The sequence below is a fragment of the Tachyglossus aculeatus genome, chromosome 20, assembly GCF_015852505.1.
Source record: "Tachyglossus aculeatus isolate mTacAcu1 chromosome 20, mTacAcu1.pri, whole genome shotgun sequence".
Classification (NCBI taxonomy): Eukaryota; Metazoa; Chordata; class Mammalia; order Monotremata; family Tachyglossidae; genus Tachyglossus; species Tachyglossus aculeatus.
The window spans coordinates 8,623,960-8,728,081 of NC_052085.1; the positions used below are offsets into that span (position 1 = coordinate 8,623,960).

The 104,122-nt window shown below is 44.8% G+C and overlaps 3 protein-coding genes across 7 annotated transcripts; 2 read left to right on the forward strand and 1 right to left on the reverse strand.

Annotated features, from left to right (window-relative positions):
* Positions 1 to 648: 648 nt before the first annotated feature.
* Positions 649 to 73,269, reverse strand: FAM124A (family with sequence similarity 124 member A). 5 transcript variants are annotated; one of them, XM_038761835.1, is made up of 8 exons: positions 73,192 to 73,269; positions 61,599 to 61,698; positions 51,823 to 51,915; positions 26,438 to 26,544; positions 23,945 to 24,072; positions 15,300 to 15,331; positions 8,504 to 9,237; positions 649 to 2,215 (listed from the first exon to the last, which is right to left on the reverse strand). In XM_038761835.1, exons 5-8 carry the CDS (start codon positions 24,022 to 24,024, stop codon positions 1,346 to 1,348), a joined length of 1,716 nt encoding a protein of 571 aa, XP_038617763.1. In that variant the 5' UTR covers positions 24,025 to 24,072; positions 26,438 to 26,544; positions 51,823 to 51,915; positions 61,599 to 61,698; positions 73,192 to 73,269; the 3' UTR covers positions 649 to 1,345. The 5 variants fall into 5 exon arrangements, with proteins under 5 accessions (XP_038617763.1, XP_038617765.1, XP_038617762.1 ...); XM_038761837.1 differs by lacking the exon at positions 61,599 to 61,698 and having other exon boundaries at positions 649 to 2,212; positions 73,192 to 73,261; XM_038761834.1 differs by lacking the exon at positions 61,599 to 61,698 and having other exon boundaries at positions 73,192 to 73,261.
* C20H13orf42 (chromosome 20 C13orf42 homolog) lies at positions 29,297 to 51,190 on the forward strand. The gene is made up of 9 exons (XM_038761640.1): positions 29,297 to 29,713; positions 37,765 to 37,909; positions 39,946 to 40,186; positions 40,731 to 40,911; positions 45,042 to 45,134; positions 47,656 to 47,736; positions 47,830 to 47,940; positions 48,665 to 48,738; positions 51,097 to 51,190. Exons 1-9 carry the CDS (start codon positions 29,297 to 29,299, stop codon positions 51,188 to 51,190), a joined length of 1,437 nt encoding a protein of 478 aa, XP_038617568.1.
* On the forward strand, positions 53,110 to 86,814 carry LOC119941412 (guanylate cyclase soluble subunit beta-2-like). Its single transcript, XM_038761839.1, has 14 exons — positions 53,110 to 53,191; positions 61,456 to 61,616; positions 64,533 to 64,632; positions 66,385 to 66,581; positions 67,592 to 67,703; positions 69,535 to 69,638; positions 71,583 to 71,799; positions 73,229 to 73,549; positions 73,737 to 73,885; positions 75,103 to 75,249; positions 75,827 to 75,981; positions 78,659 to 78,810; positions 80,593 to 80,691; positions 86,560 to 86,814. The coding sequence occupies exons 1-14, from the start codon at positions 53,125 to 53,127 to the stop codon at positions 86,703 to 86,705; spliced, it is 2,127 nt and encodes a 708-aa protein (XP_038617767.1). The 5' UTR covers positions 53,110 to 53,124; the 3' UTR covers positions 86,706 to 86,814.
* Positions 86,815 to 104,122: the final 17,308 nt, after the last annotated feature.

Consider the following 104,122-nt stretch of genomic DNA (forward strand, 5'->3'; position numbering starts at 1 on the left):
GTGCAGCTAAGAATCCCCTTCTCTGTATTTATCAAGATTAACTGATAGACCCGGCCAGAGGAGAACCCTCTTGCCTCTATCGATCTGCCCTGCTTCTCCCCCAGGTGAAAGAAAGAAACCATCACTTACTAATGCTGAGACAGGAAAAAGAATTAGATCTTGAATGGATGGAGTTACGACTTAGTTCTTAAAAGGTGTTACCCTCCCTTTCCACTAACTGGGCAATGGGATTATGTCAATGCAGCTTGGTACTCAATGTTTTTGTTTTATTTAATTACTAAGGCAGAGAAGTCAGAAATGCTGGTCAAAGGGGGCTCCTTCCCACTCATCAGCTACTCAAAGAAATAGTTTTGGGTGTGTGTTCAGGGGTTGTGACGGGTGAGGGGATGCGCTGTGTACTTGTGGAAGCAGGGGGTGGGAGAGAGAAATGGAAGAGGCGGCAGAGGAAAGGTAGGGGAGGAATGCTTTTTGTGGGAGTAGGGCAGTATTGGGGAATCTGTGGAAACCAGGAAAGAGGAAAAGCTAAAATGTGGCTTTCCCAGTGAAAGAGTTTATGAAAGAGCCTATGAATGGTAAACAGTCCTTCAAGTGTTCTGTATGAAACCATTATATTTGGATTTTAAAAAATAAATATATATTTACCACTGTATGCTGCTTCTCCTGGTCAAAGTAGGTCCTTTATCCTGGTGATGAGTGTGCAGCAGAGCTACCCGACTGTTAAATTTGTACTTGCAGGCATCTCCTCAGCGGCACTAGCACAGCTTTCAGTGTCATTTATCTCAGAATTAGGAACGTGCATTTTCAGGACAGCTGCATTTTCAGTATGACAATATGCATTAAACCTCTCATAAAAATAATTACTAAGTAAAAACCTGCCACTTCCCCTACCTCTGTATTTTGGATCTTATACTTCCCCCCTCATAATACTAATTATAACTATTTCTTTTTATTTCAAATAATTTAAAATATATTTGAATTATACAAGCAGTAAAGTGTTCTAAATAAAAAAATAAAAAAAACCCAACTTGGACTTTAATCAGATTTTTTTTTCCCTAGTTTTAGGATATGCTGAGTTGTTTTCTTAAAAATCAATGCCTTCCCTCTGAGCCTTTGTAGAAATGCCAGTTTTCAGCCAAGACCCAATGTTCACTGCAAACTTGCTAAACTCCTAAAACTGAGGATTTCTAATAAGACCAGTAATTCAATTCCACACTCAGGCAAAAAACCCTTGCTAAAAAAAAATAAAAATAAAAATCACATGTTCTTTGGCAATATTTACAACTCAGTGGGACAGAAGCTAAGAGAGTTCAAAACCGGGTAGAGGAGTGGCTGGGACAGGAGAAGCTCAGATGTAGAATTCTTCTTCTTTTTCTTCTTCTTCTTTTTCTTCTTCTTCTTTAGATGGTGTTCTGGGGAACCCCAAAGGCTTATAGGTGTTTCCCACTGCAGGCTTTCCACTAAGGATGGTTCTTGGGCCCACACTGAGCGGGGAGCCACACACCGACGGAGGTGCCGGAGTTGAGATGGGACAGCTGGAAGGCCACGTGGACAGTGACGGAAGAGAACTGCAGGAGGCCTCCGGGGCAGACCCACTAATAGCTGACGGTGGCTTTCTCCTGGAAGCACTGGGTTTTGACCGGTGGATGCCTCGTTTTGGGGGCAAGGCAAAAGCTTCTGAACCATCGCAAAATCCACCGGGAGCTGAGTAGGCCGAGACCACTGAGAGATCGGAGAAGGACAGCATTAGCCCTGTGTCCACATCGGTCTCCTGGGCATCCTCCAAGTCATCAATAAAGAGCCTGCGATTTGCCTTCCAATTTGCCACTTCATCTTCTGGTGAGCCACCGTTTAAAAACTGGAGGGATTCGGTCGGAGGCAAGGAGTCCCTGGGGAAGGAGGAGTTCAGGGAGGGCAAGCAAAACAGAGACTTGCTCCTCTGGAGTGGCCATGGAGGGCCAGAAGGGTTGCTGGAGTTCCCGGTGTACCTTCCCTCTGCCCCATCCGGCAAACCCTGTTGGGGGATGATGCCAAAATACTGGCACAGGCCACTGTCAGGACCACCCAAGTTCAGTTGCTGGCTGCCGCTGCTGCTATCAGAGAGAAGGCTAGGACTCTGAGGGGCAAAGCTGGGTGAAGCAGTGAGGCAGAAATTATTTGTCGACCAGCAGTTATGCTTGCTTGTCTGAGAAGACTTCCTGTACAAACTCTGGGCCTTCTGGGAAAGAGAGGAAAAGCATTAATGTAGGCCTGGCAGTGACACATTTTGTCCTGCTCAAGACACCAGCAAACACTACTCTGCGTGGGCAACTGCAATAGCCAGAATGTTAGAAATCATATCAATAAACTATAAAGAATAAAAATTTCATTTTCAGAAAAGACAAACCCAAAAATTGAATGGAGAAGATGAATATTCTCCATTAAAATAATCAAGGGCAAGCCACAGATTTTCTGAAATGAAAAACTGAGAGATGCAACACCTTGGAGTTTAGAGCCCCTTAGTCATAAATAGTTACCGCCTGAGCTGTTCATCATCTTATCTCAGGGGCCTTTATGCCTTTCAGTGCTGAGTGGATGGGTGGTGCTCCAAAAATCGATAATTACAAAAACAATTAACAGTGGTTCTTTTAGAACAATTAAAACATCACAAATGTTTTAACATAGTCAAACCTGACTGTTTTGATGATCTTACAGAACGATGACATGAAAGAGGTACTAGCTGAAATGACTAGCAAGCAACTTTTTGGTAGACATCTGATACTGACACCTGATTTTTTTCATGTGCAACCTTAGATTAGATCAAAATATCAAAATTTTCATACACCTGTGAAGCTGGTGTCAGCTATACTGTCCTCAGGAAAATAAATCAACAATTTTCTAAAATTCAGGATACCGCATTTCACTCTAGGCAGAACCAGTGTAATTAGCAAAAACCATTTATTAGTATTCCATAAGTTCAGCCCTAATAGTAGGAATCATGCGTCCTCTTTCCAGTCTTCCATTTTCCATCTCTTACTGTCTTTCCAAAATACTTTGAAGTTGCTTCAGTGACTGTGAGCAAGTAACAGTTGTAGTAGTAGTGCTAATGTACTCTGCCCAAGTGCTTAGAACAGTGCTGTGCACACAGTAAGTCCTTAATAAGTTGTATTACTATTACTACTCCCTGATTTAGTCTCACTGGGTAACCCTGGCCAATCCTTTAATTTCCTGGCCCCACCTGCCCTCATACCACCTGTTTACATCTGTTGAAAAAAAATCAAAACCAAAAAAGCCCTCCAATCCAATTCATTTTCATCAGTGCCTGGAACCTAGTAACTTCTCCAAAACTCTCCTCAGGCCCAGACTTCCTCTTCTGCCACCACCTCACAGTGCTCAAACATGATTTATAAACATTAACCCTCCCCTCCACGTTTCTCTCTTGCAGACAGAGGACTTGGAAAGAGAATAGAGGGAGTTTGCGACATTTGCTGTGCCTGAAATTCAGCATTATGGATCATTTCGGCAGACTGATTTGTGATTCTGAAGTTACTTTTCCCTTGCAGGTTGCACTTCTGGGCAGGCCTGCTCCCAACTCTCACTAGACCACTCATCGAACTTATCCTTACTCTGACCCTGTATCAGCTGGAATCCTCATTCAGCCTTCATGAACATCCATCTCTATGGCAATACCTCCAAGGGCTTTCTAAATCTCTGTTTGCTAAACTCCAGAGAGCTCTTAAAGCTGCAGCGAGGCTACTTTCAGGGAGCGGGGGGCCACATTCTCATTTGTCTGCAGTAGCTTCCTTTCAACTTTTAAGTTTGACTTTCCAACTCGCCATACACTTCTTGCTTTACCTTGATTTCCAGGAGCTGTAAACCTCTGCCTCAATATTCTTCCACCTGCAGTCATGACTTTTATATCTCTTCCAAAGACTTTCTGCATTAGAGAACTGTACAACAGAATAACTTCTCTCTCTCTCAACATCCAAGCCATTTTAAACTGAGCAAATTGAGCCACATACTTTCTAAATCATAATGAAACATCTTTGCAGTTTTCCTGGGATCTAGAGAAAACACTAAAGAGAGTTTCAGTGTTTCTTTGCATGCTGGATTCTACTTACCACAGCAATGCACCAAACGATCCCCAGTGGCCTGAAAGAGTTAATGCTCATCCCACAAGGTGAAACTGACTCCCAAGGAATGAACTTAAGGTACAGGAAGAATTGGTCTTAATGTTTCAGTCACAGTCCACCATGCTCCCCTGCTTCAAATCCCTCCTAAAATCACATCTCCTCCAAGAGCCTTCCTGACTAAGCCCTTTATTTCTCAAATCCTCTCTCCCCTCTGTGTCAACTGTGAGCTTCGCTGAGTACCCCACAGGCACTCTGATATTCACTGAAGCCCCAAAGTACTTATGTAAATATTCTTATCACCATTTCCCCCATCCCTAACTTCTTTTAATATCTGTCTCCCCCTGTAGACTGGTAACTCTTTGTGGGAGGGATGGCATCTACCAACTCTGTTGTACTGTACTCTCCCAGGTGCTTCGTACAGTGCTCTGCACACAATCAGTACTCAATAAACACCACTGACTGATTGATTCTGAACACTGTCTTATCCACAGGCCACATTGTTTTCTGTGAGATCGCTGAGCCCCTTCTCTTTACCTTACAATTCTGACCATAGAGAGCTGAAGGGCACACTAGTAAAATGAGTCATGGAAATTTCCAAGGATGTCGCTCTTTTCTCTTGTGACTCTTCTCCATAGAAACAGAACCTCATCAACTCGAGCTAACTCTGTCTAAATCACTTGTTTTTTTCATTGTGGCTGCCACAGCACTGTCTAAATCATTTGTAGGGCCTATGCTAGAATGAAAAACTTCCTACTTTATCAGTTCAGCTGCCTGATAGAACAAAATCATTGGGTACCAACTGATACACTTGACCCAGGATATTATCACACACCACACACACAGATTTTCTTTGGACTTTTCTACATTAAAGAGAGAGCAAATCATAATCCATTAATTGGCCCAACTGGAGAAAAACCTCATAATGACAACAGATACCCACATATTCACTTTTGGAGGCTAGAGCAGGAATAATGATTACAGAAACGATTAATTCTTAACTTCCCTAGAAAATAAAAATAGTCATTGGGCTTTCTGTCCTCCAATTATTCTAAAATAATCTCCTAACTCTCAACTACACCTGCCTCTCCCACCTCTAATCCATTTCTTGTTATTTCCCCTTACCAACTCACTTCCACCAACTTCATCCCTTCCCACTTTCGGAAGGTTTTTAAAAACCACCTCTTCCACGAAGGCTTCCCTGATTTCACTCCCTCTATTATTCTGGGTCATTTTATCTTCACAACCACCTCAGCTCTCTGCTACTGACCTACTGTGCAATCTTGGGCAAGTCATTTAACTACTCAGTGCCTCCATTTCCTCATCTGTAAAATGGGTAATCAATAATCCCCCCACAATTTCCCCCAGCCCCTCAGACTATGAGCCCCACATGGGACAGGGAGTCTGTCTGACTTCATTATCTTGTATCTGTCCCTGCTCTTAGTAAAGTATTTGGCACCTAGCAAGCACTTAACAAATAACATCATCATCATCAATCAATCATATTTATTGAGCACTTACTGTGTGTGTACTAAGTGCTTAGGAGAATACAATATAACAAAGCAGGTAGACATGTTCCCTGCTCACAATGAGGTTACAGTCCGGAGTAATAATCTACCGTCTCTTTTTGCTCTCTGTCTCCCTTTAATTTTGTATCTACTTTTCTGCCTGAAAACTCTGCCTCCAACCCTCTCTGAGCTTCCCAAAATCTGGTGGCCTTAGGTAGAATGTAGGAAAGAGGGAGGTCTTTTTTCAACTCTACTATTCTAAATATCTTCCCTTCTCCATTGGTAACTCCTGAGAAAGATCCCTTTACAAGGTCCAACAATAAAGGAGTTTAAGAAGGGGCTCAGCCAACATCCCCCCTGCCCCAACAGGTTTGAATGCTGAACTCAGCGGGTCTTGGAATTTCTCTGAGATATTAGAAAGTTTAAAAGAATGGGCTGCATATCAGATTTATAACACATCTGTACATCCTCCAAAAGAAAGTTATAATAGCTGTTGGGAAAACCACGGCTATATTAGGGTTCCAAACCTCAGTATTATAAGCAACTATATACAAATAGCTGTAGATTTAAGTTTTAGACCTGAAAGATTATTATTCTATATCACTACTAACATTTATTAAGGGCTTACAATTTGCAAACTACTGAATTAATTACAAGATTGCACTAGGATGCTATACGTGACCCACAAAAGAATCAAAAGAGATACTTAGGATAAGTAGACTATTCTACAGACAAACTTTAAAGAAGGTAAACTCTGCAATAAAGACATTAACAGTTTAAAAGTATGCTAAGTTATAATAGTACTTGGAGGAGGACATCACGGATACCTTAATGAGCAGAGTTCTAATGAAGGTTGTCTGAGAGAAAAATTAGCCTAAATATCAAAAGCTTAATAAATAAGCCTACACATATTTTTATTAGTCATGCCTATGGCCTAATTTTTTTTTTTTTTTTTAGGTCTGACAACTCCTTTCAAGTCTGGGGGCTGATCCCCGGGTGGTGCCAGTTTGAAAGGCCACACAAAAAATAATGCTATAAAGAATGCTTACAAGGCACTTTGTAAATATCATTATTATCATCACCATGTGTCTGGCCTGTCTTGTTCTTCCATGCCAAGCACTGTAATAAGCGCCAGGGATGCCCTCAAAGAAGTAAGACAGGGTCTTGCCCTCAAAATGCTTCTGATCTAGACAAGAAGAGTCATGAAAATACCAGACATAAACATATTTGGTTTTGGTTAAGCAGCACCTCAGCAAACTGAGTAGCAGAGCCTTGATGAAGCATGGTGGATGGGTTCCTCAAAGTTACACAGGTGGTGCTTAGGGTGCAGAGAATATGGATGAAAGCTTGTGGTGTTGGGGTCAACGGGCGCTTTCTGAGGTCTCCATAAAAGGTTCTGACCATTACTTGGGGAGGGGATGGCCCCTAGGATTCAAAACAGTGGATGTTTCCACTCTCTTCTCCCAGGGCTACCTGGTCTGTTAGAGGAGAGTTTCCCTATCTACATTCTCCTCCAGCCCAGGTACCCTGCAAGGACTCAGAATCAATCGATCGACGGTATTTGAGTGCTTACCGTGTACACAACACTAAACAACAGAGATGGTAGACATGTTCCCTGCCCTCGGAGCTTTCAGTCTTGGAAGGGTAGTGGGGTGGGGACAGATATTAAAATAAATTACGGATATGAATGTAAGTGCCATGGGGCTGAGGGTGGGGTCCAAAACATTAGAGAAAGAGCAACTGGGCAGGGGAGGGCCACTGTAGCCTCGCATAACAGCGGGTGCGGAAACCAGGGCAGATCATTTCAGTGGCTTTCATTCTTTACAGTAACAGCCACCAAGCTACTTGTCAGGAAGAGGAAAACTTGAAATTCTATACTATTTACTTTTGGATTATGTGACAAGTAAATGAAAAGTAAAATATCCAAGATACTGAAAGAGTATTTACCAATTATTGTTTGCTTTTTTTTTTTTCACTTTCTTGGAGACACTCATTACAGGCTCTGTTGCTTTCAGGGGGAATCTCAAGTTTCTTCACAAATGGCTTCTCTCACTTATGAATCCACAGAATCTGCTGCCAATTTAGCCTAATGTTCATTTGTCTGACCAACATTCTCACTATAAATCATGGATTTACATGGCCCCATTGTTTGCCGCTCATCTGGGACTCACTGTTGGGAAGCAGATGGGATGCCCTCATTTCTGGGAGGGGCTCACATAATAAGGAGGGTGTTCCTCTAGCTCCCTACAGATGATTATGGAGTTGGAGATACAGGGAGCCAACTGAGATCCTGCCCTGTCCCGAACATATGTCGTGAACAGTGGGGGAAACCGGCCGCCCCCCATTCCAGCCTCCCTGCAGCAACGGTCTCACCTCAGACTCCATCCTCAGCCCAGGCCTGATCCATGCTACAAGGGGAACATGTTGACAAGGAAGATGACAAAAATATGACAAGGCAGGTGATTTATATCCATAGTTTACTGATGTACATTCATGTCTGTCTCCCCCTCTAGACTGTAAGCTCCTTATAGGCAGGTAAGGTGCCTACCAACTCTGTTGGATCATACTCTTCAAGTGCTTACTATAGTGCTCTGCACACACTAAGTGCTCAATAAATGTCACTGCTTGACTGACTGATAAAATAAGACCATTTCTGAACAAAAGAGAGTGGAAAAAGGGCCTCTCTGCCTTAAATATATCTAGAAATTGAGGTGGAAGTGTCCTTTTTTGATCTGAAATTCATGGAAAACTCTGCATGTGTAGACCAAAATCTGGCCCTCCGTCCCACCAGCCTTTCTCTGTCCAGATTCACTCAGCCTTCTAAATTCCCGTTTTATCTAGGCTAAGAAATTTGCCACACTCCAGTGAATACATTTCTGGTTACAATACCTGTAAAAGGATCTTGTTCCCATCATGGTCTTCCGTCTGCCACCTCCCTTCACTGATCGGGCTACAAGGATTGGGCAAAAGAGGCACCAGCTGCCCTAAATCCTTCACTCGGAACTCCAACACAGATGACTCCGTTGGGGAAGGGCTGTGGCCCTTGGGAAGTCTTTTCAGGGAGAACTGGATGTCTACATCCAGATTGGAGTAGACTGGGAAAATACAGAAGTCGCTCTTCCTCTGACTTGGGCCTTTTTTAAGGATCACCTCATAGAGCTTCAGGATGTCAGAAAAGTTTTCATACCTGCAGTAGATGGTGAAGCGGATAATTTCTTTCCCATAGTGCACTGGTCGGATGGCCCACAGTGGGGTTCCCGGCGTCAGCACGAAGAAGTCCTGACTACATGGCAAATAGGGAAGGAACCTGCCTGGCACTCGCTCTGTATGGTGGTAGTGCCACGGTGGTTTCCGGAAGCTTTCGTGGAACTGCAAGATCTGCTCTTCTCCATACTCTTCCTGAAGGAACAAAATGACGGCCAGCGCCGGCTGAGAAACCTTCCCCGGCTTCTTCCGTTTCCTGGGGACCCTCCGCTCGGAGACGAGGAACAGTTGGAGGTCTGGATGGAGCCAAGCCAACAGCTTGTCAATGGCTTCCTGGAGAGTTTGGGATTCGCCTGGGTCTGTGATTATATGGATGCTGACAAGGAAAGGGTCCTGGGCATCTTCTACAGAGAGCTCACCTGAGTGCACAAACAGAAACAGGACGTGATTCTGAAAGGCTGTATCACTGCAGTCTTGGCAATTTACGGGGCTTTGGTAAGAATAGGGAAGAAATTAGCTCTTCTCTCATTCGTCTTCAGCAGTACAGTGGAAAGAGCACAGGCCTGGGAGCCAGAGGACCTGGGTTCTAATCCAAGCTCTGCCACTCACCTGCTAACTGATCTTGAACAAGTCACAACTTCTCTGCGCCTCAGTTCAATACACCTGTTCTCCTTTCTACTTACTCTGTAAGTCCCACATGGGATCTGATTACCTGTATCTACCCCAGCACCCAATACAGTGCTTAGCATTTAGAAAGTACTTAAATGTCATTATTATAAACATCATTATGGTTGATTTGCTCACCAAGTCACTGGTGAACATTGTTGAATTGCTATGTCTGGCAGGAATGACTCATTCAGTTTTAAAAAAAAAAGAAATCCCAAGCTGGGCAATGGAAAGGTTTGGTACTATCAAATTAGGGGCAGAGCAGTTAAAAATGAGATACGGAGGGGCTTGGAAACCACGGCAAGTGTAATGCCTGTTTCCCGAAAACAGCCATCAACATGACCACTTTCCTTTCACTTCTATTTGTCAGGCACAGTGTGGCTACCGGGAAGACAGTAACAAAGGCCACACTTGATGTCAAAGTGGATGAATGAATGTTTACAGCTTTGAAAGCGAAATGATGTACAGCCATGAAGCTCAGGGGTGGAACTCTGAGTGATTTAGCCGAGAGACATCCTTCCTAAGCCTAGGGAACGAAGATAGAGGAAAAAAAGCAAATAATAAAGAGGTTGAACAGGACTCTTTTGCCTGCTTGTTGCTTAGCATGAAGCGTGGAGCTGTGAATAGTTGGAATCTCCCTCCTAAGGAAAGCTGTGTGAGAACTAGCAACCACATTAGTATGCCAGAATGATTTCTCAATGTGCCTCAATTCACAATAGTAAAACAAGCAGCCTCAAAGGACTACCAGATTACAGCACAAAACCGTTATTACAAACCAAGGTCAGTATATGCGGCCTATGAACTAGGAGAAAACAAGCACTAAACTAAGGAAGGGAGAAGGAAAATGTGTGATTAATTACATTTGGAAGAACCTTCACGCCCAATTTATAAGGGCAGAAACGCTCATACTAAAGTGTATGTCTTTATTCCTTTATGACTAAGCCATCACCTCTCCTTGTAAAAGCAGCCAGGTGTGAATGCCAAGAAACTGGAGATATGATACTTTCCAGGAGAGTCTGTATTCCTGGAATTTACTTCCTCTTTGCGTCAACAAAACCCAAGCTTGAAAAGCTTGTCACAGTTCCCACTAATTTTTACCTATATCAAACCATTTTATTTTGTCCAAAACTCTGGGACTTTTTTTTTTTAGTGACAAGAATTTAACAGGAAAGCAGGGAAGTCTCAGTTATGAGTTTACCTTTTAAAAGACACACACTTTGCATTAGTGAAATTTCATATGCTTAAAAGGTATCTTTTCAAAGTGTGGTAAGACTTTTTAAACAAATAACTTGTCTTAAGTAAAGGGATGGCTCACTAACTATTCTGAGTAAAAATACGTGACCATGAAGTGGTAACCAACTGACCTCTCAAGAAGAAACTGCAAGATTAATCAGTCAGTAACAAATAGTTATTGGGGCCCTGTGCCTAAAGCATTGTCCAATAGACATTTTCTTTGAATTTCCCTCAACCCCAGAGACACTGGTCTAATCTTCCAACCCACTCTTAACATCAGCCTATGATTTTGCAACCAACCTGTGTCCTGCTGGCTCTCACCCAACTCGAAGCTTGTTGTTGACACCATCAACAACAATTCTTGTTTCCATGATCTACAGGGTGCCAAACTCCAGACAAAACCAAACTTCCAAGGCATTTCTCTCATTGTGATTCAAAGGTTTCACTTAGCCTGCTCGCCTCTTTTCGGTTTGGGCAATTCTTTCAAAATATCTAGTTTACTTAGGTTTACAACCTTAAGTTGCAACTTCCTCTTTTGGCTTACCGTTTTATATACGAAGAGTAATCGAAACATTAAGCATCTGGATGATCCAGACATTTAAATGAATTTGAATTAGGTTTCACTTTAATTAAATGGGTTTAATATAGTCTTTGTTGAAAAATCAAGCCATCCGGCACCGTTCCTAAATTACATGCCTTCTGACTCTCTCAGTGACCATAGCAATAGGGAGGGAAAGGGGAGAAATGCATAAAGATCCCCTCACATTTTAGGACTTCTACTCTACAAATTCCAGAATGTGAGGGACTTCACTTGCTCAAGTACTAGACAAGCTCCAGCTTGGAAATAGAAAATCCAAGCAAGTGAAATATATCGGAGAAGTAGCGTGTTCTAGTGGATAGAACAGAGACCTGCGAGTCAGAAGGACCTGGGTTCTAATCCCAGCTCTGCCACTTGTCTGCTGTGTGATCTTGGGTGTCACGTCACTTCTCTTGGCCCCAGTTACCTCATCTGTAAAATGGGAATTAAGAGTGTGAGCCCCATATGGGACAGGGACTGTGTCCAACCTGATTTGCCTGTATCTGCCCTGGTGTTTATTACAGTGCCTGGCCATAATTATTCAATTCCCAGGGCTCTGGATGTTTACACTGCATTAGATTCTCCCAATATGTAGGCTATTGCCTAGGATAGAATCTGCCAACAAGTAAAAGTGACTTGCATCCAGACAAATATGGGTTTTGCTTCACCTCCTGCAAAATCACTGGGGAACAGTCACTTTCTAGACCTACCACCACCCAAAATTCCCATTTGGGCCATGGTGGTGGTGCTAAGAACCTCAAAAGGAGAGGTAGCAACAACTGAGGAGGTAAAGAGCGACTATGCACAGTGGTCCCCACCACCAGTTCTTGGAGTTGCAGTAACTACAAGCCCCAGAGAAGGACTGAGTATAAGCTTCCGCCTGGGAAGTGAACTCAGGGAAGGTGGCAATATTGGTTGATTTCCTGCTCAGCTCTGTACTGGGTGAATATGAGTGTGGGTCAGGGAGATTGTACGTTTGTAAATGGTTTTTGTTTGTTTTGGGGATTTTTGGGTGTGTGTGTGTGTGTGCACGTGCATGCATACGATGATATGCATGTGTGTTGCTCTTGCCTATTTGTCTATTTCTGCCTCTCTCTGTGTCAACCTTTCCTGCCTTTCTCCTTTTGTCCCCCCTCCAGCTTTCAGGACAATGTGGGAAATTTCAGTCTACCATGAAGCATGTTGGCCCAGATGATCTCCTGAGATCAGTTCCAGCCCTATGAATACAAAATTATGTAAACTTGCAACTAGCTCCTTTATTAGAAACTTATGGAAGGTAAGGGATTAAAATAATTCCAAATGTGGGAGAACTAGGGGGACAACTAAACTGGCTCGATTTTCACTTTGTTCTCAAGGAACAGTTTTGTTTACATCACCTTATTCCGAGTATCGTAAGCAAGGAATACATAGGAGCTATAACCTTCTTCAGAGAATGAAAATCATAATGTCATCAAAAGTTGACCAAGTATCCATCAGCCTCTAAATAAAGGCATTTGTGAAAGGATTCTTTAACCATAGGTAGGTAAAATCTGTTATTGTTTTTTAAACCATTCTCTTATAGCAAAAAACTAAATGAGGAAAAAAATGAATGAGTGCTGAGTTTGTCATACTCTGAATTTGCCCCTGGAGGGTTGTAATTATAGGTCACACGGAACTGGCGACATCAAAAGCATTCCAAATCGGTGATTTGTTTAGCAATGTGCTAGCATACTCTGAAATCCCCTTACTTATCAAACTGCTTCTCTTTTTTCTCCACTCCAAGACTCATATCCTATTAGCTTATTTTCCAAGAAATGCAGTGGAGTTGAGCAGATGTGGGCAAAACCGGATGTAGACACTTAATCTTTCCCATGGGGAAAATTCACGGGGCACAGCATGGAACAGTTGGCTTTTCCCAGCATAATTTATACGTCCCTATCCTACTGTTTGTAAACTCTTCTTTTAAATAACATAAAAATGCAAGACATACATTCAGGAGCATTATGACGTTCATAACAGACACTGAAACTACCTGCTCAAATGCCTACAGCATAAATCTAGGCAGTAAAGCAAATAAAACTATTCTGGCTTCCTGTGCCTCAGTTCCCTCATCTATAAAAATGGGGATTCAATAGCTGTTCTCCCTTCTTCTTAGACTGTGAGCTCCTGTGGGACAGGGACTGTGTCCAACATGGTTACCATTCTTTATCCTTTGTTTACCTCAGTGCTTAATTCAGTGCCTACAATAATAAATGCCTAACAAGTACCACCAAAAAAAACCCCAAACAAAATACAAAACCCTTTCTTTGCCTTGTCATAATAAAAGAACACAGTATAGGGTCTTTGCAACAGAATTACCTGCGTATTTTGGGGGTATGTGGGTTAACAGAGCAGAAGTGTAGACAGGAGACTGGAATTATCTGGAGAAATTGGTGCAGAGGTAAATCTAGTGACATTCAGACTGGAGAAAAACAGGAGTCAAACTCTACTGACAACTCATGGCAGGTGGATGAGCAATGGCCAGTAAATACAGTTTTTGGTGGCACCAGTCCTGTTCCCAGGTGCAAAAATAGTGATATTCGTTCCCCACAGACTATGTGCCAAGCACTGTAGTAAATACAAGATAATTATGTTGGATCCAGTCCCTGTACTGCACGGGGCACATAGTCTAAGTAGGAGGGAGAAGAAGTATTACATCTCCATTTTTACAGATGAGGAAACTGAGGCCCAGAGAAGTTAAGTGACTTGGCCGAAGTCACGGGCAGGCAGGTGGCAGAGCTGGGATCAGAACCTAGGTCTTCTGAACCCCAAGACCTAGCTCTTTCCAGTGGGCCACTCTGCAGAGCCCCAATTGCCTTAAAAAGCCCAGATACCTTAAATAAATCAGCCTAACAATATTCACAGGTTGACCCCACCTAATTACTGTAAAGAAAACAAAGACGTTACCACCACATTGCCACTGTAGCAACACACTGACTCCCCTCAGTTTCCCTGTGAACAACTCAAGCTATTTTCCTAACTCCAGATGAACTCTTGGAGAAGAAATACATGCAAGAGCCACACTGGACTGGAAGGCATAGGGTTTCTGAAGAAACTACTTTTCTTCTTTGAAATCTGCAGGCGGCTTATGGTATGGGACATCTTAAAGTCCAATCAATACAGTATTTTTTAATGTCTTTCTCCCAGGCTTTTAACTTGGAGAAAGCAAAATGAAATGAGAGAGTTTTTCTTGGAGAGGAAACTGTTTTCTATCTCTCACATCATTCAAAATGATTTCCCCATCTGCACAGGCAATATGGCAGGATGAAAAGATTTGGGAGGAAGGCCCATTTGTTGCTGAGGGGAAAATTATGGAGACAGAATGTTGGTGGATGGGACTTATTGGATAAGAACATGGCAATAATACATTCTTGAAGGGACAAAAATTCCCTCATCATAATGGGAATACATATATTTTATCTGCCTGGAGCGTTTAGGCTTATAAACCAGGCACTGATAAACCATACCATAGCACTGATTGATTGTCTGTGCTTTGTGGCCAAAGGCAGCAAAGTTCAGAGGGTTAATAACTATTTATTGAAGTAAGAGTCCACGACATTTTCAGGACTTACATATCCTTCAATGATTTTTTTTTTTTTTTTTTGCAATTATGGACTTTAATGTACTCTTCTGGGATGAAAAGCCTGATGATTTCTTATTTAAGTGCCTTCTATTAGATGAAAACAGCGTGGCTCAGTGGAAAGAGCACGGGCTTTGGGGTCAGAGGTCATTGGTTCAAATCCTGGCTCCGTCAATTGTCAGCCGTGTGACTTTGGGCAAGTCACTTAACTTCTCTGTGCCTCAGTTACCTCATCTGTAAAATGGGGATTAAGACTGTGAGCCTCACGTGGGACAACCTGATCACCATGTAACCTCCCCAGAGCTTAGAACATTGCTTTGCACATAGTGATCGCTTAATAAACGCCATTATTATTATTATAAAGGTGCACGATCAGAAATGGTAGAGAGATTTTTACTGATACTTACTGCTAGTTGAGGACATGCGGCTGTAGTCGGACCTGAAAAGAAGAAAAAAATAGTATTAGTTGGGTATGGCCATATTATTTTTCCTTACATAGAACTCATTTCTACAGAAAACGCTCTATTTATGTTACTTTTACATAAGTATTTAAGACTCTAGCAAATATTTACACTAGAAACCTTTTAGGATTCCCCAGTGCTGGTAGTTTCCAAGTACTCTGCAGTGTGACCTCATGTCAGAACTAAATCTGAATATAAATTCTAGACTGTAGTGGCAGAGTTATAAACTTCAGAGATACGAGATGAAAAGCTTGTGAGACTGGGCCACATCCTTAGTCATGGAGATCTCTCTGTGAGTGGGTGGTCCACCACTGTCCTCCCCTTCACTGTACATGGCACCACCCATCCTTCCTGTCTCACAAGTCCATAACCTTGGCAGTATCCTTGACTCCTCTCTCTCAACCCACACAGTCAATCCGTCACTAAATCCTGTTGGTCCCTCCTTCATAACACTGCTAAAATCTGCTCTTTCCTCTCCATCCACACCACTATCATGTTAATACAATCATTCATCCTACCTCACCTGAATTACTGCTTCAGCCTCCTTGCTGATCTCCCAGCCCTCCTGTCCCTCCCTACTCCTGTCCCTACTTCACTCTGCTGCCCGGATCATTTTTCTACAAAAACATTCAGGACATGTCACCCTGCTCCACAAAAAACTGTGGTGGTTGCCCATCCACCTCCATATCAAACAAAAACTTCTCACCACTGACTTTAAAGCAGTCCATCACCTTGCCCCCTCTTACCTCACCTCGCTTCTCTCCTTCTATAACCCAGCCCGCACCCTTTGCCCCTCTAGTGCTAATCTTCTCACTGTGCCTCCATCTCGCCTGTCTCGCCGCCAACCCCTAGCCCACATCCTGCCTCTGGCCTGGAATGCCCCTCCAGACTTAAAACATGATTTACATCACTGATTTAGACTGTCAGTTTGACTTCAGGATCTGAGGCAAAAAGAAGTGCACTAAGGCAGAAAAGAAGAATTGATTACAAAATGAACTGTTTGAATGGACAATTTAAGAGCACAGGTGAATTTTGGCCATGTGATTTCTTTTTCTCTGATCTCTAGACCATTTGTTGCTCAGCGAACAACAGATATGAAAATCTGTCAGTATATTAAACAATATAATTACAAGCTTATTAATTTGAAAAGTCTGGAAAAGTCTCAAGGGATCATCAAAATAGTTGCTAAATTGGTCACTTCTCAAATCAATAAGGAAATCTGGGTTACAAATTCAGTGGTCCTTGCCACAGGGAATAACAGTCATATGCCAATAGCATTTTTTTTTGGGGGGGGTTCTTTAAACTAGGATGCAAATGCTTCCAAAGCGACCAGACAAAAGCGTATTACTAGACAGAAATACAAGAACTCATACCTTACATTTAAATGCACCCTTGTTCTCTTTTCTAAAAATTCAAAGAGATCCTAAAAAAACCTCAATCTGTCCTTTTGCAACCCAAACAGGTAGAAAAAAGAAGCTCTGTAAAATGAAGAGTACAACTCACTATGTGAAACAAGTCGCTATCAATCTGATCATCAGGGTCTCTCGAATTACTTAACCATCACTACCAGTATTTTCCACCAGCCCTTCCCAATCAGATCATTTTTTTTTAATCTGCTCCAAGTGGATGTACCAATTGGGAAGTGACCTGGTTTACTAAGAGTTATCAAAGCCTTCACCAGCTAAGAATAAATTGGACTGTTAATTAAACTGTAAAGCTAAGGCTCTGTTTTGGTTAGGTACAAATCCCACACAACCCCACTTGTTAAAAACGTTCTTAAATATGAAAAGGGGGTTACTGGTATTCCTTAGGTTACTTATACAGTAAGATTTATTTTTTTCTTGCAGTCGTTTCATAGATCCAGAATTGAAAAATCAAAAATGAGTTGTCCTCAAATGAGTGCTTATGGTTAGCTATGGTATTACGATATTTAGTTCAGGGGAGTCTTCTATTTTGAAATGAAAGTTATTTGGAAACATATAACTGGAATTGGTTTCCAAGGTGAATGGGAAAAGGCTTAAAACATGCCTCGTGGGATAAGGGAAGTCCCACAGTGAGGTAAATGAGTGGGGAGGTGGGGTGTGACTGTATCAGTGAAATCGGCCTTATTTTCAAGCCAGCTCCAGTGGTGGGCTACTCATCCCTTTGGTTTTACAGCTGTTTTCATCCTTACACAAATAGGAGCGGGGAAGAGGGGGTCGGCATTCTTGACTGCCAGCCGTGGCCACCCTCTCTTGGCATGTGGGTGCAGACTGGGATGGGGGAACGAGGAGGGGGAGAGGTAACTGGACTGGGAGCGGGCAGAGAGGGGGGTAGGAGGAAGGGGCAACTAGATCATATTATTCATATAATTTGGGAGGCAACTGGGTGGTGGGGGGCAGTTAAAGAGGTAGAGGAAGAGGCAAACCCTCATTCACGAGAGACCAGTTGTTTCCAGGGAGGAGTCACCGGTCCGGATCACCTCTACTATGGCTCTGGGATTCCTAAATCCCCTGGTCCTTCGAGGGAGCCAATCTGAATCCTTTGATCGACTCCCCTGTGGCCTCCCATCCGAGGAGGGCCTGGCCCCTCCTGGTCACCCCAGACCAAAGCACACTCCTCCTCCTCCTCCTCCCCCATCCTCCCAGGTGGTTTCTGCAAGGGGCTGCCCGCTTTACACTGTCCCCTGGTAACTAAGCCCAGTGCTCTGCCAGGAAAGCAGGGGGGAGCCGCTTCCCTGACTGTGCTGGGGCTAATGGGAAGTGTTGCTCAGCGCTTAACAAATACCATCATTATTGTTTTTAAACAATTGAGCGTTGCCAGGCTGGTGTCCTCCTTCAGCCCCACTCTCCACCCCGATAAAATTCCGCAGTGGCAGAAAAGGGGGGGTGGGGAAGATGGTCTGAGGCAGGCGTTTGGGAAGGGGGTGGGGGGCGGGGAAGGACACGCTTTGACCCCGGGTTTCGGGGCCTGTTAAAATAATAAGCGCTTAGGGGCCGGGGGGGCAACAAGTCCACAACACGTGGCTCCTCCTCCCGTGGCGGTGGAAACGGTTGGAGGGGACGGTGGGGCGGGGGGGGGGGTTGGGAGGGGTAGGAACCGGGGGAGGGAGGGCGGGGGGGAGGGAAGAGGGGATTTGGGGGAGACGGTGAGGACGGGAGCCAAGGGGAGGGGAAGAGGGGATTTGGGGAGGGACGGTGAGGATGGGAACCGAGGGGAGGGAAAGAGGGGATTTGGGGGGACGGTGAGGATGGGAACCGGGGGGAGGGGAAGAGGGGATTTGAGGGGACGGTGAGGATGGGAGCCGGGGGGGGGCGGTAAGGAGGGGATTTGGGGGAAAAGGTGAGGGTGGGAGACGGGGGGAAGAGGGGATTTGGGGGGCGACGGTGAGGATGGGAACCGGGTGGGGGGGGAAGAGGGGATTTGAGGGGACGGTGAGGATGGGAGACGGGTGGGGGGGGAAGAGGGGATGGTGAGGATGGGAGCCGGGGATGGGGTGAGGAGGGGATTTGGGGGAAACGGTGAGGGTGGGAGCCGGGGGGGGTGTGTGAAGAGAGGATTTGGGGGGAAACGGTGAGGGTGGGAGCCGGGGGGAAGAGGGGATTTGGGGGGGCGACGATGGGAGGATGAGGGTGAGGATGGAAACGGGGTGGGGGGGGAAGAGGGGATTTGAGGGGACGGTGAGGATGGGAGCCGGGGGTGCGGGGAAGAGGAGATTTCGGGGGAACGGTGAGGGTGGGGGACTACAGGAGGAAAAGAGGGGGTTGGGGGGGGGACGGTGAGGGTGGGGGGCCTGGGAGGGAGGGAGTGGGAGAGGGAGGGAGGGAGGGAGGGAGGCCCAGCGTTGCGGCTCCCCTGTGGGCTGGGCCGGTCCGGCGGCCCTCCCGGCCGGCCGTCCGTCCGTCCGTCCGTCCGTCCGCCGCCCCCTCCGCCGCAGCCCCCCTCACCCGCCGGTCTCGGCTCCCGAGTCCACGCAGTCCTCGGCCTCCCCGCCTCCTCCTCCTCCTCCGCCCGCCTTCCCGTCCATGGCGTCCGCTCCGCTCCGCTCCGCTCCGGGCCGCTCCGGTCGGGCCCGGTCCGGTCCGGCTCCGCCCTGGCGCTCTCCTCAGCTCCACACCTTGGGCGCGCGCCCGCCCCCCCCCCCACCCCGCGTGCGCGTGCGCGCGCCGCCGCGGCCGCGGCCCAGCAGCCGGTCCTCGTCCCAACCGCTCTGGAGCTTAGTCCAGTGCTCCGCACCCGCTAGGCGCCCAATAAATAGGATTGAATGAATGAATCAATCAATCGTATTTATTGAGCGCTTACTGTGTGCAGAGCACTGTACTAAGCGCTTGGGAAGTACAACTTGGCAACATCTAGAGACAGTCCCTACCCAACAGTGGGCTCACAGTCTAGAAGGGGGAGATGAAGAACAAAACCAAACATATTAACAAAATAAAATAAATAGAATAGATATGCACAAGTAAAATAAAGTAATAAATATGTACAAACATATATACATATATACAGGTGCTGTGGGGAAGGGAAGGAGGTTAGATGGGGGGGATGGAGAGGGGGACAAGGGAGAGGGAGGAGGAGGCTCAGTGTGGGAAGGCCTCCTGGAGGAGGTGAGCTCTCAGTAGGACCTTGAAGGGAGGAAGAGAGCTAGCTTGGCGGATGGGCAGAGGGAGGGCTCTCATCTTTCAAGGAGCTTCTCGGTCTCGGGTGCGATGCTCATCCGTTACCCGCCAAGTTCAGCTCTATTCTGCCCTTTCCCTAGACTGGAAGCTCCACTCTAAATTCCTGGTGGGCAGAAAATGTGCCTACCGACTCCCCCAAGCATTTAAGATAGTGCTCCGCACACAGTAAGCATTCAAATGCCACCGATGATGATGATGCTCTTTGCACGGTAAGCCCTTAATAAAAATACCACTCATTGATTAGTCTAGCAATCTAGACCAGTGATCCCTGGAGTTAGGGTGACACACACAACCCTTCCCAAAGACCTGCAGACATCCCTAGAGACACCCACATCCACATGCTCCCTTTTAGACGCTGTTGGCAGGGAGCACATCTACCAACTCCGTTCCATTGTACTCTCCAGAGTGCTCTGTACAGTGTTCTGCATACAGTAAGCGCTCAACAAATACCATTGATTGATCTCCGGAGTCCCCCCACACCTAAAGAGATTCTCACACACACAGACTCACACAGATATCCATCCTTACAGAGATGGAAAGACCTCCCCAATAGCCCAACAGATATACAAACAGAAAGGGAAAACATAAGACATGGTATATACATTCTGGTTTTCCCCCCCCACAAAATCCCCAATGCTCTGTTTTTTAGCTTATTTAGGAGTTTGGGGGAGCAGGAGGAAAATGGTGGAGAAGGTACACCCAAGGCCGTGGAAATGGATCCCTCCTCTGGTTGGCATCCCCCATCCAACTCTTCTCATCCTTAGCAACAATGCTGTCCAACTGGGTAATAATAATATAACAATAATTATAACAATTGTGGTAACTTAAGCACTTACAATATGCCAAGCATTGTCTTAAAAGCAGGTAGGTAAGATCAATCAATCAATCATATTTATTGAGCGCTTACTGTGTGCAGAGCACTGTACTAAGAACTTGGGAAGTAAAAGTTGGCAACATATAGAGACAGTCCCTACCCAACAGTGAGCTCACAGTCTGCAATGAGATCAGATACAGCTCCTATCCCAGACAGGGCTCAGAGTCTAAGGAGGAGGGGGAAGAGGTATTTAATTCCCATTTTACAGATAACTACTTGAGTTCCCCAAGGGTCCTGAGAACCTTGTCTTATGCTGTCAAGTCGTCTCCGACCGGTAGCGACACCGTGGACGCATCTCTCCCAGAACGCTCCACCTCCATCTGCAATTGTTCTGGTAGCGTAACCCGAGCGTTTTCTTGGTTAAAAATACAGAAGTGGTTTACCATTGCCTCCTTCTGTGCAGTAAACTTGACTCTCCACCTTTGACTCCCTCCCACAGTTTTGACTTGTAACAGATTGCCTCTGCTTGACTCTCCCTCCCATAGTCGAGATTGGTAGAGTACTGGAAACTCTCCAGGTGCGATCCTGAGGATACGGGGTGGGGGGGTCCTGACAATACATTTGAACCAAAAACCTCCAACACAGAAAGGGGAAAACGAATCTCTTGCTACCTTCCAATCCCCTGCCTAAGGTCCTCTAAGGTCACAGAGTCCAGAATGCTTGGGTTATAGAAGTGCACAGAATTTAGATAAGAGATAGTGGCATGAGAAGTAGAGTGGCCTAGTGAGAAGAGCACAGGCCTTGAGGTCAGGAGATCTAGAGTCTAATCCCGACTCTGCCATTTGTCTGCTGTGTGATCTTGGGAAAGTCACAACTTCTCTGGGCCCCATTCTGTAGAATGGGAGTTCAATACCTGATTGACTGAAAGAGAAATGATTTTTCTTTTGAAGACCTGCTCCCCAGAAATTCAAAGCCCTTCTTAAAAAAAGGTCTCATACTAGTTCACTTTTTTGCCAAGTCCCAGAAGGCGCTGCCACACATGAAGCATAAATATTATGACCATGACATGAAAAATGATAAACTATTGGCAAATCTAGTTAGACTAAAGAAACCACTAGCTCTACAGGCAAACATAAGGAGAGCAGATGGCAAAAGGATCAGCAGAATTTAAGAATAAACTGCTAGAGTTTGAAAATATCGGACATATATGCGCAGACTGCACAATATACCTTTTAAGCTGATGGAGTTTCCATCATTCCAGCTGCCGACTGAAAAAGTGGGAGGAGGAAAAGTCAGCACCTGATTCATGCAAAGTCTGGATCAATAGTATTTATTTAGCGCCTACTGCATGCAGAGCACTATGCTAAGCACTTGGGAAAGTACAATACTGGTAAAACACACAATCCTTTATAATCTAACGAGGGAGAAAGCCAGAAAATAGTTTATAAATGGGAGGAAGAAGGGCTTAAATATCAGAATATGTAAATTGATAAGGGGCAAAGGGGTCGAGATGAGTTGGAAGGCAGAGACCTGGGGAGAAGGAAATTAATCAAAGAACGCCTCTTGGAAGAGGTGCTTATTCAAAGCTTTGTTGCTGGGGAGAAGGAAAACTCCTTCAGGGTAGGGATCGTGTCTTACCAGCTCTACTGTACTGTACTCTCTCAAGAGCTTCGTGCAGTGCTCGGTACACAGTAAACACTCGAATGCCATAAACTGAATGGGAGATTTATGGTCTGGCAGATTTGAAGGGGGAGAGAGGAGAAAGAACCAGGGTTTGGGGGATGAGAGACGGGAACAGGGCCAAATGAACAGCAGAGGAGAGATAGGAAAGAGCAGGTGAAATAGCAGGAGTGATGACCTAAATGGCTCTTCTTTGAGGATTTATTAATTGATCCCCAAATCCATTGCTCACCTTTAACTTACAAAGAAAAGCTTCACTGTACAGAAAACCAATTTCATCCTGCAATGAGGCTCTCCAGCTAATTACAGCAAAGCCGAGTTAGTAGTTGGAAAGTAAAGATAGATGAAGAACTTAGGTCCTTTAGTGAATTGAGTGTTCTGGTTTAATATGTATATAGCCCATTTTACGAACCCAGCTGGACAAGACAGTATAAAGCATTGTAGGAACATGTGTTCTGCAAAGATCATTAAAAGAAAGCTTTGGCCAAGAACATATGTGAGCAGAGCCTTTGAAAGGCCTAAGTTGCCTATTTGTGACTACTGTCTTTTCAAAACTATATATGTAAAACCTCTGTGTTTATAAATGAAAGATTAGGGGAGTCATTAGTCCTTTGTGTGTTAATCCATAGTTTCTGTCCTGTAAATATCGTCTTTTTCTTGATTGGAAAGCCCAGAGTCATTTCAAACCTAGTTTTGAAAGAATTTAAATTTAGAAAATTTCTTAAGGATGAGAAAAATTACAGTGCTCTGCACACAGTAAGTGCTCAATAAATACGATTGAATAAATGAATGAATGAAAAACGGGACAGGTTTTTGCCTACCTGAGGTGGGTTAATTGCAGTCCTACCTGAAGGCAGAGAGATGGACTAGATGACTTTTGGAGGTTCCTGTGAGCCTTGCGATTCTAGGACACTATTTGTCAGGGCTTTCTCTTTCACAAATTTGAAAGAATTTTTCATCCCTTTCCAAACATTCTTTCCTGGCATCTCAGGTGCTGACCCACCTGGGCTCTCAGAGAGAGCAGTGCTACTGGAAAAGAACTCTCCAGATAAACCATGTTTGAGTGGGAAGAGCTAATCTCACATTCAAACTAAAAAGAACCAAATTAAAGCTGGCCAAAAGGAGAAGAAAGCCAGACAAGAAACTGGGAAATCTGTCAAAAAAGAGACTAAAGGGGTTTAGCTGAACAAGAGAAGTTCCAGTCAGAGATATAAATTAGGATCTTAAGACAGAGACCAAACACAGCCCAGGGGATATGAAAACTGAGTAGGACACAAAGATGTCGGGTACACAAAAGAACAGGGAGACCTGAGGAAAGTGCTGGACTGCTCTCATAAAACGGGTTAGTGGAAAAAAATTTCCATGAAAACAAAACAAAAAAAAAGAGCTAAACAAAAAGGAGTTACACAAAAGTTTGAAAACCCATTTTCACTTCTTAGTACCTTCTAGCAGATTGAAGCAAGGTTGGGTGAGGGAGTTTTGATGAACGATAGGCAGACTGGACACAGTTTTTGTCCCACATGGAACTCACAGTTTAAGTAGGAGGGAAAACAGGTCCTGAATCCCCATTCTGTAGATGAAGGAAACAGAGAAATTCAGTGACTTTTTAAAAATACCATTTTTAAGCACTTACTCTTTGCCAGGTACTGTGCTAAGCACTAGGATAGACACAAGCTAATCAGGTTGGATACTGTCCATGTCCCACATGAGGGTCACAGTCTTAATCCCCATTTTACAGTCAGTGACCTTTTAAAAATAGCATTTTTAAGCACTTACTCTGTGCCAGGCACTGTACTAAGCGCCAGGATAGACACAAGCTAATCAGATTGGATACTGTCCATGTCCCACATGAGGGTCACAGTCTTAATCCCCATTTTACAGACAATAGAAGTTAACTGACTTGCCCAAGGTCACAAAGCAGACAAGGGGCAGAGACATGATTAGAACCCAGGTCCTTCTGACTCTTAGGCCCATCTCTTTCCACTAGGCCACGCTGCTTCTCAAGTTACCTCTTTCATCAATTCTTTTTTTTTTGCCACCACTTAGACCCAAGTTAATTGCATAGTAATTGTAGTTAAGCCACGGCTTGACAATCCATGGAAAATGCTTGACTTCCTCCTCTCACTTTTTTTTATTGATGAACTTTCACCTTTCAGACTGCACTGTTGTTAGCAGTATTTTTTTTTTTCTGGGAGCATAATTCTTATCTTTTTATAATAAAGATGAGTGGGAAGTGGAATAACTTTGGGTCTGGTTGCCTTAGTTTTGGGGCCATCTGGTGGCCTACGGAAGACTTGTAGAGGTCACCCAAACCAAATATAAATACCAAAAAAAAAATAAAAAATAAAAATAATAGTAGTAGCAGGAGCAGCAGCAGTAGTCACCAAATTCCAAACCCATCTTATGTCTCTTCCAAATCCTCACCCTATTTGAGTCCAATGTGACCTCTTTGGGGCAGGTGTGATCAAGCTTTAGGGTTGTTGAATAACATTCCCCCTCCATCTCTCAGGAAGATCAGTGAGGAGTCTGAATAGCAGTTGGAACCTCTTGGGTATAATAATAATAATTGTGGTATTTACTAAGTACTGTGTGCCAAGCACTAGGCTAAGTGCTGGGGCAGATACAAGCAAATCGGATTGGACACAGTCCCTGTCTCATGTGGGCTCACAGTTTTAATCCCCATTTTTAAGATGAGGTAACTGAGGCCCAGAGCAGTGAAGTGACTTGCCCAGGGTCACCCAGCAGACAAGTGGGCAGAGCCCGGGTCCATCTGACCCCCAGGCCCAGGCTTTATCCACTAGGCCACACTGCTTCTCTAATATCCTAGTTCTCCTGCACCAGCCAACTCCATTTGGGTCCAATGTGTCCTCCAAAATGGCAAGCCAAGACTACCAACAGTGAGATTCTGGATCACAATCGGGTCACCAGAATTGAAGCAACGCTCCCAGGAGCAGAGCTCTGATGGGAAAAACAGGAGAGTAGAATGGCTGACAGCAGGATTCCCGAAAAATATGGTGAAACGAAAGAGGGAACGTGCAAGCCAGAGAGGCAGAGTAATGTACAGACATCATGACGCACCATCTCAAACAAAGCTTTAGAGCAATGGATTGCTAGGAGACCGCTGTAGCATTCAGACCAGGCCAGTGTACAGCAATCAGGAGAGGAGTTGCTCTCCTTGAGCAGAGACTTTGTGAAGATCAGGATGCTTAGAAGTAGGCTTGAAAAACCACAAGGATCTCTATCTTTAAGCCTAAACAATGTGGTGGTAAGGTATGTTAGCCGTGCTTTCCCTCTCGCCCTACCCGTGCCTTTCCCTCCCTCCCTACCAGTGAGGGGAGGGGGCCCAAGGGTTGCCAATACATGGGATCTGGAGAAGGGAGGTTGGATGTGCAGTGGTGGGCAGAAAGTGGATGAAAAGGTAGCTAGCCCCCAGTCTCTTTTTGGATTCGCCCCTGCCCTTCCCCACTTTCCTTCCACTCTCCCTATCCTTCTCCCTTTCCTCCCCAGATTGCAAGCCGGGCCAAAACTGGAAGCAGGACGCTATGCTAGCGGTGCCAAGGGTCCAGAGCCAGCCTTGATGAAAAGTAAGGCAGCAGGCAAAGAGGGTCAATCCCTACCCGAGAGAGGCAGGAGGGACCAGAGTTGGGTTTAGAAGAACTAGGTTCAATTCACTTTTCCTTGATAGTTTTTGAAACAACTTAAAAGTAAAATGTTCCACCACGCCTGCCTAAGTGAACCAACAGGACATGGGATCCACATTGTCAAGGTCAGTAATCTTATCCTCTATTAAATATTCAGGAAAGACTATATGATCTCTTCTTTTCCTCTGCCCCTCGCCCTCTCTCCTCTCTCCCCACCTCCTGCTTTCAAAGATCATTATTTACAGTCAAACAGCTCCACAGATTAACCAGGAATTCTTCATTAAATATACTTACCTTCTGATGGGTGAGTTTCTAGCTAGGGAGAAGATGCAGGCTAAACTTCCCATTTGATACTCTCACCAGAACCAAACAGTTTAAGTGCAATTCCTTCACTGTTGGATCTAAAAAAAAAAAAAGCCAAGCCAAGTAAGTTGAGAAGAGTGCATGTAGCGCAAGATCAATGGGTAAATTTGCTTCTGGCCTGGGGGAATCCTGAAATTCAGACCCAGAATGTGGAAGGAACTGAGCAAATAAGTTTTTATGAATATGGTTCATCTAAAACAGTGGTTTTGCTCCATGACAATTGTCTGGATAGCAGAGTAACATATTCCTTCTTGGAGGTGGGGTTTACTCTCTGCAACAATGAGTTAACCAAAATGGGTCCCCTCTTGGATTCCTGGAGGACCTCTCATAAAACCACTATCATCTGCGCTATGGGCCCGTGTTTTCCAGAGCTCAGAATGGGAGCAGCAAGGTGGGGCTCCCAGGTGGGTGGAGCCAAAGGTTGGAGCCCAGGGGTGTTGAGAAAAAGATAGGGAAAGGGAGGCAGAATACTCTAACAGAGATGCAGGGATGGACACAGAGCAAGAGATAGAAAGATAGTGAGAGAAAGACTTCAGAGTCCCTTACCCACATTACAAGAACATTGGAACATAGGCAGTACCACCCTGGATCGGATCTGGTTCCACCCAGCCCTATATTACAACAGAGGTAACAGGTTGCTCAGAAGGCGGTTACCCTCCTAGACATCCCCCTAAACTCTAGCAACCTATGGGGGAAAAAAAGAAAAATCATAAAAAGGGGGGCAGCAAAGGAAAAGCATGCAGGAGACTGAAATGATGACATCCTAGCAGGATCTACCGTCTGAGTGGTCCCCCTCGTTTTCTCCCATAAGCCCTTTATTTGAAAAGCAGTGTGGCCTAGTGGAAAGAGCACAGAACTGTGGGAGAGAGCTGGGTTTCTCACTGTGCCTCACTCACCAGAACTCTAATGAGCACAGGGGTGAAAAGGTCTTTTATATTTACCCAATGCTCCCAAGTGCTCGGTCTGGGGTTCTGAGAATCGTAAATAATGGTAATAATCATAATAATGATGATGATTGTGGCTTTTAAGTGCTCACTGTGTGCCAGGCATTGTACTCGGAGGTGGGAAGGACACATGATAAGTTGATTGGAGAGTTTCCTGTCCCACACGGGCCTCCCCTTTGGACACAGCCGAGATGAGCGTGACCCAGGTAACCTCCACTGCCCAAAGGATGCCCAGGGTATGGCTGACGGTGGCAGGGACCACTCCCTCTCCTTGCCATCCTCCTTCAGCTGTGACTCACCCTTGGGAATAAGTGGCCAACTTCCCCCTCAACTAGGCCACACTGCTTCTTCCTTGTGGGCAGTTAACTGATCGTAAGCTCCTTTTACTCTTTCCAAAGTTCAATGCATCGCATTCCATAAATACTATTACAAAAAATACTACTGCCTCCCTCCATACTGCAGTTTGGATACAGATTGGGATTCTTGGTTTCTTCTATAGGTTGTAGGCATTGTTTTATTCCTCTTTTTAATGTCCTTTCAGATTTTCCTATTCTTTACCAAACACCTTTGCTTTATGTTGCAAGATTCTACAGTGCAGGGGCTGTCTAATTTTAATTGAATTTTTAAGTCGGGCCAAGTACAGTGCCTTGCAAATGGGGGATCCTCACTAAATATAAAATAATCTTTTCATATAGATAGATGGTACTAGGCAGAGGAAGAGTTCTTCCCCTTCACCTGGAGTTTTATGGAGTTAAATCACAGAGAAAGAAATTACAAGGCAGTGGAAATGAAATCTGATCAGTGAATAGCGTGCAATCCGATTGTCTCCAAAATTTTAATCATTTCAGGATTTTCCACGGAAACATCCTTAACAGAGGATCTCTGGGGTCCTGATTGTCTACACAAGAGACACAATGCTTGCAAAAATCAACTTATTTCAGATCCCACCCTAATCATTTCCCTTTCCATTAAAGTACCAAAACAACGGAGGAATGCTCCTGAAAAGAACCTAATTTGCCTTTTGTGCAGAAAGTAATGGATCCAGACATTTGAGTCCACTTTATTCTCCACAATGATGTGCTATCAGATGGCTGCTGCCATCTCTCTGTTTCCACAGCCTGGATCACAGATCCCTTCTGAGAACAGAGGGGAGGGGGAGAACTTATCAACAGGATCTGAGTCCCTTTAGCCGACACTCTCCGGCTCTCTGATCCCGCTCAGTGGACTGGCTTCTATAGGGAACGGGCACCTTTTACGACCTTCGTCGGCCTCCTCCGTTCCCTCTCCAACCGGATTTCCCTTTGGACCTGGGGACTGATTCAGGACCATGGTCAGCACAAGAAAGGCGGGCGTGTAAAAACCCAATCCAAAGGGAAACAAAAGACCCAAACCACTTGCGTTCCAGAGGCTGAAATCGGAGAGAACAATGGAGAAGAAATGCATCGTCTGGAATTAATTCTCTGACTGGCAGCCCTTCGATGGAAGTTCACTGGAAGGTATTTGCACCGACCGTTCTTTAAATCCAAGAAAACTGCAAAAGCGTCAGTGCTCATGGGCCTCTGCTTTTGCATCTTTGAAGCGTGATGTCATTATATTTAAATACACAATAAGTGTATCGATGCTCAGGTCTTACTGGTGAATTATCTCCGGGATTTACAAGGTGGAGGGGGTGGGGAAGGGAAAAGAGAAAAAAAAAATCACCCACCAACATTGCCTCACCAAATTCCCATCTCAGATTTCTGGGCTGGAAGGAACTCCCCCAGTCCCTGACGCACGGGAGAGGAAGCCGAGAGGGATGGCTACAGACTCCTGAATCTCCCTTCAAGTGACTGCAGGAGGGGCAGCCATGTTTAAGAAGATCCACTCCATCTTTCACCCCAACGCCCAGAGACAGACTCTGGTCAACAACGGCCCCTGCTACGACAGGACGAGCTCAGCCGTGCGGCTGATTCGCAGCAGCTCCATGTACGTGGTCGGGGGTGGTGGGGAGAAATTCAGCGAATCCCTGAAAAAGTACAAGAGCACTCCCGGCCTCGACAGCAGCCCCTACTACCGCCAGAAGGAGGAGGACCGGGCCTGGATGTACACCCGCACTCAAGACTGCCTGCAGTACCTGCAGGACCTGCTGGCCTTGCGCAAAAAATACCTCAACAGCCTCAAGGACCTGAAGTCCCACCCTTCGCCTGAGATCTCTTCGGCTTCCTCCAAGTCTGCTAAGGGAGGGATGAAGATCCTGGCCCAACCTCCCCCTAAGGAGGGTAAGGTAAGTGCAAATGGGGAGTGTTCACCCACCCAACTCCATCTATGCCGCACGAAGAAATTTCTATCTATTACCGTCCAGGAGAAATGTTACACGCCGGCTAGAGTCTGATCCTCTGGGGAAGGGAGAGGGATCGGGGAATGGCTGCACGGTGGTTCCAATCCAACCTCCTGTAGGAGATTATTTCACCCTCTTCCCCCAACCCACCCTGCCCTCAGCTCTCCATATGGCTATAGGCACATGATACTTCCACAGCCTACTATTTTAGCGCTAATTCGTACACATACACATCTCCATCTTCCACTTAGCTGTAAATAATTTCAGGAGCTGTCTCCCCTGCTAGGTTATAAGCTCCTCAAGACAGGGGTTGGGTCTACACAGTAGATGCTCAATCCATAGTTTTGATTGACTCGTTGGGAATGGGCCTCACAAGGAACAAAGTCTGGAGGCTGGTGATCTGCATGGTAGCTAGGGGTGGGGTGGGGAGTTCTGCTGAAACTACTCCCATTCTTACCAGAAGCTCCCAGAGATATCACCTCCCGCTCCATCGGATTCTGCTTTTCCTTGGCAACTGATCACCTGGTATTGACTGGAAACAGCAACAAGAACCCCTGCAGGAGCTAATAATTCACAAACTTTATGACCATGAGTGTCTAAAAATAACTTTTAATAATTAAAATAATAGCGGTATTTGTTAAGCCCTTACTATAAGTCAAACTCTGTATTAAGCACTGGGATAGAGTCAAGAAAATCAGATTTGGCACAGACCCTGTCTCGCATAAGGTTCACAATCTAAACAGGAAGGAGAACAGGTACTGAATCCCCAAGTTTACAGATGAGGGAACTGAGGCACAGGTTAGTTCTGTAACTTGTCTGAAGTCACTGAGCAGGTATGTGGCAGAGTAGGATTAAAACCCAGGTCCTCTGACTCCCAGGCCTGTATGTTTTCTAAGGCCACACTGCTTCCCTACAAATAGTTGTACAGTAGTGAATGAATGGCATTATTATTATTATTATTATAATGAAAATAAATACCTGTTCTTCCTCCACCTTAGACTTCGAGTCCCATGTGGAATAGGGTACAGTCTGATCTAATTGTACTGCATCTACTTCAGCACTTAGCAAAGTGCCTGGCTGATAACAATCGCTTAACAAATACCAAAATGACAATTAGGAGCTTACTACGTTCAATCAATCGATCGTATTTATTGAGTGCTTACTGTGTGCAGAGCACTGTATTAAGCGCTTGGGAAGTACAAGTTGGTAACATATAGAGACAGTCCCTACCCACCAGTGGGCTCACAGTCTAAAAGGGGGAGACAGAGAACAGAACCAAACATACTAACAAAATAAAATAGGATAGATATGTACAAGAGAAATAGCCCTGTACTAAGCCCTGGGAAAAAGGACGTGTTTTAAAGAAAGATAAGGTACCCAACCTTCAAGGGGCTCACAATCTAAGAATAAAAGTGGGGGAGGCTGGCATCAGATACACAGCAAGGGCAAACAAGCAAGGAAAAGCAACTGGAAAACAACACGAGGGACATGACAGGCAAGCAGCCAGAAAACAATCAGGGACAGGAGCCTTTCAAAGCACCCACTCAAACTATGCTCTCTTAATCTTCCCAGCAGAATCGGGGCACATGGTTAGGAGGGGGTGGCTTTATAAAGCCACCACGGAATAAAACACTAAAAAAGTGGCGAGGTGCCTTCACAAAGTTCCCTTAGGCCAGAAGGAGGGGGACTCCTCCTCTAAAAAGACTCCTCTTTTTAGACTGTGAGCCCACTGTTGGGTAGGGACTGTCTCTATATGTTGCCAACTTGTACTTCCCAAGCGCTTAGTACAGTGCTCTGCACATAGTAAGTGCTCAATAAATGCGATTGATTGATTGATTGCCTCCCGTTCCTGCTTGTGTTTGTGGCATGTCACTAGGTGGCAGCGATGCACCTGCGTATTCTCAGAGCTGTGGGATGCAGAAAAATTGGTTTCTGCTAATTAGTTTCTGCTTAGAAACATGGTTAGTCTGGCCTAGGTTGCTTCCCGGCTTCTGCCAGTCCAGGCTAGAGCCTCCACTGGGCGGCAGAAACAATTCCAGCTCCCGTGGGCAAGGCTTGTGCCAAAGGGAGGCTCTCCCGGCTCCTGGGGTATTCTCCCTGCTCCATCAGGGACCCAAACGTGGAGGAACAGCGTGGTTCTCCCGGCTCCTGGGGTATTCTCCCTGCTCCAACAGGGACCCAAACGTGGAGGAACAGTGTCGTCTAGGAGAACGGGCCCAGGCTGGGGGGTCAACTGGTCCGGGTTCCAGTCCGGGCTCTGCCACTTGACTGCTGGGTGACAGTGGGCGAGTCACTTCAACATGCTTTAGTTTCCTCATCTGCAAAATGGGAACTAAATACCAATTCTCCCTTCTGCTTAGACTGTGATCCACGTGGGACAGGATATGTCGGATTTGATTATCTTGTATCTACCCCAAAACTTGGCATGTAGTAAGCACTTAATAAATACCATAGTTATTATTACCGTTGCCATTGTCTGAGACCCTCTGCGATCCGCGGTGGGGAGGGAGGAGGCGGCAGGGGCTGGGAGTAGCTGTGGCAAGACGGCAGCTGTGGCTAGATGATGATGGTTTGCAAGGAGCAGCGGTGCTCTGCACCTGGGAAGAGCTCAATACGTAAAATTCATTGATTGAGATGGAAGGGACTGACTGTAGCAAAAGGCAGTGCTAACAGCAGTAAGGAAGGAAGAGGAGGAGGAGGGAGAAGGAGGAGGAGGAGGAGATACCGGTGGAGGTAGAGAATGAGAAAGTATATGAGGAGGGGAAGGAAAAGGCAGCAGTGGTGCTGACAAGGGACACTCCAGATTCTGGCATCACCTGATTCCCCCTGGTTCCAGCACTCTGTCAACTGGCAACTCCTGCTCCTTTGATTTGCTGGAGACCTAGGGAACTGTGGCAGTATTTTCTTTATACTGGTAGAGGTAGTAGTAGTAGTAGTACTAGTAGAAAGAGCACGGGCTTTGGAGTCAGAGGTCACGGGTTCAAATCCCGGCTCCACCACTTGTCAGCTGTGTGACTTTGGGCAAGTCACTTAACTTCTCTGAGCCTCACTTACCTCATCTGTAAAATGGGGATGAAGACTGTGAGCCCCCCGTGGGACAACCTGATCACCTTGTAACCGCCCCAGCGCTTAGAACAGTGCTTTGCACATAGTAAGCACTTAATAAATGCCATTATTATTATTATTATTACTAGTAGTTGCATTTAATGAATGCCCTGTCTTGGGAAGTACAAAACCACCAAGTGGCTCATTCTTTGCTCGTGTGGAGCTCACGCTCTAATGGGGAGTCAGACATAAAATATTTACAGAGTAATTAAAACAAACAATTGAACATACAAATGCAGAAATGCTGAGGAAGAGTACCAGTAACATAAGTGCTAGAGACGGCTGATGGGTTATGACGCTATAGGCTTACAGTGCTGGGAATTAATCGGAGAAGGCTTCTTGGAGGGGATGGGATTTTGGGAGAGCTTTGAATATGGAGACTTCTGTAGCCTCTCAGATTTGGAAAGGGAGGGAAGCAGGGCGGTGGGAGCCTAGAAATTGGAATCTCACCTCAAGGCTGAATCAGTCAATCAATTGTATTTACTGAGTGCATCTTGAGGGCACTGGATCTGGAAATAAAACACCCCGCTGGGAAATAGACAAATGCTCTGGATAAACTCCAGAGTGATGGACGGAAGGCGCGGAGACAAGATGACGTCCTCACTGTTGGATAAGTGAGTTGACTTGGGTTGTGGGGGGATGGCACCGTGCCTATGAAGGGGGGTAGGGGGGAGGCGGTGTCCAGAGAGGCTCTTATCAAGGCTCAGGAGAAGGAACAGCTTACGCCACGGCTGCAGGTGAACCCAAACGGGTCCGGACGGCCAGGAGAGGGAAAGGATACAAATAGGCCTCTTGAGGTCAGAAATCTGGGCAAAGACTAATGTGAGGTTCGATTTGGAAAAATGTGAACGTCTCCATCTGGGACATCGTAATCTGAAACACAGACCTTCTGGAGATGGAGAGCTGGAAAGCAGCACTGCTGAAAGACACCGCGTGAACAGCCAATTGGAAAGGACTCTGCAATGCGATACGGCGGCTGAAAGAACTAATTCTATTTAGATCTGCACACACAGCAGCATGACATCATGGAACCGTGTTCCTTTGCTCTGCACGATACCGTGTTCCTTTGCTCTGCACGATACCGGGAGCTGGGCTCGGCTCGGGGCAGTCCGGAAGAGGTGGCCGGGGGACGCGACTCAGAGGAACGGTGGTAGAGATGCAGAACGGAAAAAAGCGGGATAGGGTGAAGGGAGACACTCCAACGAATAAGTAAATATGTCGTTGAAGGGCGGTGATTTGCAATTCCTGGGCACAGGCACCAAGAAGAATTTAGCTCGGGACAAAGAGATATATGAGGGAGGTGGAGGAAGAGAGGCATGGGAAAGTGGCCTAGTGGATAAAGCTCGGGCTTGGGTTCTAATTTCGGTTCCACCACTTGCCTGCTGTGTGATACTGGGCGTGACATTTCATTTCTCTGTGCCTCAGTTAATTTTTCTGTAAAATGGGGATTAAGAGTGTGATCCTCAGGTGGGATATGGACCCGACTGACTTGTATCCACCCCAGTGCTTAGTATAGTGCCTAGCACATAGTAAGTGCTTAACAAATACCACAAAAAAATGAGAGGAGGAAGAAGACTGCAGGGGAGGGGTGGATGAGCTATTGGAAATTACGAAGTCTCCTTTTGTGGCTCACTGCTGGGTCACATATGTCAGAGCCCATCTGTGCCTGGCCAAAGAGGACCCTGACTTGATCTGATTCTGGAACCGGGCAAGCCTGATTGGAGACCTGGCCAGGGGTTGGGAGGAGACAAAGAGAATGAAGCTCAGGGTGAGCACAGTTATGGCTATTCTCTGCAAGAGGCCCTTGCTCCCAGTTAGAATCCATTTCTGATAGACTCTTCGGCACTGCCACAGCCAGGAGCAGAATTTTGGCTCCAGCCAAGAGCTACACAGGTCTAGCTCAATCCGGGAATTCAAGCAGCATCACAGACCTCTCCCCTCTGCCTGTTGGTCTTGGGAGGAAGAAGCATGACGGCATGATGAGCACGGGCCTGGGAGTAAGAAATCCTGCATTCTAATCCCAGCCCCACTAGTTATCTGCTTTGAGATCTTGGGCAGTCACTTAACTTTTGGGTCTGTTTCCTCATCTGTAAAATAGGAGCTAAATTCCTGTTATCCCTCCCCATTAGACTGTGAGCCCATGTGGGACGGACACTTTTGTCTGACCCGATTTTCTTACGTCTACTGTCGCACTCTCCTCTCAGAATCACACCTGGAGACTTTCCAGTACTCTCCCAGTCTCAGCAATGGGAGTCAAGCGGAGGCATTACCGTACCTAGCTTGGGTAGTGGCTAGTGAGTGGTAAGGCAAACTGCTACAAAACTCACCTGTGCTGGGCAGCAGCAACATGGAAGAGAGTCGAGGGTGGAGACTCAAGTTTACTGTGCAGAAGACGACAGTGGAAACCACTTCTGTATTTTTAACAAGAAAACTCTATGGAAACATTACCAGAATGACTGCAGATGGAGTGGGGCATTCTAGGAGAGAAGAATCCATGGAGCCACTATGGGTCAGAGACGACTTGACAGCATAAGACAAGGCAATACCGTAGCACTAAGTAGAATGCTTGGTATAGTAAATGTTAACAAATTCCACACTTCTGATTATTGTGGCACAGGAGTTGCAACCACCCAAAGTCCAGAGGGACTTTCAGGGCCTGTTGTCCAAGTGGGGGCAAGAGGCCACCGTCCAGTCTTCTGAGAACTCCTGATGAACCAGGGAGTTCCACCATTTGACTGAGAGTCAATATCACGCCTGTGTCCAAAACAGGAAAAAGGGTGCTTCCTGAACGTCACAGACCTTAAATTGAATTTCTGTTTCCACAAAAAACATGGGGGAAAAAAGTCACTCCAAAGCCACTGAACAAGCTCCTGGAAAAGAGAAGGCCACTAGGTAACAACCAGCAAGACTGCAAGGGTGCTGTCAGAATTCAATCTACTCTCTAGGCTAGAGCAACTGGCTTGAAAGGCCAAGGGGAAAATGATGGGGGCAAACCCTCGACCTGGATCCCAGCAAAGCTTTGTTAACTCTGCTACGGTCATTTGGGCACTAAGTCGGTTTTCTACATAAAATCTGCAGGGGTGCTTGGCAGCCTGCTGCATCCCTGCCGGCTGATTCACTACTGGCACCTTGTGCCCTCTTGGGAGCCAGTCCTCTAGACTGCAAACTCTTTGTGGGCAGGGAATGTGACTACCAACTCGGCTGGACTCTCCCAAGCACTTGATGGAGTGCTCTGCAGACAGTTAAGCGCTTAGTAAAAAACCACTGGCTGAACACCTGACAGGCAGAAAAGAGACACTGCAGTTGATGCTCCTCAAGCAACCAGTCTTGTAATCAATTCCCCTGTGCAGGTTCTTGGTTCTGATGCCTTTGCTACTGGGCCGAGGGTCATCCGATGTTGGGAAGGGAAAACCCATTGAGACTGTACAGCCAGAGAGGAATGAGAAGGGTTTAAGAAGGGCTCAGTGGAAAGTCACAAAGTTTGGAAAAACAAAAGTTGGAATGAAAGGTAGAAGGACGACCTGGAGTGGTTTAGCCTGGAGAATAAGAGGTTTAGGGATGTGATTTAATTAGGATCTTCAAATAGAAAAACAGTGTTGCCTAGTGGATAGAGCACAGGCCTCGGAGTCAAAAGGATCTGGGTTCTAAATCCCGGCTCCCCTACTTGTCTGCTGTGTGACCCTGGGCTAGTCACTTCACTTCTCTGGGCTTCAGTTACCTAATCTCTAAAATGGGGATTAAGACTGTGAGCCCCATTGGGACAGGGACTGTGTCCAACCTGATTAGACTGTATCCAGTGCATAGTATGATGCATGGCACACAGTAAACACTTCACAAATACCATAAAAAATAGGATATTTGGAGGGTTTTGGCATTGAAGGTGATGTCCAGCTGTTGTCAACCACTAATGATGGAGCAAGTGTAGCTGAAGCATGGGTGAGATAAAGGTCAGATTTAAAGAGGAATTTCCTGACAGTGACTGTTAGTTAGTGGTGGAAGGGGACCAAGCTGTGGTATTTGTTAAGCACTTACAAGTTAATCAGGTTATACACAGTCCCTGCCCGACATGGAGTTCACAGTCTAAGTGAGAACAGACATTGACTCTCCATTTACAGATGAGGCAACTGAGGCACAAAGAAGTGAAGTGACTCACTCAAGGTTACACAGCAGGCAAGTGGCATAGCTGGGATTTGAACCCAAGTCCTCTGACTCCCAGGACTGTGTTTTTTCAACTCTGCCGCACTACTTGATGGGTTAGATAACCTCTCTCTACCCCTCTGGTTCTAGATTAGAGTCTGAAATGAATCCAATAATAGTGAAGCAGTAATCTTTTTAACAAAACGATGAAGTGACTTGAAAGGCCATTTAAATGCTAACTTGGTAAGAGATGATGTGTTACACTATCCCCTATAGATGACAATAAAATGTCAGCCAGCCCTTTTAATCAATTTAATCTAAGGAAATGCTTCACAAATAAAAACAAAACACATTGCCTGGCTTATATGTTACATAACTGTGCAATTTTCTTAAAGTGGAATACAAAGTCCAGAAATATGAACGGAATTGTTTGAGTTCTGTCAACAAATCAGCGCTGGAAATGGGATCAACCTCGTGTTCTAAATTTCAGGCTGCACTTTGGCTCTGTTGCACATAGTAAGCACTTAAAGACAACCGTTATTATTATTATTATTATTACAATAGTAGTAATAATAAATATTGCTAAAATTATGACCCTGAAAAATGTGTCTTTCTCCCAGGAAAATAAATGAATCAAGGTGGATTTTATCCAAAACTAATAGATTGGGGGGCGGGGGGGCAGTTGCAACCCAGTGTCTCAGTTGTTTCTTTCCCAAACTTGGTGTCCTCTCTTTTCGGATGTGTGGGTGCGACAGAAATCAACCAAGAAAGTCTCACCGCTCAATGCTGATGTAATGGAAGCCATTGCTTACTTTGATTCCATTATCGCTGAGTTGGAGGGAGACAGGCACCCCAAGGCTTCTGGCAGAGACCCACCAAATGCCGATGTGGACTTCGATGGTAAGTACACAAATCCCACCGAAAACAGAGTTCCAAGGGAGCCAGTGAGGGCACCCCAGAAGAGGCACTGAACTCTGGGTAGAATATTTATAATTTATTTATTTATTTATTTTACTTGTACATATCTATTCTATTTATTTTATTTTGTTAGTATGTTTGGTTTTGTTCTCTGTCTCCCCCTTTTAGACTGTGAGTCCACTGGTGGGCAGGGACTGTCTCTATATGTTGCCAATTTGTACTTCCCAAGCGCTTAGTACAGTGCTCTGCACACAGTAAGCGCTCAATAAATACGATTGATGATGATGATGATGGGGTAACCACCATCCCCACAACTGTCCCCATGAATATCCCACCCAGTCGACCTGAAACAACTTCAGCACTGGATTTTCCCTTTTCTGTCCAGTGCATCCATGAGTTTAATAATCCATTACTCTTTTGGGAAGAGACAGAGTGGGACAGAAATAACTGACTGCTAATTAAGAAGCTTTGGAAATTCAAATTGGTACCATAAGATGAACTGTAGCTCAGTCATAATAAAATAACTGATGGCTGAATGGTTCGAATAGAGCCTTCTGCATTCTTGGTACTCAACAAAGATTATTGCTATTCATCCTAATGCTTAACCCACGTATAAACTCTACTGCTGGTCACTCAGTTTAAAATTTGGATTTCTAGAAATTCTACTTATGAAACAGTGTTTTCTTTAGTGGCACCAAGCAATTAAATAGAAGCAGTGTGGTCTAGCGGGAAGAGCCCAGCCCTGGAAGTCAGGGGACCTGGGTTCCAGTTCCAGCTCTGACATGTGCCTGCTGTGTGACCTTGGGTAGATCACTTACCTTCTCTGTGTCTCAGTTTCCTCATCTGTAAAATGAGATTAAATATCTGTTTACCCTCACTCTTTAGACTGATCACCCCTTAGGCTGATCGCCCCATGTGGGACAGGGACTGTGTCCAAACTGATTATCTTGTATCTACTCCAGTGCTCAGCACAGTTCCTGGCACATAGTAAGCGCTTAACAAATGCCACATTAAATAGCAAACAGAGAGTCCCAGAGTCCCATAGTTGCACTGAAAAGATTTGTTTTCCTTCCAGAACTCTGGGAAACCTTCCCAAACATATTTCCTCTTGGTCTCCTTTACTCAGCCTTTCTTTTCCCATTAGTAATAGCAATGGTATTTACTGAGCGTCTACTAGGTGCGATTCCCTGTAATGATGATGATGATGGCTAGCATTTGTTAAGTGCTTCCTAGATGCCAAGTACTGCGCTAAGTGCTATGGTAGATATACTTCATGAGATCAGTCCCTGTCCCACGAGAGACTCACAGTCTTAAGTGGGGAGGGAGAATAGGCATTTAATCCCCATTTTATAGGTGAAGAAGCTGAAGTTTCAAGAAGGTAAGCTCTTGGAAAACGACAGAGACAAAACACGGGAAACAGGTACAGAGTGTACCTTTTAAAGTTCAAGAATAGCTTTGCGTTCTCTCTGGTTATCAATCTTCCTGGGTCCGGGTTCCTGCTTTGCAGTCCCACCTCCTGGGAATCTCTCTCTTTTTTTTTAATGGCATTTATTAAGCGCTTACTGTGTGCAAAGCACTTTTCTAAGCGCTGGGGAGGTTACAAGGTGACCAGGTTGTCTCATGGGGGGCTCACAGTCTTAATCCCCATTTTACAGATGAGGTAACTGAGGCCCAGAAAAGTTAAGTGACTTGCCCAAAGTCACACAGCTGACAAGTGGTGAAGCTGGGATTTGAACCCATGACCTCTGACTCCAAAGCCTGTGCTCTTTCCACTGAGCCAAGCTGCTTCTCCTATGTTTCTTTGACATCCAATAATTGCCTGATGATCAGACTGACCCTTGGGTCAGTCATTTTAGACTGTGAGCCCACTGTTGGGTAGGGACTGTCTCTATATGTTGCCAATTTGTACTTCCCAAGCGCTTAGTACACTGCTCTGCACATAGTAAGCGCTCAATAAATATGATTGATGATGATGATACTGGCACCCACCTTCTCACTCTCTGCTCTCCCTCCTACAGTGGCCACCAGCTCCACTGAGCACAACTTGCACTCCAACTGGATCCTGCGTGCCCCTCGCAGGTACTCAGAACACATCTCCTCACTCACCGTGAGGGTGGTTGAGAGCCAGCCCCGGAGGAACACGGAGAGGAGAAACTTCAGCACCCAAAGGAGGCTCGAGAGGCACCCGATTTACTTGCCGAAAGCCGTGGAAGGGGCATTCAGTACGTTAAAATTTAAGCCCAAGGCCTGCAAAAAAGAGTAAGTTCTTGGTAAGACCTTGAGGCCTTCTCAGATTGAGAGCTCTCAGGACTGGCGACCATGTCTACACCTCATCTATGGATTTGTGGGACCCAGGCCTGGGAGTTAGAAGGGTTCTGATCCTGGCTCCGTCACTCGTCCGCTGTGTGACCTTGGGCAAGTCACTTGATTTCTCTGGGCCTCAGTTACCTCATCTGTAAGATGGGGATTGAGAATGTGAGGTAATAATAAATACCATGACAACTATTAGAATCACAGCTAAGCCCTTGACACAAAACAGCAACTGGCGGCTGCCACACACTCTGTCCCTCAGGACAGCTCACCCTGAGGAGATTCTGTAGACACACTGGGTTGAGAGTGAGACTCGGGGTTTTCTGAGGGAGTTTCTAATGCCACCACTCTGTCATGGTGAAGTCGTGTGCCAGGCAAGCGATATTTCCATTATGTTGGTCAGAAACAATGATACCAAAGAGATCCTGCTGATGACGGTATCAGAAAACAGCCTTAAGAGAGGTCTAATCACTCTCCACATCTCTCATTCCAGCCTGGGGGCTTCTAAATGGATTCTCTTCAGCTTCAAGTACGAAGATACTACGGAGTGGGACACCACCGAGCCCCTCGTGCCAGGGCTTGTGGAGGCTGCGATAGAAGGCAGAGATGAGGGAGAGGCCATCTGGGAATCCGCTCCTGACTGTCTACCTCTGGAGAGTCTTTGGGAGCAGACTGTGAGCTGAGTCTCTTTTCTGCTTCCTCCATGGGCCGTACCTTTGGAAGATCTGTAGGTGATTTAATCAGGTGTTCTGCCTGGACCGCAGCTAACTGAAATGTTTCTTTAAAACCACATAAAAATCTGCTTGAAGTGGAGTTTCTCAGGATGGCTGGCCTTCAGCTAACCCTTTGTATCCAGTTGCCAAAGAGACCCATTAAGACCTTAATGGATGTTCAAGAAACTCAATGAAAAAGGCTTGGAGACAGGATTCAAATTGTTTGTGTTCTGCAGGCTACTGTGTTGGGCTAGGGTGGTGGGCTACAGTGGTAGCCAGTATGAAATTTCCTGGTTGACAAGGTAAAGGGACCAAAGGATTCCTGTGGGTGGAACTCAACTTGTGAGGAGACCCACTGGAGACCTTCCACAAATGTCTACAAGCCTCATTCCTTTCTGCTCAATGCAAGGGAGGTTTCATTTCTCCTATTTCTTCTCTCTGGCCAGCCTGATTTGGAAAAATGCTATGGAGGCTGAAGAGTGATTACTGAGATCGTATCCGTCCATCAACTGTATTTATTGAGCGCTTATTGTGTGCAGAGTACTGTACTAAGTGCTTGGGAGGGTCAATATATCAGAGTTGTTAGACATGATCTCTGCCCATAAGGAGCTTACTATATTATTAGTTCTGAATGTAAAATAATCAGACAGGCATCTGTGGCTGTACTCTTAAGTAATGAGAAATGAATCAAAATATTCCTAAAATGATCTATTCATCTAAATACACCTAAATCCCGCTAATTACTTCCATAATGCATAGCCCATGCGAGTTTCTAGCATGTCATTCATGCCCTGCATTTTAGGGCATTCAACTGTTAGAAATTAGGCTTGTGAATGATTTCCCCATAAAGAGGTGGTTTATGGACTCAAATGGAAATAGGAGAGGTTGTAAAAGTTGTGCATATAGAGATTTACGAACTTCAAACTACACATTCAGAAAGTATACATTCAAACTTCATGGAGGCAAATTGGGTACAAGGCTAAAAGAGACTTTGAAGATTTGTTTCTTAGGATACCAAAAGATTCAAGGCATTTGAATTCACCCTCAGTCTTTTTAGCTTCCAGTTCAGGGAATAACCAACAGGATTCTGTCAGGCCTTTGTTTAGGAGGCAGATTCCAGTAGGGTCCTTGTTGGCAAGGAACGAGTCTACCTGCTCTAAGGCATTGTTCTCTCCCAAGTGCTTAGTACAGTGCTCTGCACACAGTAAGCACCCAATAATGGAAAGATACTTGATAATACTGCACCCATTCCCACATCAGAGCCCTTGAGGAGGGTTACAGAGAATTGCTCTTCGGGAAGAGAACACAGCCTGGGACTCTGAAGAAAGGGACCGAGGAGATGCCCATGCTGACCAGTTTGGGACACTAGTTACAACCCTCAGGGTATTCAGCACCATAATAAACTCTAAGGTGGCTCTGGAGGTTGAAGGCAGCCCTGTTGGCACCTCCCCCTTTGATTTCCAAATGCTGACTTCTGAAAAATGACTTTGGTCCCCAGCAACATAGAGCACGGGCCTGGGAATCAGAAGGTCATGGGTTCTAACCCTGCCTCTGCCACTTGTCTTTTGTGTGACCTTGGGCAAGTTACTTCTCTGGGCCTCAGTTACCTCACCTAAAATGGGGATTGAGACTGTGAGCCTCACATGGGACGGGGAATGTGTCCAACCCAATTTGCTTGTATCCACCCTGGCGCTTAGTACAGCACTTGGCACATAGTAACTGCTTAACAAATACCATCATTATTATCTTGTTGTCATCCGAGTCCCACAGGGCTCCTCCTTCTTAAGGTATCCTCAACCTATGAGTCGATTGTTTTGCCTTATTAACTCCAAACTGATTGTAATTATTTACCATTGAATAAGAACTCACCAACCAAAGAGGGTTAGAAAGTGCATTGAGCAATTTCCCTCCCATTTCTTGTGTCCTGTCAACCAAACGTGGCTGAGTGGCTAGACAGCAGCCAGTGGGGGAAAGCAAGCAAGGCACGGCAACAAACAGCATCACTTGGCACTCGAGTGCACATTACAGGTTAAGGTCATGCTGACAGCTAATGTAGGTTTCTTGTGGCTATTAAGAGGCCCACGTGATAATGCTTTTTGACCTGAGAAACAGTTTTACAAGAATTTTTCCTTTATGGGAATTTTAATGAATGTTTTCAGGCCCTCGTGAGATAAATGGCAATACTCCTAGATTGTAAAATATATATATATATCCAATGGTCTCATTAATGACTAGCAAGTATTTTTCATCATTTGAAATCGTCTCGCAATCCTTTCAGTGCCAATTTACTGTAGGTTTTTTTTTTTTAAAACTGCTTAGGCTAAAATCAAGCAACCAGGCATTTTACTGCACTCGGAGCTGAGTTTTCAGGGGTCAGGAACACATTAATCGTTTGGAGATGCTTCTACTTGAGTCACTGAGGACCATATTTACATTCTTGTTCCTGTCTCTTGGAATCATTTAGAACTCTGGGGTCATTTGGAACTCCATGTTTGAGAGAGTCCACTGGTCTAGGGGCAGCAAGAATAAGTTCCTTTTGCTATGTTGGTTTGATTGAGCCAAACTTCACAATCAGGCTATTCCAGCAAATCATCTGAACAGCTCAGGCCCCCAAAACCCACTCTGGCTTCCGTTATCTGTGCAGTTCTGACAAAGTTTCCTTTTTTTGCCTGAACTACTTAAATACAAATACCTTTAAGCCTAAATGTCAAGAGTAATTTGTCAGTAGGTTGACAGCACATAAAGATCCACGGAATCCATACTCGACGCTTCTGTGTGGCTTCTAACGAACACTTGACCAGCTGTACTGCTGTCTGAAACTTCGGCAGCTGATTCCAGCAGTTCTACACTCACCTACCTCTCCCGATCCTCTTTAGATTTTCAAAATGTTTCAGAATCCATTATGAAAGCAACCCCAGAAGCTCAGGGTTAGGCTTCCGAGCTCATTTTACTGTGAGGAGGCTGAGGTTTAAAGCAGCTATGCAAAACCTGGGTCCTCCCTCTTTGTGCCAGTAAGCGAGACAATGGAATAATAATCATAATAATAATGTTGGTATTTGTTAAGCGCTTACTATGTGCACAGCATTGTTCTAAGTGCTGGGGGGAACACAAGGAGATGAGGTTGTCCCATGTGGGGCTCACAGTCTTAATCCCCATTTTACAGATGAGGGAACTCAGGCACAGAGAAGTGAAGTGACTTGCCCAAGGTCACACAGCAGACATGTGTGGGGGGGATTCGAACCCATGACCTCTGACTCCCAAACCCGCGCTCTTTCCACTGAGCCACGCTTGGGGAACCACCGTCTCCCCAGAAATCGACTTCGGTGAGGTTTGCAGGCTTCAGAGGGTGGGGTGGGTGCCCCTTCTCCCGGCCCTTAGAGACCATTTTCCTGTTGCATTTGCAGAGGGTTAGAGAAATGCAGTGATGATAGAGCACTGGCCACACGGTGGCACTTGATTCCTAGGAATTCCGAACTCGTTCCTGAACTGATACCCACGGAACAAGAAGCAAAAACTGAAGGTGAAAGTCCTATGTTTCATTCTTACGATCCATCCTGAAGTACCACTTCTGCTGATCGGTTAGGTCAAAAACGGAGGCTACTCATTTGAGGCAGCTCCCATTCAGGTTTGATCTTCCTAACTCCAGCCTCTCCCCACCCCAATCCACACATCACTCTGCTGCCTGGATAATTACGGCTTGAGGCCGCGCACACGCACAGAGTTATCGAAAGCCATAAACCTCACTAATCACAAGGCGAGGGGCAACAGGGCCACTTCCTCTCCCGGCCAGCATAAAACCACAGAGGAGAAAGGCATTAACAGTTCCTCAGCTCATCAGCTCCCCAGGTCCCCCTTACTCCACGGGGGAAGAGTACAGTCACTTCTGTCTATTTAAACTCAAAGCAGGGCACTTTCTAAAAGCCATAGGTGGGCTAAGGAAACGTGGCAGAGCAAAAGAATGCGTACTGAAGAAGAATAATGTTTACTCCCTTTGCCTTGTATAATGTAATCAAATTAAATTCCCCCAGAATAAATTTGGTCAATAAAAATACAAAGGTGTTGTTACACATTCCCCCTGGATGTTTTTGTAGGACAGGATGTATCACAGAACTTCCACGCTATATGAACGACTGACCATATGGTTCTTAATATTAGATTTTAAAATGAACCGGGTTTTTAATCCCGTAAATTTATTAGAAGATAAGAAAGCTTAAGTTCTACAGCATTACTGTGACTTGCCATCTGCTACATGGAAGAGAAAATGGGGATTTTTACCATCCACTTATTGTGAAGAGAGTGTGTGTGAGAGAGAAAGAAAGCAAACACTTGGCAGTAAAAAAGAAGTGTCAGTTGAATGACTATAAAAGCTTTGGAAGAATAATTATGGAAATCAACTATTCCAATTTCTTTTTCTCTCCTGACCACTTAAAATCAGCAAAGTTCCCTATGCTTGAGGAGAAGCAAACCCTCACTTTTTGCCAGTATATCCTGGGTTCCACTGAAATGAGACTGGAACAACCACCCTCCCCTTCTACTCCCTTGGGGTCATCCAGTCTGTAGTGTTTAGGGACTCGAAGATGAGAACTGGGTGGAGGAAAGAGCACAGGCCTGGGAGTTAGAGGGCCTGGGTTCTAATCCTGACTCCACTGCTTGCGTGCTGTGTAACCTTAGGCAAGTTACTTAATTTCTCTAGGCTTCAGTTGCCTCCTCTGTAAAATGGGGATGAAAGGCCTATTCTCCCTCTCCTCTAGACTGTGAACTCCATGTGGGAGAGTGACTGTGTCTGACTTGATTATTCTATATCTACCCCAGCACTTGAATGCTTGAAAAAGACTGCCACTGTTATTATAACGGAAAAAGAGAATCACTTAGGATTCCACAAGCTGATAGACGGAAAAGGACTGGAAGGGTCCTTTATATCTGGAAGGGTATGCATCCTTATTTCTCCCCATCTACCAGCGCCCGCCCGCTCTCTCCTCAGCACTTCTTCTACTTTGGGAAACGCTGAAATCCTCCCTGCTTCGGCTGACAGGCCGGGAGCAGAGGAGCTGGGGAGGAGGCTGAAAGGCCAGAATAGAGACAGCACTCGGGCTGTCTGGAATAGCAGCACTGAGGAGGTAGGGGCTGCATTTTGAAGCCACACCCGGGAAACCCAGCCCAGAGCTCCTGCCCCATCTTTCTTCAGAAAAGAATCACACAGGTTGTGCACTTCTGGCCTAAATCCTCCATTCTGCCGCTGAAACCCGACTCCTCTAACTCTGTATTTCCTAAAGATGGATTGCTACAGGACGCGTCCCTTGGCCTGAACTTTTCCCCTTTGAATTTGGAAACCATCACCCCCGGCCCCTCTCCCCACCTGTACTGAACTACCTCTCCTTCTTCCCCAAGAAGGGAAAACTCGGGTTCACCAATTCATATCTCAGCTTGCTCTTCTTCAGACTATCTTTCCTTCTCTATATACATGCAAACACCAACACACAGATCCCAAACAATCGCCTGCCCAGTCACGAAGGTAGGGCATGGCCTCAGTGCAATGGAGGTTACTTCAGTCATACCTGCGTTCTACATGATAAAATTCTGGGCAATGTGCTCTCCAGACTGCCAGCTGGCTTAATGCCCTCTATCCTAGCAGAAACACAACAGGCAGGGAAGAGAAGGAATGGCACTGTGCCAGCCACTAGCACAATCATCAATTCCTCCGCGAAAGGTCTTCGCCTTGGAAATCTCAAGTCTTGTCCATTGTTCTCGACTGGAGACTCCACCTTATCCACTGCGGTTCCTACCTAGGTATGTTTCTATACTGAGTGTTTTCTGCGTGCCCAGCACTGTACTAAGCACTTGGAAGAGTACAAAACAATAGAGTTGGATCAGTTTAGGTCAACTCTTCTTAATTTTCCTGTATTTTTACTCTTCTGTTAGTGATAACACTGATTTCCCCAAGACCAGTTAGAAGTCTGTTTCATATTGTGCTTATACCAATTCCATGAGTGATCTTACTAAAAAGGTGGTAATGATTACACTTGAGGCTATCAAAACCAGTACAAAGCACTTTCATATGTTCATTTTGGTATATCATTCTAATGAATGTAGGATGTGAAAATTAAAAATCAACATTTCTTGAGCACTGTACTAAGCGCTCGGGAGAGTTGGTTGACACATTTTCTGCCCACAATAAGCAAGGACCTAGTACCACACCCTACACTAAGAGGGTGCTCAATAAATGCTACTACTTAAAGTTGTGTTTAATTAAAGACTTGGCTAGTTCAAAGAAATAAATATCTTGAGGCTTTGGCATCGATAATTCTCAAGAGGGGCACTCCCAAGAAACGGTCCTCATTCCCGGACTAGCTACTCTGTCTGTGTGTGCCATTAATTCCACTCCACATCAATTGAACACACTCCGTTTTGCATCACCTCTCTGGGTGACCAGCTCTGGAAAGTTCATAATGGAGATGTCATGCTGAACGTGCAGATTTGTTTCTAAGCTCCGGGCTGCTCCCTCTGGTCCCCACTGGACAGGCTTTTGAGCATTCGGAGAGGAAGCATTAGAAAGCAGTGTAACAAACTGCAAAGGAGTGGGGGAGTTGACTCAATCCACCCAAAGCTGACTCCAGAGAGCCCCGATAACGAACAGCACCGAGCCCCGAGATAGCCGCACCATGGTAAGTAAAACCTTCCGCTTTACTACCTCGACTTCCCCCTTAGCCGGAGACCACAGACACTGCGTCCTACCTAAGAACTTTCTCTCACGGCAGGCAGACGCAATCCGAGATCTATCGGGTGCAGGTTGGGGGAGAGGTCTTTTGTCAAGTATAAGAGCCACCTATACAGCGAGAAGCCTAACTTTGTACACATTTCAACCACAGTCAACTGTCACAGAGTCACAAGGACACCTTACTGGCTCTCCCGAGAAAGGATTACAAGGCTTCTTACACTCAGAGCCACAAACACTTTCAGGAAAATTCACACATAATCCACAGGCTTCCAACAGTGAGGGAGAAAAGTTACGTGGGAAGGGACTCTTTGGGAGACCCTGTGCAGGTCTCACCACCCTGGAAGCCTCGGTTTCCTTCTCTGCAAACTAAGAAAACAACTCTAACATCTATCTCTGAGGGCTGTAGGGAGGACAATATTTGAACTTCACCTTGTGACCTTTAACAGAGGATGGAAAGAAAATACCAAATGTTTTATTCAACCTAAAATATCTGGGAAAATAATTATTAGTCAGCTTGGAATGATCACACAGCTGCTGACATAGATCCTGGGTTCTCATCACCAACTTAACAATTCCAGGAGAGGACTTTCAGGGAGATTTAAATCTGAAGGGGAGGGGAAGCAGTATTGCCTAGTGGAAAGAGCACAGGCACGGGAGTCAGGAGAGCTGAGTCCTAATACCAGCTTCATTTTTTTTTTTTTAAATGGTATTTATTAAGTGCTTACTATGTGCCAGACACTGTACTAAGTGCTGGGGTAGATGCAAGATAATCAGGTTGGATACATTCCATGTCCCACATCATTCCACTTTTCTTGAAAAAAAAAAAAAGGCATTATGTTGTGTAAAACTGGGCTTTTTGTGTCCAACCTAATTAGCTTCTAGTTACCCAGAACTTAGAACAGTGCCTGACACATAGCAAGCCCTTAACAAATACCCTCAGCATTATCACTATTTTCATATTTCATTATGCATCATTCTTCTTTTGTCTCTGATTTCTAGTATGGATTTATCAACACCTCTCTGCAATCCCTTGTGATAGAGAAATATGGTGAAGAGACTTGGGAGCAATTGAAGTGAGTATTTTGACTCCAAGTATAGTGCAATCTAAGGGGGAGACAGAAGACAAAAATGACAGCAAAGATGGGGTGGAGTGGGTTACAAGGAAGATCTTTACAAATACGAAAGAGCCTCACTTGTCTAGGGGAAGGTGCTGAGCTCAGGCTAAAGACAGGGACACAGATTAGGCATCTTTTAGTAGTCCTTTGCCAGCCGCGGGATCTCATTATTTTTTAGGACTAAAAATATAATGGATTGTCCTTTGGGGAATGACATTAGAAGAGCGCTGTGGCATGAAATTCATTTGTGTTCCAAAAACACCTTCATTTCATTGGTAGCATCCTTGTGGTCTACTTGTAGAAAAGGACAATTTTTTTTTTCCATGATATTTGTTTAGTGCTTACTATGTGCCAGGCACTGTACTAAGGGCCGGGGTAGGTACAAACAAATCAGGTTGAACACAGTCTGTGCCCCACATGTGGCTCACAGTTTTAATCCCCATTTTACAGATGAGGCAACTGAGGTACAGAGAAGTTAAGCGACTTGCCCAAGGTCACACAACAGATAAGTGATTGAGCCAAGAATAGAACCCAGGTTCTTCTGCCTCCCAAGCCTATACTCTATCCACTAGGCCAAGTGCCAATCTAGGGCCAAACCTTCAAGGAGAAGATATCCTCTGCTAACTATGGTCTTTACATCTCAATTCCACTCGGCGCTAGTTCTGGAAAGGATGATACACACTGAGAAAGGCAGTTCACATGGCGTTTTGAGATTCCCGCAAGCAAACAGGAAGTCCCAAATGCCTCATGAACCCTCGAGCCTCAGCTTGCCAACAGAGGAGATGGGATAAACGATGGAGCAAACAAATGGGAGGAAAAGAGGTTTAGTGAAGTCTTGAGCCTATTTGGGGCATATCCTCAATCTATTTCTCTCTGCTTTATCTCTGCAAACTTAAATGCACCGATTCCCTGCTCAATTGAGCCTGAAAAGGTATGCTAATGCACAGAACATTACTAAATCTAATCTGCATGATTTTGCTGGAACGGCATCTCTTCTCTTTCGACCTACAACAAAATCTGTTTAGAAAGCCTGGCCAGCTATTGAATTCCCCTTTTGTTAGTATAGATGTTTCCGATTTTACTTGGCATGCGGCAAGCTTCGTTCAACTTCCCCTCCCCATTTGCCTTCATTGTTTGTCACGTTCACCTCAGCTTTGACCTTAGACTCGCTCTTCTATCCACATCTCCCACACTGACAGATTTGTAAACGAGGGCCACTCCCTTGGGGCCTCCTCCTCTGCCATATTAGTACAGGGACATTTAGTAACCACGGGCCCACTGGATCAAGCTACGGCAACTGCAGCTTGACAGGACCGACATATATCACCGTTAACAGTATTTATTGAGCGCTTACTCTGTGAGGAGAACTGTACTTCATGCTTGGGAGAATACCACAGAGTTAGCAGATACAATCACTTCCCTCAAGAGGTTTACAATCAGGAGGGGGAGACTAACATTAAGATACCTTACAGGCAGGGGAGTGTAAGGATATAGCTGCTTGTGGGCAGGGAACGTGTCGGCCAACTCTGTTCTATAATGTTCTCTAACTTCGTACAGTGCTCCACACATGGTAAGTCCTCGATCAATACCACAGATTAATGGACTGACTAGGTGTTTCGGGAGCGGGACAGTAAGGTGAATCCCAAGTGCTTAGAGGGTACAGGGTGCATAGGAGATGCAAAAGGGAGGGTAATAGGGTGTGGAGAGGAGAGATTAGTCAGAGAAGGTTTTCTGAAGAAGTAGGGCTTTGAAACTGAGCAGAGAAGTGGTCTGAATGGTCCTCACATACAGTATGCAACGTGAGCGAGACAACTGCACTAGCAAAAACAGATTCCTGAGACTGACTGACTCCATGCTTCAGAAGCATGTCCTAAGAAGCCGGAATGGGAGGTGGTGGGATGGGGGCAGGGTAGCCCCAACATTCCACTTTGGGGCTCCACTTGCCCTGCACTTTGGTTCCTTCTGGCCGGAGAGCTGCTGCTCTGCTAACATTCATGGAGAGGGTAATTCCTTTTGTCCATTCCCGACAGCCCCTTTCTGGGGCACAAAATCAGCCTCAATTACTCTGGCTCCACAAATTTGGACTCAATCTAATTTGTCCTAAAGAAGAATGGAGCTGAATCCCCATTTGGGTCTTCATTCCTTTTGTCTTAGACCCTGGAAGTATCTTGGCTCTACGGTTTCTTCAATTCCCAAAACTCCGACATAAGCAAAATGCTCTTACCTCCCCCCCTCACATAATATCACAGGAAAAAAATACAGTCCCAGATAAATAAGCTTTGTGCATGAATTCACTTGCATATTTCAGCTGAACAGGTCTAAAGGACCACTTTCCTACTTCTTCAACACTTTCTGTCCTCCTTTAGTTCTCCAGATCATTACCTATGACAACACAAACCGCAGCCTATAGTGAAACACTCAAAAAAACCTTTTAGGAATAATAGAAGCAGTAGCATTTATTCAATTTCTTTCAGGAATGCTATCTGTTTTCTCTGAGGCTCCGGTCACAGAGGCCTGGGTGGCTTTGTACAACTGCCTAAGATGAGGCCTGGGCTATTCAGTTGTAGGACATTTCATTTGGTTCTTGCAGCTTCCCCGCCTGCTTAAGGAGCAGCATGGCAAGGTGGTTAGCGCAATGGATTAGGTTCTTATCAGTCCAACAGAACACCCTTTGAATCCTCTGGGTCTCTGCTGCCCCATCTGTGATGACATTCTCCATGGCAACTTTGCAAAACTCAAGAGGTCGAAGTCAAAGAGCACTTCAAAACTTCCCGTGGCAAATGTTATCGAATTTCCACTGCTTTAATTTGAACCTGCTAGTCAGGGCCCATATCTTCTCTTCAAATATACTTTTGCTCCTCTGAAACCGTTAATTATATTTGCTTCGCTCTTTGGTTAATAATCCATAGCATATGCCACATCCTTTCTTGTAATACTACTGCTAACAAATGATGATAACAATGCTAGAAAGAAATTGCTAGCAAGAAATGCTACCCATGCAAGAAAGGCAATGGTAAATAAAGATCAAGAAGGACCACATACCTAATAAGAGACTGACTAAATGTTGCTCCAATGTGACATCAAGCTCTGCAAATCATATGTGGACTGGAAAGTGATCTTCAATGCAGCAATCTTCTACAACAAGAAAAAGAATAGGGTTACATGGGACTGGCCAACAATAGCATTCACTGAGCGCTTACTAGATGCAGAACACTGTACTAAGTGCTTAGGACAGTACAGTGTGATAGGCTTGGCAGTCACGCATTCTAGTCTATCTCTCGTTGCAGGCAGGAACCTCCAATTCCTTCACCTCCCCTCTCCCCCTTCCCTCCCCACACATTTAATCATAACGATAATGATAATAATAATGGCCTTTATTAAGCACTGTATGGTAAACACTCTTCTAAGTGCTAGTCAGGTAGGACACATGGAACTCATGTTCTAAGTAGGTGGGAGAGCAGATGAGGAAACTGAGGCACTGAAAAGTTAAGTGATTTGCCCCAAGTCACACAGTTGGCAGAGCCAGGATTAGAACTCAGGTCCTCTGGCTCCCATACCCATGCTCTTTCCATTAGGCCAAGCTGCTTCTCATAATATCCAATACCCAATTAATAATATTATTAATTGTGGTATTTGTTAAATGCTTACTATGGGCCAAGTACTGTCCTAAAACCTGGGGTATATACAATTCAAACTGATATGACACAGCTTAAGGGAGAAGGAGAACAGCTACTTAACCCCTATTTTATCTCTGTGAGGCACAGAGAAGTTAAGTGACTTGCCCATGGTTACACAGCACAGAAGCAGCAGAGCTGGGATCAAAATCCAATTCTCTTGAACTCCCAGTCCTGGGCTCTCACCACAAGGCCACATTGTTTCAGACTAGATAGAAAATCTTTCATTCTTTTATCACTTGCTATTGTCTCCCACACAGGGCTCATGACCGGATATGTAGAGAAAAGTTAAATGACGTGTCCAAGGTCAAACAGCAGGCCAAAGCTAGGACTGAAACCTGGGTCTCCTATCCCCCAGTCCCACCCAATTTCCTCAAGTTCTCGCAGCCTCTTTTGGAATTCAACAGAGGAGCAAAGAGGTGTTCCTGCCCTGCTCCAGTTCTCATGATTCATATGGGTAGTGTTCACTAAGGAGCCAATATCCAGTTAACACTTGCATTTTAGACATTTCCGCTGAAATGTCTCCCTTGAAATCGTCTTCCAGAACGCGGCAAAATTCAATCAGCTAAACTGATGTCTGTCTTCATCTTGGGCCAAGACCAGGCTTATGAATTTGTTTTTGTAAGATTATTTTTCTTTCAGAGCCGGTGCCGAGGTCCAAGATACCTTCATGACATACACAGTGTATGATGACCTAATCACCATTAAGCTGATCCAAGAAGCCTGCAAACTTTTGGGTAAGTCCAAACAGAGGGAAAGAGGATGCAAAATGTGTTGATCTGAGTGAAGTAATACCAAGTTCTCTAGCCTGAGCACGATTGCTGACATTTAAATCCTTGAAAAAATGCTTGGTTGCACAAATGTGTGTGGCAGGACCACTGAGATGAATTCTAGTGCAGAGAGAAACATGTCCCTAAATATCTCTTGGACGCTTGAAGATCTAGAGAATGGCCCAGTTTAACTCATTTCCCTACACCCCTATATACCCAGTGCCCCTTTGCTCAAACCTCTGACCCAACCTCACAATCCCTGAGCTGTTGCCCTACTGGTAGGCCACCTTTGGGAAAAAAAAATCTGAGGTCATATTCTTAAATGGGAAATAGAGTCAGGATTAATCGATCAATAGTACTCATTGAGTGCTTGCGATGTATACAGCACTGTACTATGTGTTTGGGAGAATTCAACAGAATTAGCACCTATGATCCCTGCTCACCCGGAGTTTACAATCCAGCAGGAGAAACGGACACGAAAATAAATGACAGGAAGAAGCAACAGAGTATAAGGTTACATACAACCGCTGCTGCGGTGGGGTGTCAACAGAAAAGTGCTTAGGTGAAGCAGAAGTGCTGAAGTGGCAGTTGGAAGTGTTATAAGGAGGGGAGACTAGAAATTAATCGGTGAAGGTCTCCTGGGGGAGATGTGATTTCACAAGGGTTTGAAGACAGGGAGAGCAGTGATCTACAGGATAGGAAGGAGGAGGGAGGTCCAGCTAGGAGGGTGGACATGAGCAAGGGGTCGATGGAAGAAGACATGAGAATGAGACACAATGAATTGGTTGGTGCAGGATAAAAGAATACGTAATAATAATCATAATGGTATTTGTTAAGGACTTGCTATGTGCCAAGCAGTGTATTAAACTCTGGAGTAGATACAAGATATTCAGATTGAGCACAGTTCCTGCCCCACCTGGGGCCAAGTAAAGGGAATCAGATTTAATCCCTCTTTTACAGATGAGGAAACTGAGGCACAAAGAAGTGAAGTGATTTGCCCAAGGTCACAGAGGAGGCAAGAAGGGATTAGAACCTAGGTCCTCTAACTCCCAGGCCTTTGCGCTTTCCGCTAGGCCACACTGTGAACTGGGGTGTAGTGGGAGGACAGTGAGAATAAGGCTGATCGAATATCTTAGAGCTTATAACCTAGACTTTCGGCTTGATGGGAAAGGAATGGGCAGTCATTGAAGATTATTGAGGAGTGTGCAAAATGATATTTCTGACAAATGATTCTGGCATCAAAGTACAGACTGGAGAGGGGCAAGACCTGGGGCAAGAGGATCAGGAGGATAATGCAGTAGGTCATCAGAAAATAAAAATGATTTTATTACCTGCTTATTCTGGGCTAAGCACTACGTAAAGGTCAGCAGATTGGACACAGTTCCCATTCCACCAGGGGCTCACTATTTGAGGTAGGGAGGGCGGCTAATATACTCTCGTTGTCCGGCTGAGGAACCGAGACACAGAGAAACCAAGTGATTTGCTCGCAGTCATGCAGCAGGCCAGTGTCAGAGCTAGGACAAGACCCTGAGTCTCCTGGTTTCCCAGATGCTTTGCTCTTTCCACTAGACCAAGCCAACTCCCAGATTTGGGGAGAGAGGAGGCGGGGTGGAAAGAATCAGGCTTAGGTTGGCAGCAGGTGAGGGTTTAGATCCTTCCAAGGGAATATCTGATGGGAACTTGCTGGGCCTCAGTTCCCTCATCTGTAGAATGGGGATGAAGACTGTGAGCCCCACGTGGGACAACCTCATCACCTTGTATCCTCTCAGCGCTTAGAACAGTCCTTTGCACATAGTAAGCGCTTAATAAATGCTAAAAAACAAAAAAACAAAAAAACTTGAGTATTTGTTCCCAATAAGCAAACCAAGGGGGACAGGTCAAGGCCATTTGTTAAGGGATGGTGGCTAGAGGCCACACCCCTGCGGAAAGCCCCAAAATTTGGGTACAACACAGTTCTCCTATAGCGTGTGTTCTTGCCAAAGCTGGTTTTAAGGAAAACACGTATATAGAGCTCACCCACACCCGATGTGGCGAGCAAGCACACAAACCATTTCCTCTGACCCCAGGAGGCAATCAATCAGCGGAATTTACGGAATGCTTACTGTGCAGAGAGCACTGTACTAAGCGCTTGGGAGAGTAGAATGAGTAAGCCGACACAATCCTGGTTCTCAAGCAGCTTAACAGAAGCACGCACTGCCAGACGAGACGTTCCCCAATTCCTAACAGCATTCCAGCCCAAACACGTAAGGAAAACACGGGCTAAGGCAGGACCGGGTGTACTTGCACGCTGTGTTCTTTTCGGGGCAGGACAGGTTAAAATAAACCTCCCTCCCTCCAAGCTAACCAGGCACAAATTCCTGTTGACATATCGGGTCAGCCAACCAACGGTTAGACTTACAGGGACAGGTGGTCCCTCCAGACGGCCCGAGTGATCTCCGATGCTTGGGTGAAGTGCTGAGCATATTTCAATTTCATTTTAATTTCAAATAATTCACTTAATTAAAAAAGTGATAATTTTAACTCAGGGTTCTCGGAGCCACAAAAACTACAATAAAAAAAAAAAGAAAACGAAGAAGAATCGTTTTTTTTTTTTCCACTCGGTTAGGGGCAATTTGACCGAGCCCAGGCCGCTTCTGCTATCTTTCCCCTGGTCATCTCCTGGGGGAGGGAAGCCAACAACAGGCTGGCGTAGGAGAGGTCAGAAGGTCCCAGGAGCCTCGGGGCTCAAGTAATTGAGTCTTTAGAAATTTGAGCTTGTCTAATTATGAGCCTTTTCTCCAGACGTGGTCTGCTACCAGTTTCATGCCAGCTTTGGATCAGTCCACTGCCTCCAAGGGCGTGCTAATTAAACAACTCGAATTCGTTTCCTTCAGCCGCTCCGAGAGGGGCAGAGCCGCACCGTAGCAAATGACAGAAGGATGGAGACTTAAAGCTGGGAGAAATCCAGGGGACAGAATGGCCATTAAAAAAAAATCCCAAACTTCTATCCAGAAATGTATTTGCCCATGCCCGGTTGGCATACAGCCTGAAGGAGAGGGCTAACACACATTGTGCTCAAGACTGGAGACACACCGCTTAGAAGTTGAGTTTACCACCCATCCCAGCACCCTGGAGTCTTAGGAACCATTAGCAACAAAGCAGACTCCATCCTGGCTGAGGCCAGGTCTAGGCTACAGAAGAAAAACAAGAGTTGGGGCAATGATCAGGTCAATTTAATTAAAAGACTCGACTTAGGAGGGGAGAGGCAGAGGCAGGAAAATATGGATGGGGGGAGGCTAAACACTTGCACGAGAAAAGCAGACCTGCCTTATAGACCTGCCTTTTAGACTGTGAGCCCACTGCTGGGTAGGGACTGTCTCTATGTGTTGCCAACTTGTACTTCCCAAGCGCTTAGTACAGTGCTCTGCACACAGTAAGCGCTCAATAAATACGATTGATGATGATGATGATAAACTTAAAGAGACAGTCGCAGAAAGAAAGACCACTAGAGGGCCCAGGAAGGCAAGGCACAAAAAGATTCGGACCACAGTCTTGTCTGTTACACACACACACACACACACACACACACACACACACACACACACACACACACACACACACACACACACACACACACACACACCCGCCCCCCACCCAACGGACATATTCAAGTCTACTCACAGGATTATAACAAATTTGCATTTAAAACAATACTTTTCACAAATCAAGCTTTTCTCTCATTCACATCGGCCTTCCTCCACTTCAGTGGAAATTAACGAAGATTTACTGTAGTTGAATGAACGTAATCATCAATTATTACTTACCAACTGCCCATAATGTGCATGGTGCTGTTCTAGGGGGTAAAGCAATGTGGTACACAAAGTGGCACACAAGGCTAAGGCATCAAGTGCTCATCTCAACTTCTAGGGTGCTGAACAATAATAATAATAATAGTAATAATTATAATATTTGTTAAGCACTTTCTTTGTGTCAAGCACTGCTGGGGTAGATTCAGGTTAATCAGGTAGGACACAGTCCCTGTCCCACCTGGGGATCCCAGTCTAAGTAGGAGGAAGAACAGGTATTGAACCCCCATTTTACAGCTGACGATACTGAGGCCCAGAGAAGCTAAAGTCACTTGCCCAAGAACACAGCAAACAAGTGGCAGAGCAGGCATTCGCACCCAGGTCTTTTGATTTCCAAGCCCCATGCTCTTCCAGTAGGCAAGATTACTTCTGTACAGACTGTGTTTGAACCTGATCCTGATACTAGGACCACTCTAATCCTTAACCCCTTTTTGATATCTACATAGAAAAACAATGAGAAGATAACACACATTTTGGGTCAAAAAAAAGTGTCATTTGCTAAGTGCTTACTATGTGTCGAGTACTGCACTAAGCACTGGGGTGGATACACGGAATTGGATTGGACACAGTCCTTGTTCCACATGAAGCTCATAGCCAATCCCCATTTTACAGATGAGGGAACTGAAGCACAGAGAAGTGAAGTGATTTGCCTAAGGTCACACAGCAGACAAGTGGTGGAGCTGGGATTAGAACCCAGGTCCCGACTCCAAGGCTTGGACTAAGACACACTGCTTAAACAACCGAATGGTTGTAAACCTTCGATTCACGTAGACATAGCCAAAGAAATTGAGATGACCGACTCTACATGGACATTCAGAGTCTGATGGTGTTGCAGGAGCAGAGGCTTTAAGTTTCCCATTAGATTGGATGCTCCATGAAGGCATGGCTCCCTATGGCTGACAGTGCACAGAACTTGCTTCTGACCTTCCTGTCATGTTGGCTCAAGTACAAAGCAACTTATTCTTCAAGGACACCGAGAGGATTCAATTGTCAAAACCCCATTTGTATCTGGAAAGTGCCTGGAGGTCCTCAGCAACAGAAACAATGTACGGTTTTTTATGGTATTTGTTAAGCACCTACCATGTGCCAGGCACTGTATGAGGCACTGGGGTAGATTCAAGCTAATCAGGTTGGACACAGTCCATGTCCCACATAGGGCTCACGGTCTTAATCTCCATTTTACAGACAAGGTAACCGAGGCACAGAGAAGTAAAGTGACTTTCCCAAGGTCACACAGCAGACAAGTGGAAGAGCCACGATTAGAACCAAGTCCTTCCAACTCCCAGGCTCTATCCACTAGGCAACGCTGCTTCTCACTAGAATAATTATTATTTGTCCTATTTTGGTTTTCCCAGGGAGTAGACTCAGTTGCACAAAGCTCCACCTTTAAGCAACTGTTGAGGTCCTCGTAAGGCCATCATGCAACAGTCGCTTTATCATGCTTTTTGCTTAGCATAATTTAAGATAGAACAGATGGCATGTTGAACATTTCATAAAGTAATCATTCTGTCAATGAATAAAGGCTGAGTGGATACAAGAGTTATCTGATCTGAAGAGAGGAAAAAAATTGGCACAGCTGGCAGACTTTGCAAAGAATGTAACAGCTAGACACCTTTGCATAACTCAACCATTTCATTGAGAAAAATTCATATGCAGAGTGACCAAATGATGGTCATTCTTTAAGCAGGACAGCATGTAAAAACAATAGTGCGAATGAGAACACCGGCCACAGCCTTGAAAGTAATCATGACAGATCTGAAAAAAAAAATTAACCTCATGCTATCCCTTGTTGTTACCTTTTAACTAGATTTTCCTGGGCACTTTTTGTGTGGATGAATAAAGTTTTAAACTATGGGTAAACATGAAGTTTCTCAACAAGATATAAATAGCAGTAAGAGGAGGGGATTTGGGAGGTGTAGGTAGTGCTTGATTTGTGCTAAGGTTTGCCAGGCACTTCTTCCCAAGGGCTTAATAGAGTGCTTCACATTCAACAGATGCTCAATAGATATCTTTTGATTGATCTGTCAGAAGGTGGTTACCACCCTCTTTTTCATCCTGTGTGCATTTGTGTGGAGTTGGGGGGGGGGGGGGGGCTTCTCCCCAAGATTGGGTGCGTGGTAGGGAGGGGGCCTGCGACTTCTTAATTTTTCCCCTCCCAAATCCAGGGACAAATCCATCATCAGATGGCAGCCTGCTTCTGCTCCTTTCTTTGAACATTCATCTCTCTTTCTTCATTAAAGTTCTGCTCGGCCCAACAACTTCTTCTAACGCTCGGTAAAGACTTGGGGCTCAGTGGAATGATGCACCCCCAAGCCCCTACACCTTATATTCACCCTCCTTCCCTTAAGTCTCCCTTCCATGCTCCTCCCACCGCCAAACCTGAAGCCTGGTCTGATTTACACAGCTGAGGTGTTACAAAGCTCTGTGTCAGCAAGAGACCGACACAAGCAGTCCTTCTGTTTAGAAGAGCATGAACACCAAGGACAGGCAAAGAAAAACTCTGTTCCAACACATATATTGAGTATTCTCAGTCATCCCTCCAGGTTTCAGCCTTTCGGGGAGGGGAGTGGGTACTTCTCTTTTTTGCACAGCTTAGGGACTCAAAAAGCCAAATAGAAAGGCTCTGCCACAATCGATGTTGTAGGCTTCCATGGGATTTTGCAAGGAGAAATCAAATAGGAACTTCACCTCCACAGAGCCGCTTTTGTCCCTCCAAAATAAGCTCGTTCGGCTACCTATCAGCAAATGCATCCTGAGACTGGCCCCTTCGACGTGCTTACATTGGCAGGTAATGAGGTGCACCTGTTCCCATCAGCGGCCAGTTAGGAAGCACAGCTGTTTTCTCTCAGTCAGACAAATTGGGGGAGAAGGGGGGGTGGAAATGGAGCAGAGAGGGAGGAAGGAAGGGACAGACCAACTCCCATCTACTTACTTTTCAGGAATTTCCCATCCAGGGACTCGTAATCACTGGCCAGGATTTGGACAGGAATTTAATAAAAGCTCATACAATCCCCACAGGAGTGTCAGCAGGTAGCTCGAGATAACTAATACCACCTTCAAATGCACCTGGCTAATTCTCCACAGCTAAAGTAGAGCCCTGGAGGTAATTATCTGAGTAATTCAGGAAAAAAAATCTGCTTTGAGTTGGATTATCTGGGGGAAAATATTTTCCTTGACATTTATACCACCTCTGACAAAAGGTTTGGGTAGTCCTCACTCTGATCTCAAACCTGGAAAGCCCAAAATGGCTACAGTCAGTGGCAGGGAGAGGTCGAACACCCCGGCCAAAATGAAGCAAGGAATAGAGGAAATTACCTAGGTAATTCAGGAAACAAAACTGTGTTTGGCCTGAGTGATTACCTAGCAAGAATTTAATTGTTCCCCAGCGGTGGGTGAGCCTTCCCAGGGTTTAATAAGACGTTCTTGGCAACCATTACCAGACATTTTTTTTTTCCAAATAAATTTGCCAAAGTTCAAAAACCTTGTTGGTGGTAAGAGTGTTAAGGGTACATCTTGAGCGCCTATTGAATGCAGTACACTGTACTAAGCACTTGAAGTTCAACAGTCGGCTTTAAAGAAATCCTCAGCAGTCTGAAGCTCCAGGTTCTCCAAGTTCTAGAGAAGAGGGCAATCACTTCAGAAGCCTCAATAAATACGGTTGCAGTGTTGAGGGGAAAGATTCTGATTTTTATGGTGCCAGGCTGCCTGGGCATAGACCTGGAGATCTGTACCCATTCATATGGCAGTGCTACCCCAATACGATCATGTTTTTAACAACCCTTCTGGAGAAATGACCATGCTCACAGACCTGGAAAAGACAAAATAAATCCAAATGTCTTGCTTTCGTTCCTCAGATTAGAAATACTCTTCAAAATAGTCACTCAGTAGTATTCATTGTGTGGTTACTGTGTGCAGAGCCCTGTGCTAAGCACTTAGAGTACAGAGTTAGAAGACCTGATTCCTACCTTCGAGGAGTTTACAGTCTGTGAGGGAGAGAAACACTTAAAGGAAGGAGGAAGAAAAGGGGGTATGTAGAGAGTTAATGTTAGTAAGGTATATAAAATACATGCAAAAGTGCTACGGGAGATTATGAATATCTAATACACAGGAAAGCAGCATGGCCTAGCAGAAAGAGCATGGGCTTGGGAGTCTGAGGACCTGAGTTCTAGTCCTGGCGCTGCCACTTGTCTGCTGTGTGACCCTGGGCAAGTCACTTAGCTTCTCTGGGCCTCAGTTTCCTCATCTGTAAAATGGGGATTCAATACCTGTTCTTCCTCCTACTTAGACTGTGAAAACCTGTGACACTGTGCTTGACACATAAGTAAGCACTTAAATACCAAAACTAAAGATTTCTCCACTGGGACTTTATTCTTTGGGGGTCTATAGGTATCTCCAAAGAAGCAATTTTGAAACTCTTTGGTGAGCACTTCTTCAAGTTCTGCAAGATGTCTGGCTATGACAGGATGTTACGGACCCTGGGAGGAAATCTGATGGAGTTCATCGAAAACTTAGATGCCCTTCACAGTTACCTTGCTCTCTCCTATCAGGTACGGTCATCCGTCGTGCTTTTAATCTCTTAGTAGCAGTGGTGACCCTGGCCAAGACTCCTGGCAGCCGGTGAGACCTGAGCTGCAGGAGAGAGAGAGAAAGAGCAACCCCTGGGTTGACTTCAATAAAGTAAAAATTCTCTGGGTCCCACCACTTTTCTTGGTAGCCAGTGAAGCAACTTTCTGAAACTGGACACCATGTGCACATGATGTTCCACGTTATTCCAGACACACAGTGTTACACCAGTGCCTTTTTACACCAGGAATACAGCATAATACAATGGCGTGTGTTATTCCACTAATACAGCCTAACACAATGATGTGGGTTACACTGGGAAGACAGAATAACATAATAATGTGAAATAGTTCACTTCGTGGACCTCCACCAGCACCTAGGGCATGTCACCGGACAATCTCAGATTCTTTTGCTTCAGAGCTGCTGCATTTCCCTCCCAGATCCCTATCAAACAGAAGCCCTTTCCTGGTCATGGAACTCATCAGCATGAGCTAAGGTGGAGGGAGGGTGGGTCCTTTAAATGAAAATACTGGATAGATAAGTGTCTGGTGCTATAACTGCACCAGGCAGGGGTACCAACCAGCTGAAATCCGGATTGCCCATTATGAAACCAGATGCATGGCCACCTTACACTTGTCACACTCCTTTGATTCCCTGTGTACTGTAACGGGAAGGTTGGCATCCAGCTTTGGAAAGACTACGAATCCTGAAAATCCATATCTGTCACCTTCTAATGGGATCATTACTGTTTTTCAGTTGGAGATGAGCCTGAAAATGGGTAAGAACAGGGACATTTAAATGATTCACTGGCCAGAAACATTCCAGAGGTCAGAGATTTATCTGTCTGAATGAATGGCAAGGCCCCAAAGAGGAAGGGGTACCTTGGTAGGGGCACTGATTTGGTGGGCATGAATATAGCTCTGAGCTTCAGGCAGTGGAAGCCTAGGTTATCCTCCAAGGACTTAGTATAGTGCTCTGCACACAGTAAGCACTCAATAACTATTGATTGATTACTCGATTTCCAGACAGTGTCCCCTCCTACCTCTGGGCACGCACCCTATAACCCCAAACTGAGACTAGGCTTGGCCCTGAAGAGCAACAGCAGTGAAGGCCTAGGGCCCTCGTGGAAAGAGTACAGGCCTGGGAATCAGAGGACCTGGGTTCTAATCCAGCTCTGCTTCTTGTCTGTTGTGTGATCTTGAGGAAATCACTTAACTTTTCTGTGCCTCAGATTCCTCATCTGAAAAATGGGACTCAAATACCTGTTCTCCCTCCTACTTCAAATGGAGAGCCTCATGTGGGATGGGGATCCTGTCTGCCCTGATTATCTTGTACTGACCCCATTGCTTAGCATAGTGCTTGACACACAGTAAATGCTTAACCAATAACACAAGTATTGTGATTATTATAGCCACCATGGGCCTCCTTGAGGGTTGTGCCCTTTTGTCCAATTGTTCAAGAGGCCTTGGGAGTAAATCTCAGGAGAAACCGCAGGGAGAAGACCGGCCCTCACAAAATCAGGGTTGGGATTAATTCCCCTCTACAACATCTGGCCTAGTGAGCCAAGAATCTGAAAGTCACAGTCAATATATAGGGGAGGAAACTGCCCAGCGCTGATTAGCATGAACGGTTACTGGCTGAGGTGGTAAGAAATGAATTTCCCCATTGGGACCCAAACTTAATTAAAAGAAGGAGGTCAGGAGGAGTGCAAATGTTTGATGGCTAGTGTCCTTGATTTTTAAGGTGAGACCATGTGAAAAATAGAACAGGAAACATTCTCCTATGGGTTGAAGATTTTGTGCCCTCGGACTTAAGCCAAGCACATAGTTTAGAGGGCAGAAGTTGGTGCTGGCTCCGCCCCTAATCTCCCTTGAAAACCCACAGGGAGGCATTGTTCTTCTTCGCGGGGAGTGCTATTCTTGTTCCCTCCCAGTCATCTTATTATACGATGCTTTTTTTCCTGGAAAAAAGTGGGCCTAAAATCGTCTTGCATCATACAGGGTGAAAAGTTAGGGAGGTGAGATGATCTTTCCGACGGACAGATATAGATGAGATAGGATGTTCCGCCTCTCTGTGTTGCCTCTGCACTTGGATCTGGGCCACTTACGCACTTGCTACGTCGCCTCACAGCACTTATGTCCATATTCTTACATTCAGACATTTCCCCTATATGAAACCGATTTTAATCAATCATACTTCCTGAGCTCTTAATATGTGCAAAGCACTGTACTTAGCGCTTGGGAGAATATAATAGAATAAAACAGACTCATTCCCTACCCAAAACAATGTCTGTCTCCCCATCTATCATCAATCGTATTTATTGAGCACTTACTGTGTGCAGAGCACTGGACTAAGCGCTTGGGAAGTACAAGTTGGCAACATATAGAGACAGTCCCTACCCAACAGTGGGCTCACAGTCTAAAAGTCCCATCTAGACTGTAAGATCCTTGGACAGCGATCATGTCTACAAACTCCACTGAACTGAACTCTCCCAAGCGCTTAGTACAGTGCTCTGCAATAGTAAGCACTCAATACATACCATTGATTGATTGATGCCATGGAAGGGCAGCCATTACACTATGTTACCTTTTGCATCACTATCAGACAGGATACTGGGCTGGATGGAAACCCTGAGTTGGCCAATCTGCCAGTGACATTTCTACATTTGGAGAATTCATCTGAGCAAGACGGAAATGACCAAAATTCGAAAGTTGAATTTTTCCAGTGGGTTCAAAGAATTTCCCACCCAGCCAGTTGCTTGTTTCTCCTGGCCACACTGGATTGCCCTTTTTTTCTCCATAGGAAATCTTAGAGAATCCCGGCCCATATTCCATGCCTTTCCTCGGCCCTCAAAAGAATGAATCAGGTAGACTGAGAAAAGCGTGTCATTTCTTCATTAGGAAATGAACGCCCCATCATTTCGTGTGGAGAAAGGGTCAGACGGGATAATCCTCCTTCACTACTACTCTGATCGGAGCGGGCTCTGCCACATCGTGCCAGGTATAGTAATGGGTTGACAAATTGCTAGAACCGGATTTGCCACGAGGAAATTACTTCCACAAAAGCTAATGGCTGAGTTGCCAGCTGCTGAGGTCCGATTAACCTACATCCCTTGGTAATGTGTGCCTTCTTGCTTGCGCGCCTAACTGTTGCTTTCCTAATCAAGTATCTTCTTAAAACAGACTGTAAGCTCCTAGTGAACAGGGATCATGTCTGCCAACTCTAATGTACTGAACTTTTCCAAGCGCTTAGTACAGTGCTCTGCACACAGTAAGCACTTAGTAAATACCATTGATTGATGATCTTTGATCACTTAGGAATTTGACTCCACATCTTCTTTGGAGAAGTTAATGACTTAACAAAAACTACTGAACCTCAGGGATCTTTAGAATGGCAGGGCTTCTCTGGGCCTCAGACACGGTCAGCACAAAACATGAGAAGTGGAGTAGTAGTATGGTGTAGTGGATAGAGCCCAGGCCTGGGAGAAAGACGGTCACGGGTTCTAATCCCCACTCCATCACTTAACTGCTGTGTGACCTTGGGCATGTCACTTCACTTCTCTAGGCCTCAGTTACCTCATCTGTAAAATGGGGATTGAGACTGTGAGCCCCACATGGGACAGGGACTGTCCAACCCAACCCGATTTGCTTCTATCCACCCTTGCGCTTAGTATGGTGCCTGTACATAATAAGAACTTAAATACTACAATTATTATTATTAATGGTTGGGTGCATTTAAATTTTGGGTAGTATGAGAATACTGAGATGCAGCAGTCAAGTGGCTGCCTTTGGCCTAGTGAAGCAGCGTGACTCAGTGGAAAGAGCACGGGCTTTGGAGTCAGAGGTCATGGGTTCAAATCCCGGTTCCGCCACTTGTCAGCTGTGTGACTTTGGGCAAGTCACTTAACTTCTCTGGGCCTCAGTGACCTCATCTGTAAAATGGGGATTAAGACTGTGAGCCTCACGTGGGACAACCTGATCACCTTGTATCCTCCCCAGTGCTTAGAATAGTGCTTTGCACATAGTAAGCGCTTAACAAATGCCATCATTATTAGTATTATTATTAGTGGAAAGAGCATGGAGGTCCAGGATCTAGTCTTGGCACTTGCCTGGTTGGTGACCTTGGGTAAGACCCTTGATCTCTCTATGCCTCAGTTATATCACCTGTAAAATGGGGATGATAACACACATTTTTATGGCATGTGGCGAGTGCTTACTATGTACCAAACACTGCTCTAAGCAGGGGGGGTAGATTCAAGCCACTCAGGTTGGATATGGTCCATGTCCCACACAGGGCTCATAGTCTTAATGCCCATTTTACTGATGAGGTGACTGAGACACAGAGAAGTTAAGTGGCCTATTCCTCCTCCCTCTTCTATTGTAAGCCTTATGTGGATCAGGGATTGATCTGATTATTTTGTATCTATCCCAGTGCTTGGGCACAATGTAAATGCTTAGTAAGCGCTTCGTACAGTGCTCTGCACACAGTTAGTGCTCAAAAAGTACAAGTGAATGAATGAACACCATCCCTATTATTCTCTCACGGCAATCAAGTGATGGAGTTGAGACTAGAACTCAAGTCTTCTGACTCCCAGCCCTGGGCTCTATCCATTAATGACCATGCCGCCTTCTCTTTTGTCCATAGCTGCAAAAATCATTAGCAGCAGTCCTGACCTACCTCCAGCTCTCAGATTCCATTACTCATTCTGATGGATCACCTCCCTAGCAATTCCCATGTGTTCTCCCGACACAGGTATCATAGAGGCTGTTGCTAAAGACTTCTTTGACACTGATGTGACCATGGATATTCTTGATAAAAATGAAGAAGAGGAAAGGACTGGGAAGAAGGAGCATGTTGTGTTTCTTGTTCATCAGAAAGCTCGAGGAGGGAAGAAAAGAGAAAAGCAGAAAATAGCTCCAAAAGGCCAAGACCTCCAGAAGGACCAAGAGGTACTTTAAACTCAGCTCTATCTGTGGCTGATGCCAAAATTAAATCTGGATTACCAGCCCGGATAATAAGAGTGTAAACTCTTCATCTGAGTGTAAACTCCTTGTGGACAGGGAATCTACCTTGTGCTTTCGTTGTTCTTCCCACGAGCTAAGCATGTGCATTGCAATCAATAGGTGTGCAGTAAATCCCACTAGTACTATTACGTGTTAGACTGGAAGTCCTTTAAAATGCCTAGGATCAAAGTTGCCAAGCCACAGAGCAGCAACTGCAGTCCAAGTAGCAGTTGGTGTGAGCTGATCAATCACTGGTATGTATCAAGTGCTTACTGGGTGCAGACGCTGTATTAAGTGCTGGGGAAAGAACAATACAACAGAGTTAGTAGGTCTAGGAGAGCTTGTAAAGGGTGGGGAAACTAGAGTAAAACCCATCCACCAAATCCTGTCAGTTCCACCTTCACAACATCTCTAAAATCTGCTCTTTCCTCTCCACGCCAACTACTACCATGCTGGTCCAAGCAAGCATTTATACTATCTGGCTTTGACTACTGCATCAAGCCTCCTTGCTGACCTCCCTGCCTCCTGTCTCTCCCCACTCCAGTCCATACTTCCTTCTGCTGTGCAGCTCATTTTTCTTAAAAAAACAAAACAATTCATATCTCCCCACTGCTCAAGTTATATCACTGATGGATTGATTTTTAAGATGTCCAGCAGGCACTGCCAGAAAGTAAAGAGACACCCCTCTAACCCATCTGCTGGAGAAGAGTCAAAAATCGGGGTCCAAGTTTTGCATTCACCACCCTATGCCTCAATCTCTCTGTAAGGTGGGGGATAATAATACCCGTGCCATTCTGCGGAGGGGCACTGTGAGTGAGATGGACGAGACCTACCACTCATTGCCTCTGAATCCCATGGAGAAAGGAGCTCAGTCAATACAAAACATCTCTAGGTCTGAAAAAAGGAAAAATCACCTGATCAAGCGCATATGCTTCTTTTCTCTTTCCTTCCTACAGGCACTGGAAGCTGCTTTGCAGAAAATGAAGGAGAAATATTTGACCCTAGCCCATTGCCCAGCGAAGAAATCCCGCTGGGACACTGTGAGAAGTGTTGTCATATTTGGAAAAGGTGAGTCTGCTGTTTACTAATCTCAGCTGCACGGACCATAATGATGGATGGAGCTCAGCTGGGTAGAGAAATGGCTTCTCTCCCAGGGGATGACAGCCCGCTGGTTACGAATAGGCTGAAAAACACTCCATGATTATGATGTCATTGATTAATGGAGAGCTTGGGTTTAGTGAGAGAGGTTTTCTTATTTAAATGTGATCAGACTAACTCGCTTTTAATTTATCTCGCTTGATTACTAATATGCCCTTCCTTTGTTCTCACTGAGACATTCCTCTCTTCTGCCAGGAAAAACAGTTTTTTTTTTAATTGTTATCAGAATTAGCCCACATCGTACACCACATGGACTCATTAAATTCACTTCCAGTGTTAAAAGTCCAATTTTTTGAAGTTCTGGGAAGCAAAGGATGAATAGCTTTGGCTACTTAAGTCAAGGAACAGGCTTCTTCTAAACAAGCTCCCCAGCTATTCTTTCCTCGTTTTTTTGTTTTGTTGGTTTTTTTTTAAATGGTATTTGTTAATGGCACTTACTATGTGCCAGGCCCTATGTACTAAGCTCTTGGGGTAGATAGGTTTAGTGGATAGAGCACAGGGCTGGGAGTATGAAGCTTTCAGGTTCTAATCCCAGCTCTGCCACTTGTCTGCTGCGTGACCTTGGGCATACCACTTCACTTCCCTAGGCCTCAGTTACCTCATCTGTAAATAGGGAGTGAGACTGTGAACCCCATGTGGGACACGGACCATGTCCAACCCGATTTGCTTGTATCCACCCCAGCGCTCAGTATAGTGCCTGGAATATAGTAAAAGCTTAACAAATACCACAATTATTATTATAAATTAATCAGGTTGGACCCAGTTCCTGTCCCACATGGGGCTCAGAGCCTTAATCCCCATTTTCCAGATGAGGGAATGGAGGTACAGAGAAGTGACTTACCCAAGGTCCAAGAGCAGGCAAGTGGAGCAGGCATTAGGACCCAGGTCCTGCCGGCTTCCAGGCCTGTGCTGGATCCACTAGGCCACACTTCCCGGTCATTAGGGCCGAGTTATTGGAGACAGCTTTTGAATGGAAAAAGAGTTGGGCAATGGGGCGGGGCCGACACATCCACCAGCCAGATTTGAGTTTCCGTTGCCCGAAAGATGGAGGAAAATTCTTACCCACCATTCTGGGCATTCTGATGGGCCTTGATTATATACATCTGCGGGGTGGGGGATGTGGCGGCTGCAGAACCCAAATGATTGCCTTCTGAGTCATTTAACGGTAAGCTAATCAAACAGGCAATTGGGATCCTTTGTCTAAAAGATTTTCATATCAAAAAGCCTCCATTTTGGATCACTATCCCTGCCAAGCGGGGCTGTTGGTGAAATCCTCAAGTGCTATCCAAAACTGTCATTCTAAAACAACTTCATGGCAAATGTCACTGACGCGAGGCTCAGCGCTGTGAAGACGGCTTTGAATAGCGAGAGTGGTGCTGTTTGCGCCACGATGGCTCATTGTCTGGTCTGTCAGCATTTTCAATGCTGACTCTATTTTCATGGAGATAGTTAATTGGCCCCAATCCACTTCTCTGGGGAGAAATGTGCGGGGGCGGGGGGGACGACGACAAGGGATAACTGGAAAGCGGTATACAGAAAGGTCTATCAACCTAGACACAAGTTTATTTTGTGCGAATGTTTCTGTTAATTTGGAAAAGGATTGCTTGGGCCATCTGCAGAGAAAAATAAGTTGATTTTGGATTTTCACAAAATCCTTTATAGAACATTCTAATCTTCCCTTCATGGAAAGAGAGGGATCAGAGATTTATCACTAATGGGTTTGGTTTTTTTCCCCATACAGGGAACCTACTGAGGACTTTTGAACCAGTTTTTCCAGAAAGGCTTTGGGTGGAAGAGCGAATATTCTGCAATGCTTTTCCCTTCCACCTCGTGTTTGATGAAGCAGTAAGTGTGCCACCCTCATGCAATAGGGAAGATAAGGAATGATTCTTTAAAGGGAGGCAGACCAGTTCAGAGGCTGCTCCAGGCTAAATTTTTCAAGTTTGCCAACACTTAGTGCTAATAGGAAATCAGATCATTTAACTCCTTCGTGCCTCACTTGTGCTATCTGTGCAGAGTTGACCTTCATATTTAAAGAAGATGCCTCTGATGGTGAAATTCACCCATGGGGGCCACGCATGACCCACAGTCCCAGCCAAATTCTGTCTCTTTATGATACCATATTTGGTATTTGCCGCATTTGCCGCTCTTTTCCCTTTTGTCTCCTTTCAAAGCTCTCGCTCAAAAAGATCCTCCCCCTTCCTGACTACAGTACACCAGGATGGTCTATCCTAGGAAACTGACTCCCAGTTCTCATTTGGGATACAACATTGTTTACGGCTTTGTTTCAATGTGCCCTTAAAATAATTTCTCTGCCCTCCTGGCTTTTGGTTTCCCAACTTCAGCCCTCCACACAGCAGTTGTTTGGGTAGCCAGTTGTGTTCTATCTATAAAATGGGGACAATCAAAGTGCCTGACTACCACTGCTGTTAGTGACGAGAGGATTTTAATACACTATCCCTAAGATTCTTTGATGGAAACATCATATATTGAACTATTTAAAGAATGGGTTTCAAAAGGACTGAGGGTAAGTCATGTCACTCAGGCATTTGTTATCCACCAAAAACTGTACTTCCTCCCAAAGTCCCTTAGTTCCTGTGACTCCTCTTAACCTCATTTATGGAACCACGGCAGATGTTCACCTGCCGATTCCTTCTACGTGTATAATTTTCAGGCTTCCTGCAAAATGTCTGCTTTCCCTGAAAGAGGCCTCTGGCCTTGAGCAGAGAGCGAGATTATCTGCAGGGGAGTACACTGTAGAGGAGGGGAGGAGATGAGGTTAAATGGTTAATTAACCTGACCCTCCTTGTCTTAGACTACAAACTCCCAGAAGGCCCCTCGGTATAAATGTTCAGCTCCGTGCACATGAGCGAGCTTAATAAATAAATACTAGATGATGTTGTTGGGAGAAAAAAGTCCAAAGATCCATCAAAGCTAGACGGCCTTCCTGCCTTGGGACAGCAGTGCTGCCAAAGGAGTTAGAAACCACAGGATAGGCCTACTCATAGGGGACGGATACATACAAGGAGCTTTTACTTTCTTTCTCAAATAGCCTTCTCTCTGTTCTATCCCCACCTCTCACCTTGACTGTGACCTGTATTTTTCTAACACTTTAACACATGGTGTTGCTTTTGGACTCAAGGATCGCACTTCAGGTCTCTGACATAATTCCCTTTAATGTCCCTTTAAATAGAAAGCATGACCCTGCTCAGATTAATCTTTTGGCTCACAAGACTCTGCTTTACCAGCACCACGCATACTTTATTGAGAGCGTTTGTCAACTTTGGGCGGTTCGTGTTCAGACGTGTTCAGATCAGAGTGTGAATCTGGCCCTTGGCGATTTACGTATGCCGAGGAAATCTCAGCTTGGGAATTGTGTTTATTCAAATGATAAACAATGCCTTAATATATTCCCATATCAGCTGAATATGTCAAAGCACATAACAGAGGTCAACCATCTCACATGTAATTAATACTATTAGAAACCAGATTCAGACAAGGCAATGTTACAACATGATTACTGTTTTACTCTGCCAGCTACCTTTCAACCTATCTTTTAAACAACTGCCTTTTCTTTTTCAAATTTTCTATTAGGAGATTTTTTTAAAATTCCTATAAACCTTTTGGGGTTCCTCTAACGTACTGAGGGGGTGCTTGCCTCTTCCACTGTTATTTCAATGATTGGTTCTGAGTTCCAGGAGAATCTCAGATTTACATTTTTTCTTTTTCCCATACTACAGGAAAGATCTTAAATCTGCCCTCTTCCCTGCCTTTCTTCTTTATGAATAGCTTAGGGTCAAACAAGCGGGAGTGAACATCCAAAAATACGTCCCAGGACTCCAAACCCAAGGCATTCGCGTAGACCAGTATTTCTCCATCATTCACCCCCAAGTCCCCTTCACTATTGTCAGCATCTGCAAATTCATCAATAGTCCGTTTGTGCTTGGAACACGAAGAGAAATGATGCCAGAAGCATGGAAAAACCAACCTTCCCTCAAGCTCAGAGGTATTAAATAAGGCACCTCCTTATCATGGGAGCCTGCAGATTGTAAACTCCTTGCGGGCAGGGGTTGTGTCTACTAACTTGCTTGTATTGTACTTTCCCAAATGCTTAGTACAGTGATCCGCACACAGTTAAGTGCTCAAGAAACACCCCTGATTGAGTGACCATATCTGGAATTGACAAACTAATCAGAGGGCAATTGGCAGACTTTTCAGATCATAACAGAGAGATGGATAAAAAAAATAATTTGGAGCCACAATCATTTGTAGTTAATTTTAAAAAAATCAATGCATGGGTCTTTCCTGGTCCCTAATTGGAGGGCAGGATGGGAAGAGGGAAGATGGCAGCAATTTTCCCCCTCATCCGCCCCAGTCTGGCCCGGTCCCCCTGGCTTTGAAGTCCTGGGAGCTGGGGACTAAAGGCCAGGGGATACCAATGAGTTTAAAATAAGAAAAAGCTGCAAGAAAAGTTGAGGCGAGGGGGATGAAGGGTGTAGCGGAGGTGGTCCGTGAAACTGGTCAGAAATGAGTTTGGGATGTCGCGGCAGGCAAAAAGAGCGGGAACAGGAGGGGAGCCGGGCCGCTCTAACCCACCTGGTCAAGCACAACCGTAATGAGATGGAGCGCCTTGCAAAAGCCACTTCATGGGGAAATGAAATTTTCTGGATAATTGGGGAAGCACAACAGATTAGGCAGGAAATGCTCACTTGCTCTTCTGGTCACTTGGGCAACAGCAAGATCCATGTAACATTACTGCATTCAAAGGGCCCATATGGCCCTGAAAGAATGATTGCCTCTCCCCAGACATATGACTTTCTTCAGGACCAGTTAGTGTCCAAGACACAAGGCAAGGGAAAAGAGAGTAATTTAAATTGTTCTCTAAGGAAGGAGTAGCACTATGGGTTAGAAAACCAAACACCTGAAGTGGAATTTTGTTGGCCATTCAAATTGACTGACAACTAAGAAGGTGGTTTGAGCACTCCCTTGGAATGAACAAAGATGGAGCAAGGTGTTTCAGGAGATGCTCAGAAATGGAAAATTGTTAGTCACGCCGATGATATTGCTAATCATTAACACTGCATATGGCATTTGCCAAGAATTTTTCACTTGGTTAATACTAGGAGGGATTTCCCACTACAGTGGAAGTTATCATCATCATCAATCGTATTTATTGAGTGCTTACTGTGTGCAGAGCACTGTACTAAGCGCTTGGGAAGTACAAGTTGGCAACACATAGAGACAGTCCCTACCCAACAGTGGGCTCACAGTCTAAAAGAAGTTCCTTGAGAGTAGGGGATCCACAGCTATGACCTCTGCTGTACTCTCCCAAGTGCTTAGTACAGAGCTCAGCATAGCGTCAGCGCTTAGGAAATGCTATCGATTGATTGATACTTACCAATTGAGCGCACCGATTGCTGCATTGGTCCCGGCAGGCCAGATGATGTGGATGGAATCCATGCGGTGCATGATCTATCTGTGCTCCCCCAAGCTCCGCAGCCTGCAGGAACTGGAGGAACGCAAGATGCACATTTCCGACATCGCCCAGCACGACTCCACCAGGGATCTCATCCTCCTGAACCAGCAGAGGCTGGCCGAGATAGAGCTGTCCAACCAGCTGGAGAGGAAGAAGGAGGAGCTCCGGGTCCTCTCCAAACACCTGGCCCTGGAGAAGAAGAAAACAGAGACATTGCTGTATGCCATGCTCCCCAAACACGTAGCCAATCAGCTGAAGGAAGGCAAAAGGGTGGCAGCAGGTACCCAGTGAATTTCTCCTCCCAAGCACCATGTTTCATGGGTGGTAGTAGGCCAGTTTTACCTTTGAATGCTCGGATGATCAGCTTTATCATGTAAATAAATTAGATGCTAAATGGCCCTAATTAAACCATAATCCTTCCAGCTATTATTTAAGCTTTGAGAGCTAATATCTGCTTTCTTTCTCAGGGGAATTTCAAACCTGCACGATTCTTTTCAGTGATGTAGTGACCTTTACCAACATATGCGCTGCCTGTGAGCCCATCCAAATAGTAAATATGCTGAATGCCATGTACTCAAGATTTGACCGGCTAACCAACGTTCACGATGTCTACAAAGTAAGAGTTTGGGTGACAGAGAATGCAGTTTTGGGTGGTGTCTTTGCAGATCATATATTGGGTGCTTTCCTTTGCCTCTTTTCTCTAAACTGTTGGGGGAAAGAAATACTGAAATTAACTCTTTCAGTGTTTCTGGATGTTTTGCATAGCCCAGTAGAGGGCCATTTAATCAAATCAATCAATCAATCGCATTTATTGAGTGCTTACTGTGTGCAGAGCACTGTACTAAGCGCTTGGGAAGGACAAGTTGGCAACATATAGAGACGGTCCCTACCCAACGGTGGGCTCACAGTCTAGAAGGGGACGACGACAGAGAACAAAACCAAACATATTAACAAAATAAAATAAATACAACAGATAAGTACAAGTAAAATAAATAAATAAATAATCAATCGCATTTATTGAGCGCTTACTGGGTGCAGAGCACTGTACTAAGCGCTTGGGAAGGACAAGTTGGCAACATATAGAGACGGTCCCTACCCAACAGTGAGCTCACAGTCTAGAAGGTGGGGGGGACAGAGAACAAAACCAAACATACTAACAAAATAAAATAGAGTAGATACGCACAAGTAAAATAAATAATCAATCAATCGTATTTATTGAGCACTTACTGGATGCAGAGCATAAATAGAGTAATAAATATGTACAAACGTATATACATATATACAGGTGCTCTGAGGAAGGGAAGGAGGCAAGATGGGTGTCCTTCCCAAGCGCTTAGTACAGTGCTCCGCACCCAGTAAGCGCTCAACAAATACGACTGAGGGGTTGCTTTTCAAAGTGCTCCAGTTTGCGTTTGCCAGCCCCAGAGCTCACACTCATCAAAGGGATGGCCCCCTAAACCGTAAGTTTGTTCTGGGCAGGGAATATGTCTACCAATTCAGTTACATTGGATTCTCCCACATGTTTAGTACAGTGCTCTACACACCATATATGCTCAATAAATACAACCGATTGATTGATGGCCCTAACCAAATTGCTATTAGCTAAATAGCATCTTCTGGCCAAAGTAAGACATCTGGTTCTTCTGGAACTTGTGGCCATTGATAGCAAAAATTATGTTGCTTCTGAAAGCCTGGTCTGTTCCTCTTCCCTCCGGCAGGATCCACAAAAGAGGATACTGTCATTTCGACTTACATGTTGGAAAAATGATACCACCTTCCGAGGGACTCTAGGGAAAATGGAACTAATCCTCCCACCTTCCCTTTTCTACCCAGGTGGAAACAATAGGCGATGCCTACATGGTGGTAGGAGGTGTGCCAGTGCCTAGGGAAAGCCATGCTCAGAGAGTGGCCAATTTTGCCCTGGGAATGCAAATTTCTGCAAGAGACGTGGTGAATCCTGTCACCGGAGAGCCCATTCAGGTAAGGTGAACCGAATCCTCTGCTTGATATATAATCCTCTGTAATACAATTTTTCCTTTAATGATGGAGATATAATTAATATGAACAATAATAATAATGATTCTGGTATTTAATTATTTATATTATTTATTTATTATTAATTATTTAATTCCCAGTTTACAGGTGAGGAAACTGAGGTCCAGAATAGTTAGTTGCCCAAAGTCAAACAGCAGGCAAGTGGTGAGGTCAGGATTAGTACTTGGGGCTCCTTACTCAATCTCTGCTCTTTCCAGGCAAGTAGCCACTCTCCTGCCATGTATCGTTAGCTGAATCATCTGATCAAGTTTTTCACAGGAAATGCCTATTCAAGCATTGAAGTTCTTTACAGGTTGATGTGGTGCCTTTGGAAATGAAAGGCAGATGTAATCTTGGGCTCCTGCTAAGCAGACTGAAACTTCACTCAGGACGGGGATACGGTTACGGGCAGCCTAGGAGTGAGCAGGAGTGCCTAGCTAGCATGATATGACGCTTTCTAGCTGCAAGTCCAGAGTTAGAGGGAGAAGAGATTCCTGGTTTTGACTTTATCTTCTCCCTCCAGATAAGGGTGGGGATCCACACAGGACCGGTGTTGGCCGGAGTCGTTGGAGACAAGATGCCCCGCTACTGCTTGTTTGGTGACACTGTGAACACAGCTTCCAGGATGGAAAGTCACGGGCTTCCCAGTAAAGTGCACCTCAGTCCAACTGCATTCCGGTACAACCATCCTCTCCCTAAATCTGCCTCTGATCTACGTCCTAGGGACCCAACATCCCATCGATCAGCCCGTCAATCAATCAATCATATTTATTGAGCTCTTCTTGGGTGCACAGCACTGTAGTAATTGCTTGAGAGTTACAATATAACTGCTCAACATGATCCCTACACAGAAAGCTTACACGAATGCCTGCTCCCCCCTCTAGACTGTAAGCTCATTGTGGGCAGGGTATGTGTCTATTATATTGTACTCACCCAAATGCCTAGTACAGTGCTCTGCACACAGTAAGTGCTCAATAAATACAATTAATTGACTGACTCACCAGCTAGTGAGGGTAGACAGACAAAATAAACTACAGATAGGGGAAGCAACAGAGCAGCATGGGGTAGTGGAAAGAGCACAAGCCTGAGAGTCAGGAGGTTGTGGGTTCTAATCCTGGCTCCTCTACTTGTCTGCTGTGTGACCTTGCGCAAGTCACTTCACTTCTCTGGGCCTCAGCTACATAATCTGTAAAAAGGGGATTGAGACTAGGAGCCCCACGTGAGACAGGAACTATGTCCAACCCGATTTGCTTGTATCTACCCCAGCACTTAGTACAGTGTCTGGCACACAGTAAGTAACAAATACCACAATTATTATTAGTATTATTATTAACGGAGTGTAAGGACATGTACATAGTACTCTGGGGAGAGGGGTTGGGTATCAAAGCGTTTGAGGGTATGAACACGAGTGGACAGGAAATGCAGAAGGGAGGGAGGAAAGGGTGGGGAGATGAGGGGTTAGTCAAGGAAGCTTTCTTGGAGAAGAAACTATTGAAGTAGGGCTTTGAAGATGGGGAAGTGGTTTTGTGTCAGATATGAAGCAGTTAGTATAGTGCTCTGCACATTGTAAGTGCTCAGTAAATATCACTGAAGGGGGAGGGAGTTTCAGGCAGAAGAAAGGGGTTGATAGGGAGAGGAGATTGAGGCATAGTAAGTAGGTTGGTGTTAGAGGAATGAAGTGTGTGGGTTGAACTGCAGTGGGAGAGAAGCAAGGATAGGTATGGGGAGGGAGTTGATTAAGTGCCTATGATAACCAATTGTGAATTCAGTGCTCAGCACACAGTAAGTGCTCAGTAAGTACTATTGATGATGTGAGCAAAGGGCACTTTTGGGTGTTCAGGCTAAAGGATATCTTACACCAGAACAAAGTAAAACACCCACAAAACAAGGTGGACTTTATCTTCCCTTGGGAAATGGGGATTTCAAAAGATGTCCTGTGGAAAGAGCTCAGCTTTGAGAATCAGGAGATCTGGGTCTAAGCCACAGGAGGAAAGGTTTCTGAGCAAAGAACCGCTTAGAGTATTTTGAAAGGTAGGCAGGGCCAGCAGCAATTCTGAAAATTAGCTGGATAACTTGGCCAGTGAACACCACTGCGGCTAATCCCGGGTCCGCCACATTTCTGCTGTGTGACCTTGGGCAAGTCACTTCACTTCTCTGGGCCTCAGTTACCTCATCTGTAACATGGGGATTGAGACTGCAAGCCCCATGTGGGACAGGCACTGTGTCCAATCTGATTTGCTTGTATCTACCCCAGTGCTTAGTACAGTGCTTGGCACATACTAAGCGCTTACCAAATATCACAATTATTATTACTAATTATTATTACTGAGGCAACTTCCTGCTAGGGGTAGAGGGTCACGACTCAGTATTGGTGCTGTGCTGTGGTCACTTTGGCTTTAAGTGGGTCTTGCATGTAAAACAATCAAAGAAAAAACATTTTCGTGCCCTTCACAATGTGTTGTCTACTGTCATATTTACAGGCTTCCTCATTCAATTGAAGCTCCTTGAGGGCAGGGAATATTTCTTTTACTTGTTCTGTATGTTCATATTCGATTAAAGCCTATTTATATTGATGTTGGCTGTTCTCTCTGGCATAGAGGAGAAAGACCAGGATACGACGAGATTGAGAAGAATAACTGTGGTATTGTTAAGCCCTTACTATGTGCGCAGCACTGTATTAAGCACTAGAGTAGACAGAGATAATCATATTGTACATTATCCCTGTCTCACATGAGGGCTCAGAGTCTAAGAGGGAGGAAGAAACAGGCCGAAAGAAGTTAAGTGACTTGCTCAAGGTCACAGATCAGTCAAGTGGAGGCAGGATTAGAACCCAGGTCCCAGGCCTGTGCTCATTCAACTAGGTCACACTGCCTCTTGTGCTATTACTGCTACTTCAACCAATCTATTAGCAGACAGTCAAGAGCCATGGAAGAAAGAGAACATGAATCAGCCAGCGTTTTGGAGATGAGTGGCCTGCGATCCCTTCATCTAGTTTAGCACTGGGCTCTGTTTCCCGATAATACTTATGGTATTTGTTAAGTGCTTACTATGTGCCAGGCACTGTACTAAGCACTGGGGTGGATATAAGCAAACTGGGTTGGACACAGTCCCTGTCCCATTTAGGGCTCACAGTCTCAATCTCCAATTTCCAGATGAGGTAACTAACTGAGGCACAGAGAAGTGAAGTGACTCACCCAAGGTCACACAGCAGAGAAGATAAGTGGAGGAGCCGGGATTAGAACGCTTGACCTTCTGGCTCTCAGGCCTGTGGTCTCTCCACACCACTATGCTGCTTGGGCAAACCCATCACGATAGTGCTACTGACTGCATTTGCTGCATCTCTTTTCTTGAACAGAGCCCTAGAAAACCAAGGATTTGAGATCATTGAAAGGGGAGAAATTGATGTGAAAGGTAAAGGAAAGATGACCACGTATTTTCTACTCCGGAATTTGTATGCTACAGAGAATGAGATCATGGGGAAGTCAGAAAATTCTTCTGATAATAAAGGTAGGTAACACTAACACTATGAAAGGCAACAGGTAAATTTGGATCTCTAGCTGGTTCCAATGATTCATTCATAAGATTTTCCTGTTTCCCCATCTTAATCTCCTTCTGCCTCCTGGTTTGTTCATTAGCTACTTCTATACCTCCTGTAACAATAATAATAACAATAATAATAATAATTGTGGTCAGTCAATTGTATTTACCTAGCCCTTACTGTGTGCAGGAGGCCTCCAGGAGGCCTTCCCAGACTGAGCCCCTTCTTTCCTCTCCCCCTCGTCCCCCTCTCCATCCTCCCGTCTTACCTCCTTCCCTTCCCCACAGCACCTGTATATATGTATATATGGTTGTACATATTTATTACTCTATTTATCTATTTATTTATTTATTTTACTTGTACATTTCTATCCTACTTATTTTATTTTGTTGGTATGTTTGGTTCTGTTCTCTGTCTCCCCCTTTTAGACTGTGAGCCCACTGTTGGGTAGGGACTGTCTCTATGTGATGCCAATTTGTACTTCCCAAGCGCTTAGTACAGTGCTCTGCACATAGTAAGCGCTCAATAAATACGATTGATTGATTGATTGATTGATTGCAGAGCACTGTGCTAAGTGCTTGGGAGAATACAATATAACAATAAACAGACACATTCCCTGTTAACAACGAGCTATGTGTCAAATGCTGAGGTGGATACAATGTAAGCAGGGTGGCCTAGTGGAAAGAGCAAGGGCCTAAAGTCAGAGAGCCTGGGTTCTAATTCTGACTCTGCCACTTGTCTGTTGTGTAACCCTGGGCAAGTCATTTCACAGCCTTTTAGACTGTGAGCCCACTGTTGGGTAGGGACTGTCTCTATATGTTGCCAATTTGTACTTGCCAAGCGCTTAGTACAGTGCTCTGCACATAGTAAGCGCTCAATAAATACGATTGATGATGATGATGATGATGATTTCTCTGTGCCTCACTTATCTCATCTGTAAAATGGGGATTAAACCCTCCCCCCTCCAATTTAGACTGTGAGCCCTATATGGGCAGGAACTGTGTCCAACATGATTATCTTGCATCCACCCCAGAGCTTAGAACAGTTCTCGACACGGAGTAAGTGCTTAACAAATACCATTAAAAAAAAAAAATCAGAGCAAACACAGTCCTTGTCCTACATAGGACTCACATCTAAAGGGGAGGGAGAACAAGTTAAAATGGGTAATCCCCGTTTTACAGCTGAGGAATTGAGGGACAGTGAAGTGCCTAAGGTCAAACAGCAGGCAAGTGGTGGAGATGGAAGTGGAACCCAAGTCTCCACACTCCCAGCCCTGTGCTCTTTCCACTAGGATAAGTCTCTCTCTCTCTGTCTCCTCTGCCTAGCTTCTTTCACCCACCCCCACCCCTCTCTTTCCCTTTACTTCTTTACTACTTCACCTCAGAGGCAGTCAGGACTTAACGAGAAGCAGAGTGGCCTAGTGAGCCCCATTTGGGACCTATCTTGTATCTATCCCAGCGCTTAGAACAGTGCTTGGTAGACATTTAACAAATACCACAATTATTATTATTCTCCTCCTTGCTTGTTTCCAAATGAAGCCACACAATAAAAGATTAGGGTATTGGGTAACAAAGCAATATATTCACCTGAGAGGGCATTAAGACCTCGCAACACAAAGCTGCCTCAGAACACACTTATGACATCACTGACAATTTCAGAATCGCGAGTAGAAGTCACTCCCCAATTGCTTCCTGTGGCTCTGCAGTCCTGCCTACAATTTCCCCGCACCCTCTCTCCCTTCCTCCCATTAGCAGAAGCAAATGCTCTGGAAAATCAAGACCGCAAGAGAGTTGCTGTTATGAAGTACGCTGACAGCCAGCAGCTGCTCCCCAGCAGTGCTATAGCATGTGGTGAGTATCCCAAGGATTTGTTTCAAAATACAGCTATTACTTAGGTTCACTATAGAAAGACTTATTGGATTTGGATTTATAGATACCGGAGGGTGGGTTGGGGGATTATGGAAAATAGCCAGGCAAGCAGCTAGTAAGGGATCTGGCAGAATCTCATTTATCTCCTGGCCCTTTCTGGTTGTTTTTTTGCTATCTTCTGCGATACTGACCTGTCCTGGGACTGGCCAAGGGTAGAGATCAGTAGGCCCCAGCTGCTCTAAGTCCCGATCTCACCTTTCCCAGCACAGCTGGACCCCAACTGGAGCTGCGGAATCCAAGACTGTCCCAGTGGTGGCCGCCCCAGATGAATTAGTTGTTCTCTGTCCTCCTGGAACTTGAGCTCCTGGGAGCAACCTGGTGAGGGAACCGGGTGTGTAGCAGCAATCTGTCAGATCAGAGAGGACGTTTGGGATTTGAGATCCCAAATGAACAACCTCGGACACATGCTTACAAGCGTTCACAAGTACTCCCTGTTTATTGCCCATCCGGCTCGGGGGAGACATGCTCCCCGTAGATTGTCCCCTGGGGCCCTAGCCCAGGTATAAGGCGTTCCTACAAGGAAAACTAGAACATTTTAATCATTTTCTGCAGCTGGGAGTGGGGGTCTAAAGAGCCCCCAGACCCTAGGGATTTGCTGGCAGGCTGGGGGACTTTCTCCAAGAGGAGCGTGACATGTTTCTTCTATGAAGACACAGACCTGGGCTTTGGAGTCATTGACCTTTCCCACCATAAACTATGTATGTGCACGTTTTTCCTGAGGAAATCAAGAACCATGTATACCCAGTTATCCTGCAACATGGGGATTGTGTTCTTGTAGAACCTTGCATTTAGGAAAACTGGGGCCATAGCATTCAGGAGGTTCAACGCTGAGCGCACAAATCTTTTCTTCAGACAGAGCAGGGCACTGCACTCAAACAGTTCTCAATGTCAGAGGAACACCCCCGCTATTTTCTTAACAACACCCTAGTGAAAACGTATGTTCAGGCTGAACTGAATGTAGAGGGAAAGACGAAAAACTAAGGCCTTAGGATTTGAGTCAGTGTCCGTGGATGCTCAATAATCATAATAATAAAAAATGATAGTGGTATTAATTAAGCACTTGCTATGTGCCACTGTACTAAGTGCTGGGGTTGCTACATAAGATAATCAGTTCAGACACCACCCCTGTTCCATCTAGACCTGAGTCAAGTTTAAGGGAGAATAGTACTGAATTCTGATTTTAGAGATGAAGAGACTGAGGCACAGATAATTGAAGTGACTCATGCAAGGTCACCCAACAGGCAAGAGGCAAAGCTGAGATTAGAACCCAGGTCCTCTGACTCCCATGTTCTTTTTACTACGCCACCCTGTTTTTCCTGAAATGTCAATACTTCTGCTACAACCAGCCCACCACCCTTCCTCCGCCTGCCTGCCCTCTGGCTGGGGCAGAACTTTCACTCACTCACTCACTCATTCATTCAATAGTATTTATTGAGCTCTTACTGTGTGCAAAGCACAACTAAAAGCCTGGGAGAGGCATCGGCTCCAGAAACATCACGGTCACCAGCCCCTGACTTCTTCCCTTCCTATTTTCACCACGCAAGAGGGCGGGGAGGTGAGAGGCAACCAGGTTCCCTGACTCCGGCCCTGGCCTAAGGTGCTCCAGCGTGCAGAAAACCCTGAGAGAGAACCATCCTCGAGGCCACTTCTCTGTTCACTCCCTTGACTCCCTCCTCCGGGAGGGCTCCGACTGATCCCAGCCCAACTACTCAGCCACACTCCCGCACAGCTGCGGGGCTTAACTGTTGGGCTCGGCTTCAAGGCAAGGTGTTTTCGGAGAATGGCCTAAGCAGTCAGAAATCCAGAGCCCCAGGGGTCGACTTTGCTCCTACAAGCCGTGACCCAGACCCAAAGCAGTCAAGGAGTGATTCAACACTCAGCTCATCGATCAACGATTCGGTCAGATCCCTGGAAGCCCAGGGTGGAAACCTGCTCTGACTCCTGTCCTACCAGCCCGGCTCTATCTCCTGTAGCACACTGAGAAAGCAGCCTCACTACTGAGAGCGCAGTGCTTGGCACACTGTATCTACTTGACGATGGCAACAAGGGAACAGCGTGCAGACCTCTAATGGGAGTAAAAGTGCACCAGATTCTTCCTTCCATGCCAGGGTGTGCAGCCTGGCTCCTTTTCCTCTTATCCATCCAAAAAGGGTGTCCATCTGAGAGTTGGGAGTTGGTGCCCAACTAAAGTGCCAGGCTAATGGGAAGGCCTTCAAAGATGACCCAAGAAATACTCGGCAGAGTAGGCACCAAGAGCTAATTTGCATTTTTGCAACATGCCATTTCCTTCACCGACTGGAGAGCTGGATTGGTGGTGTCAATTGGTGAGGTTCCACTGTGCGATTAAACAGGAGTACTGGGCTGAGAATAAATCAGCGTGTTGATTGGGAGATTTAAGCAAGCTGCCTTTTAGGGTTTCCGGCAAAATTGGCCCTCCAGCTGTCCGTGTTGGCAAGCTGCTCTGGCAGCTCTTCTGGCTCCAAGTTAATGTCTTCTTTAAAACTTCAACTTGTCTACTTAACTTATTCTCTAGCTATTGCTCTAATGGTTTCCAGGCTGGTTGAGGTATAGGGTACTCCGGGTAAGCCTCCACAGTGGAACTGTCTGATCACTGGCAGAGCTGACTTGTAGCTCACTGCTGGGTAGCCTCCTCATGGATCCTACGCCAGTGAATCAGGGCTTAGAGAAGTAACATGGGCTAGTGGGAAGGGCCAGAACTTGAGTTCTAATCACAGAGAGGCAGCGTGGCTCAGTGAGCCCACTCTTTTAGACTGTGAGCCCACTACTGGGTAGGGACTGTCTCTATATGTTGCCAACTTGTACTTCCCAAGCGCTTAGTACAGTGCTCTGCACGCAGTAAGCGCTCAATAAATACGATTGATGATGATGATGAAAGAGCCCGGGCTTGGGAGCCAGAGGTCATGGGTTCTAATCCCAGCTCCGCCACATGTCTGCTGTGTGACCTTGGGCAAGTCAGTTAACTTCTCTGAGCCTCAGTTCCCTCATCTGTAAAATGGGAATTAAGACTGAGCCCCACGTGGGACAACCTGATCACCTTGTATCCCCCCAGCGCTTAGAACAGTGTTTTGCACCTAGTAAACGCTTAACAAATGCCATCATCATCATCATCATCACAGCTCCACTGACTGCTTGTGGTACGACTTGGAGCAAGTCATTTAGTTTGTGCCTCAGTCTCCACATCTGTAAAATGGGGATTTTCTCCCCTGTTCTCCCTCCCACTTCGCTGTGAACCTGATGTGTGGCATGGAATGTGTCCAAGCTGATTACCTTGTATCTTCCCCAGTGCTTAGTATAATGCTTGGAACAAAGTAAGCACTTTAAAAACCACTGTTTTTGTTATTAATAATAATAATCTTAATCCTGGATCTGACACTTACCTGCTGTGTGATATTGGATAAGTCACTTAACTGTTCTGGGCCATTGTTTCTACACCTGCAAATGGAGATTGAATATTCTTCCTCCTCCTTACAATGTTAGCTCCATGTGGGATAGGGACTGGGTCTTATCTGAAAATCTTGCATCTACCCTGGTGTTTAGCACTTAGCAAATGTCAGAATTATCCTTATTATTTTTGGACAGAAAACATATATATGACCAACATACAATTTAAGAGTCTTTAGAATGGCAGGTGACTAAGTGTCGCTGGATTTGAGGCGAGAGCTAGGAAGGCAGAAAACCCCTGCACATGGAACCAAGAACACAACTGCCTTTGGCCTTGTTAAACTCAGGCAGGGCAAGAACTTGGTATGCTATGTCTACGAAATTCAAAATTTTGGCTTTCTTTACTCACCGAGGGAGGAGATGGGGTATTGAGTGAAGACCTGGACGCATCTACTCATTAATGAACTCAGAGGGCAGAAATTCAATTAATTTTAGGATCCATCAATAAAACATTACGGTCTGTCATCCTCCTCTTCTCCTTTTCCCATTTCCTATGAATTATGGGAGAAGAAGGGAAAACTGATCATTATGATGAGGGACGGAAGAAAATAATCAAGCAATAGCACTTACTGAATGCCAACTGTATGGAGAGCACTAAATGCATGGGAGAGTTAAAAAATAGTTGTTGACCCAGTCTTAAAGAAATTTACATTCTAGTGGGCAGACAGGCATTAAAAAGGCAGCGAAGAGGAAGCAAAGCTGACTGGAAAGTGGGAAAAAGGGGAAATAAAATATCGATCAGGAGAAAGAAGATAAAGCAAGATGTTAACAAGAAGCCAAGCAAGAAAGGAAAGATGATTCAGTGAGGAAAATTAATATTTCAAAAAAGGAGCATTGCCACTTTCCTGCAATGGGACTTTGGGCAAGTCACTTTAAAAAAGTATCATTGATCATTTGATAAAAGTGACTGGCAGTCATTGAGGAAAGGAAAAAGGGAAGAAAACGTAAATGAAAAAAAAAGAGGAGAAATTAAATGGTCACTAGAAATATGGTTTAATATCTTTGTGAAATTCTTATTAATCATGATAATAATGTCATTCATTAGGCACTTGTCATATGCCTAACACTGTGCTAAGTGCTGGGGTGGGCTAAGTCCACTGTCCTACATGGGGCTCACATTCTAAGAGGTAGAGAGAACAGGTATCTTATCCCCACTTTACAAATAAGGAAACCAAGGCCCAGAAAGATGAAGTGATCTGCCCAAAGTCACCAAGGAGATTGGTGGCAGAGCCAGGACTAGAAGCCTGATTCCTGCCTCCCAGCCCCATTCTTTTTTTTCACCAGGCCACGCTTTTAAACTTCCCACTGGCCCATTCTTCCAAGTCACCCACTCGGTGGGCTCTCAAGCCCAGTCCAGAAAGGGCCTGATTTATTCAAGCCAGGTTGAACAGCCTTGAGACAGCTGGATTTGGAGGACCAACTCACTGGAGGGAGGACCAACCTGCTGGAGGCGGGGAGGAAGAAGGAAAGAGGCAAGGAGAAGACAGTTGGGGGAAGTATCTATGTCCAGGCTACCAAAACAAGGAGAACAGAGAAGCCACTATTGCCTAAGGGAAAAGAACACAGGCCCGGGGGGGTCCAAGAACCTGAATTCTAACTTTGACTCTACCACTTTCCTACAATGGAATCTTGGGAAGTCACCTAACTTCTTTGGGCCTGTTTCCTCATCTGTTAAAAGGGGATTAAATATCAGTTTTTTCTCCTAATTTTGATTATGCGCCCAATGTGGGACAGGAACTGTGTCCAACCTAATTATCATGAATCTACCCCAGTGTTTGACATACAGTAAGCACTTAAATATCATCTTTATTACTATTCATCCCCAGACCTTTTCTCAAGACACGGGGACAAACCACTTAAAATGTGTCTGCCCCAGCAAAATCAGGACCTTTGGTTCCCTGACTCCTGCCCCATTCCTTCCCCAAAGGGCTGTTAGAAACAACAAATCCAACTTCATACTGATTCTCCTCCCCCTCCCTCCCCTCAGACAGTCACAGTTAGTAGTTAGCTGGTTTATTTTGGCCTTGAGATTTGCATTATGATCTTACTCTATAGAAGTACAGGACTCAATCTATGATAAATGAGATGACAAGAGAGTATGACGAAATAATTATACTACAGCCACAAGACAGCAGTTTCGTCAAACGGAAATACAAAGGGGCCCGATCGGTGTTGGCTGCGAAAACATTCTTTCTCCCAGAATACTGCAAAATCCTTCGAAAGAATACCCCCAGTGTTGACATGGTGTTCCCAAAGAAGTAAATCTATTTCCTGGGGGAAGGGCTTTGAGATTTGACTGATATTTTCACACCTCTGCTTTGTTTTAAGCCTCTGACAGATCAACAAGTGAGTGCAGTCAAGTCAATGAAAAGACCTGGAAGGAGAAGACTGATGCACACCAGCCTTCTGATCAGACAAAGACAAATCTCTTTACTGATGACAACATGCAGTCGAGTTTATGTGTTTTGTTGTAATAAGGAGAAAAATGAACCTGAAAACTCAAAACTTTTTTTTTCCCTATTAGGTATTTTGGCTATTTTCACCTGTCACTTTCTTCAGGTGTTCTGTGGAAATGAAGCTTGAGGAGACAGAATTCATTGGTGTCAAAAGTGGAGACCAGTCTTTGTGTTCTAAGTTTAAAACTGTACTCCAAACTTTGGCTCCAATTCCATTCACTAGAGTGGAAGTTCCGCACTAGACTGCAAATTCCTTGAAGGGAGGAATCATGTCTACCATTCTATTGCACTGTTTCAAGAACCTGAAGCTCTGCACACACTAAACTGTAAGCTCCTTGAGTGCAGGGATCATGTCTATTATCCTACTGCACTCTCCCAAGCGTTTAGCACCGTGCTCGGCAGACAGTAGACTACAGAATGCTCAAGGGCAAGGATCGTGCCCACTATTGTACTCTTCCATGCACTTAGTACAGGGTTCTGCATTCAGTGGGTAATAGTAATAATAATAATAATAATGGCATTTATTAAGCGCTTACTATGTGCAAAGCACTGTTCTAAGCCCTGGGGAGGTTACAAGGTGATCAGGTTGTTCCACAGGGGGCTCACAGTTTTAATCCCTATTTTACAGATGAGGTAACTGAGGCCCAGAGAAGTGACTTGCCCAAAATCACGCAGCTGACAATTGGCGGAGTCGGAATTTGAACCCATGACCTCTGACTCCAAAGCCCGGGCTCTTTCCACTGAGCCACGCTGCTTCTCTATTAATAATGGTACTTAATAACAAATACCATCAATGATATTTGAGTGCTTATCATGTGCAGAACACTAAACGAAGTGCTGAGAGGACTATTTGATAGAATTCACAGACCTGATCCCTGCCCACAAGGAATTCAGAGACTAGAGGGAATCTCTCCTATGTTGTATCCCTGGAACCAGATAGGCTGATGCCAGGGGAATCCCTCCCCAGGAACAGGATGGTCCTATCTGGGGTCCCAAATCTCTCCCTTACATCACTTTATCAACGGGTCAAACATTTAAAGAGGAGGCCTATTTTAATCTATGAATCAATCAGTGGTATCTTTTGAATGCCTGAGAGCTAAGCACTATTACTACGGTGCTTGCTGGACTAAGTACAAGAATGGCACATCACACACTTTCCGCCTATACGTTTACCATTTCATGAGGGAGACAGACAAAAATTATTTACAGATAGAGAAAGCAGGAGGAAAACTAAGTAATTGGGACAAATATATCAGAAGGAAGTAGCTGAATAACAATGCACAAATAAGTTCGGTATATAAGTAAATATAAATATGCATGCTACAGATCCTCAGATCTAGAGAATGACTCTCACTGGTGTTTTGGGTGAGAGTAAAACTAGCAGCCGCGCTGAGCATACCCAAATGTAAAATATCCACCTGTCATTTATTAGGCAACAGCGAGTACACCTGGGCTAGAAAACATTTCCCTTAGAGCCATTTTTTTTCTTTTCAAATGAGTATTGTTTGAAGAACCTTCCTCAGTTTGGGCTAATCATATATCCTGGACTAGCAAGGATGTTCAGCGTGAAAAGGGCATAAAGCTGGAGACAAGAGACCTGGGTTCTCAGCTGTCACTGGCCTCCCAAGTGGCCTTGGGCAAGTCACTTAACCCCTCTGGACCTTAGTCTCCTCATCTGTATTTATTTATTTTACTTGTACATATCTATTCTATTTATTTTATTTTGTTAGTATGTTTGGTTTTGTTCTCTGTCTCCCCATTTTAGACTGTGAGCCCACTGTTGGGTAGAGACTGTCTCTATATGTTGCCAATTTGTACTTCCCAAGCACTTAGTACAGTGCTCTGCACATAGTAAGTGCTCAATAAATACGACTGATGATGATGATGATGATCTGTAAAATGGGGGTAAGATACCTGCTCTCCTCATCCCTTGGAGTACAAGCCCTGTGAGGAATAGGGACTGTGTTCAACGTTACACCTACTCCATGATGAACACATAGTGAGTGGTTAATAAAGCCTATTATTATGACCCGGGTTTTTGTAAATTGGCCTGGGTAATTTTGGAAAAATATATACTCGAATCCTGGCATTAGAACTCTTCTAGTCACCTTACTTTGCACCAGCCCCAGCCAACCTTGCTCACTTTAAATGAGCAATATGAAATGTTTAGTAAATTCTCAGTTTAGGTGCTAAAACATTCTGGATTTGTAATATGGAAGTTCCAGAATGTAAAGGACTCCCCTCCACCCTCCCCTCTCACATAGTATCCAAGACGGAAAAGAGAGGGACACAGTCTAAGGACAATACCCCAAATATATATTTTTTAGAGATGGTGTCTTAATGCTCTGGTTTTCAATAAAGAAACTCCCAGATGTTCCAGTTATCCATAAAAATAATATATCAATAGGGGGACTGGGTCCAATTCCCATCTGGATACTTTTCCAAGCCCTTTGTACAATGTTCTGCACAGTCTGCGCTTAATAAATACTATTGGTGGAAAGAGCCCGTATCTGAAAGTCAGAGGACATCCCTTGCCTGCTGTGATATTGGGCAAGTCATTTCATTTCTCTGTGCCTCAGTCACCTCATTTGCAAAATGGGGATTAAATCCTACTCCCTCGTTCTGAGACTGGGAGTCCCATGTGGGACCAGCGACTGTGTATCTATCCCATTGCTTAGAACAGTGCTTGACCCATATTAAGCGCTTAACACCGGAATTATTACTAGGATTCTTCCAACATACTGGAGACAAAAATCCACGTCTTTTAAGATACTATCTTCTAGTGAATCTAGCTTATTCCTGCTGGTCTATTCACTGACTTCTCCAGTTGAAAGATTTGGTATTTCCTGTGCCAAGCCTGAGAGTTAATACTCAGTAGGAAGAAAGATTAGTCAGAGGGATGCATTGTACCTTCAGGGTCCCCCCGTAAACATTAAGTTAGAACATAAACATCCCACTAATCTGCCCGATATCCATTATACTGAAGGTTCTGCTTTAGCTTCTGGCAGAAAATCTTCCCTGCCTTCGATAACAGATTTTGTTTACGAGAGAGACCCTACTGCCCAGCAGGCAAGCCCGGCTGACTCAGCTCCGCTCAGGCCCACATTTCGGCTGCCAGTCGCAGATCCTTTATGGCAATGTTCCCTCTCTGTACCCTGGGGACGTGTTTGGGGGTCACCCCCTAGCCAGGACACCACCCCCTTTTTCCTCCCCCTTTCCCCAGAGCCCCGAGCCATTATTTCCGTCACACAGGAGATGCTGTCCTAAGCAGATGGCTGGTCAAATATCCATCTCTCCCCTACCCCCTCCCGGCATGCCGCCGCCTCCCACCCCCCGCTCTGGTTCAACAGCCCATGGATTATTATAAACACGCCGGGCTCCAGCCTGTCTAGAGAAATAGCCATAATCATTTTTAAAGAGTCATAAACAGCATATACTCTCCTCACCTAGGAACACAGGGGTCTCCCCAGCCCTGGCTCTCGGACCCAGGGGACCTCTCTCACAATAGTGCACAGGGGCAGGTAAAGGTAAACAAAGAACAGGATGAGGGGACTGGGTATTCCAGGGTTCTTTTCCTTTCTTTTTGTTCTTTTCCCTCCTCCTCCCCCCTCCATTACTGTCAGTGTTTTATCCTTTGCTCAGACTTGGCTCTGGTTTGCAGTCTCACCCCATCATCAGCACACAACTTGTTCATTCTTTTCCACCGCCCCTTTTGTCTCCTTTTTCCAAATTTCCTTCAGCTCAACTTGTGTCCGAGAGAAAGAAGAAACGCGCGCTTGGCTGAGGAATGAGATCATTTCTCTCCTCTCTTCTCCGGCTTGCAGCTTGCTAGTTGGGGTTACTGGAATAAAGCAGGGGGAAGCACTCTCTCCACAGAGAGCCATCTGGACAACCCAGACTCACGCTGATGCTAATCTGTTGGTTTCTTTCTCTTTCTTTTTTTCCTTTTTTTTCCTGAGGAACACTTCATCTGCAGCTGTAAATTCAGACCCGTTCCTTCTGAAGGCAAAGCGTCCATTTCACACACACATTTATTACCACATTACAACCCCCACCCCCAAACACCACCCCGCAGTCCATAGGTGTCAGAAAAGCATTGTTATCATTGGTGGGTCCACAGCGCTTTAATGTCACGGCAGTACTTTCAAATGGAAATGAGGCAATTACGCTTCGCATAGAGAAATCTGACAGATGCAGCGGTTTTACACCACTGGCAGTGTCACTGACAAAAGCAGCCTTTGCTCCCGAGGACCGTTAAATAAATAGAATATGTTTCCAAAGCAAGGAAAGATCCAGGAGTAATTAACTGTATGATGAGAGTGCATGGATCTTGTAGCTGTTTAACTTCAAAATGTGATAATGACATGTCAACGAGATCACTTAACTCATCCTTGTAAAGGAGCCATCAGAAAACCTATGAAAAAGTGCCTTCAAAACCAGGCAAATACTTTCCCAACACATCTGCTTTTCCCATTTTCAAACTGAAGCTTCAGAATGTTTTAACATGTTTCTTCCCCACCCCCTTCCTTTCTCAAATATTTGTTTCGGGGATGCCGGGGGAGGGAGGGGGTTTGAAAGCCAATGAAAGAACGGAGAAGGGGTCTTAATTGAGATCTTTCTTTCCAGAGCTATGTCTAAGTAGGCCTTGCAGCTTGTAGTAGAAGTAATAGCAGCACTTATTGAGCACCCACTTGATGCAGCGCCCTGTGTTAAGCACTTGGGAAGTACAGAATAACAAAGTGACACGTTCCCTGCCCACAGGGAGCTCACAGGGGAGACGAACTAAACAAGATTTACGACTAGAGAGGTCAAAAATAAAGTGGACATATATACATATGGGCTAAGAATGGGGTCAATAAATTTGAAAGTGCTAGAGTTGACTGAAGAGGGGATTTGGGTCAGGGTGCTGAGAAACTAATTGGGGAAAGTTTGCTGGAGCTCTGGTCTGTCTGAGGCAGGGATGAATGGAGTTCTAAGCCCCGGTGAGAACAGCATGAAGGAGGGAATGGAGGTGGGAAGAGTCTAGCGTGAGGTCCAGCTAGAAGATTGGCTTGGGAGGAACAAAGACAGTGAGTTGGGGAATAGTGGGAGAAGACAAGAGGGAGACAAAGTGGGGCTGGCGGTGGAGACCTCCAAAGCTGACTGTAAGGAGTTTTTGTTTGACACCAAACTTTAACCTCTAGACTGTAAGCTTGTTACGTGTCGGCTAATTCTGTTATATTGTACCCTCCCAAGCGCTTCAAAGAGTGCTCTGCACATAGCAAGCACTCAATACCATCGATGGACTAAATGATTCCAAGAGACGCAGGGAGCCTGTGGAGAGGTTTGAGGGGAGAGATGTGGCCTGAGCAATCTTTCAGGAAGAAGATCCTTGCAGCAGCAAGGAGTATAGTGTGGAAGGAGGAAGGACTGAAGTACTAGCCAGAAGGCTAGTACTTGTGAGTCTGCAGTTAATATTGAACACACAAATACACACACACACACACACACACACACACACACACAGAGAGGTTTTTTTAAATCAATCAATTAATGGTACTTGGGTGCTTACTGTGTGCAGAGCACTGTACTAAGTGCCTATCTGAGGATAAAAGTGAATTGTACTTTTAAACCAGTTTCTTAATGTATGGTATTTGAGTGTTTACTATGCGCAGAGCATGTACTAAGCACTTGGGAGAGTACAATACAACAGAACTAGCAGACCACATGGGATGCTTCAAAAGCAAATATGGGTGAGTTGAGATAAACCACCTGCATTTTTTAGACTACCCAGACAGTTGAGGCAAAAAAAGTGCATTTCTTGCCTGTGGCATCTGGATATTGGTCCAGTTGTCCACTTCATGCTATGCACCTGAGGTGATTACCTTGGTACTTCAGACAAGAGTAGACTGAGGCAACCAAAGTCAGTCTTTCAGTTTGAGTTATCTCTCTGTGGTCAAAGAACGTGTCTACCGCTCTGTTATATTGTACTGTCTCAAGCACTTTAGTACAGTGCTCTGTACACCTTTTAGTGCTGAATAAATATGAATGACTGAGAAGTAATTATTTCATTCCACTTTGCTTTGGCTTAGAAGGGAGTCACTGCCTCGGTTCACTGGAATAGCTCAAACTTGTGACACCATTTCTATACTGACTCCTTGCTTCCAAGCAGGCCGAGAGAAAGCTGAAGCTAAGGGCCAATTAGCAAAGAAAAAGAGATAAAAACTGTACCAAACTTGCCTGTTTATTATGGAAACTTTACTTATGTGTCTGTTCTAATCAATAAAAACTGCAACTGCAGCTTGGGTAGAGAAGCAAATATGGTTGGTCCTGAAAAATCACTGCATAGCCCCTTCCAAACACCCCTTGATTACAAAGGATTAAGAAATATGGGGCAGAAACATAAAGAAACAACAATCACAAAGCACCAAGGAATACTGCAAGGGTAGTAGAGAGGCAGAGAAGAAGCATGGCCTAGTGGAAAGACCACAGGACTGAGCATCTGGAGTCCTGGGCTCTAATCCTAGCTCTGCCACTTGCCTGCTGTGTGACCTTGGGCAAGTCACTTCACTTCCTCTGTGGCTCAGTTTCCTCATATGTTAATGGGGGATTCAATACCTGTTCTCCCTCCCTCAGACTACAAGCCTCATTTGGAACAGGGACTGTGTCTGATCTGATTGCATCTCTCCCAGAGCTTAGCAATGTGCTTGGCACCTAATAAGAACTTTAACAAATACCACAATTATTAGGTAACAAGCCTGTGTGTAAAAAGTGGGAAGACGGGTCTGTTTGTCTCTAAACAAGTTTGATCTCTTAAGTTGGTTAGGCCTGTGAGTGATCTGCTAATGTGCTCTCCTCTCAGACTCATGGTCAGAACCGATCTGCTGGAGTTGTCCCTCTGCCATCTAAATCCCCCCATCCATTCCCCAACAGCAGGGGAAGGGAAACTTCTTCTAAAGGAATTTGGTAACATCAAAGTTAAGCCTCTATTCTCTCCTCTTCCTTATGCCTCACCTCCCCTCTCCGCAAAAGTCTAAGTGTACAATTCGAGTACCCACTTCCTACCGGGAAGTGACTTATGGTAATGATAAGCTTATAATAAAATAATTACAAAGAAAATGTGATGTCCTAGGAAAGGCAATGGGAAAACCAGAAATGATACCGAAAGATGAATATTTGACGAGAAAGCTACTGTAGTAGAGAACTGCTACAGTGAGTACAGCTATGAAATTAGAATGGGTGAAGAGAAAAAGTAAAGCCAGCCCTGGAGTCAGAGGAAGGCTGAACTTAAAGAGATCAGAGAGAAAGAGTCAGATAAAAGGGAGATGAAAATACTGTCAACAAATAGGAAGAGTGGAAACAAAGGGTCAATGCATGCCTTACACTTTCAAAGGAGGGCAAACACAAAGAAGCGAGAATTAAAAAAAATCCAGATATTTATAATAATTATCGTGGCATTTGTTAGGTGCTTACTAAGTGCCAAACACTGAACTGTGTGCTGAGATAGGTACAATAAAATCGAATCAGACACAGTCCCTGTCCCATACGGGGCTCACAGTTTAAGGAGGAGGGAAAAGTGTTATCCCAATTTATAGATACAGAAAGTTTAACAGATAATCCAGTTCTGTAAAGTGAAGATTAGCTATAACAAGGCTACTGTTTGTTTGAATGCTGGAGGAATCCCCTTGATGTCTCAGCACTCAGATTAGGAAAGTACTGTTCACCCCACAATGAGAAAGAGCTAAGAACAGGGGCCATTAAAAACCTCATGAACCAAGCCCACCAGATGCTATGAGAAGGGGTTTAACCTCTCACATTACAAAAACTATTAGACAATGACTAAATACAAAGGAAATAGCTATCACCTGGTGGAACATCAGGTGCTGTGTGGAGATGAGAACTGCAGTCCCTCAGAGAGAAAGACAGCATTAACTCTATGCAAGCTAGCCAGACAGGGAATCAGTTTAGGGCCCTGAGTGAAACAAGGACAATGAATAAAACAGATCTTACAGGACGCCTTTTCATCCAGAGAGGTCATCTGAGCAAAGGTCCAAAAGGCATCGACTTCCCGCTCACAAAAGTTTGTGGTCACAGGGCTCCGAAACCCATCCAGAAGCCTCAGTGAGGCGAACACCCACCTCAAAATACATTTCATTCCCTGCTGCGAGATCCTGTAGGAGGGAAAAGGAAGCTACATGTGGGATCTGGACAGACTCATCCCAGAAGCCACAATATCTGACAAGTTGATTGCCGTGGGAGATTTCAGCACACTTGTAGCCAACAGGGCTATAACTTGGAGAAAAAAAAATGAACAGACCACCCAGGATTCCGAAAGCTAAACTGCAATGGTCTATTCCTGCTTAGCTACTGTATAAAGCATCAGCTTGTGACCCTCAACCAAATTTTTCAAAGATGAAATAATAGAATAGTCACGGATGTAATCAAGAGCTAAATAGTGGTAGCTATAATTATGGTATTTGTTAAGCGCTTACTATGTGTCAAGCTGTTATAAGCACTGAGCGCTGTAAGACCACAGTTCTGGGAACTGGGAGACCTGGGTTCTAGTCCCAGCTCTGCAATTAGGGGAATGCCTGCTACAGCTTTGCCATCAGTGGTGATGTTTCTGACCACACATAAGGTGTTCGGCAAGCAAAGTTGACAAGGTAGAAAGACCAGGTATTGAACCCTCATTTTACAGCTGAAGAAAGTGAATCACCGAGAACTTTTAATAACGATAATTGTGTTATGTGCTAAGTGCTTTCTATGCCCCAAACACTGTACTAAGAGCTGGGGTAGATACATGATAATCAGGACCCACATGAGAGCTCACATTCTAAGCAGAATACAGACACTGACTCCCCACTTTGCAGATGAGAGAACTGAGACAAAAAAAATTTAAGTGACTTGCCCAAGGTCACGCAACAGGTAAGCAGCGTTGACAGGATTAGAATTGAGGTCCTCCGACCTCCAGGCCTGTGCTCTTTCCACTACGCTATGCTGCTTCCCAAGATCACACAGTACACAAGTTTCTGAGTCAGGATTAGAACCCAGCCCTTTCCACTAAATTACACTGTTTCATTAGAGAAACAAGGCCTGCACTTGTTTTAAACTTGATGTATGTCATGGGAGTTGGATGTATATCAGTTCTGTGAGGCAGAAGTACCGATTTGGTTTTCGCATCATCAACAGAAAAATGAAGCAAATCTGTGCAACTTCTCTGTGACAGAAAAGGAGAAACTAACAGTATCCTTCAGGACGACTGGAGCAGGACTTGGATGCTATGAAAAGGTCCAGGAGTACCTGCAGCCATAAAATTACTAAGCCTCCTGGACAAAGACTTAAATAGAACGATCAATCACAGCACAAACAGTATTTATTAAGTGCTAACTCTGTGCACAATACTGAACCAAGCGCTTGGGGGAATGCACAAGAGTTGGCAGACATGATCAAGGATCTTACAATCTAATAAGGAGATACACTAAAATTACAGGTTGGAATAAATTACAGGTGGATCAAACATCCACATAATTGGTACATGCCCAAAATCTAGGGTCCAATCAAAGATATTTATTGGGTGCTGTGTGCAGAGCACTGTAGTAAGAGCTTGGCACTGTAAGCTTATTGGGGCCAGGAAATGTATCTGTTGTCATATTGTACTCTCCCAAGCGCTTAGTACAGAGCTCTCCACACAGTAAGTGCTCAATAAATATGACTATCTGACCGACAGAGAATACAATAGAATTGGTAGACTTGATCCCTGCTCTTGGGAATTTTCAATCTAATGGGAGACCTAAAAGTCATCAGTCTTTGGAAATGCGAGTACAATTACTACAAGCAGAAATCTGACTTACCTAAGCTCAGTGGTAACTATAAAATGAGGTGGAATGGGAAAAACCGGGAAAGTCAGCACAAGTAAAATCTAAGCGGAGATGACGCAAAATGTGAATGATGGTGAAAACATTTGCAAGGTTATGCAAAGGAACTGGGTATCACAGTCCACTGGGTATAAAGAGCATACCCTCTAGAACAGTCCTTTTAATAATAGTATTTGATGCATTAACTTTGTCATTCAATGAGAACTGATGGATAAATCATCTGTGATAGATTGATATGCTATTATTACTTCTACTTACCTATTTTACTTCATTATTTGAAATTTAAGACCTTGCAAGTTCCCTTAGAGTTTTGGGTAATGGTGTCTGCTGGGTAGAGAATGCTTTCAGGAGGCAGGGGTCTGGATTCAGTTTCTGGATCCTTAATTCATTTATTGTATGGTCTTCAGCGACTTACTCTTTCTCTCAGTTTACCCAGCTGTAGAAAAAAAAAAAAAAACCAGCGAGACCAATGAGATAAAGTCCCTGAAAATATTGGAACTTCTTGAAGATAAAGCTCTATAAATAGAAGATATGAACAGTACTGCAAATGTAGAATGGCCACTTTATTAATTGCATTATGGAAACGTGACTAATGTCTACGGCTCTTTCATTTCTTGCCCTAAAAAAAGGCCTGTTCCATTTGAAAACCAATAGGAATGTTCTTAAGGGGAGAGGGAGGTTCAATGCCCAATTTCCTTGCATTCTATTTTCAAAGAAAAAAACTCCACTTGGCAAGCACCACTTACAGTCACAGATGAAAGCCTTATTACTGCCCTTCTTCTGAAGAAAGATTACAGAAAGAGAGATGATTTAGTCTGGAGTGAGAAGGCTTAAGTCGGTCAGTCCATCATATTTCTGGAGCCCTTAGGAGCCACTTTGACTGTAAGGTCCTTGAGGACAAGGATCTTGCCTTCCACTTTTTGGCTGTTCTCACCCAAGTGCTTGGTACTCACAATGGATGCTTAAGTAAATACTGTTGATTGATGTCACAGAGACAGGACTTACTCCGAGCTTGGCCAGAACACGCTGGCACCCCACAATTAGACAGATGGACCGATTGTTTAGTAGGGGAACAACCAATGGCAAAGCTCCCGAACAACAGCAGGCCAGGCAAAATGACTCAGCTTTTCCAGCTGAGCTGGGTTCAGTGAGTCGGCAATTGTGACCACTGGCTGCCCTTTAATTATGGTATTTGTTCAGCACTTACTATGGGCTAAGCTCTACAGTAGATACAAAGCGATCGGACTGGATACAATCCCTTCTCCATATGAGACTGTGAGGCCCATGTGGGACGAGGACTGGGTTCAATCTGATGATCTTGTATCCACCCCAGGGCTTGATGCATAGTAAGTGCTTAACAAATGTCATTTTTATCAGCATCATCATCATCATCATCATGAAACTCACAATCTATTCTACAAATTAGGGAACTGAGATCCAGAGAGGTTAAGGGGCAGACAGAAGATCATCCAGTAGGCCAGTGGCAGAGTTGGGTTTAGAGCCCAGCGGGGGAGACAGACACTAAAATGTTTTACAGATAAGATGGAAATGGAAAAGGGAGTGTATCTGATTAAGTCCTCATTTCCTCTTCTCCCACTCCCCTCTGCACTGCACTAGGATTTGTTCCCTTTATTCACCCCTCAGTCCAACAGCCCTTATTCATTCGTTCAATCATTCAGTCGTATTTATTGAGTATTTACCGTGTGCAGAGCACTGTATTAAGCACTTGGAAAGTACAATACGGAACATATAGAGACAATTCCCATCCAATAATGGGCTCACAGTCTAAAAGGGGGAGACAGACAACAAAATAAGTAGACAGGCATCAATACCATCAAAACAGGCATCAGTAGCATTAAAATTACTTACAAATCCGTAATTTATTTATTTATATAAATGTGTCTCTCCCCCCCTAGACTGAAGGCTCATTGTTGGCAGGGAATGTATCTACCGATTCAGTTGAACTGTACTCACCCAATTACTTAGTATAGTGCTCTGCACAAAGTAAAACCTCAATTGATTGATCCATTCAACCATTGCAGTGCTCAGCGCTTAGACCAGTGCTTTGCACATAGTAAGCGCTTAAATACCATCATTATTATTATTATTATTGCTTGAAATGGACTAGTCTGCCACCACCTGTAGAGGTAGTCCAAAGAAATTATTGTCCTGACCATTTCTTTAAAAACCTGTAGGGTTTATAGCATAACAGATGAGAAAGAATTAAACAATCAATATGCTATTCTTAAGACTATGTCTTCTGAGTCTCTCTGCTTGTCTCATAAACAACGAATGCAAAATGTCCCCCGCTACAGTGATTACCAGGGTGGGAAATCTATTCCTAAGGATGGATGGGTTTGTTTGGAGTGAGAAATGCTCCTTACTTCAATCAGTGGTATTTATTGAGTGCTTACTGTGTGCAGAGTACTGTACTAAGCACTTGAGAGAATACAGTATAACCGAGTTGGTAGATGAGTTTCCAGCCCACAAAGAACTTAGAGTGCAGTGACTTCTTCCTGTCTTCCAGGTGATACCACAGACAGCCAAGGTTCTCTACTCATAATAATTCTTTTTCTCAAAAGATGAATGGTCATGTTGAAAAGTATAAACCTCAAAAATAAATGAGCAGTGGAATGATTAGTTGCCATTTAGCTGATCAGCCTTCTTGGTGTCTTGTTAGCACTAAAAAACAGACTTGAGCCCCCCCTTGAAAGCTGACACCTTCTCTTCACACTTGTTTCTCTGCTGTTTACCGTTTCTATTGGTAAAAGCTCTTGAGAGTACTCTCTTCCGCTCCTTCACGGCAGACAGAGGGCCACCAAAATCATTTGGTCCAACATCTGTCCCTTATGCCTTGTTAGAGTTGGAGTTAGTGGCTCCAATTATCACTTCTGTTTCTGTGCAACACATATTCATAAGATAACCAGGCCAGACACAATTCCAGTACCACACAGGGCGCACAATCTAAGGGGGAAGAGAGGACAGATATTTTATCTCCATTTTACAGTTGGGAAGACTGAAGCACAGAGAAGTTAAGGAACTTGCCCAAGGTCACACACAGGCAAATGGCAGAGCCGGGATTAGAACCTCGGTCCCCCAACTTTCAGGCCTGGGAGCTTTCCACTATGCCATTTTGCTTCACGCTGATCAGCGTGTGTGTTAGTCTATCTGTGGCAACTGATTTCCAGCTGTCAGCTGAGATGCAGCATTATCTGAGGCCTTGTTTTCCTGCATCCCTAAAGCATTTCCTCTGTCCTCCTTGCTTTTAGGCACCCAATTTCGGCTCACTGTGCGCTGTTTGGATACTCTGATGGCATCTATTCTCCTCACACATCCCAACTTGAGGGCACGACCATCAGATTCAACCAAAATTTATCCTCCAAGCCCCCAGGTTGTCCCACTTCAAAGTTGAGGCTCAGCCTAGCCAATGTTCTGTGTCAAATATCAGCAAACGCCTAGTCAAAGGCTGTGAGAACAAATGCGACAGCTACAAAAAAGTGAAGGCGCTGCATAAGCGAAGCATGCCGTTTTGGAAATGGGCAAAACAAGGGGAGGTGTAATCCATTCTCACTCACCCTGATAGCTTGTACCCTTTTTAGGAAGGGGTAACTGAGTTGGTTCGGGCGGGCATAGAGGGAAAGAGATGGATAACTATATCTCACAACAGGGGGCTGCAGAAGCAAGGGTAGAGTGTTAGGAGCACCGAGAACTTTGATTAATAGCAGCATGTGGGGAGAGCCAAAGAGAGACCTTCTAAATGCAGAGAACTCACCTCTGGCTCCACTTGACCGACTTCACACTCTCCAGTGCCTTTTTTGTTGGAGGCTGACCCTGTTGACATCACCAGATTCTCTTTCCCCTCTGCGTCTTCCCGAAGAACCGACACAATTAGGAGGAAACTAGAAAAACCTGCAGAACTGATGAATCCTCCAAAGGAGCTCGGATGGGTGAAGATGATCTTGAGCTCTGAACCTTTAACCTTCCCCAGACCTAGAAACCTTTCCTTCCGCCCAGTCATTAGGCTCAAAGTCAGCATCAGGCACTTTACCCGAGAAGGGGGCACGGCTTCGTTGAAAATTTTAGATTTCTAGGAACTGACCAAGTAGGAACAGTCATAAAGCTTTGAAATGTGAGATTAAGCTTCTAGACAGATTGAATAACCTTTTAGACAAACTTTAACCGCTGGCACTAACAACACCTTACTATATGATTTTACAAGTGCAACTCTGTTTATCCAACCGGAGTGTTCTCCTTCTGGGCTTACCACCATTTAACAGGATGAAATTGGTTTTTTGCGTAGGCTAGTGAAATAAAAGCTTACAACAGCTGTGTAAAGAGGGAAATGTTCTGCCTATGTGAGCACATGAGCAAGCATAGACACACATGCACACACACAAGAACAAAATGCTGACACTAAAGTACAAGATGTTTCAGGGTTGATTTTAAAATTATAATTGTGATATTTGTTAAGCACTTACTATGTGCTAAGCACATAAATACAAGAAAATCAGGCTAGACACAGTCCCTGTCCCACCCAGGGCTCATAAGTTTAACTAGGAGGGGAAGAACAGGTATTGAATCTCCATTTTACAGAAGAGGAAACAGGCTCACAGAAGTAAAATTACTTTGATAAGGTCACAGCAGGAAAATGGAGAGCAGGGATTAGAATCCAAGTCCTCTGATTCCTGGCCCTTTCTCTTTCCACTATTCCACCTTGCTTTATGTGTGTGTTCCATTTTCACTATTGTCAAATGTAGGGCCATTTGTCCCACCTGCACAATCTGTACTTCAACACTGAATATTTTACGTCCCTTTGATTTTCCCCAACAACCCCCAGGTGTAATACCTGCTCCTCCTGACTCCAATTCAGGATCCTACTCCTGCAAAAATTCCTAAACCAGCTGAACCTGATATCCAAAGACAGCCCACTAAGGCTAGGACACGAGGAAAATCAGACTATGCAACTTCAAACTCTGTGCAAATCAGCAAGCTGTGACAAACACAGACCAACTAAACACCACCCGGCAGTTAGTGAAACATGATTGGTGCTGTTCGTTAAAAATAAGCAAGCTACTGAAATGCAGGAAAAGAAGCACATCACAATCCAGAGATGATTTTATGGTGGTGATAAAATGATTTCAAGAGTCAGAGAGATCCAGTCCCTGTGCTCACAGTATGTCTGTGAGCCCCCTGAGGAATAGGGACTGGGTCTAATTCCCAACTGAGTTCTTGCCCAGTGCTTAGTACACTGCTCTGCCTACAGTTAGCATTTAAAACTAAATACTATTACTAGTAATAGCAACAATAAGAAGTGTGGTATTTGTCCAGTGCTATGTACAAAGCACTGGGGTAAAGGACAATCAGATTGGACCCAATCCCTGTTATGGTCCAGGCACTTAATACTATTACTACTTCTTATTTGGTACATTGTTTAACTTTTTAATTCGAAAGGTTAAAACAAACACAAAGTCATCTTGTCTAAAAAATGGCATTGGGACTCCATCCCTACCTATGGAAATATCCCAGCATCAGCAAACCTGCATCATACCCTTTATTACCTTCCAAAGTACATATTTCATTTTCAAGATACAATTCCATAAAATTTGGATATATAAAAAGTTAGCATATCTGAAAATATATAAAATACAGACTTTTAACTGTGCCCCAAACTTCAAGACGCATTTCAAAATACTCTGCTTACTTACTAGACTTAGTAGTACCCACTAGACTTCCCAATGAAACGAGGACTTAAAAAATGTAGCTTTCCAAGCTAGTGCTTGGTTTCAGGGGGGTTCGGAGGGGCAGAAAGGAGAGGGCATTCAGCTGAAAGTACGGCCTCTGCCTTTCTGATCTCCTAGGAAATTATTTTCACTGCAGTATCTTTTCCAATCAAGTGCTCAATAAATATAATTTATTCCTCACGGTTCAACGAATGGCTACCTTTTTGTAAACTTCTCCATGGCAGGGACTGCGCCTCTAACTCAACTCTCCCAAAGGCAAAGAAGCAGAGTGGCTCAGTGGAAAGAGCCTGAGCTTGGGAGTCAGAGGTCATGGGTTCTGATCCCCACTCCGCCACTTGTCAGCTGTGTGACTTTGGGCAAGTCACTTAACTTCTCTGTGCCTCAGTGACCTCATCTGTAAAATGGGGATTAAGACTGTGAGCCCCACATGGGACAACCTGATCACCTTGTATCCCCCCAGCACTTAGAACAGTGCTTTGCACACAGTAAGCACTTAAATAACATTATTATTATTATTATTAAAGGCTTAGAAAGGTGGTCTGCACACAGGAGGGGCTCATTAAGTACTAATAATTGACTGGCTTGGTGCTAGTGACCTGTCCAAAGTCACCCAGCACACCAGAGGTAGAACCAGGACTAAAATCCAGGCCACCTGACTCCCACCCCCATTCTCTTTCCATTAGACCGAGTTGCCTTCAAAACAATACTAAGTGCCCAGTGAGGTTCACCAAAACAATGACTTTCACAAACAATAAGAGATTATGGCTCTAATAATAACAATGGTATCTGTTGAACATTTCCTATATGCCAAGCTAGCAGAGATACAATGTAAGCAAATTGGGTGATAATAATAATAATTGTGGTATTTGTTAAACACTTACTGTGTGGCAGGCACTATTCTAAGCACTGGGGTGGATACAAGCAGACTGGGTGGGACACAGTCCCTGTCTCATATGGGGCTCACAGTGTCAACCCCCATTTTACAGATGAGGTAACTGAAGTCCAAAGAAGTGAAGTGATTCACCCAAGGTCACACAGCAGACAAGTGGCAGAGCCGAGATATAGTCGTTGTTCCACATGGGGCTCCCAATCTATGGGGCAGGGAGAAGAGATACCTTATCCCCATTTTTACAGGTGAGGAAACTGAGGCCCAGAATTGACTTGCCCAAGGTCACCCAGAAGGCATTTGACAGGGCTGGATTATAACTCAGGCCTCCAGCTTTCAAGGCCTGGTGTCTTTCCACTAAACTGCACTGCTGACCTGATGGAGTAACAGCTACAACTAAAGGGCAAATTCAGAGATAAGTCACTTTTAAATTTTTTAAAAAATGACTTCTGGTCCCACTGGGCAGTCTTAACATAAAAGGATTCTGTTCTTGTTGCTTACTGAGGTTATATATGAAATACATCATGACATTGTGGGCGAATTCCCACATCCCTTATAATTTGTCTGAGTACAGGATTTTCAACCCAATTCACTTTTGGTTTTGCCCCCTAGAGAAAAAAAAAATACCCGACAAATCTCTTAAAAATGAAGCCATGTTAACAGCTCTAGGGGTTCATAAAATGAACATGTTTGGGTATCTTTATAAATCCTAAACAGCAAGATTGATATAGGGCAGAAAAGGGTCAATTTGTTCTATAAAAACAAACTTAGAAGCTGTAATTTGGCTCACCAATTGAAACAAAGTCTTTTCTGAAAACTGTACAGAATCACTGTGGGCAGGAAACGGGTCTATCAACTTACTCCCTTTAATCAACTCTCCCTCAATCCCACAGCACTTATGTACATATCCCTAATTTATTTATTTTTATTAACATCTGTCTCACCCTCTAGACT

Excerpts from the sequence above, each read along its gene's own strand:
- C20H13orf42 (XM_038761640.1), top strand. The coding sequence starts at position 29,297 with ATGTTTAAGAAGATCCACTCCATCTTTCACCCCAACGCCCAGAGACAG. Across the intron at positions 45,135-47,655 it reads TGAACCGGGTTTTTAATCCC|CCGGAGACCACAGACACTGC; the intron begins GTAAATTTATTA and ends CTTCCCCCTTAG. Across the intron at positions 48,739-51,096 it reads GAGACTTGGGAGCAATTGAA|GTCTAAAGGACCACTTTCCT; the intron begins GTGAGTATTTTG and ends TCAGCTGAACAG.
- LOC119941412 (XM_038761839.1), top strand. The coding sequence starts at position 53,125 with ATGACATACACAGTGTATGATGACCTAATCACCATTAAGCTGATCCAA. Across the intron at positions 53,192-61,455 it reads AGAAGCCTGCAAACTTTTGG|GTATCTCCAAAGAAGCAATT; the intron begins GTAAGTCCAAAC and ends GGGGGTCTATAG. Across the intron at positions 73,550-73,736 it reads AGGCAAAAGGGTGGCAGCAG|GGGAATTTCAAACCTGCACG; the intron begins GTACCCAGTGAA and ends TTTCTTTCTCAG.
- FAM124A (XM_038761835.1), bottom strand. The coding sequence starts at position 24,024 with ATGTGGGACAAAAACTGTGTCCAGTCTGCCTATCGTTCATCAAAACTC. Across the intron at positions 15,332-23,944 it reads TTGCTTCAATCTGCTAGAAG|GTCCGACTACAGCCGCATGT; the intron begins GTACTAAGAAGT and ends TCTTCTTTTCAG. Across the intron at positions 9,238-15,299 it reads CCGCATGTCCTCAACTAGCA|GTGAGCTCTCTGTAGAAGAT; the intron begins GTAAGTATCAGT and ends TTGTGCACTCAG.